The sequence below is a fragment of the Uloborus diversus genome, chromosome 5 (genome assembly GCF_026930045.1).
Source record: "Uloborus diversus isolate 005 chromosome 5, Udiv.v.3.1, whole genome shotgun sequence".
NCBI classification, from domain to species: domain Eukaryota; kingdom Metazoa; phylum Arthropoda; class Arachnida; order Araneae; family Uloboridae; genus Uloborus; species Uloborus diversus.
The window spans coordinates 48,209,849-48,349,079 of NC_072735.1; the positions used below are offsets into that span (position 1 = coordinate 48,209,849).

Consider the following 139,231-nt stretch of genomic DNA (forward strand, 5'->3'; position numbering starts at 1 on the left):
ACTAATGGCCGATTTCGTGCTTTTGTTGACACTAAAAGAAATCAAAGTTCAAGAAAATTGCTGTACGTAAGACTACATTCTTGAGCATGACCCCTTCCTCCCTCTAAAATGAAATCATGTATCCGCCTCTGGATAAGACAGTTGAGTTTCAGTTTGATACAGTTTAAGAATAGGCCCAAATTTGGAGCATATGAAAGCACAGGTCTAATGAAAGTGCAGTATGTGCTTTTAAATGTTTGAAATCTTGAGCTTCAAGTAGTACCACACAGTTTTCAAAAGATCACAGTTTTAATTTCTCAAGGTAGTTTTTTAGTGTGTTCAATGTTCCGTGTAAAACGAAGTTCTGGGCTCAGAGTACTGCGCAAATAAGTAGGAAAATCGATCTTTAGAGTCTCTGATCTTGACTTGTCAAACTTTGCATAAGCGCATAGATAAGGATGTAAGGTATTCATTTTTTTATAAAGAAAAGCAGATGAGTCAAAACTGAGCCCCATGGCATGGGCGCCCATATGCAAAATTGTAAGGGGGGGAGGGCTCAGATATGTTAACCATGGTTTAGCTTGATATTTTCCCCATGAAAACCAATTTCAGGACAGATTAGAGTCATTAAAATTGGACATTTTTAATTACTTATTCATTAATGGTTGGAAAAGAAATATTTTTACATTTTTGCAAAGAAAAAAATATTAAAAACAAGGAAGTCCGAATTTCTAAGGGGGGGGGGGGCTCGAGCCCCCCTTGCCCCCCTATATGGGCGCCCTTTCCCCATGGTATTGGCGTCCACATCCTTTGTGCGTCCCAGAGTACTCCAATAAATTTTATAGATTTTGCTCTTCCTTTTAGAAAGTCGTTAATCCGTATAAATGCATTTTCTTTAAGCTCAGTGCAGTGGATAATCGAAATGAAGATCACGTTTTGGAGCCAAATTCGGCCAAAGTTGACTGAGAGGTTTAAAAACATTGCTTAAGTTGTTTATTGTGACTTTTTGGGAGTTCGTCAACTATACAGGCTCATCTGAGCTGATCAACAGTCCTACAGTGAGTCCTAAAAGCTAACTACTCTCGCTTAATACTATAACTAAATAAGAGCTCGTTTAATAATTTTTACGTAATGCGTATTAATGCATTTTCTTTCGGCCCATTGCAGTGGATAATTACAATGTAGACCACTTTTTGGGGCCAAATACTGCCAAAGTTGACTGAGAGATTCAAAAACACTGCTACAGTTGTTTATTGTGGCTTTTTCGGAAATTCGTCAACTATACAGGCTCACCTGAGCCGATCAACAGTCCTATAGGGAGCCCTAAAAGAAAAGCTAACTACTCGCTTAATACTGTAACTAAATAAGAGTTGGTTTAATAATTCAGTCGAGTTGAAATTAGTTCTTTTCCTGATTGTGCTTTGAGTGAGTTAAATTAATTAGTTTTTATTGCTCAGCAAGCAGTTTTGGTATTGAAAATATGCAATTAATGAACATGCAAGTGATATTTTTGTAATAGTAAGTATATTTATAACTGCTGTTCAGCTGAGTTAGACTAATGTCTGTATCGCATCACTTCAATACTGTACGTCATAAATTCATTGAATCTCTACAATGATTAGTAGGAAATACATTCATAAATGCCGTTTTATTGACTTAAATGATTATTATGCCACTCACTGCCACTCGTTTAATACGACAAAACAGAAATTCGTCGTATCTTTCAGTGACAAGATAGCGCGTCTCCTGTACGAGATTTACCCTCAAATCCAATGAAAATGATTGAAGTAAGCATAAAAACATTAAAGCCTACAAAAAAGCAGCAAAATGGTCTGCAGAGCAAGGGTGTCTACGCTCTGCTAAGCCTAACATGGCGGAAAGATGAACGATAAAAATCATCAAACCGGGAGAGGGTAAAAATGGGGGATTGCCCGTCTCGTTGGATCTTGGAACAATTTTTCACTTCCTTCTGCACCCGAAGAACACACTGACCGATCGTCTGACTGACTTTTTGACAGATGGTATCGGCTTCCTGAAAGGGGGAGGAGAGAAATCACTAGATTTAGATGCGATGCCTGAATGATTCTATAGACCAGGTTATTACGCACTAAAGACTTTCTCTGCGTGCGGTAAAACCACGAGCTCTTTCGGAAAGCAGGATTTGCCACTGTATTAAGCAATTTTGCTGGTGGCAAATTAGTGTCTGAGTGCTTGATTTAAGAAAAAAAACTGCTTAATTAATTTTTCCAGAGTCCAATTTACAGATCTATTTCTAAAGTACTCTTGCTAGAGTTTTCTACCTTTTCTGGAGGACATTAAGGGAAGTTTGTTGCACAAAAACAATATAGTGCACTTTTAATGATTTGCTTTTAATTCTGTTTGAACCTAGAACGGTTTAGTTGACACTCACAAAAGTTATTTTTTTTGTTGTCAAATGAACTTTCTGGATCTGCTTGAACTGAAAAATTACTAGTAAAAATTGTCTTATTCAAATTTGTACGTATAAGCTTTTGTGCAATATTCAGCAATTTTCTAACCTAGATTTTAAGTTCAGCTCTAAACTTTTTACTTTGTATTTTGCTAGCGTAGAGAAATTGAGTTTTTTTGGATATAATACCTGGAATGTTTGAAATTGACATCACTCCTTGATTCTCTAATGCACCAGAAAAGAACATACATAAAATAGTAATCTTGTGGGTCACAAATGCCGAAATTTTATGCAGACATAAAAGCTACTCAAATCTCTGATTTTATGAAATGCTAAAAGCCGTTGCATAAACAACAGCGACTACTATCAGGATATAGTTTTCATAAATTTGAAAACTTGAATACATCTGTTATTTAGAAGTAAGCAAGTAAATACCGATTTTTGGACTTACTGCCTTTGCCATGTCAATGCATTATTTATAATTTCCTGACTCTAACTTACTTTTCACAATCATATTGAACATATGTATTATCATGAAATGTGTAAAGCGGGGAAACATTTCATTAGAACTAAGAAGCCGAAACGGTTATCCTCAGACCTACTTATTTGGCATTGAGTCATCTCATTCTGAAATTTGGATTCACATATTTTAGAATGGGAAAGTAGTGATGTTAAATGGAAAGCTACTTTAGTTCTGCGCCTCTGTATTTAACTTGATGAAAATAGAAGGAGTTCAGATCTGCGCTGCCCGTTTCCTTACTGATCTGAGGCACAGTTGTTCTGCAGACATTGTCCTTTTGAAGCCAACTTGCAATCTCTTCAGACTATACAACTTGCCGACCTCGTGGAATATGTTTTTAAAAGCTCAAGTTATGATCGACATAATAATTCTCTAAGTATTTGTGCAAAGAAATCAGAAAAGGTGACAGAAAAAACAGCATTTTCGTCTCTTTTGAGTCTAGAAGTTTGCTTTCATTCATCGTAGAGCCTCATATTTGAACCCACCAGAGGGACTCTCCAGGGATACTTTCACTTTCGGGATCGTGTCGCACGCTACCTGCGTGCGACAAATGCAGGTAGCTTTCACTGCCTGAATTTTCTGTTTACTAAGTCTACTAATTGGGGCCTCAGTGATCGAGTGGTCTAAGCGATTGCTTCTCACACTTGAGGCGGTGGGTTTGACTCCCACCCTCGCTCCGGATGTACTTTTCCCTCTTTCTGATGTAAGTTCTTTCACGTATTGTTTATATGTATTCTGTACTATTGTAAAAATATATATCATGCGTAAGGGAAGTAAGACTCTCAGATTGTAGTCCTCATCAAAATAAACTCGTGCTACAAGCACCAAAAGAAAGAAAGTCTGCTAATTCGATTTCCATCTCTAACGTGTTGAATTTGTTTTTGTCGTGATTCAGAGGACTGAGTTTCGTGACGCGTACTTTCTTGACAGGCTTTTTTAGTTTTGAGAGAAAGATTTGACTGACGACGTTGCCTTGCTCGAGTCAGCATGAGTTATACAGGCTGTTTATATAACTGTGCTGTAGTTGACTTAAGTTCGCGTATTTTTGCTAAAGGTCAAGCACATGTAGTTTTAAGCCGAGTTAGGTCCCTAGAGGGACTAATTATCAGTAGTTTAGACCACCGCAAGTTACTTAATAAACCTCACGATACAAACTCTCTCAATAAAATGACAAGATTGCGAAATGTACCGTCTTATAATCACAATAACTAAGTAAATGAAAATTAACTAAAATGTGTAAAATAAAAAATTCATAAATAAAAACAAAAAACCCAACTGCGTAAAAACCAAAAAAAATAAGGAAAAAAAAATTATAAGCCCAGTAGTTTAGAATGTTATTAAGTACTGCTGAATAACTGCACCATTGAAATAGTTTTATAATCGCACACAGATAAGACAAATCATAAGTTCAAAAGCAGAATAGAAGAATCAACAGTCGGGGCCCAAACAAAAACGGGGCCCTGACAAAATGGCAACTGGTTGTTAATATGGTGAATTTTGATTACTGTCATGTGTTTAGTGACACTCCCAAGGTAAAGACAAATCGATTGACGTAAGAATTATCAAAATTGGCCAAGGCATTTAGCCTCTACAACGCCACATAGGAACAAACGTACATCCATCCATACGAGGGGGGGAATCAAAAATAAACCGGATTTTTGTTCTAAAATATTTCTATATTAGTTTTATCACAAAATTTCTTTTGTCTCTTTCAAAGTGTTCACCTTTACACGAAATACACTTGTTAATTCTTTTTTTCCACTGTTAGAAGCTTCCATGGAACTCTTTAGCTTTGACCATGTTCAGTGCCTGTTGCGAAGGAGTTTTTACAGCCTCTTCATCATCAAAACGCTTCGATTTCAGAATTTTTTCATCCTCGGGAACAGAAAAAGATCACAGGGGGTTAGATCTGGCGAATACGGGGGTCGAGGAACGACTGGCCAGCCTGACAGGCCAAGTAGCGGTTAATAGTGAGGGCTGTGTGTGCGGGAGCGTTATCATGGTGAAAAAACCATTCTTCTGATCGCCCACTCGAGCTCCAATTCATTCTTGTTTCTTCTAAAGTTTCGTCAATCGTAAAACGACTACTCTCGTTGATTTTTTGGCGGGTTTTTCAACGTTTTCATCATTTCGAGACGTTGAAGGGCGCTCAGAGCGAGCATGATCTTCAACATTCATGCTACCACGTTTAAAGCGCCCAAACTCCTCGAAAACTTGTGTACGGCTCATAGCATCGTTCCTGAAAGCTTGTTGAAGCATTTGGTAAGCTATTCCGTTGCCGACTTTTCAAGCAGGAAGCAAAATTTCAAGCTTACAGTTCGTTCTTTTAAATCTGCCTTTATAAGTTCGCAGGCAGAAAGCTACAACACCTAAGAAAACCAACACTACGATCAGACGTTATCAATTACACTGACGCCACTTGCACAGCTGGTTTGTGAAGGTCTCTACTTGAGCCATCTAGCTGGAGAACACTCTACTACATCTAGGATTGGCATCGCACCATTAGTCCGGTTTCTTTTGGGTCCCCCCCTCGTACATACATACATAGACTAATTGCTTATAAAACACATTACCCTCCTTTGCGGCGCGCACGCGCAATCGGTTAAAAAGAGGAGAGGTTCTCCTATAATTTGTACTGGTCATCTTCAAATGTTTTAGTTTGGCACTTGCACTCCTTTTCTTGTCGCTGCCTCATAAAACAACATACTCATAAAGACACGCCACAGTTAAAATTATAAATTTCTCTAAACGTAAGCTACAATAGTTCTGTTTTCTGAAACGGGTTTTTGGGTTCGCTGCTTCTTCCGTATTTCATCAATTGGAATTTTTGTAAGAGAAAACCAAGGTTTCTTCGCTGCATAAATTCAGCTGATTTTCCAGTACCATATAAAAAATATCCTTTCGTTATCAGTCTATCTTCACGATGACTCGATCACGAAAAAATATTTTCCAGGTTGGTTGGGGGGTGGGGTGGGCGGGGGGGGGGGGTTGTTACAGGGAATATTGTTTTCTGTAAAAAATCTTCCTCATCCACTCTTAAGCTTAGGTCCTCGTTCTTGCGTGTGGCAGAGACTCCTGGACTGGTGCTAATACGGCTTGCCTGAGGCAAAATTACGAATCATTTTTTTTTAGTGAAGGCATGAAAACGTTCGTTACCTGCACAAAATGCCAAAATAATCAGACTTCAGGTGAAAACATATTGGTTGTCTTACACTGTCATAACCAGGGGTTCCAGACGAGTGAAAATATTCCCTCTAAGGTGAAAGCATAGTGCCTGAAGGTGCAATGCAGGCCAGAAAATAGAGCAGAGGAGCCGAAACAGCATGCAATCGCAAAAAGACTCATGGCGCATGCGCTTTTGCCTTAGACATTCATTCAACCACCTCAATATGGCGGACAAATGATGATTGCGTTTGTGTGTCTTTCACATTGAATGAAGTACACTATTGGATTAAGACACAACTTTTCTAGAATTAATTATCCGAAATTACAAGTAAGTACAACTTTTGAGCACTTTGTAGCTTTTAGGGCTTTCAAACATAGTTAAGTGTTTAAAAGTGCATTTATTGCTTTTCAGTTACCGTTACTGTTATCACTACTATCGTGAAATTTCCATCATTCAAATAGCTACTAAAAATATGTCATTATTTTCTTGAGTACTCGATAAGCAGCTTTTATTAATCACCAAAAAAAAAAAAAACACCTGCTATAAGATTATAAATAATCAACAAGTGAGAATCTTAATGAAAATGGTTATTGTGCTTCGTAGATTATAACAGAAAGCTAGCGAAAAAAAAACTCTCTCAGTCTAGCTCTTTTTTTTTTGTTGCTTTTTCATTTAAGTGTTAGAATCATTTCCTGTTAGTGGTTAATGTCTCGATAGCGTTAGAAATTTCTTTTGGTTTTTTAACTGTCGAAAAACTTCATGTGCATTTTATTTTGTTACTCTTGATTAACGTTTATAAAACGATTTTGTTTTTCCGTAACTGTAATATCCCTGAATATTTTTGACTCTTCATGTAAATAATTCATAGGTACAGCTATGCTTTATTTTCGGAATGCGTCATGTTTTAGTAAATGCATAATTTCTCCCATTATTTAAATAATTACTCGTCTTTAAATTATAACGATTTGTGACAGATCTTTGATACCAAGTAAAGGGGAAATATTTATTGTTTTATTAGTTTTTAACATTACTTTTTGTTAAAAAAAAAAAAAAAAAACTCATAAGAACTTTGAATTTTTCACATGTTTTTAACGGCCCCAGAGTTATTATTGATATTATTTATTTTATGAATTTTTAAGCAAACTATAAAGATTTCACCGGTCCGCAAAGTTTTTCATTTGCTTTTACCGCGCCCGTGGGTCAAAAGAGGTTGAAAAACACTGAGTTAGAGCAATGAGCACTTCTTAACTATGTTGAAAACTCTGAAATATGATCAAATGCTGTAATTACATGTTTTAATCGTTCCCAGTACCGAGTTCAATGTGAAAAATATCCAAAACGTAAAATATCATAAATCAAAACAAAACTTAAAAAAAGAAAAAAAAAATACACAACTGTACTCAAAAACGCACACAATACGGGGGCGGGGGGGGGGGGGTAGGATCTACAGTAAGGGTGCCGTTTCTCTCTCTGAAGGTTCCTTTTTTTTCTCACCCCGGCTGCCTATTTTTTAAAAGGTGCCTGTTTTTCACCCTATTTAGAGGTGCGATTTCGGCTCCGTATTGGGTGCCGCTGGTGAACAAGCGTTTCTCCCTTGAAAGGTTCCGAATGCATCCTGTAGTTTTAACAGTGTAGTCTCACTTCGGAGGATATTTACTCCAATGGACTTCTGCTAGACTTTCGTAGAGTCGAAGGTCTTTTGAACTTCATCTAACTCGACCAGACACGGAGAAAAAGTAACAAGAACAAAATGTCAAGACGTATTACTGACAAATATTGGTTTGAGAAAAAAATGTCTTAAAGTTCAGAGAGAGAAAGAGAGAGAGAGAAAATAAATAGAGTTCAGGCTATTTTAAATGAAAAAAAAAAAAAAAATCAGGGTGTTTAAAAAAATATATATAATTTGTATAGTACGCGTGTGATATTGGCTTCATGACCAGAAAACATACGATGTTTTAAATAAAACTCAATAAAAAACTAACTTTAGAAAACCTTCGAGTTCTTTTCGGTTGTCAATCAGACCTTTTATCGGGTTTTGTTAAGTTTCCTGTTAATTTCCTGTTCAAATATTTGAGTTTTTGTTCTTATCTTAACTTTTAAATATTTGTGAAGAACTAGTTAATACGCAATAATTAAACGGTATTTTTTATTTGATCCAGTTGGTCTAGGGACTTATGGATCAACTCTTCGAAGACCATAAACTTTGGGGTAGATTAGAAATTTGCAATGTTTTTAAAAAAAGTATGAAAAATATTCAAAAAATAAAAATAAATAAATAAATTAAATTAAATAAGCAACAACGTATCTTTTTTTTGCTTATTTAAGATGCTGATGCCTCAATAACGGGGCAAAACTAAAATTTATAAATAATTTGCATTCTATTATTTTAACATAAATTTTGAACTAAGAGGAAACATATAGCACTAACGCAAGGAATGTAACACAACTCAAATTCAACGTTTTACGCAATAGTAGTTTTAAGTGATTTAGCCAAGGGCAAAAAAAATATATTAATTTGAATTTTTATCTTCTTGAATTCAAATCATGTTTTTTGCAATCACGAGCGTGTGTGTGTATGAATGCGCGTGTGTGTTTGTGTAGGCGCATGTGTGTGGATGCGTGTGTGTAGGCGTTCGTGCATGTGTATGTAGGCATATGTGTTTGTGTGCAGGCATGAGTGTGTGTATGTGTATGTGTGTGTGTGTAGGAGTGTGTGTATGTGTGTGTAGGAGTGTGTGTTTGTGTATGTGTGTGTAGGAGTGTGTGTTTGTGTCTGCGCGCAGGCATGATGTGTGTATGTGTATAGGCGCGTGTATGTGTATGCGTGTGTGTGTGTGTGTGTGTGTATGCGTATGTGTGTAGGATATGGACGCAACCTGGAGACGGTTTTCGCAAGAGGAGCAGCATCGTGAGGCCGGTCGACGCGACGGTGGTGCTGGCAGAGGGAGGTGGTGGGAAAATAAAATGATAGCACGCCAAATACAGTCAAGTAAGAACAATAAGCAATCGTGATTGCTCAAAAAAAAAAAAAAAAAAAAAAAAAAAAGAGGATGTGATGTTGACTGGTTAGTTTTTGTTGTCTGAATTAATATATATTACATACTTAAATATCGAAAATATTTCTTGCAATCATGAAAACTTAATGATATATCACTATTGATTAATCGTTTTTACGCCAATACGCACCAGTTATGGAAGCAAACTTTGTGCGACTTCTGTGGCAAAAAAGAACAATAAATTTAGATTTCCAATCAATAGCTAATCCGCTTTTCCCAAGTTTTTAGTTGTGTATTTTTTTGCCTGGGTGCGTTATGTCTCGTGAATCTTAAATTATTAAACTTTTACTTTCAAAGACACCACATTCTAAGACACGCAATAAATAAAAAATGAAATTAAAAAAATCAGAGGAAAAGTTTAGCTCCGTAGTTTTTATAATTTTGCTTTTATACTCATTTAAGCGTAGTGAAAACCAAGTCAGTAAAGTTAGCTTAAATGATGAGCAACCGAAGATTCATTTAATTCATGAACGATTCCTCTTGCAACCGCTTAGTTCCAGTGGATGAAACGTGACAGTGAATAGAATGGAAGAGATCATGCATAATGCGAATTATCAAAGAATTATGAACTGAATAATGCAATGGAGGGATTAAACAAGAAGTTCATCCAAAATTAATCGTGCATACATTTACAGAGGAGCAAAACCGTTCTTTGGGGCATATTTTTACCCTTCTTGTCGGTAGATACATACATTGGTTTAAATGAATTATTATTTTATTTCCTAGCACTTGTTTATTTGTTTCATTATTTAACAACTGATTTATACGTTGACATTTTCAACGCGATTAAAGATTTTATATGGAACATTCTTTACGTGTTTTAAGTATATAGTCGGGGCAAACTTAACCTGGCGGCTTCGTAATGCTCGATAAGGCTGTGCGTAACCTTTACACTGTTGCTAGGTTAGGTTTGCGTCAACTATAGTGTTCTATGAGTTAATTTATTTTACAGTATTTCTTGAAAGCATAATTCATTCACTTTTCAGAACTTTTAAAACTTTAACTAGTTTAAAGAAAAAAACAAATTTAGGCAGAATTTACGGAAAGTCAAGTGTATTTAATGATGGATGTAATATTTTGTTATAAGTAGATATACTGTATGTCACTAAGAGACAGACTACTAAATAAGCAAACATTTTGCAATACTGTTTAAATGAGTTACTGCGAAAACCGATGGTGCCATAAGTCTGCATTAGGTTTAAATAGTTTTCAGAAAATTGCATTCTCGAAAATTTGCTAAAAACGTGAGTTTTTACAGAAAGTACAAGTTTTCCCGAAGTGATGGCCGAACTATTGTCTACATGAGCTAATTACTTTAGTTAAAATAAAACAGTCTCATAAAAACAATTTCGTCAGTTTGAGTGTTTGTTGACAACATCCTGAAACATTTTATGGGATAATTTATTTCTTTGGATGCACTAAGAACTTGCCCAATGTACCATCCCATCCAAACTTTTTAATTTTGAGCAACTCGGAAAAACTATAAAACCAGAAAAATATAATTAATCCTCTCTTTTCTAGCAATAACAATAAATTTACAAAATGAGCATGATAGATTTTTAAAGCAGCTAAATTGCTTTTGCATTTAAAAGAACAAGTTTTCAGTGCTTACACTACAGCGAACCATTCTATAAAATAGTTTTGATTCCTTTGCGCATCACTTAGGGGAGGGTGGCCCAAAACGGGTAGGCCTTCGTATGCCCCCCGCATGGTTTGTAAGCTGCGATGCATACGTATGTCGTATTTACTCAAACATCCCCGAGTTTTAATCAGTCCTAGCGAAGCAGCATGGCGTAACTAGGCTTTAAAAAATAATAATAATAAAAAAAAGGAAACGTTTCTAATAAATAAATAAATAAATAAATAAATGAAGTTTTGAAACTTGTGATTAATCGAAGACCAGCTTTTTTTTTTAATTGTAAATAATTTTACATTACTCTGACACCATCCACCTATAAATTACGATGGTCATTCCGTTTTTTTTTAAAATCATTGATATAAGGTTATAATTATTGACATAAAAAACGTGCTTGGGTAAAGAGGGTCGGGCAAATTGGGTTTCGGATTTAATCATGCATTTATATAATTGTGTATAGATAATTTCTTGACACCTGTGCTGACATATATTTTCTATTTCAATAGAATAAGTATGACTTTAAAAAGTTATGTTTTATGATGGCAATTAATTAGTCTCTTAATTTAATAAGTTATTTCTTTATGTTTTATTAACAAATGTACTAACTTTAAATTCGATAAGTATAACTTTTTATGTATTTTTTTTGTAATGGCAGGTAGCTAGTCAACTAATTTAATCATTTATAACTTTATATTTGATTGGCAAATGTACCGAATCACAATTAGTTATGCTTACCCGCTTTGGGCCCCCTGGTAGGGCAAAGTGAGTTTTTCAAGTGTTTGTAATGTTTGATAATAAATAAATATTGGGTTCGAAATAATACAAAAATCACTTTTTATTTTGAAGTTCAACAACCCGACAAGGAAATCAAACCGAAATTGTTGTTCGAGCGTTCTTCGTTAACCTACCCGCTTTGGGTCATCACCCTCCCCTATACCAGGGAAAAAGATTTTTTTTTTTTAACTGAAACATTGAATACAGAACAACGAACTAATTTCCTTGAAATTATTTTTCTACAGAGATCTCTCACTCAGACGTTTTTGGCAACGTTATTAAATATATGGAACAATTCATAACATGGATTTCAAAAACCATGTAAAATAATCATTATGAAATAATTTAGCTGGGGAACATTTAAAATTGATTAAGAAATTTTAAATCACATAATTTTAAAAACATTTTCTTTTTTGTTTAAGGAGCACAGCTTTTTTAACATCAAAACTCTACTCCAAAAAAAAAAAAAAAAAAAAAAAAAAAGAACTTCACTTTAAAAGGGTAATATATCCAAAAATAACTCTTCGTGATAAATAGAAACTTAAGAACAAAAGACTAGCTACGAAAAGAAAATATTACAGAACGAGAAAAGAAAAGAAAAACTTGTTTGGAAGATACTGTGTGGAGAAATGCATCTCCATTTTGCAACTGCCCATTAGATGAACAACGGTTTTATTGTTTAGCCCACGCCCGAATATGTTCCTCATTTCCATAAAATTGATCCAATTTATCAAAACAGAACGACTTCGAATTTTCCAGCTCTGAATTCCACCTGACTTGCCCATCAATTGTTTAGTTCTCTCTCCTCTCTGAAAAGAATAGATATTACCTTGGTCCAACATCCGCGTTTTCAATCTCTCTTCTAAACTCTAACGGTCAGTGCTCTTCGCTTGTTATCGGAACTTTCGAACGTTCAGTTCATTTGGTATATATCAGCATCTGAACACCGCTTCCGCTGTTCCCTAATTTGACCTGAACATACTAAACACGAATACCACAGTTAACTGATTTGCATCAGAGAGAAAAAGATCTATTTAACAAAGGTTGGATTGCACGTGAGTTCCTGATGTTTTTTTGGTCAACAGTTGCACATGGTAATGCGGCATTTTGTTTTTGATTTGTATTCCAAGTTTGGAGGTATTTCTTCTTGTTGGTTTCATGCATTCATAGCATAACGGAAATTGCAAGTACTGAAACCCGCTTTAATAAGTACATTTTTAAAACATTTTTTTTTTTAAATTTCAGGAACTTTTTTGAGTTTCTCTTTGTGTTTATGGGTTTTTAAAAAATAATATTTTGACCTTTTCTTTCTTCTATGACTTGCTCGGTGATATTGTACATCATTTTGAAACTGTCTTAAAAAAAATTATTTTTCATATAATCAAGCAGAACACACTACAAAGCAAGATTTTTAAAATGAGTCTTAGTTTTCAAACAGAAAAAAAGAGAGAGAAAGAAAAAAAAAACTATGTCATTTTAAGAGAAAGAGTTGCTATTTTTGAAATTAAAAAAGTAATTTTTTTTTAAATTGCGGTTATTCACATCTGCAGGTGTCAAACAAAGGAAAATCACATTCAATTTTGAACAACTCTTATAAAAAATGATTTTAAAGAATGAATGGTTTACTATTTATTTATTTATTTTTTTTTTTAGTTTTTAACAGTTAACATTTATTTTGAGCTTTATTAAAAATATGATTAATCAATTTCTTTTCAGATTGAATATAATTGTAATTGTAATAACGAACAACTTTTACTTGGGGGTCCTTGCTTAGCTTTAAAAAATATTTTTGATTTAACGATATTTTTTTTTTCTGGTTTGCTTAGATTTTTATGAACACTTCAAAGTATTTTTAGGTCACCAAAATTTGTTTTGTAGTTATTACGTTTTCTCTCTTTTATTATACAATATAAGTTACAACTTTACTTCTTTTAAAGAAATACAGTGAAATCCAGCTACAACGAACTTCAAGGGCCGCAAATTTTAATCATTATAACGCGAATTTCGTTGTAATGGAAGTCAAGCAATGTAATGGAAATTGCAACGGGACTGAACGTTAATTTCGCTGAAACGGATATTTCGCTGTACTGGTATTCGTTGTAACGGGGCTTCAAATTGTTTCATTTCCTCAAATTTCAAACTAACGCCATAGCAGTATACTGCCGTGTGCAGGTAAACGGCAGTATCTGCAGAAATGAGTTTTCGAGATATTTGAAGAAACGCGTTTTGGATTCAATACTAACTATGAGGAAAGGTTGGAGTTAGACGTCTTTTTCGCGCCTTTTTTTCATCGGAAACCAAATAAACGAGCTTGTACAATAAAGATAACGTAAAATATATGACAAAAATGCAAAAAAATGAAAAATGAAAAATTTGCTGTAACTGCCCTCTACCTGCACACGGCAGTATAATGAAGCTTAAGGAGCCTATATATACGAGTCGACGCATCAGCTTAAGTTCAGCCATTTTGGATCGGAGCACGTGTTTGAGTGGTTGTCTTTTCTGGCGAGTTATCGCGTTGTTGAGTTTTCTCTGGGGAATTAAATATTATTTTTGGATAGTTGGGCGAAACCTGAAACTTTGCTCTGATAACCTTAACAGTGCAACAATGAAAAATCCGATCCAAAATGGCTAAACTTAAGCTGAACTTATGTTACACACTCGCTTCTTGTTTTATTTAATAAATATTTTTGTTGTAAAAATATAGACTGATATTTGAAAATTGAAAATTAATCGTGTACAAGCTAGTAAGGTCAACTGATTTGTCTCAAAACACAATCAATCACACAGCATGGAAGTTGAACTTCGCACTCTTTAACAGATGTTTTGGTGAAAATAGTGCATCACAGGGGTGTCGTCCGTCCACAACGCGATTGCGCATTCGTCTCAAATGTTAAGGAGCACCCATCAAGAAGATGACTCCAAAACGGAGAAGATCCTCTAAAACACCAAATAAAAATTTCAATGCCGTAGTTTGTGCCATGCATGCCCTCCCTCGTGGGCATTTGGCGTATCATATTATGTTTACTTCGTTCTAAACATACATACGCAAACACACACATGTTTGAAAATTGTAAAAAAATAAATAACATATAGTGAAAATGCTAAGTAAAACCAAACAATTAAAGTAAATAATTACTTTCTTGAAAAATATTGTTGAAAGAAATAATATTATTTAAACACTAATAATTAAAAAAAAAGTTGCTTGTGAACAATTCTAATAATAACGGTGACTGTAACAATAAAGGTAACAATATCAATACCGACAAGAATAATCATAACAATGATGGTGATTGCTTCTAATAATGATAATAATAAAGAAGAGCAGTATCAGCAATGGAAATTATACTCATATTTTTTTTTTAACGAATTGGCATCGATTTTCATGACTAAAATTTTTAAATCCTACTTGAAATGTTAAACGGAGGCAAGAGAAGCAAGGAGATGAAAGTGAACTTTTTTTTTTGAATAAAACACGTGCTAAATTCAAACTGCAGGTAGACTTTTATTCTGCCGTGGGCAGGTAAACAGCAGTATCTGCAGAAATGAGTTCTTGAGATATTTGAAGAAAAGCTTTTCGGATTCAGTACTTTTGTAAGGAAATGTTGGAATTAGACGTTTTTTTCACTTTTCCTTTCAGAAGAAATCAAATAAGCGGGCTTGTACAATAAAGTTAACGTACAATGACAAAAATTCAAAAACATGGAAAATGAAACCTTAGCAATTACAACCCTTTACCTGTTCACGGCAGTATTGACATTAAATCCTGCTGTATAAATCGTAATGCGAACTAACATATCCTGAAATGTTTGGAAAAATGAAGACATTAACTATCACAAGTTGTTCACCTTAAAAAAAAAAAAAAAAAGAATTTTTGCTTCTTGAATTCAAATTATGTTTTTCGCAATCACGAGTGTGTGTGTGTGCGTGTTTGTAGGGGTGTGTGTTTGTGCCCAGGCATGAGTGTGTGGGCATGAGTGTGTGTGTATAGGAATTTGTATGTATGCGTGTGTGTTTGTGTCTGTGTGCAGGCATGAATGTGTGTGTATGTGTGTGTAGGTGTGTGCGTGTGTGTTTGTGTCTGTGTGCAGGCATGAGTGTATGTGTGTGTGTGTGTGTATGTGTGTTTTCAGGTGTGTGTATGTATGCGTGTGAGTGTAGAATGTTAACGCAACCTGGAGACGTTTTCGCTAGAGGAGCAGCATCAAGAGACCGGTCGACGGTGGCGCTGCAGAAGGTGCTGGTGGGAAAATAAAATGATAGGACGCCAAAACAGTCGAATGAAAGCAATAAGCAATCGTGATTGCTCAAAAAAAAAAAAAAAAAAACACTTGAATACAAGTCTTTTTCCTAAAATTAAAATTTACGCAGTTTTTTTTTTTTTTCCATTGCAGATTTTTTTTTATACAAAACTTCCATTACTTGAAGTTGTGATAGGATGACTTAACGCTACCCTATTCTAACCTCGACATTGATTATGTCAACGATAAGTAGTGGATTGACAGAGAATCCCTTCTCCTTCCACAGTTCAAAGAAAAAATTAGTAGCTCATGTTTTGTAAGAGCACTGTGTGATCATGTTATGGGAAATAAAGAATGTGTCATAAATCAAGCAGCGATCTGAATCCCGAAGTGTGCCGTGGTATTGAAGTCAATGTCAGTAAATGCTGCATAAGGAGACAAAATTGTCCTTTCTCTTTGCAAGCTCTAAATCTTCTCGAATTGCAAGAAAGCGAACGTAGCGAAACTGATGCACTTTCTCTTTTGACAGCTGCTTATGCATAGAAGAGAATTGTATGCGCAAAAGAAAACAGAATCGTATTCACTGAAGTTCAATGCACATACCTTCCCAAGGTTTGTCTTTAGAGCAACTTTTATTGCCTTTAAGAATGTTTCTTTTCCCACGTTTAAATAATTGCCTTTTGTGTTAGCTGACAGATTTATTTTCGGCATTGAAGAAACATGGATGTGCAAATTTACTGAGGAAGAATAAAGTTTGTAACTAAGTGACAGTAATTATCAAAGAGAAACTTACTGTTTAGTTTGAAAAAAGACGTATTTATTTTAAAATTATAGACAAACGGTTGAAAGTTTCTCCTGTAAGTTAAGTTGCAGGCTGTTTTTAAACTGTTATCATTTTCATTTTAAAAATTTATTTCATTTATTTATTTGTAAAGCGTCAGGAAATTAGGGGAAGGTTGCCGTCAATGAACCAGATAACAGTTTTCAATTTTTTTATAAAGGAAATACAGCTCTAATTTCACGTTAATTATAGGAACAATTTCTCAGTGTATTTCTTTTTTAAAAATAATATTCACTTTCATGATACATATACACAATAAAGAATGAAAATTAAAAATAAATATTTTAGCATGTGGTCCATTAATGGCTACCGGTTGCTGTGGATGAACCATCGAGTTTTCATCGATGGACCGCAATGTGAAATTGAAAAATCAATACGTAACTTACAAATATTTATAACAGGTGATCAATAAACAATATAAGTAACAATAAGAAAAATAGATTTATTTTTTAAATGTTTTATTTTTGGATAAGAGGAACATAAAAAAACCCCAACACTCGCACAACACACAGCTGTTGTCATCACATCTGGTTCACCACTTGATATTTTCCCAACCTGTGCAACACTGTACTTAGCTAAAATCTTTTCAACCTCTTTTGAGCTGTTGATAATTTTTTTAATCGATTTCGAAAATTTTCGTTCGAAGCAAGATTGAACTTGCTCTCTAAAATGTCAGAGAACATTTTTGACCATTTTATTACTAAAACCAGAAGCTTAAGTCTGAAACTACTAGAGAATATAGTACTAACAGACTTTTTGTCTTAATTAAATCTGTGAGACATGTTATTTTTCTCAGCCTTTTGAAAGGCCAAGTCCCCCAACCTTTCGGTAATAATTCCAAAACTTCTGCTCTAGTTTCAAAATATGATTCACTAATCATACTCCTATTTTGGAGGGCTTATCTCCTTAATTTTTAACAAGTGACTAAGGCAATAACAAACCAGTTTTATTTTCCATGCGACTGTTTAAAGTTGGTTTCAGGACTCTATATTGTAGGTAGACTTCACTAAGGCCCATACCACCGTTTCTATAAGCTACTGTAGCACGTTACATACTCTTACTTGTCCACTGGCCATATTTTACTAACTTTGGATTTTTTTTTTTGGAACAGCAAAAGTATTTGAAACTGTGTTATTATAATTTAAATTTTTAATCAATTTTATAAAAAATTGCCTTTAAATTATGATTGTATAAGAATTTTCTTGAATTACTGAGATTATTTTTTTCATTGTCCTATTTATTTTAAAACAATTGAGCAATTTTCAAAGACAATTGAGCTGAAGTTACAATAAATTTGAGATTTTCCATGAATGAACTATTTTGTCAGGTGGTTCATTCGTGGAAACACCTAGTGGTTCAATGATAGCAACTGCCTCATTTTTAATATTCTTGTTGGTGTTACTGCTGTGACGAATTATGATGAAACATGAAGTATGGGGAATTATATTTGAAAAAGCACTCTTTTAAGTCAATGTTCACGTTTAATTGATGAGTGATATTCAAAGCATGTTATAGCTTAATGAAAATCTCAATAATTAGTAAGACAATGGTAGAAATCTTTTCTGACCGATTAACAATATGATTAAATAATTTTAGCTACTTGAGGACTCTGCAGCAGATTGTTTTCAGACAAAGGAAGGCACTAAAACTGATTACGCGTCTGCTAAAAATCTGGTACGGGAAATATCTTTGCGGTCTAGTCGTGGAGCCGGTTCATTGATAGCAACCTTCCCCTATATCGATAAAAATGTAGGACGATTTACAAAATACTTTAAGCATAAGTTTGATCCAAAAATGCTAAAATACAAATATGAACTTCTGTGTTACCGGTAAAATTTTAAATTAGGCATACTATAGAACTAGAAAATAACTCGTCATGGTATGACGGAGGCAAATGGCCCTTTATCAGAGACATTGGCCTTCAAATTTGACGTATTTCAATAAATATCTGTATACCTCAAAACCAGACTAACGAAGTTTCATTTTCACTACTTTTCAGGAGAGCATAAAAATGCTTGCTTACTGTATACAGAGGTTGGGACTTACGGCCTAGGGCGGATTCGGGGGAGGGTCAAAGGGTCAACTGACCCTCCTGTGAGGAGAAACAGTCCTTATTATTATTATTTTACAATTCCTTTACTAATTTTTATTGTTGAAAGTCAATTTTTAGTCCTGAAAAATTAGTGTAGGTAATCAATGGTAATCACTTTTTAGTTAGTCTTGTTAGACTTTTCTCTTGAAGTCTAATAAATGCAAATTCTATTGCATGTAATGTAACTTAGAAAAAATAGAGGTTCTAAACCTTGGTGGCTCCTGAGCTTCGGCCCAATAGGCCCATGCCCATGCGTTTACCAGGACCCTTTTACAATACAACTTCGAAACGTTTGTCTGCAATGCTGTACTTGTTTTAACTTTGTTGTACAAAATTTTAATGCAACAATGTTGTGCCTTTGTTGTTTTCATTGAAACGAAATTTTCTCTGCACATTAAATGTAAAAAAGTGTAATTTTATTTATTTGAACAATTAAAAAAACTGAAATATAAACAGCATAAAATGCAATGAATAAATTGCTATGCATATTTTTTCTTGACAACATTTTTTATTAGAATACATGTATAGGTTATTAAGATAATTTGAAGAAAGTTCAAATTATGCTTTGTTTTTTTTCCACTTAACTGACCACTGAAATTTGAACCCCCCTTACAAAAAATTCTGGATTCGCCCCTACTTACGCTCATATAAAACTGGTCAATAAATATAAAGTTTTTAATTTTTTTATTTTACAAAATTACCTTGTTATGGCTTAATGCGGAATAGGAATCTATTCATACATCCTGACCACCGATGAGATAGAAAGGTTATAATCCAGTTTACAGGCGGAAATGGAAGCATTTATTACTTTTCATAGCGATACTACTTTTTAAAATGAAATTGCCGAATTTTTGGTGCTCCGAGAATGAACTTACTCTAATCATTTATAACCTATGGTTTCGTACTAAGGAACAGATTGTGGGACACAAGTACATCCACTTTCTCTCAGCTTTCATTGTTGGTGACGTAAGAGTGTTACTCGATCAGTGATTTTGGCTATTATATATATGAAAATGCCTAGGCATTGCTTAAAATGCCTAGAACTAGCAGGCAAGGTACAGTGCGGGGCATATCAATCACCTGTGCTTCGCAAGGGCGCTGTGTGAATTGTGGGGGGGGGGGGGATGTTACGCGTGTTCAACAATCACATTTGAAAAAAAAAATCAGTAAAATTTTGCGGCAGATTGCGGAAAAATAACCAAAAGGTAATTTTAAATTCCCCGATTTCAGGAAAAGCCTCAAAACAAAATTCAAAATTTTATTAGTTCATATTCGAGAAAAAATGGCAACGGATATTTTTTCTCAATGATTTTCTTCACGCTGCAAATTTTAATAAAACTATAATTACGGAAAGTTAAGTTGAGGCACTAAGCAATAATATGAATGGAGGAATACTTTCGAAAAATAGGGATTTTATGTCGAAATCTAAGTATTATAATTAATAGTTTTTAACTGATATATATATCTCCGCTAATTATTATCGGAAGATTATGTTAAATCGACACATGTAAAGACGGAAAAATTGGGAATCTATCGATACCTGGCTCAATGCTCAGCTCATTGGCGTTCGGGAGAAGATACATACGTTCAGTTTTTAATTATATAAGATCTTTACGTTTCCGCTTATTCGAAGCTTTTACCCCTTTTTCTTTCTTTCTTTCTTCTTCTTCTTTTTTTTTTTTTTTTTTTTGCGTCAGTGTCCATCACACTCCACTCCCTTCTCAAGGCCCGGGCCATTAGTTTCCGACTAGGCTGACATTGTGTTTCGCCGAGCCTGGTGAAGAGAAGGTTTAACTCGCTTTATGTTGTTCAAGAATAGAAAGTTCTTGATCAAATTAAGCGAAAAAGTTATTTCAATGGCAGGTCATTCATTCATTCATTGATGAAAATTGTAACGGAGGAATCATCTTCTGTGTTCTTTACATGTGAAACCTGGATTTCATCTCACGGCTATATTAATAGTCAGAACACAAGGATTTGGTCCACCGAAAAACCATACGCCTATCAGGAAAAGCTTTTCCATTCGGCAAAATCCTTAATCCTGGGACAAACATCTTGACCATACTGCAAACTAAAAGCTACTGAAAGTGACGTGTGCATGGAAACAAAAGATAAACTCTAACGTCATTTAGGAAAACTTATAGTGTTGCCGACTAGCCAAATAGTTAGTACGTAAAATTAATTAACTGGTTGAAAAATTGTTTGAAGAAAACGTTTGAGCGATTGCTTCAATAAATTAACCAATAATGCTTCGTGTTGCAACGCCTGAAATTAAATTCATCATTTATAGCAATCACACCAACGCCATTATTCGTGGAAATAAATTACAAAGAAAAATAATTAATGCACTTTAGATAGTAATTGTCTTTGGAGTCACAAGTAGCCTCATATCAAATTCATTGCAAAGAACCTTTACGCCCACAAGTGAACTTTCAAGTGTCTTCATCCCCTGTCATTAGAGGTGAGAGTAAATATCTACGCCAAGGTTTTGTTGAAGATTCAAGGACATCCACCTCTTGCGGCACAAGCCTGATGAAAGAGCTATTTGGTAAATCTTGGCAAATATTTTTTTTCGTAGGGGACATTTGCTGTGTAGGCACTTCATTTTGATTTAATCTTGAAAACAAAGCTTCAAGACCAGTTTCTTAGAAATGTGTAGATACCACTGAAAAGAGTTTTTCCATCTTTTTCAAAGAAAAGGGAGCATTGCAATTTTTTCTTCTTTTTACTCTGCTTTCTATAAAAGTAAAAAAGGTGAAAAAACATGAAAAAATCTAAATGTATCATAAAAAAAATACAAGTAAAAACAAGGGGGGGGAAGCCGAAAATTCAAAGTTGAACAAAATAATAAAACAGAAAGCTAAATTAAAGTTCAGGTTTTTAAGACGGAGAAATGTTAGTTTGTCTGTCTGATGCCCCTACCTCTCAATAAAGTTTGAGGAGAGACTCCGGTTTAAACAAAAATAAATTAATAAATAAGTAAATAAAAAAGTAAATAAATAAATAAATAAATAAATAAATAAATAAATAAATAAAATTAGAAAAATCTCGCCCAGGACACAAAACTCTCAAATTTCATTTTTTGATTTGAAAATATTTTAATTCACCATTGAACAGTTCAAAAAAATCGGACGATTGGATGATGGTAGATGAGGGATTAAACCTTCCTTTGAATGATGTAATATTCTTTAAAAAAATACTTTTTTTTATTTACACAATGGGTTGAGAAAAGTGCTTACATCGTACTAAAAAGTTGCAAGTTTTAAATTTTAAAATTAGATTTGAAAATTTTCGTAAATGGGAAAATGACTCCGTCACGGATACTTTTTTATGGTATTTTTGCATTAAAAAATATCACATTGATTAAGCAGTAAGTTAACGCCCAATCTTACATGCAATGTACCGACAGCCTAGTAGTCACATCCAGAAACTGCAGTTTCCTCTTTGTTATGGACTCATCAGTTTCTTCAATGAGGTGATATCTGCATCCAGCTCGGTAATTCACTATTTCAGACTGATGAGTCCATAACGAGGTCAAAACCGCAGTCTCTGGAGGTGAAAAATGGTGTGCAGTGGCGGATACAGCCGGCGGGCAGCCGGGCATTCGCCCGGTGGGCCGATCATGCTTCGGGCCGATCAACTAACAGCAAAGTCTTTCGCGCCTGTCTACTAACAGCAAAATGTAAATTTTGTGCGCATGTGTTTAGAATAACGCAAATTCGCAAAACACAGCCTCAGCTCCTCTTTACGCATGGGCTAAATTGCGGGTGGAGGGAGGCAGGGCCGTCACCAACACCAACAGGGGGGAGGAGGGAATTTCTGAAAGGAGGTTGCCCAGGGCCTGATCACCAAACAGGCTGACTAGGCGTAGGCCTAGGCTCCCATGTTCCTAAGGGGCCCCAATTTTTTTAAAGAATTATGCATAGCATTGCAACGATATGAAAAATACACGTATTTTTAAAAAAATAAAAAATTATGACTTATTAATTGGAAAAAAACTTCTTTAAAGGGGAATTTTTAATCATTCTGCCAGTAACGAATTTACTTGGTCCCGATTATGAGGGGGCCCAAAGGGGATTCATAAATGCACATAGTTGTGTAATTAGACAAAGAGGCCTACAAAAGTGCATTCGTGCTTTAAAAATGTAAATCAAACACTGCATAGTCTTGAGGGGTCTCCAAATTAATGTGAGCCTAGGGCCACACTTTTAATTAGTCGGACCTTGGGGCTGCCAATACATTTTTAGTGGTGTAATAAAGAACAAATGAATAAATAAATAAAAAAAAAAAAACACAGGGAAACCTTAGCGGTCGTAAAAAGTACTTTTGGTATCTTTGACGCTTTTATTTATAAATGACAATTCAAAATAGCTATAAAATGCAACTTACAACAAGGGCCGACGTGAGGTCATGTCAGCTTAGTTGGAAATTAGAAGCCCGGCTCGGAATTGAACTCATGCAGAGGGTAAAATATCCTAATGGTGAAAGGTGTAGAAGGGGGCCTGTGAAAAAATTAAACTATGTCATTATTTTCCCGGATCCGCTTTTTCTCTCGGCTACCCTGTTTATAACAATTGGAATAAAAGTGGTAAAATATTTTTTTCCGTAAAATTATTTTAAAAAATGCAGTCTTAAAATACCATTGAGGAGCATGAAAGATTCTAGGTTATTAAGATTATCAAATCAAAAGCCAAAGGCCGCCGAAATGTGAGTTTCAAACATTTTTTGATGAAACATAAAGTATTCTGTACGCTGTACAAACTCACGGTTTCGAGCCACTCAATTTAAAAAGAAAATAAGTTGATAGAAACCAATGTTGAAAGAATTCCGGTGGTCCCCAGAAAATCCCCCCCCTCCTAATATCATCGAAGATCGTGTAAAATTTAAATTTTTTCGCTTCAGTTTTGAATAAATTAATAAGAGAACAGCCGAATCCACTCGAGCCATAACATGGAATTCCAGTGTCGAAAATTTGCTGGAGGAAAGTACTCAAACTTCTCTCATTTTTTAAAGATTCCCAAAGATGATCTAAAACTGTGTTTTTTAATTAACAGTATCAAAAATTTTCTAGGAAAGTGCCTCGTCCCCTCCGCTCTTTCGGCATCATCAATGAAGAACGTTTTAAATCTCGTTTTTAGTGCTTCAATTCCGAAATTTTTCCGGGGTGAGTCTCCTCAAAACTCTATTTCCTAACATCACTAAAGGTCAGCAAAAATTTCGTTTTTGGAACTTAACTTTCGAGTAACTGCCGGTGCCCAAGTCGTTACCAAAAATTTCTCGGAATCTATCTCGGCTTAAAATCACCAAAAATCTTCTAAAACTGCGTTTTCAGAGCTAATATTTTTTTAAAAAATTTCAGAGGAGAGCCCCCGGAACCGCACTTCATACCACATACTCGAAGATAATTTAAAATTCTGTTTTCGGATTTCCACTTCCGAAAAAGTGCAGCCAGAGAAACCCTGAACCTACGCTTCCCTAACATCACCAAATATTGTCTAAAATTGAGTTTTTAAGACTACAATTTCGAAAAGTTTCCGGGGGAGTGGCCCCCCGGACACCCCTATTTCAGACTCAATGTTAAACTTTTCATTAGGTTTATATTGCTAATACTTTAATGACTCCCAGAAGCCAGAAAGCTAAGTCGACTCTCTCTCTCTCTCTCTTTGCATTGATACATGCGTTTGAAAAAAAATTAAGAGGCTGCCAAACTCGTACCCAACCCCTTCCACCCGATTTTTGAACTTGCATCGAGTCTGGGGTTCGTCAGCGTATGACAGTATAAAAAAGTGAGTGTTTATAACAGAGCCCAGTAATGTACGTTTGTGTCGAGGGACCCATCACGTTCTACGACGGCCCTAGTCTTTCCCCCATGAACATCGCTAGATCAGTTTCATAAAACAGGGCAATTAAGTTACTTGTTATGACTGCAGAAAAGGACATGCTAGTCAAGCAGTGTAATCATTACGGAAATATTCAATCAAGCTCCGGGCATTAAAAATACTTAAACGGACAATTACAATCACAATTTTCCCCCAAAATAAGGTTTAGCTAATACGGTGTCAATTTGTTCACCATCGAAGCGCAGAAGTGTTCCTATATGTTAAATTTTGTTTAAATAAAGCATATTTAGTTGTAAAGAATAATTTCCTCATATTTAAGTGATATCCCAATCGTAAAGTAAAATTTAATATCTATAAGAGCTATGGGGCCGCTACATCTCCTAATGCCAGGGCCGATTTTTTCAACCAATCCGCCACTGATGGTGTGAAAGTACATTGCATCATATTGACTGTTTAAAAATAAACGTCGGTGCTAGTAAAGGAAAAAACATTGTTAATTTTTCTAATTTAATATCTTCAGAAATATAACGGTTCAAAAGTCCTTGCAGAGCCGGATTTAGGGGAGGACAGGCGGGGCTACTGCCCCAGGGCCTCCACAACAAAGGGGCACCCACAATAATTTTTTTACAAAATATCCTAACTTTCACGGGTCGAAAATATCGGATATATACATATATATATCAAAATATTCGGATGTATATCAAAATATCGGATACTTTCGAAAATATGATCTTTTCGAACCCTGATTAGGGGCCTCCACTCCTTCGTTGCCCCGGGGCCTCCACACTTCTAAATCCGGCCCTGAGTCCTTGGGAATGTGTACCAAAGCGAAACAGTTTTTAATACACATCTTTTTTACTTTGAAAACAAACATTACAGTTTTTTGAAATAATCTGCAAAAGAGTAAAAAAAAAAAAAAAATCTACTGTAAGAGAGTATATGTAAGTTTTATGGAAAAAAAAACCTATACGTATTTTTTGAAAAGATTTCTTTTGCCTTTTTTTTTTTTTTTTTTTTCACTTCACTTTCCTGACATATTTTGTGATTCGTTATTTGAAGAATCACTGCATTTTAATTAATTATATGAATAGTATTAATTGAAAACTCAAGGAAAAAATACCTTTCCCCATTAACTTAAATTGTTATTATTATCATCATTATTATTTTCGTCTTTTATGTACAATAAATACTGTGTGAATTTGTGTCGCTAATAGTAAAATTTCAATGTACCTAATTCATTCGCATAAAAAATGCATACCACTCACTATATTGAAAAACAATGAAATTGCAACATATACTGAAAAATCTTAAAATTACTTAATTTGCAATGTTTCCATAAAGCCAATATTAATGTCTAATAACTACAATATTTTCCCCCAACTAAACTCTTTTCGGTCAGCTTGTAAACATTGTTGGCCTCATCAGTTTTGACTAAATTAATTTTTTCCGAATAAACTGTTCCCTAAACTGTTTTTACTCAGTTTCAATCATGAGGAAAATTTTTTAAATATCCCTATTTAAAAGAAAAAAAAAAAAAACATTTCAAACGATTATTTTTAGTAAGAAGATCAATTTTTTTTGCACTTCATGCAAATTGATCGTTTTTTTTTTTAAAGCATAATGCATTTGTACCTGTGTGCAATTGTATTTTGTATTTTGTTCTTTTTTTAGCCTTCTGTGTGTAAGTATAGGGGAGGGTGGCCAAAAGCGGGTTGGTCGTTCAAAGCGGGTAGGCTCTCGTATGCCCCTGAATGATGTGTCAGCGCCGATGTATACGTATGTCGTGTTTACCCGAACATCCCCGAGTCTTAATCTGTCCCAATAAAACAACAGTGAAGCGGTATGGCGCAACCAGGCTTAATGTTAAAAAAAATGATACATTTCTAAAAAAAAAAAGAGAAGAAGGTATGTGTAACTTGTGATTAGACGAAGATCAGTTTCTTTTTTTGACTGTCCATAATATTACGTTATTCTGACACTATCCACCTACAAACTACGAAGGTTCCGTTTTTTCTTAATTATTAATTTAAGATTATAATTATTGAAATAAAAAACGTGCTTTTGGACAAAGTGGGTTTAGGATTTAATCATGTATTTATTTATAATTTCTTGACACATATACTGACTACTTTCTATTTTAATTGGATAAGTATGACTTTTAAAAGTTATTTTTTTATGGAAATTAATTAGTCTATTAATTTAATCAGTTATTTCTTTATGTTTTATAAGCAAATGTACTGACTTTAAACTGGATAAGTATAACTTTTTAACTAAGTATATATATATATATATATATATATATATATATATATATATATATATATATATATATATATATATATATATATATTAGGGTGGTCCTTATTTATATGGGGAAAAAAATTTCGGAATTCAACAAGTGACGCCCCCTATTTTTGTAACACTATAATAAAAAGTAACGTGTGCAAAATCTGAACTCGATCGGTCAATAATAACACGTGCCCCTAGGCCGTTGAACTTGAACACTTTTGATAATTTTCCCACAAATCTTCGAATTTTTACTTCAGACCCAGTACATCGTTTCTCCTCGGTTTGCAAAATATTTTTACAGTGAGAAAGCACTAAAATTAATCTTTTTAATTACTTTATATCATCTAAAGATTTTACGTTGGATAAGAATAAAATAATGCTTTAGGAACGTTCCTTAATCGTACGCTTTTCTCAATGTATCTCGATAGTGTGTATTTTTTCCCGATAGTCTTGGACGATCTGTAAAATCAATTGTTTTTGTGACTCATATTTGGTAAATTAATTGTGAAATTATTCGATTAATTGTGCTCCTCTTTCAATTGTATCATTCACAATTTTCAGCATTTTAACGACCTCTCTTCCCTTTAAATAGCTTCCTTCATTTTGCCGTGAATCAGGATCAAATAGGAAAAAATCTTTTAGTATTTGTAACTTATCAAACAGTTTTATTGACTCGTAATTGATTCTATAAAGAGGAAGAACTTTGCTAAGAAAGTATTCCAAATCATCTACGGTTATCTGAAATTGGTTAAACTTTTATCAGACACGTCTTCCTTATCACAAGCATTTTTTTATACTAGTCATTTCCTATCTTCAAAATTAATTCCTTCATCTATTACCGACAAAGCTACTAGTTTATGCCCTAAATACCGTAAGTGATTTATGAATTTTCCAATCATTGCTTCTGCTGCATGTTTGTCATCATTTTGTACGCTGCTAGTTTTTCAGACATATTATATTATTCAAAGGAGCCTCGATTAGGTTGCTGTGAAAAACCATATCTTCATACCGCAATAAATTGTAAAACAGCATTGAAGGGCTTTCTTTTCATGTAAGGGCAACTTAAATTGTTTCCCAAATGTAAAAATTTTCAAACACAAATTCGTTTTTGCCACCCATGTGGCTCAAGGATAAGCTCCAGGTTGCCGAAAACATATCCCTGTAGGAGGAAATTCACCAGGAATATTATTACACGTTACGAGAATTCTCTGTAATCTTTCTCAATTCCGCTTTTTACGAACAATAATGTGTCATCAACTTCGTCTTTTAGAATTTAAGTTTTATGTGTACTTAATTGAAATGTCATAAGTTCTGAATGATGGAGATCTCTCCACAAAGTTTTGAAGCGCTTAAATAATTGAATATCTGATCTAGAACTAAAAAAGACAAGAACTTCTTTAAGGACACGCTCTGCAGTACAATTTTAAGTGCATGATGATGGCAATCCAAATGAAATATATCACCGTTCAGTTTTTGCTCTAAAAAATTGCATGCACAATTTATATGGTTGGTATTGCAAGTCGTTGTATCAAACACTACAGTTAGAGCAGTTAGCAATAAAGAGCTATCATCTAAGATATCATATACAACTGAAGAAATATCTAAGGAATTCCGAGTAGCTGTTCAGTATTAGAGCCTGAAGCTATCACTGTAATCCTGTCGGCGTTCTTTTTTCAGTTACATCTGGATGTAGCTTTGTATCCCAGTGAATAACTACAAAATCTAAATTTAAATTCGTGAAATTTAACTTTACCTCTCGAAGATTTTCTCTTGCCTCTCTTAAGGAATGTACGATTGATCACTAGGTCATTTGGATTTAAATTTACTGCATCTACATAGGCTGTAAATAAATGAACAACATCTTTGTTCCTAATATGGCATTTGTCTAACAGTGATGAAAGGCGAGATGATATCAATAGTTGGCAAGCTTTTTTGCATTGTGGTAAACCAGCTGTAGAAAACAAAAGTTCAACAGGTTAGGATAGATACCCATTTCGGTTTCTAAATCTTGTGAATCGCAAGCATTTGATGATAATAAAAGACTATGTACTGAAGTGGAAGAAAATTATGTATAGATTTCTACATTGTTCCGATCTGGTTGTATTTTTTTTAGTCAAAGATCATTCATTAATGGCCTAAGCCATTCATTAATGGCCTATAGAATCCCTTGTGTCCATCTTGGTGGGAGGAAACGTTCCCCTGCCGCTTGGTTGGAACAAGCGCAGAAAAGCGGTGCGCTTGACCCAAGGCCATTGGTGTACATGTACCCTCTGTAACATGTTACATTTTACAGAATGAAAGTGAGCGAATAGTCAGGCTGGAAGTAGCAGCACTTATTGAGGTTCAAAACTACTTTAAATATAAAACGTTAGAATATTTTTTCATAAAAATGATAAAATTCGCAATTTTTTCTTCGAAACTCAAAAAAGGGGGCCCTAGGGGCACGTGTTAATATTCATCGATTGACTCAAAATTTTGCAAGGATCGCGTAAAATATCTGCAACTTCAAAAATAAGGACCACCCTAATATATACATATCTATCTATATATATATATATATATATATATATTAGGACTCGACCGATGCATCGGCGCCGATGGTTCAACAATTTAGCCATCGGCATCGGCGGCCGATGCTGACTTGCAGGAAACATCGGCCCATCGGCCTTAAAAACGTCGAAAAGCCGATGGAATTGGCCGATGTTTTCGAAAAAAAAAGACCTTAGCCGTTTTACTTTTTAATGCAAAGTAAAGGGAGTTATTGTTTTCATATAAAATTGTTTTCTTAAACTTCAGTATGAATTTCTATTTTAGTCACCCCTGAAAGAGTTTTTAATACTGCATTGAGGTACCAAACATGTTAATTATTGCGTTGTTTCTTGCGGCTGGATGTACGTATGTGTCTCTCATAAGTCATAACTCAAAAATGGTAAGCTGTAGAAGGTTAAAACTTCGCATGTGGGGTGTGCGTACGTTCCAGTTGTGCACTTCCCTTTTTGTTTTCGATCGGGTGTTCTAAAAAGCCTATTTACTCATTTTTTGTGGCTATTAATTACTTATTTCAATACAAAACTAATATAGCGTCTCAGACTGGCGATCATTTGGTGATACACTCTATAACAAAAAAAATCGACGCACCAAGATGGAGTGATCCAATTAAGACGAAAATTGGTGGATAGGAAGACAATGCACAGAATAGTAAATGATTAAATTCTTAGAACGATTGAATAATTTATGTCAGAGTTACAGTAAGAAGTTCAATGAGGTATTGACCCCCTTCTAGCCTAGATACATGATGAAGCACGATTTGGGAAACACCGATAAAGCTCCCGGAGGTTGCCCTGCAGTATTTCCGGCCAAATTCTCTCCAATTGTCGGACGAGGTTATCAACATTCCTTGTCAGATGCAATCGCCATCCCATCATATCCCAGACATGCTCGATGGGAGAGAGATCTGACGATCTTGCAGGCCACGGAAGAACTTGACAAGCTTGCAGAGAGTTCATAGCAACACATGCCGTATGTTATCTGGCATTGTCCTGCTGAAAACCAGTCGCAAAAGGAACGGCAACAAAACAGGTCTTAGGATGTCATCGACGTACCACTGTAAATTAAGTGTACCTCTAATTACGACCAAAGGGGTCCAGTTATCAAAGGAAATGGCACCCCAGACCATAATGCCTTGTTAAGGGCCAGTGTGGCGTGCAAAATTTAAACCAGGATCCCTCCTTTGCCCTGGGTGTCTCCAAACACGTTTTCGATGATCGTCATGACACAGTTGGAAGCGGGATTCGTTGCTAAAGACTATATATCCTCAGTCGGCACCATTGCAACCTGATCGAGCCATGCACCACTGTAATCTGGCTCAGCAGTGTGTAGGCGTCAGTGGCAGGTGGCGAAACGGTCGACACGAACGTGGATTTTACTGTCCCAACCGTCTGTAAATGGTCATAATAGACACTAGTGTTTGGGTTGAATGCCGGACGTTTAACTCTGCCTTTTTCCACCCATCCTTGCCAGCATCTTCGAATCGCCGCATCGCTTCGACTGAAATGACGAGCGATTCTCCAATTTGATCAACCGGCCTCTTTCAATCCAATGATACGACCTCTTTTAAACTCTGACAGTTGCTCGTAATGAGCACGAACCATGCGGCGAGTCATTTTTAAGTTGTTGAAAGGTAATCTGAATCGCAATCAAACCGAAAGTTTTAACAACTGCTAAAGAACTGCTCTTTACATACATCTGCAGGATGCGCAGTTTCGATGCGTTGGATATCAAACTATTCATTCATTGGACACCAAATTTTAATTGTTTGCTCATCTGGTCAAAACAATCACGCATACAAAATTTCAAAGCAATCGGATGATAACTTCTTGATGCGTCGATTTTTTTGTTATGGAGTGTATATTGCCGAATCGGAGACCATGGAAACAAATATGAGATGGCGAAACCGGTTTTTGTGTCATGTTATTAGATTCCCGTTGAACCGACGGTAATTTTTAGAACACTTGCGTGCCCCCCCCCCCCCCTCCCTCTAATTCTGAAATTAAACTGTAGTTGCACTTCCGAGTTGTTTAAAAGTAACACCTTTCATAAAATTAGGATTTTTTTTTTCAAACTTAATCTATTGTTTAGGAAGAATTTAAAGCATTAATGTAAGAAATTGATTAAAGACGTTTTGAATGGTGACATAATTCGGAAATCAAAGGGACTTTTGAACTTTTTCTTCAGAAGTACTGAAGTCGACTCAGAAACTCTTCCGAGGCGTTGGTGGTAGCGGTTGTGTACTAAACAAATGAGGCCGAAGTTGGGAACGAAGTTTAATGTTGTGAGTTACTCGAAAATCAGAGGGTGATCCCCCCCCCCCCCCCGCACCTCCCTCGTCATTTCAAGCATTTCTTAAATATTTAGCAATTATTTATTTTGCTCAAGAAATGTCGTTTTGCGTATTTCTCATTCTTGTTTCATCTTGATTTCGTAATGCGCTATCTTTTTTGCATCATTTATAGCGATCGATTTTTTTCTATTGTAAGTAACTATTTTCATGTATTTTCATAAAATCAAGTAACGAATTATTTTCATTTTCATCATATTTTTAATAGTATGTTATAGAAAAGTTTCAAGGATTTTCTGTTAAGCAATTTTTTTAATTTCAGCAAATTATTGTTAAATTGAAAAATTTGATTTGAACTTGTTTGTAGTGCTTCATAAAAGATTTTTAACAATCAAATTGTTCAATATTATCTGTGTAAACTTCAGATCAAGTAGTATATGTATTCAGTTATTATTAACTTGGAGTAAATATCGAGTTTGTTTATTGAAGCTACGTTTTAAGAACCTCACTCTTTTCATGGCTATTTCTTTTTTCAGAAAAAATTATGGCACTGTTATAGCTTTTATGAAAAATGCAAATTTTTCTATTTATAAATTTTAAATAAGTATTAAAATATTCCTATTATGATTTAATATTTTAATTTATCTGTTACCTTTTTTGTTTAATTTCGTGACTAAAAAATGTCTACGTGCAATCTTTCCACTTTAATTGCGTAATTTGTTGACGGTTTCATATTCTTATTCCTAAATTTTTTTGAATAATTAAACAACATAATTTAAAGTTTTTTAACTATGTATAGTGTACATAATCCATACATTATTACAATATTGCTGAAATCTTAGTTATATGTTCAATTAAAAAAAACAAATCAGTTGGTTATTAAACAGTGTCTTTGTTTTTCTTCCTTTCTTTTGGAGGGGGGGGGGGGTGTTGTTCTTTCTCTATCATCATACAACACTCAAAAAAGAGAAGCATAACTACATCCTCTACAAATTGTACGTAGTACGATCCAAAATTTCGGGGACAAGCTGTGTAAAACTTTACTCAGAATAGTTCACATAACCGAAGCACATCCACCTTCAAAGGATCACCTTAAGGGACTATGTACTTATGCCGCCGTGCTCATATAACTTTTGGAAACACTCCTGGAAGCCTTTTTCACAACATACTATGATGCAGTTTTGTCTTCTCCTGACGAAAGAAAGCGGCGTCCAGGCAAATGTTTTTTTGCTGGGAACAGGTAAGAGTCACACGGAGCTAAGCCCGACGGAACGTTATGTTATTTGTTTGTCTCACAGAGCATTGATTAATCAAACCGTGCATCCTCCACATGAAAGTCGCCTTCTTCCCCACGATAAAGTTAAAGCAGCAGCGCAAGAGGCCTTATAGGAGGTTGCGAAAAATGACCGCCAGGAGTGCATCTGAAATCTATAGGAACGTTGGCAGAAGTGTATAGTCGTTCTAGGTGATTATTTTGTAGATAGATATGCTTCGGTAATGTGAACTATTCAGGGTAAGGTTTTATACTGCTTGTCCTCGAACTTTAAGATCATACTACGTACGTATGAGCTTTCAACTTACTATTCCATAACGTTTCTAAGTGACGCATGTTTACGCGTACGAAGACATCACTAGAGAACTTGCGATAATTAACTAAGGAGGTGTTCAGAATGGATATTTTGGTCATCTATATGTTCTTTTGGTACATATGCGTGTGCAGATGTGCCGAAAAAACTTGTGAAGTTTAAATTGGGTGATCGTAAAATAGAAATTAGGTCGATATTTAATTTTTTTTTAATTACAAGTCCTTATTCGTAGAAAGGAAGTAAAGCGAAATGAATAAATGATCCTTTTGAATCCCTGACAATCTTATAAGTTTATTTTCGTTAGATTTTTTTTTTTCCATCGGCCAACGGCATCGGCCATCGGCAATCGGCCATCGGCCATCTTTGAACAATCGGCCAAAAAATGCCATCGGTCGAGCCCTAATATATATATATATATATATATATATATATATATATATATATATATATATATATATATATATATATATATATATATATATATATATATATATATATAGTCAACTATTTCAATCATTTATAACTTCATATTTGATTGGCAAATGTACCAAATCACAATTAGTTTTGCTTACCCGCTTTGGGCCCCCTGGTAGGGCAAAGCGGGTTCTTCAAGTGTTTGTAATGTTTGATAATAAATAAATATTTGTTTTGAAATAATATAAAAATCACTTTCTATTTTGAAGTTCAAGAACCTTGCTCGGAAATAAAACCGAAATTGTTGCGATAAAAATCCAAGAACTACTATTTTCCAGCATTCTTCGAAAACCTACCCGCTTTGGGCCACCCTCCCCTATGAGTACGTAGTACGAAGTCTTCCCCCACCCCACCTCCCGGAAAACTTTGAAATGACGGGGCTGAGGAAGGAAAGGAGTATTTCTTCTACGCCACAGCAAATTGCTGAAAAATAAAGTTACTTAAAATAGTTATTTTCACTCTCCTCCGGACTTGTGTCATCACCCTAGTAGCAAACGTAATGTTTTAACGCTTTTATAAGCGATTACAACAGTTGTCACAACGCAGACAACCATTTTTAAATGTTAATGACTTTAAGTGTGTTACTTAGGTAGTTAACGTTGCTCATTTAGCATGCTCAAGACAATGATATAAATTTTTTTCCAGGTGGCGACAGAGGGGAAATGCAAATTTTGTCGGAAAACAATAAAAAAAAGGTGTCCACTTATCACTTATGAGTAAAGAAAGTATTTCAATAATTTTTCTAAGCCAGTGGGAGCAACTGACATCCCCCTTGCCCCTCCCCCTCCCCGAAATGACGGGATTTAGCATGCTTCTCGACGGTTAAACGAACCGGCTCCTTTTGTTCATGTTTCACACAAAAAGTTTTAATGTCTCAATAGATGGCAGCACTACAGATGGAAACAATACGTAGAAAACAAAATTGATCATAGACTGTGATGCTATACTACGGTAATTGCTCATTAGCAAAAGGAACATTTATCTCCGTTTGGAAGTTGCAAATTCTTCTGCTGTATTTTTTTAAAAAAAATATGCACATTTGACACTGCTGAATACTTTTACTTTTCTCTTACAAGTTTCTATCCTGATTTTTCTGATATTCTCCCTAAGTCTGGCCTGATCGACAATAATGTACAGGGTGATTATAGTTAAAGTTCCATTTTCACAACGCTGTAAAAATAAAACCACTGGTCAGAATGACGTCAGATTTCAACAGCATTTTATCGAGGAAGGGGGAAAACGTATGGCAAATGAAAATTAAATAGTTGAAATTTTTAGCAGTAGATGGCGCTGTAAGCATCATAACTTAATAGACTGGCACAAAAAAAAAAGTTTAATATGCTGTCCCCCGTTTTCTGAAACAAGTTAAAATCGAGAAACAGCATGCTCCACAATTGATCGAAGTTCTTCCGGGCTAACGTTTAAAATGTGTTGCGCAATGCGTGCCATCAGCTCAGCTAAGTTTGCAATCGGAGCACTGAACACAACAGCTTTCAGATAGCCCCATAGGCAGAAGTCACACGGGTTAAGATCAGGTGATCTGAACGGTCAGGCTGTATGGAAATGGCGGCTGATAATTCTAGCATTTCCGAAATGGCGCTTCAGCAGCTGCTTCACTGGATTCGCGATGTGCGGAGGTGCGCCATCTTGCATAAAAATGACTTCATCCACGCATCCGCGATGCTGTAGAGCTGGAATCATGTGGTTGCGCAAAAGGCATTCACAGCGCTTACCAGTTACGGTACATGTAACAGGATCAGAGGCACCAATCTCTTCGAAAAAATATGTAAATCAAGACAGCTGTCATGCGCATTGAATTATGAAGCTTACAGCGCCATCTATTGCTAAAAATTTCAACTATTTAGTTTTCATTTGCCATACGTTTTCCCCCTTCTTCGATAATATGCTGTTGAAATCTGACGTCATTCTGACCAGTGGTTTTATTTTTACAGCGTTTTAAAAATGGAACTTTAATTATAATCACCCTGTATTACAATAATTGAAAAACGTTTTTAGTTCTCATTGCTAAAAATTAACACATAAGCTAACTTACGTAAAGATCAATCAATATTTATTATTTTTTAATTTAAAGATTGCTATTGGTTGTTGGGCACTTTCTCGAGAAGGATAACAAAAGCGGATTTTTTTTTATTAGTTCATATTACTATGCACTTATAACCATAGGCAGATTTACGGGGGGTGCCAGGGGGTGCTCCGCACCCCCAACAATATCGGTTGGATTTTCAAAGAAAATTTAAATGAAATATATTTTGTCAGGAGAAAATATATATTTCTCCTCAAGAATTTTGCAAAACAACTTATATTTTTCTACAGCTAAATGCAAGTTAATTTACTTGAAAGCAAACCCAAAAATACAATAATAGGCAATTTATTGTGTGACCCGGTCACCACACAACGGCAGTGCGAGAGAAATTGTGCTACACGAATTAAAAAGAAGTATTTCTCCATTTAAAAAAGAGAGATGATAAATAATTACATAAATCAAATAAAAACATTCTTTTAATTAGTTTTCAGCGCTGTATTATATAATAACTTAATGCTCTGTAATTGGGTATGTATTGGTATAACATTACAATTTTCTTTTTCTTTGAAACAACCATGGCTAATAAAGTCAAAAAATATGGCTATTGTGATATACTTCCCCAAAAACAATATAATGTCCTTACACATCGTTCCAGTAATTAGTACAATAAAATCACTCTGAAATCAACTGAAAACCAGCATTTCCACTGTAAAATTTCAAAATTTTCTGAAGGGGGCGGGGCAGTGCTATCACTGAGATCCGCTACTAAAATTAGTTGCTTTTGTTGCATTTAATATGAATGAGTAATAGTCTCCTGAATAGTTACCAGATACAGAAAATAATTTCTAAAATAGTCTCCTATTTTAAAAAAAAAAGCATTTTATAATTTAAATGCCAAGAAGTGGGACAAACCTACGTAGGGTAAATTTTCTCCAAACAACCTTTAAAAAGGAAAACTTTAAAAAATATTTTCCAAATTTTAGCCCAACCTGAATAAGCACTAGAGAAACCAGCATTGACAGATTCCAGTATATTTTTCTCACTGTCTGACTGTTAATTAAAGTCAACAGTAAAATACTGACTGTATAAAAAAGAGCTCGAAGCGTCACATTCGTATTTCCGATCGAAAGAAAATTAGCTCTCGTTTAAAGAAAATGAATATATAGTGCGAATAAAAGAAATTAAAAACGAAAAAACAGTTAAAAAAAAAAAAGAAATAGTTGAGAAACAGAAATCGCAAATGCAAAAACTAATCCTTTACAAAAATCGCACTCACAAAAACGATTCCGTTACGAAAATCGCGATCTTTTGAGATCGCGACGAAACTTCACGAAACTTTTTTTTATGCAAAAATATAAACTTCACATTTTTTCTGGTCGTGAATGTTTTATTACATTTCATTTTCCCACTTTTTAAAACAATTGTTTTCAAAAATTAAACGCGGTAAAACTTTTCCTTTTTTTTCGTGGTAGCTAGGGGGGTAAACTTAAAAGCGATTTTTTTAATTTTTTTTTAACAATTTTTTTTCTTCTAAAAAAAAAAAAAAAAAAAAAAGCTTTTTTTACGAATTTTAGTTACACTTACTAAAATAGTCGCTGTATTTTACAACTGATTGCAAAATACTCGCTTTTGTCATCAAAATAGTCGCTTTTGTCGTCAAAATAGCAGCTTTAGTCATCAAAATAGCAGCTTTAGTCGCCATTTGCAGAGCTGTATCCCCCCCCCCCCCCATCATCTGTAATGCAATGGCGTAGCTACAGTTTCTGTCGTCCAGGCCGGTTCCTCCATTTGCCGTCTTTTTCATTGAGACTTATGCAATACATTAAAGCATTGAAAATTATCGCTCAAAATAGAAAACTTCATTTAAGGTAGCAAAGGGAAACTAATTTAATCCGTTTTCTTCCTACAAAAATGAAGGAAGCGGGGTCAGGCGCCTATCTCGGAGAAATATTCTGAATTTACATCAAAAATTGCAGTTAAAAGTAACTTTTGGGAGAATAGGGTACTCTACCGAATCGTTATCAAAACTGGAGTCAGTTAAGACTTTGGGGACGATCGAGAGTCAGCTTTTTATTCCGTAACAAAGTTCCAATAATTTGCTTTCCCTGCATTAATTCAGCACTGGCAAAGAAACAACTTTTACAGAAATATATTTGATATTTATATACAGAAACAGATGTTATATTTCAGAAATATATTTGATATTACATATTTGAATATTTTCCGAAATTTAAGTTTTAAAAATACAATTTAAGTGTTGAATTACAATTTAAGGACTTGCAATTTAAAGACATTAAGTGAATGAGGAAAGTTCAAGGGCTCACGACGGAAATATTTCAACTTTGAACACTAAAATGATCGTTCAGTCATATCAAAACCTTGCATTTCAGAGGTTTTTTTTTTTTCTCTCCTTTGCCTCCAGTATTAGATTTAAAGTACGATTCCCTTATTTGATTTTTTTTCACACCAAAAGTGCTGAATCGCTGCCCCGGGCGGACCACCCTCTTCGCACCTCCCTAGCTACGCCACTGCTATATTGTTGCACCCCCAGAATTCACAGCATAAATCCGCCTATGCTTATAACTCATTCAAGAAGAAAATTCCCTTGGTTCAAAAGTACACCATTCGAGTTGTAGATCGAAATAATCAAAATGGTCAGAGCTTCTGGCTATAATTTATAAAATCTTATGTACTTCTATAAAAATTCGCTGGAATCTTTTGGGTATCATTTCTATTTTGGATTAGTTCCCTTCACACGTTCCTTTTCAGATAAGCAGTGCTGTCCGCGAAATATTTGGCGTACTTTCGTAAAAATAATGCAAATTTAGTGTTATTTGGTTCGAAACCATCTTTAAAAACTAGCTGTTTGCTTTATCAATTAAAGTTTGTATGTTTTTTTTTGGGGGGGAGGAGGGGGCTGGCAGGAACTGGTCAATTGTGACATATACCATTTTAAAAAGGTGCTTTCCCCGATGAAATTTGTCTCCAACTATAGCACTGGGGAAGGGGAAAAAAATAATAATCGCAATTTGTATTTAAATCTTTAAGAAAAATGCTGCTTAACCTTTCTTTACTCGAAAGTCGCACTGCGTATCCTCATATATATAATATCCAACGATTGAGTGATGCTCCTGACGTCATCAACAATGAAACTTGCGTCACGGCATGCTAATTTGATAATATTTTTTGATAATGTTTGACATGCTGGGAAAGGCTTTATTGTGACAAGGCTGAACTGAAGCGGTAACCTAACTGTTTTACTGGTAAGACTGCCATTTCAGGAGAATGAAGAATCGAAAAAGTGGTCAACAATGAACGCTATCTATTGGAATTTCGGGTTAACCCATTGGAGTTAGGGTTAAAATTCTAACACCATTGTAGAAGCAATTTTCGACCGTCATATCTTGACGGGCGATTTGCTAGTTAAAGAGATTTTCGCTGGGTAGAACACATATTAAATTTTAGAATGTTGAAATATTTTCTAAATAATATGGGAAAATATGGAAAAAGAAAAAAAAATTACAAACCATAAATTGTTGTTATCATTATTTTTAAAGCTTATTTTATTCAATGCATCAATTTTTTAAAACCAATTTTTGAATATGTGGATACAGGTTTGTGACATTGTCACTAATCGTGCGTTTCGATTTGTAACATTAAGCTAAACAACTTGCCCCACGTATCAACTTTGCGGGCCGCATGTGGCCCACTGAGCACCAATCTTATACAAATTCAGAAGTTTCTAGATCTAGAAGAGATCCTAAGTTAGCTTGGAATGTGACTTCAGCGCAATCTATTTATTTAAACGTGAAATACTAGTTTCACCAGATCCAGATATACATACGGATATTCATTCTGCCGTGTGCAGGTAAACGGCAGTATCTGTAGAAAAGAGTTTTTGAGTTTTGGACCCAATACTAACAATAGGGAAATGTTGGAATTAGACGTCTTTTTCGCGCCTTTTTTTCAGCGGAAACCAAATAAGCGAGCTTGTACAATTAAGATAACGTATAATAGATGACAAAAATGCAAAAAAAAAAAAAAAAAAAAAAAAAAAAAAAAAAAAAAAAAAAGAAAGAAAAATGAAAACTTTGCAGTTACTGCCCTTTACCTGCACACGGCAGCATTGCTCGTAGTCGTCTTTAAGACATGTTTTGCAATTTTTTCGTTTGCTTTATTTTATTTATCCACCCTTCTTTGTTTAAGTGTATGTTTAGTATTCTGAAGGAGAACTAGTTAGATTGAAAGAGGTAGAACTAAGCTTGTGTAGTCGTATGCAAGCAACACTTTTAAATAGGAAACCTAACAAAGTTGTAGAATATTCACCGCCTAACTTCTTGAACTTGTATTTTAAAATAATTTTTTTTAAACAAAGATATCTGCTTGAAGTTATCACTAAAATTGCGTCCTTTAATTTATCATCAGAAACAAATCAAGAGAAGCAATAATAAGAATTTAAAAAAATATATGTTTGTTATCAGGTTGGGTGGGCCGAAAAGGAATGTGTAGACTGATGAGGCCCCATTTTTGATGTATATAACAAAAAATTCGCTATGAGCATAGCAAAAATTCGCTATATTGCGACTTCATCGTAATCAAAAAGTCTAACTGGTGGTAAAGTATTATCAACAAGCAAGTTGTTATCGCCCGGCAGAAGTGTAGCAAACATTTCTTCATGGTTTTCTGCTTTGTTTACTGGTATAAAAAAAGGTCATGTGAGGGAGTGAGAAGCAAAGAGATGTACTATCTGACCACGGATTGTATGGAAAGACAAACATCTGTTTTACAGCCGGAAATGGACGAATCTATTATTTTTTACCGATGTCAGCTTTTGCGGAAGCAGAGTCTCATTCAAGTGAGCAGAATACGCGCATAAATTTTTTACTTTTCCTCCTTATTCACATAGATTCGTCTTATCTAGACGTTAGAAAATTCCATGCAATCCGTGGTTGGACAGTAAGTGAACATTTTCAAGTTTTTAGTAACATGAGTTTAAAGTTGAGCAGTTGAGCTAACTTTCATTGAATTTCTTCCTAAATGATGCTGTTTAACAGCACCTACCAGGGCTGCTAGTAATATCTCTTGTCCTAATACAACGAAAAGAGGTTTATCTACCTGTAGTGATTATCTCCAAATTTTTAATTTTGGCACTTACATACCTTTGCTTCTCACTGCCTCTAATATTGTTTTTGAAGTCTAATTTACGTAGTTGACAAATTCAAAAAGAAAAATTTCATTGAGTGCTGTCATGTTTTCCTGTAATTTTATAACCTAGAAAAGTAGATTGTAGACCAATAATGTCATGTTAAGACTCCGGTGTCCTTATTAGAACAACAGAATATCGGATGGAGGATGTGATCTTGTGCTGCATGCAATAAATGCTGCACAATTGTGCACGAACGTGCGCAAGAGTACCCGAAAAAAACTGAAAATAACGACTCATCAATGCCCCGAATGTGACGATTGATCTTTTATGGAAGTTAAAACAAAATTTGTGATTGTGTTTTTAGAGTTTGTCAGACGTGGTTTAATAAAGTTTTATAATGACACTAAAGAATTTTTCAGTTTTTTAAAAATTAGTCACATAATATTTTTTGGCTTTTTTTCAGAATTGGCCTCATTAGGGACCCGTGTTTCTAATAAAGAAAAATTGTCTTTCTATATTAAAACTGCTAAAAACCATGATGGAAACTCCCCTTTTGATCAGTTTGATAGTACTTTTTAGCGTATTTATTTATTTATTTTTTTTATTAAAGCGTTTTTATTTCAAATCTGCGTGACGTACCAGAATTGGCCTTAAATTAGGTACCCATGTTTCTAACACGAACAAATCGCCTTTCTTTGTTAAACAGCTGACAAACATAATTGAAATTTATATTTTCACTTGAAAATATTTGATTATTATTTTTTATGAAACGGCAATGAATGTTCAAAAGTTAAAGAGAATTGAATTGCAAATGAGCGAGATATAAGGCCATGAACCCGGTAAAATAAAATCACATTGGTTTTCATTGATGATGATAGTCAAATTTCACTGTCAATGACGGAAAATTCTGTGAATTAAACAGTAAACATCACAAAAATAATGAACGAAAGACACATATACAACTTCACGATTTAATGATTCTCAAGCATAAGTTTTCACTGTTAACAAAATGTAAATTTTACAGAAGAAAAAATTGTTTTGACAGTAACAATGGACGAATGATTTAAAAATACTTCAAGCATAAAAATATGTAAAAAATGAAATAATGATAATCAGTGATCAAATAAATATATTATATCTTAAAATGATAACGAAAGCTCATAATGAAAATAATAAAATAAATGCAGTCTTCATTGAATTAAAATGTAATTCATGGACAGAATGAAAGATGTTCATGCATTTGAAATAATGAGCTGACACTTTTCAAGGAATGGTAACTAAGTTAGTGATAGTTTGTGTGTCCAAGATGCATTTAGTGGATATGTTTTGAAATTATTCTTTGTTTATGTGAAAATGAGAAAGATCTAATTTGAAAAAAAAAACTCAATGTGGGTAGAAAAAGCAAATAGTAGTAATGTGCTCATATTTTACATTATAGAATCATAATGAACTGAAGGAAAAATGAATGAACTGACAAGTAAACAAAACACACCCAGGAACACATAAAATAGGAGATTAGAGGCGATTAGAACACTTAAGTCTTAAAAGATTTATTAGACATCGCTTCGCTATCATTCCAGAAAAGTTTCCGAAGTTTCTGCAAAACTGTAAATGAAGAGCATTTCTATGAGCATAACAGTTCTTTGATATTTTTTAAGGAGGAAATAAAAAAGATTCAAAATATTGTACAGTGAAAGAACAAGACATCTCAGAATTCTTTTGCTTAGGAAAATCTCCAATGTTTTTCATTAGTGCAAAAACCCGATTTAAAACAAAGATAATATTGTGTTTATTTGAGGTAAAACATGATTCAAAATACATATATGTTATCATATGTATGTTATTATATGTATCGTTGCTTTCTGTATAAAAGCATAATGAGGTCATAGATATTTTGACAAAACAATGAAGAAAAAATTAGCTAAAAAATATTTTATTTGTGTACATTTAAAAGCATTTGACAATTTATCCCTCACTGGTGACAACAACAATATCACAAATAATTAAAAAAGTAAATGAATGAGATGAATAAACAAATACAAACTTCAAATAAAATGAAATTTAAAAAAAAAAGGAAAAAATCAATGCTTTACCTAAAACTACCTTTAAACGAATTGTTCTCGAATGCTACAACACACGCAAAAGTTTCATGGTGTTAGGTTTAGCTGTTGGTTTTTGATATCTAAATATTATTGTATGGTGAAAGTTAAAAAAGGATTTGGTTTAATCTTAAGATACATTTAAAAAATGCCATAATAAGTACATAAACTAGTATTATATTTTTTATAAAAGCATAAGGTATATATACATTCATACAATTTTCCAAGCCTCACATAACATTCACAATCAAGCATATAATAAAAATAGTTTAATTCTTGAAACCTAATTAAATATTTTCCGTTTGCTGATTTTTGTAGTCTAAAAAAATTGCTCCAAGTAATGAAATAAAAGACCATCAAAAAATCTGGTAAAGCGCTTTTTATCATTTGATTTTAAAAACTTCATAGACTGAAAATTTTAAAACAAATTTGTGAAACATAAACTTGAAAAACGTTAAAAACATGATGGTTTTAGACACACATATTTTTTTGACAAAACTGCTAGATGTATTGTTATTTACAATTTTATAGATTATATTTTGAATTTAATTTTTAAAACACAGCTACTAAATTAAATAGTTCAAGTATTACACAACTTTTGCAGTTGTTTTTTTTTCTATATTTTAATTGAAAGGTTTTTTTTCATAAAAAGTTAGGTGACTAAATAAGAAATAAAAGTACCACAAGAAAATTTTTGATCCAATATTTTTGATCGTTTTCTCTTAAAAAAAACTATTACAGTAAATCCTGACTATAAATGTATCTTTTGGCAACTCTGCAAGTAGAATTCTTATTTACTAAACTAATATTTGGAATACTATACCTAGCCATAAGTATTGCACATTTCGTTGCCGCAATAAAGCTTTTACTTGTTCTCAAATTATTTACAGAAATTTTTAAAAAATAAAAAGAGAAAATAGATTATTAGAAAAATAATTAAGCAAGAGGAACGTATTTATCTATTCACATCAGGACAATATTTACAATTATTTTCAACTACTGATTATAATTTAAAAACTTCAAAAATATGTACACTAATGTTCAGTTCAACAATTATGACAATTTGTTTCACTTAATAAATCTGCAGATAATGATTATTTTAAAAATTTAGCATGTATACAACAATAAAGTCTATAAAATGCACATTTTTAAACTATTTAGTAATTATTCAATTAAACTGTTCATCCGAAATTCATTTGTATTTTTCTCTCAGAAAATGTATAAAAATTTCATTAAAAAATACTTCTCACTGTGTTAATACTGTTTGTTAACTAATTCTAACTTTTTCTACCTAACAATTGTACATTAGTTGTACATTATATTGAATGTATGTTAAAATATTTTTACAATTTTTAGGACGAATCCCCATTTTTATTAGATAGCTTGATATACATTGCATTTATTTTCGTACAATTCAGTTTGAAATTTGCAAATAATAATATTTAAGAGGATGTATATGAAGATATAACCGTCAAATAAGCTCAGGTAAAACATAAATTTTCAAACATTCAAGATGATTCTCTTGCTAATCGAACTTCTTGCGATATCGTTTTCGACCAGTCACGTGGTCAAAAACTCATCTGGCTCACCAATCACAAGTCATTTTTTGTCACGTGATCAAGTCAAAAATGATGGCACAGTTAAATCCGAGGCGTACGAGAATCGGTTGGTTTCTTATAAAGTTATAAAATTTACGCTTGTTCAAGTTTTGCAAAAAAGAGGAGAAATAAGGCAAGCTTTTCATCGATTCGATAATGTTGAATTGAAAAAATAGTCGCTGGAAACACGTTATACTTTTTCAACACCTTTAAATTGTCGAGAGAACTATGTGCTCAAAACTCCCTCCCCTTCCCCCCATATTTTTCATTCGCAAATTTCTTTTATTACCCGCACCTGACCGTAGTTGATCTTCCTTTGATGTTTCAGATTACCACATGACAACGAGGATTAATCTGCCTATAGCTGTTTTTAATATTTATTTTGAGAGACTAATTTTCACCAAATGCTTACAAATCGTCTAAATCCCGTTTTTGTAGGAAAAAAAACTATATAGATGAATTTAATGAGTGAAACTTCATCTAAATACACAATTTCCACATCATTCATTCCCATCATTTAAGATTGGTACGAAATAAAAATACCATACCGGTATATGCTGTAAATATAAACTTTGTGAAAATTTTCGGCTGCAAACTGACCGAAATAACCACATATTTATTTCCGCATCCTAATTACGATTGCTATTTTTTATGGATATGCCTCGTATTACCTATTCTAGAAAATTACCAATCATAATATGACAAGTATGAATTGCTTTTCCATTTTATTCCACTCCATTTTTCGAAACAAGAAACCCAACGGGAAAGGGTGCTATCGCATTTCGTAATTACGAAAAATATAATTTGAATCCAAAACATCAAAACTCAAATGAACGCCCAGGGCTGGATGCTGGATATATTTTTTAAATTTATATTTACGATTTTAATCCTATAACACGCATTCAACAAACATTTACATTACAAAACAAAACATTTTATGAGCTTTAGCAGTAAACTCTTTCGACAGGGTAAATACAAGGTTTCGTTACACAAGGTTTCGAAATTTCGTGTTGAATCAAAGATTCTGTTCAAAGAATTTTCCCACAAAGTAATATATTTTGTCCTAAATTAATCGTGGCAAAATGTCTTTTATCAATACTGTTTATAGCAAAATTCAGCTACGCGCAAGCAATTAATACTGTGATTGTAATCCAGCAAAAATATTTTTTTGCAATGTGGCAGTTCATAAATTAATTAGAAATGTTTTATATCTTTTCACGTAATTAACATCAAAAATAATAGTTCTTTCGTAACAAAAGATAGGCATCACTTTTTTGACAGTATGTACATATAAGCATGGAATAAATATCCTATAATTTAAAGCAATACCGAATGTCCATAATCGCTGGATGAGGATTTGCCACAAAAACGTGGAATAAGTGATAGAATAACAAACCTTTCGTAGAATTTAATTTTAGATTCAATTCCCCCCCCCCCCCCCAAAATGATTTGCCAAAGAAACTATCTTCAGTAGACTTTGATGTAAGTACCATAAGTTTTCTCTCTATATACAGTCAGTACATGATTCGTGTCGAAGTCTTGTTGTGACAGTACTTGTTATTGTGACGATTTGATTGCATTTTCATGCAACGCAAATCAAAATAATCACAAAATCAAATCACTTCCGATTTTTAAAATCCTTGCAAAAATCCTGAGAGACCCAGATCAGAAGGGAGATTTCCAGAATAAATTAAAGGTACTCATGCTGAAATATGTCCACGGTAGAAATTACAATATGATAAATGTTGAAAAACCCACTAATAATTTGTTCCCAGTCACTTATTTTACATTTTTTGTAGTTAACAGTTATCGTGTGATACATTAATAGCCACTCTGTACTACAAGACAACTCATTAAATTCTTTAGCGTAACACATATACCTTTACTCTGTAAAGAAAAATATAGCTGTTTCTGCATAGTTAAACATAGAGTGCTAAGCAAATATGCAAGTTGCAAAAATGTGCTGCAAAATGATCTTTTTTATAGTATCTGTACAATACGAAAAAAAGAAGGAAAAAAAAAACAAAGAGTAAACCATTTCACAGCAAATGCGAACTGTTCAAGATTTTGTATTGAAGAATATTCAGTACTAATGGATGTTGGAGAAAATTAATTCACATGTTGAATCGTCCAACGATTGTGTCCTGCATTTTTTGCTAATATAAAAAATAATTTTTATACGGCCTAACGTTAATAACCTCTGTAAAATCAAAAAGAGCCATAAAGCCAATTAAGGATTAAAATTTTATGTAACGAAGTATTTTACTGAAATCATCTTCGTATGCGAGACATGTGTACATTTCATTCATTAATTTGAAAGCACACAATTATTTTTTGCAAAATATTGCCCATAAACTCTAACAAAAAAAACTTTCTTTCACAGGAACAATTCCCAGCTAAGGCTCCTATTATGACAAACTTCAACACGCTTAAGTATTTTCTCATTTAAATAATAATAACAATAATAATTTTTTTAAATATCAATAATATTTATATTTTTTGAAATTTTCAAACGGCTTTTTCTTTTTTGCAATTAACTATAGCTTGAATATTTTTCTTCTTTAAAACACTTCCTTGCATAAAGTAGATAGAAGAATATTGTAATTAAAGCAAAAATGAGGAGTAAGTCATTAACAGATGCAGTTTTTTGTGAGGCTAATAACAGTACGGTCAACGTGGACATAACAGTCAGTATATATAACGGAAATTTGAGATTGATAAAGAGATACAGATGATGATTATAGAGCATTCTTAGTCCGAAGCAGCTTGGAGCCTAGAGGGTAGAAATTGGCTCAAGAAATCAATGGGCAACGGGAAAATGATGGTGGAATTCTTCTCTGCTGAAATGGTGTTCAGAGTTTGCAGATACCGAAGCTGTAGAGCAGCTGGGGATTGGGCAATTACTTCAGCAGCTTCTTTAAGCGCTCGGGAAGCTTTTTGCTCACCTTCTGCAGCAATAACCTGTTAAACACACGCAAAAGAGAATTAGTTGTGTTGTTGTCGTGCTCATAGGTAATGAATTCTTTGAAAGAAGGGTATGACATTGTCTCAAGATGTTGAAAATTCTCCATTGCAACAGCAATAAAGACTAGTTGTTGCATTAATCCCACAGGCTCCAGCTTTTGAGAAGACCATGAGTCCCGTGAGCCCAAAAGTCTTAGAAAATCAATAACGAAGAGAGAACACTTTAAAGTTTACCATCAGGTTCGTTTACACGAGTAAACGAACCTGGCAGCATTGTGAAGGCTTACTCAGATTTAAATCACAGCATTACGACGCTGCCTGGTTAGGTTTGCCCCAACTATAGAATATGATAAGGTGATGCCTGCTTGATATTACATTTAGTGCAGGTGAAGTATACAAATGCCACTTGTACTATTTTCAAAAGAGCATGTCTTTACCAAAGGTAAGTGCACTAATGGAGTAGTACCTGCTTAGAAATTTGGACCGAAGTTACCAGAGGGAGATTTTAAGGGCTGGCATAGCCAGTAATCCTCACATACCTTCGGGACTTATCATCTACGACAGATTTAACGTGCACCAGCTATCTTTAGCTTATCTAGCTGGCTTAAACCGGATTTGAGCAAAGACTCTCTATCCCCTGATGGTGTGCCCAGCGCTCAAGTGACGAAGCTACCGTGACAAAAGGAATTATTGAATGTAATGTGCACGATTAGTTTCTGACTATTACCCTGAAAAATATGTAATTCTTGTTGACCAGCTTCGAATTGCATCTGCAATCTGGATCGGGACACGGACTCAACCCATCTGCTTGTCTGCCCTATACTTGTCCCCTCGACTCTGCACTGCCGTTACTGGGAGGCCAGGACCCTAATGGACCAAACAAGTTACATTGTGTCCTTCGTTTTCCTTCTATTAATATTAATTGGGTTCTTATTTTGTCTAAATTGTAGCCTGCGATTGGGAAGAAAAAAAGCGTATAATTGCAATGCATTGCTTCACTGTAAAAAAAAAAATGTGTAACCTTACTCCGTAAATACGGTGGCAGCATTCTGCAACCTTATTCCGGCGGCTAGCTACCTCCATAGCAATGGAGTAACTTAACTGATAAAACTGGTGTAACGTATGAGCGTTACACCAGTTTTATCAGTTAAGTTACTCCATTGCTATGGAGGCAGCTAAGCTGCCACTGCTTTTACGGAGTAAGGTTACAAATTTTTTGGATAGTAATTGGTTCAAGTTATCTTTAATACATTTCACTTGATGAAAGTAGAGTGAAACCTAATTTAGACCTTTCACTGAGTTTCTAAAGAAAGGAAATTTGTTTATTAAACTTTTTGCTCAAGAGTAGAAAGTGAACTTTTTTTTTCATGCCCTTGAATATTTCTTTATCAAAATATTGATCAAGACCTTTCTTAACAAAATTTGAGTTCTGGCTCGTTTAATACCTATTTAATTCTTGTAAAGGGCATTAATGCCTCATACATACAAGAATTTCGTACATCATCGGTGGTATTTAAAAAAAAAAATACTCTGAATTATTTTAAAACTACAAAGTGCTCTTTAATTTAACTTAACATATTTAACCATAGCGTCAATGACCGGGTACCCGGGTACCTTTTTGCGACTTTTATCATAATTTTTACGCTTTGTAACTAGGTCTTGGTAGAATTGCTTTTAATCCTTGCTATTTGCATGAATCTGAACTAAAGAAAGTTGTAACCGTGTTTTCAAAAAAAATTTTTTTTTTTTTTTTGGGGGGGGGGGAGTTTTTCAGCTTTAAAATTTTTATACCGAGATTCAATAACCAGGTACCCGGGTACCCATTGCACTGCACGTCACAAAATGCCCCTTCAAAATGCTTCTGACACCAATTTTTGATGACTCTCATGTAAAATGAGCCCTTGCAGACCCCGAAGAGTTCCTATTTTTCCTACTTTTTGGAGCTCTCTCCTTATTTTCCTACTTTTTCCTTTTTTTTCTACTTTTTCTTTCATTAGCATAGCACTTCTAATTGGGCATTGATTCTTATTTTTACATTGCCACACTGATAATTTTCTGCATGTTTCACTTTTGAAAAGCAAAAGAAACAAGCGGATAGTCAGCATTTCATTGATTCACTACAGTAATTTCTCGAAGGAACGCCACGGCACAGCGTTTGCGTGATTAAAAGTCAAATTTTCTAAAGTGACCTTTTTGCACATGCAGCGTTTATGATCCGCTTTTCTTTTTATCGTCCCAACTTCAGGCCAACTGTTTTAATGAAACAATAAAGAAATAGATAATGGCACATTCTGATGCAATTATATATTATCTACTCGGTCCATTAGAAGCTTTAGTTAAAGTAAACGGCCGGCTGTTCAAAAAGTGCTGGATAAGCCGAATTTCCTATTCGCCAATTTTTCATGTAGTTGATTTCAAGTGAAATGGAGCTCTATTTAAGCAGAAAGGCAATGTAAAGCCTTAAAAGGAACGTAAGGAAGAAAAAAGTTAAAAACCTGTACATATTTTATTGATATTAGTACAAAATAAAAGCGACAGATAACAGAAATTCACAAAAATGAAGCATTTCAAAAAGAATCGCGAAACTAACTTTTTTCATACATAAATTTGATTATTGTTCATTCTAAATTGTAAACATGGTTATAAAATTTGTAAAATTTCATTTTCTTTCCCTGCAAAAAGTGTATTTGTAAAAAAAAGAAGACAAAACCTAGATGGGCAAAACGTTCCCGATTTTGAAAAAAAAATCCATAATTAATTTAAATGCTATATTCCGTTTTTATTTTTTCACATTTCTTTGAAAGTTGGGGGATAGAGCTACACGCAAATATGTACTGTATTTTTTTTCTTTTTTATGGGTATTTTCTACTCTGGTATATCATCAATGTCGATGTGTTGATCATCATTTTTATATGCTGCATTTATGGCAATGCTGCGTTTCTAAACATTTAAAAATTTTTTGACCGACTCTTTTCGGGGTGCGACAATTATACCGATGCGGCGTATCTACTGTAAATTATTGTACTCAAGGCGCCTGATCAGGGGGGGAGGGAGAAAGAGATACATGCAGGCATTTGATGCCAGGTGCTCCCCTCACTCGCAATTTCATGAACAATTTCCGAATGAATTTTTTTTTTTTTGTTTGTATGGTGAGGATTGAGAGAAGCTACATGCCTTCCCTTTTATGTATGGAGAAACATTAGTAACTGATTCTGGTCTTTGATAAAAATGTTATGTTTGCCATGCATGGATTTTTCCTTTTTTTTCCCCCGTGACAAAAATTTTGGAACATGGAGGGAAAAAAAATCATCAAACCAATAAAGCAATATTTGTTTTTATTGCTTTATTAAAATTAAAACTGGTTCGTCATTTCGATTTTTTTCCCTGACGGTGACTAGCAAAGGATGTATTGTATAATCAATGCAAATTTTATCTGAAAGCAACAAAAACCACACTAACTTGTTTAGTAAAGCATTAATTTTCCAAAGCCAGGGAGGAGAGAAATTGCCCCCCACTGACCCCCCATAAATGACGTGCCTAAAAAAAACGTTGAATGCTAAAAATACCGAATACAAGCCCCTTAATTTACTTATTTCGTTATTTATTTAACTTAATTATTTTATTATAAATTTTATTTCCCATACTTAAGAACAAATTTATTTTAGCTCTGCATTTTGAGTATTTTTTCCTTTTTTTTCACATTGAAACATCTGCTCAAATTCAAACATCTTATGCAAGAATGCATGTGAGCTGCTGATCATCTCTGCATAGTATAAAATGAAGTCCCCAAAAAGCGTCTGTGTGTTTGAACTCACAAAACTCGAGAACTACCCGGCCGATTTTGCTGAAATTTTCACCGTTTGTTCCTTTAAGTCCTGAGAAGGTTTGCAGACCAGTTCGAAAACAATTCCATGAATAGTTCTTTTTCTATTCCAATTTACATCCAATTTTCACATAAATTCCCGAATATGGGGGTGAAAAATTACTCGCAAATAGTAATATTACCTATCGTTAGAAAGGGTAGAATTTTCCGCGTTCTACGCAATTTGTTTCAATGCTCTAACTTTATTATGGCGGGAGTTATTTGCGTTTTTAGCTCGAATTTTTTTGGACTTAGCTGAAATTTAGGTACTTCTTTCTTCATTAAATAAATCAATAAAAAGTGAAGGAATTGTCCCACAGCTTTCTTTTTGACGCCGTTGGAAAAAACGACCTTTTTTACTCCAGATCTAACTCGACCTATGGTCAAAAAAATAAGCTTTTATCTCCAAATGAAAAAAAGTTACAAACTTTTAAAAATCAAGTTTAAGAAATCTCGATTCCATTCAAATTGTGAACTATTTTCTTTCGCATTTGAATTCCTTAAACTTATTTTATTTTGTGTTCCCATGGTTACGCATTTTAAATTTATCTTTCTGGATTTAATTTCTTAAAAGTATTTTAATATCTGTCGTCATTGTTTGGAAAGGAAAACATGATGTTTTTTTAAATTTATGTTTTACACCTGATTGTTAAATATACGTCACTTGACACAATTTTTATTTTTAAGGTAGACCGGGCAAAGCCGGGCAACGCAGCTAGTTTTAAAATAAAAGTAATTTAATGTTTGCTTTACTTTTTGTATCATAGTTATTGACAACAGGAGCTGAAAGTGTTAGAATTTTCAAAAGATAAATGGATGCTCTCGAAGAAATGTTTTCGTTTTTGCAAGACAAAACAAATCTTTAACAAAAATGGTTTTATTGCACCAAAATATGAGTTTTATTATTATTTTTTCTTTGCAATTGCTATATTGCATTTTATTTTTCCACACTTAAAAATTTTATTTTTTGTGAGGTGTTTCTTTTCTTGGATTTTATTTTCATATATTTGTAATTAATATTTTTGTTTCCAACAGTTTATTTTTCACACTGATGATTGTCAGTTTGTTTCTTTCATTTTGTTTTTGCGACTTGGTCTTTCTCTTTAATATTTCAGAAATACTGTTAGTTTATTTTTGGGACAGTTTTAAATAAAAAATACTGTTAGTTTATTTTACATTAGAAGTGAAATTGACGTTAAATTTATTTTTTCTTGATCTGTATGTAGTCCTATCTTTTCCTATTTTTTCCTACTTTAAGTGATTTTTTTCTTACTTTTCCTACTTTTTAAGTTTTTGATTCCTTATTTCCTACTTTCCCCCCCCCCCCAAAAAACCACTTCGGGGTCTGCCCTTGAATCAAAGTATGACCACCGTTTTTCCCCATAATTCCCCCTCCCCCCTTTGACATCACGCCCCCAAATTGTATTACGTTTTCGGTAGTTGCATAGTAATTATTTATATTTGATAGGGAGAACAGCATTGTATTCACCATTAATATTCTTCTGAAAGGTTAGAGAAGTGTATTGTTCAAAAGCATGAACATTTGTAGCAAGTTGGGACACTCAAGCGCGTACCCTCCCCCTCCCAAAAAAAAAAAAAAATCTAAAAAAACCTCAGAAACTATTTTTTTCGATCAAAGGTTCGTTTTTCAATTTTTTCACTTATTTTCTTGGTGTAAAACCGAAGAATTGGACTCACTTCATATGCCCTAAAAAAATTTCGCCCTGTAAAAAAAAAATAAATAAAAATTTATAAATACTTGAAAACATTGCATATTACATAAGAGTCACACTGCAGAACTTAGACTTAAAGAAAGTTTCCGTATAATTTACATTTATTCAAATTACATTTCCAGATATAATTGAGATTTTAAATGAAATTAATGATGCTCATAATTATATTTCGGAGGGCACTACACTCGTTGGTTTTCACCATTCGATCAAATACTTCGAAATTATCAAAATATTTGATCAATCGTATCAACACTAGATTTTGTTTTGTTATAAAACGAAATAGTTGTGACTTTTAGTTGCTCCAGAGTTGCTTTTGTTATAATGTGAAGTGGAAAAAAATATTACGGCTTTTTCTCTTTTTGTTGACGTACGAACATATTGTTACATCGTCAGCGATACCGAATTAGGAACTTCGTATCTCTCAATATGTAGACAATAATATTTCAGTTGGAATATATTACCTGTCTTTTTTTTTCTTTTTTGAGTATACCTACGAATGTCAGATGGCATGACAGTAAAGGTTGAGCAAATGATAGTGAGGATAAAAATTACAGATAATATTTTTCAGTGCAGCAGGCCTATGTGTATATGTTATGAGTTTCGTGGGCCCCATGTGGTCCGCGGGTCGTAAGTTGAACATCACTGGTATAAATAAATAAAATACTACGAATTCACAATGAAATACCAAAGTGTGAAATCTAATGCATTCAGTATTACGAAAAAATTGGAGAAACACATTTTTTTCCTAACAGACAACTTAGCGTGAAACGTAAACATAAAACGCTAGAAAACAATAAGTCATTTCGTTTTTTGGTAGAAACAGGACACACAAACTTCCCCAGATGAGGGTGGAAGAAAATGTTTTAATTAAATAGAAGAGGTGTTAGAAAAAAATTATTTTTCTGCTCTAAATCTTCGAAATTGGAAATGGGTACCCGGTTATTGAAAGTAAGGGAAAAGTTTGGTCATTGACGCTAGGGTTAAAATTTGCGAGAGAAAAAACTGTCTTCGTATTAAAATGATAAAAGAAGATTAATTTAATGTACACTCTTGTTTGTGAAAATTGCAACACCATGAAGGAAGCACCACGGTTGAATGAAATTTAATACACAATTGAGTGATAATGGTACAAATAAAGGATTACATTTTCAAACCAAACAAACAATAAAAAGAGATAGAAATTAGTATTTTGTGTGGCCACCACGCGCAGCAATAAGAGCTGCTACACGACTCGGCATGGAGTGAAACAAAGTTTGAATATCTGCCTGCGGAAGAGTATTCCATATTGTTTGTATGCGCAACCAAAGTTCGTCTGTCGAAGCAACAGGACGAGGAAACACGAGCTAGACGCCGCCCAATGAAGTCTCACACATGTTCAATCGGTGACATATAAGGGGAATATGCAGGCCAAGGAAGAAGCTGTACGTGCTGCGAATCAAGGTAGGATTTGACAGTCCTGGCGACATGTGGACGGGCATTATCCTGCTGGAATACAGCCTATGGCAATCCTTTCAGGAAAGGAATAGCTTGGGGGCAGTAAAACTTCGCTTATGTATCGGGTACTGTTCAAATTGCCCACAATTCGTAGCAATTGTGATCGTCCATGATATGCTATGGCACCCCAGATCATAACTCCGGGTGTTCGTCCACTGTGGCGTTCGATAATGCACTCCGGAATGTGCCGTTCACCGGCATAGCGCCTGACACGAATTCGGTCATCATGGTGCCACAAATTGAAGCGGGATTCGTCAGAAAAGACGACTTGCTGCCAATCAGCACGGCAATTCCTATGCACATTGGCCCATTGTAGCCGCTGGCGGCGATGGTTTTGCGTGAGAGGAATACTGTATAAAAGAATCCTTGCGCTCAGCTCACGCTTCAGCAGACGTCTCCGAATTGATGAAGCACATAATGAAACACCTGTAGCTGTTGACCACTGCGCTGCCAATTGTCTAGAAGAAGCTGTACGGTCCGTCAGCGCCATACGCACCAGGTCACTGTCATCGCGAGCTGACGTCACATTTGGGGGTCCACTCCAAGCTGTTCGACCCTCGTCCGTCAACTGCTTCCAAACACGCATAATTGTGCTGCTGTTACGCTGCACAAGTGCGGCTACTGCACGATAAGACAATCCAGCTTCACGAAGGTCGACGATTCTGCCCCGTTCAAACTCCGAAATTTGCTCAAATTTCGCTTTCTTTCGTTGAAGAGGCATTGTAAAGATTCAGTTAACGTTTACTCTAGCATATAACCACCGATAATCATACACGCCTCGCGACAGCCCTCTATTTATATTTGGTTCGATACGCCGTTCAGAGGGCGCTGCTCAGCATACGCATACGCTACCGGTCTGCAATTCTAATTGTTTGCATATCATGCCCTACTTTACATTTTCTGCACTTTTCAGCTCACTCGCGTAAGTCCTTCATGGTGTTGCAATTTTCACAAACAGTAGTGTACAACTGAAAGCTTAGGAAAATTAAATCAGCTCGTTCGAATGGTTTTTAAGTTTTTTTCAGGACATACAGAGAGGTTACTTTCTGTCTTTGGAATGTCATATTCAACCTAAGCGAGCTCTAATCTAGTATTAGCTTTAAGATTCATATCACACCCCAGGTTAGTAAAAATCTGAAAAGGATATGAACCAGACGATGACCCGAGGTTTTATAAGAAGTACATTCAAATTCAAAAAATGTATTTTCCATACCTTAGCTCTAGCTTCTCGCGCAGCTTCAGCTTCAGCCGCCATTGCTCTTTGAAGTTGAACAGGCAGACGAACATCCTTGCTGTAAAAACAAAATGCATTCAGATGTTTGTTCATCTAAATATCCATTCATTAAAAAAGAAAAAAGAGGAAATAGTTTTCAGTTATATCTATGGTGTGATGCTGAAGAATAAGGTTATAAGAAAAATTCTGTTTTTACGGTTGTTAAAACTGGAGAAAGAACTGCTGTTAAAAATATTTGTAGTTTTACCTTAATACATGTTAAAAAGCCAAGGAAACACACCTGAACACACCTCGAATATTTGAAAAATACAAAACGTCATGATAAAAGGGGAAAAAACAATAGTCCGAAGCTCTGAAGTTTTATCAATAGATACGCTGTTTGTGATGGTCTTTTTTTTTTCTATTCTGCAGCAGCAGTTTGTAGATGATGCAGATTTTTTTATTCTGCAAATCTCGTCATGACTACAATTGGAGAATCGAGCTTCGCTTCTGATCTCGTAAAGCTGTTTTATGAGGACGGTGAATACAAAACGGTGAATACTCTGAAACAACTTGAGCATTGAAGGGATAAAGATAAAATTTGTCTGAAGATGAAATTTCAGTTCAAAACGACCTTTTCATTTATCGGGGAGACTGACAAACAAAGAAAAGGGTCGCCCTGAAAGTAGAAAATGCTCTTCTTGCATTGCAAAAAAGGGATAGGTAACGATTTTTAGAACGTTTAACTTTAGACATGCATGCCAGCGTGGTTCGTAATAATTTAAGAAACATTGTGCAGTGTTGTACATTTAAAGTATGCACGTTGACCTTGACTTGCTAATGAGACAAATTCTGCCCTAAATTTTTTTTTCTCGGATGGAGAAGTTAAATTCCATGGACATTAAAGAAATTTTCTGTTTGAAAGTTTCAAATGCTATAAATTTCAGTGTATTGATGATGCCTAATCTATCTGCAGAGCAATCTTCATTCTGCACAGGTTTGAGAGTAAAAGTGAAATTTATCAGTACGTCATTCTTTTTCTGAGATATAAGTCCGCGTTGTGCCATCAATGGCGAACGATATAAGTAATTTTTCTGTAAACAAATCATTCCAGAGCATCAACAGCTTGTGCGTGTAGATAGCACATTTTTTAAGCAAGAAGCGCTCTACTGTACATAGAAAACAGGGTGAGATTCTGCAGTTGTTAATTGCAAGGGATTGTGCTGACTGCCCATCATGAAATCGTAGAATTTTTATCCGCCACTTTCTAACAACTTGGTCATCAGGATCACTGGAGCTTGATCTGTGTGATTTCTGAACTACATGGATTTCCAGAAAAGTGTTATGTGAAAGGAGCACACAACACTTACTATTTTAGCGGAATTAAAGTCTCGCATCAAGCCTCATTGATACATTCCAAGCTGTGGTAGAACGAACTATTTAGTGCATTCAGCTCATAGAAGAAAAGACTATACAGAAAACAACATTTTTCGAAAAGTCAACGAATAGTTAAAATTCAATTCTATCTCTGATTCAGAAAGTAAGATTGATCAGGAGCATGAAACTATATATTTTTTAGAAAAGTTGGAGTATCGTTTTTGTAGGACATATTTCACTAAAGTTCGAAAAGAGAAATTCTAAATTAATAAAAATTTAAGTCACGTTAAAACGTTAAAGAAATTACTGTAAGTAATTCACTTACATTTCCACTCTTTCAACCTTGATGCCCCAGCGATCAGTTGCTTCGTCTAAGCAATTCTAAAAACAAAATTACTTTTATTAACAACAATTTAGGTAAAATTCAATCCTTAAATTGCTTTCACGCTTCTTTTGTGCTTAAAGCATTCATTATAAAATGTTACTTTTATACTGCCGTGGGCAGATCGATTGCAATATTTAAAAAAAAAATACGGTTAGGAGAATTTAAAGAAATGCTTTTTTGATTTCCCACAAAAATTAATGAAAAATTTAAATTTGAAGTCAGACCACTGTATAAAAAATTCGTTCTTTTCAGTGGAAGCCAAACAAGCACGTTTGAATACTAAAGTAAGACAGATGATGTCAAAAAAAGTTAATAATTCCATTTATACATCCAGGTAAATATGACAGGTATACCTTACTAAAATAAGAACTTTTTTCTGGATATGCATGAAAAAATTATAAAATAAGCTTTTTGTCAAAATGTTTTGATGGCTTTGGAAAAGCTTTTGGACTTTGAACTTAGAAAGAAGTCAAGATGGAAATTTTGAAAAAATCAAGATTTTTCGCATTGAGACGAACTGATAATAAAAATTCTCTCAGTTTCTCAGCTGTTTAATAAAAAGAAAATTGAGCAAATATGATAAGCTCAACTCGCACACAGTGAAATATAGTTGCTGTATAAACAACCTTCCTTATATTTGTATCTAAACAGCTGAAATTTAAACAGTATTTTTACCTTAGAGCATGAATTATAAATTGAGGGAGCAAGTCCAATCATTGGTTTAGCAAAAGCTTGGGCAAAGATCTCAAGTCACTTGACTTAACAACGACGAATGGCTGACACCTTTTGCGTGAAACTAGCGAAAGAAACCCGATTTCTACCATTGCTTCGCTTTGAAATCTACCACCTGACTTGGTGTCTTTGTTTCACGAATTCAAGTCTTCACTCCTTCCATTTTTATCTCTTCTCGATGGGTTTTTCCAAAGTCAGTCATGTATACCATGACTGTTTCACTGCAACCTTCAAGCTTATCATGTGTTTCTTATAATGGTGATTTTTTTTAATGATGCTTTTCATTATATATTTTAAGTTGAAACATTAAGAATTAGTTTAAAAATAATAGCGAAATTCTTTCATGCACGCTTGAATTTGGCCATCCACGTTTTGATTTGAGCTTGAATTCAGGGCAAGAATATATTATAAACGATTAGTTGATGAATTGGTAAAAAAATATTTAATTCACCTGCATTGTATTTGATATAGTCTCTCTGTCGGCCAGTATTTCATGTAGATTGTGAGTTCCAAGCATGTTCCGGAGAGTAGTCTGGGCCAGTAATCTAGTACTATGATGGGCGTTCTCGACATTGGCCACAGAAACAGTAGCATTGTGAACACGGTAGTAAACTACAGCATCCACTGAAACTGTTACTGAATCCTTGGTAAGCACCTATGTAACAAAAAGTGTAATGAATTATTAAACGTTTCAAACTGACAGTGTTGAAGAAACTACATTTGATGTACAAAGTTGTACATCAAATGTTGTACTGTAATGATGTACTGTAGTATCTCTTTCAATGTACCTAGGTAAATATTTTCAAAATGTTTTGTCGGACATCGAAAAGAAAGATTTTCTTCTAGAATTAAGGCGGATCCAAGAATTTTTCAAGGAAAGGTGATTGATTTATGTTACTTACCTCTTACTATATTTCTGATTTACTCTTGTATGGATGATTCTACATAATAATTATTACAAACAAATAAATATATAGAGCTTTGGCCAAAGAGATGGGATAAATGACGTTCTCGATCCAATTCCCTTCTTTTTGTAGCACGAAGGTTGTCTAAAGTTGACTTTTTAGAACTTCAATTTCGGGAAAATTCCTGGAGAATGTTCTAAAAGTTTAATACCACCATAAATTATCTAAAGCTGCGTTTCTAGAATTCTAGTATCGAAAAACTACAGATTAAAAGTTCCTTAACCCCATTCCTTCTCCTACCATTACTTGAGACGGTCTACAATCTCGCCTTTATGACTTCATTTTTGAAAAAGTCTACGGACAGACTTCCGAGCCTCTCGTTCTTCTAACATCACTGAAAGTCGTATGAAACTGCCGTTTTTTTTTTTCAATTTCGAAAAAATTCCAAGAGAAAGTTCCAAACCTTGTTAATTCCCTTAAAGTCACCAAAGATATCCTTCCATTGTGTTTTTTGAACTTCAATTTCTAAACATGGCCGGTGGGGAATCCTTCAACCCCACCCCCATCTCCCCTCCCTTGTATCCGCCCTTGTTTAGAATGCAAGCTATTAAATGTGATTTAAGGAGCAACTAAAAATTTTTTCTTGGATCAAATTAAGCAAAATTGCAATCAATCCACAGAAAGGAATTTTACTCACCTCTTGTGGGGGGACATCAAACGTGAGTGTTCTAAGATCTACTTTTGTATAATTCTCAATGCAAGGTAGGATAAAAAATATTCCTGTAAGAAACAAAAAGACAGAAAATAAATTTAAAAAACATTTGAATATAAACTATATAAATAAATAAATGATTTAAAATGAACAGTCAGTAAATACCTTTTACAACATTTTCCTTATTTAAGCAATTTAAAGGAACTCAAAAATACATCGAAAATATTGGTAAATAACTGCAGCTAAAATTGTCATTAAAAGAAATGCGTCATAAATATTTTACATAACTTTATTTTTCTCTTTATAACATATCATTTTATTTAACACCTCGTTTAAAATGTAAATTGATAATGAAGTTACTAAAATAAATTATGTTTACATCGAATGATTAAGCTATTTGCTGCAATATCCATACATAATTTGCGAATATTCATTTAACAAAAAATTTATTTTGGAAACATTACGCTCTGATGAACTGTGATTTGGCTTACTTGGGTGTGACTTATTTTTGACTAATTTTTGGATTCGAGTGCAAAAATGATGTCAGTTTTAGTGCATCACGGTAAGCGGAATGAGGATCAAAGCAAAAAACTTGAAAAATATAGGATATTTTTAAAAAATTGTAGGACAAAAAACAAAAATTTAAGGTAGGCAACAATTGTTAAATTTTGCATACACAATTGCCTTCTTTATTACTCATGAACGCGGAACTGTTATACATTCCTTATTGATAATTTAATTTTTCGCCATGGCAATAGAGGGTATTAAAATTGTTTCCAAATGATAACAATAATATTTTAGAAGATAAACTCATTATTTCAATTTTTAAAGTTTTATTTCCGCTAAAAACAAAGCAGTAGGCGGAATGTGGTCGCATTCTCACTTTCATATAAGCTGTACAGAGAAAAAACCCTGCCGTGGGAGTCGAAAACTAACTACAGTTTAGAAATCAGCATGGTTATTTTACTGTTAAATAACTCAAAAATCCATCTCACAAGAAATCGTGTTAAAAATTGTTCCCCAGTGTTATAGCAAAAATGCTTGATGTTAAATTTAAAACAATTGTATACTTCACGGCTTGAAGATCTGAAGATAGCTCATACAAATAATGCTTTTATTATTAATTTATGTAATATTTTATATAGCTGATATAGTTGTCTCAGAATATCGTCATTTCTGAGTCTACTGAATCAATTTAAATAAATTTATGCCAACATAATTGAACTTGAGTAAAATTTGTTTCATTGTATTCATTCATACCTGGTCCTTTAGATCCTCCATGTAAAAGCCGTCCAAGGCGGAAAATTACAGCTCTTTCATATTCCTGTACCACCTGAAACGGCACCAAAAATACAACGAATCAAACATTTTGGCTATTAAACCTTTATTCTTATAAATACTGTGACTACCACGTAACAACCCGGAGTTTACCTTCGGAAGAAGGGGAGCATAACAGTCCTTACATTATTACAGCATGATTAAAGTTCTTACAATATTAAGATTGCTAAAACCAATGGCCCCGTGAGTTTTGATCCCCCAAAACTCCCACCATCGCTATTGCACTGAGTACTACTAATTTGGTGTTGATGAAAGGGAAAGTAGGCAAATTTAGTCAGGGAAAACCGTTGATTATATTTTCTTTTCAGCAACCTAACAGTTACCCTTATAGCAATATTTTAAATTTCCAACAACATATTGAAATTGTAACTATCATCTCATTTTCCTCTCATCCAATTTATACTTCGTTGCTCCTGACTTCCCTTTTTTAAATGACATCACTTAAAAAAAAGAGAGAAATAAAAGACATATTAAAGATATTGTGTGAAATAATAGCAATAAAATGAGTTGTGATCTATTTTATTCTTGTTTTTATTTATTTTTGGAGATCTTTACTAATAATAAAGATGAATTTCTCTCTGTCTGGATCTCTCTCTGTCTGGATGTCCAGATCTCTCTCTGTCTGGATCTCTGTGACGCGCATAGCGCCTAGACCGTTCGGCCGATGTTCATGAAATTTGGAACAAAATTAGTTTGTAACATTGGGGTGTGAACCTCGAAGCGATTTTTCGAAAATTCGATTCTGTTCTTTTTCTATTCCAATTTTAAGAACATTTTATCGAGCAAATTAACAGAACGTGGACGAGTAAATTATCAAATTATCATAACCTTAACATGGGCAACCAAATTACCAATTGGCGAGAAATTCATCATCCATTGTTTGTAAATATACAGGCGAACCAAATGATCTTTCAATTTTCTACTAAATGCAAAGCCGTGCGTGTACCACTAGTTAATAATAAAAATTAAATTATCGTTTTCAGTTTCAGAATATAAAGACCTAAACCGTTTCCGAAACAGAAAATGGTTTTCTGTTTCTTTTTTTCCCTCCTTAGTTCTTGAACAAATATCGAGTTTCCAAAACATGCCAAGTAATGATCGATGACTTGTCTTTTATCGCTTTTATTGCCAAGGAACAAAAAGATAATGTGCTCATCGTGGCTGATGAGCCTCAACAGCGTTGTTGTTATATTTAGGTAACGTTGAGTACATCAAGAATAAAACATATCTAAAGCGCTTACCTTGAAAAGCATTAAGACTAGAAAACTAAAGAAAATAAGGCATTACGTAAAAGCGTATTAGATTATATTTTTTTTTCCGCGGAACACTATATTTCCTGAAACGATCGATTCCTGTTATTCTTGTTAAAAAGTAAATGATTACTTTTGCATCGACTGTACCATGGCAAAAGAAAAAAAAAAAAAAAAAAAAGGAAAATTTAGGAGCAAGTAAGTGATGCAATTAAGAGAAAATTCAAAAAACTCATTAAGATTAGAAAGTACGAGCTTAAGAACTACAGGTGGCTAATAGTTAAAGGAAACAAGAGTGTATTTAAAAATCAGGATTCCTTTTAACCTTTGCTCCACGTTCTTAAAATCGAATAAAATGGCTGGTACTTTTATGAATTTATTTTTTTTCCTTCAGGTTGCTAATACAAGCTTTTTCATCTGATCGAAAACCCGGACAGTTTTTATCTTCAGGTTGCAAGTATGTATAAGCCTTTACCTTTGATCGAAAATCAGGAGTTTTTATCTTCAGGTTGCAAATATAAACCTTCACCTTTGATCGAAAAAATCAGGAGTTTTTAAATAGGAAAATCACTTCTCAAGATAACGTTTATTTTCTCAAACAAACCTTAGCACATCGTGATGCGTTACCGCATTTGGTACTTGACAATATACTCAACAAAGTTTCATCGGCCACATAAATTTCGCTGCACTATAAAGAATGATTTATTTTAATTTGAAGCAAGCTTTTAACGGTTTTAAAGTTCAATGAAATTCGATCATCCTTTGATTTTTTTGGAAAAGGGAATTTTTTGTACAGCCAACGTTCGACGTAGGTATCGAAGAAAACTTTGCTATAGCTAGAATCATACTCAAGAGACTTGGCTTGCAAATGAAGCGATCAAAATCAAAATACTAGCAGTTAAAAAAAATACCTTCATTAAATGTCCCCAATTAAAAGTACTTTGAAACAACAGGCATTTAATGACAAATAACTTTGTTACGTAGAGGCATAGTTTCGTCAGACAAAATTTGAGACTTCGGAATGATCTGTGAAACTGACAAAAAATATACGAACAGTAATGTTTCCCGCAATCTTGCACCAGCTCTGGGAACAGGATAGATACTATAGCAAATAGTGGTTTTTAATCACATACATAAACGAAATGTTCCATCTTGTAGTTTAGAGTATTGGCTGGGTGGTGTAATGCTAAGTCTTTGGCCTTCTGCGCCATGGTCCCGTGTTCTGACCCGCGGCTACTAGCTGGTGGATTTTCGAGACGCAAAAAATCGTCAGCGTCAATGTTGGATGATTATGCGGATTGTGAAAAATACTTTGAGAATTAGTTTGGCTTTGAATGCCCTTGGCAATGTTAAATTCCTGGTGCAGTTTCGTATCAAAGAGAGCCGAGGTGCCTCTATTTGCTGGGAAAGTGGCCATCAAAATGATCTCTACCATTGACATCCGTGTCTTAATGGTGGTACATGAAAAACTGCATGACGTTTCGGTTATTGCACTAAGTCTGCAAAAGGCTAAATTGTCTAACTCAGCCGCATTAGAAGGAAAGAAAGAAAAAAATGGTTCACAAATAGTACTTTTTCTTGATTATTCAGCATTTTGAAAAAAAAAAAGGATACATTTTGAGGAGAACTAGAATTTTAAGACACAATGGAGCCAAATTTCTAAAATTAACACAATCCTGATAAAATTATGATACGTGGGTGCGGACGCCTTGTCATTAAATGATGCTTCTAGATAAATTTTAAAACCAGCACCGCCAGAAAAAGTATGGTTTTAAATTTTATGCTCCATGGCATCACATTTACGTTAAACTAAATTCAGAAAATGGAAAGCTATAACATTTTATGGAAAGTATAGTAGATGTATTTCATGAATAACTAATAAAAGGCCATTCCACGGAAAACGGCAATTTTATCCCGCACGTGACACCTCACGTATTTCATTTTAATAATAATTTAAAAGGGTAATGATAAAAATTTTACTATTTAATTTATTGCACAGGAATGACTGATTTCTTAAGCAAAAGATTTTGCCACTTTTCTAAATAAATTACTTTTTAATGAAATATATGAACCGTCGCATGAAGGACAAAGTGACTACTTTTTCATGGTATGGCCAAATTCAGTTTGTTTCAATGGTTTAAACTATCGTTTTTCAACAAACAACAAATGAGATATGGTTCCTTTACATCGGAACCTTTGCTCTCAAAATCTACAACTTATATTAATAAAGCAAAAATATTAACTAATTCATGAACAAGTTACAAGGAGTTGACTTTGGATGTCCCGCACGGGACGCATGCAAATACATTAAATTTAAAATAACAAAATTGTTTAATAAAAATATAAAAGTCTCAGGAGCATCTTTATATCAGATGTAAAGATCTAAAAATTTGGTTGCCCCTGTTTAATTGGAATATTAAGGGATATGACAAAATGTTAATGAAATTTCGTCTTTTTGTCCCGCATGTGACGGTGGAACGGCCCTAAACAGATGTATGATAGACAATAGACATACTTAAAAAGAAGAGAAGATTAATGAATGGGAACAAGACCTCGGTGTCACTTCCAAACAAACTATAAACCAATCAAAAGAATTCTTAGGGTGGAAAGCACATAAATATTTTTAGTAGACAATTATAAAGTAAGTACACAAATAAAGATGTTAAATAAACACAGAAACCACCCTATTTACTGTCTGGCCACGGATTGTATGGAAAGGCAAACATCCGTTTTACAGTCGGAAATGGACGAATCTTATATTTTTTGGGATGTCAGCTTTTGCAGAAGCAGAATAAGCGGAACATGCGCATCAAATTTTTACTTTTCCTCCTCATTCAGATAGATTCGTTTTAACTGGACGTTTGCCAATTCCATACAATCCGTGGCTGGACAGTAGCTGATTATAACCTTGTTAATGCGCATAAAATCTTACACAATTTTGAACTCCCTGTACTCTTCGGTAAGCAAAAATTGCAGTCTTCACTCAGTTTTGTTATCTCATCAACTGTTTTGAGTTCTTTTCAAATTTTATCTCGCTGTACCCGCACGGTTTTGCCCGTAGTAGAAAATTAAAAGGTCGTTTGGTTCGCTTTTATATTTACACATAATGGATGATGAATTTCTCGCTAATATGCTATGTTAATTTGCTTATTCATGATGGTCATTTAGTAGTCCATGTTATGGCAATTCGCTCGATGCAGAGGAATTAAATCCACCAATGGTGGTAAAAATAAAATTATAGAAAAATAACAAAATCGAATTTTTGAAAAATCGCTTCAAGGTGCACCCCCCCCCCCCCCTCCCTGCTACAAACTAATTTTGTGCCTAATTTCACGAAAATCGGCAGAACGGTCCAGGCACTATGCGCATCACAGAGATCCAGACAGAGAAAGATCCAGACATCCAGACAGAGAGACTTTCATCTTTGTTGTTAGTAAAGAAAAGCTTAAACAAAAGGTTATTAACGAGCACTTCTTTTATGCATGAAAACCGAATAAGTGAATTATTGTGGTAGTCTTGCGTGTGCAAATAAAAATGGCGAGCTTCGAGTGTAATGGATTGAAAAGGAAACGGAGCAACTTCAAATGAGCGAAAAACAAACATTGGAGACTTCAAAACTGGTTAATCAGTGTAATGGAGTTGAAAGAAACTGTCTGAAAAGAAAAAAGAAAAAGACAATTTTTAAAGTACTCGTTTTTAGTCGATTACAAACGAAATGAAACGGGTGCATCACTTCAATTATTTTCCGGAGGAGGGGATATAAATTCAGTGCTAATCATACAAAAAAAAAAAAAAAGTCTTATTTTTTTAAAGCCAGGAGCCAAATGCAACCTTCCTACCCCCCCCCTTCCCCCTTAAAAAAAAAAAAACGGATCTGAGCAAAAACTATCTTTCAACAATTTGGTTAGAATTTGGGCTAGAAATAAATACTTAGGCATTTTAATTTAAGGAAAAAAATCGATGATGAAAAACATTCTGTAATGGTCACGGTGTTTCAGATTTATGTAAACTTCGTTCCCAATTTAAACCAAATTGGGATGCATCAATTTGAAGTGCAAGACATTTTTCTTTTCAATTTACGATGCACTTTTATAAGCAGCACAATTTTTTTCCTTTTAAAACCTAGCTGACATAAATAAAAATTAATTGAGCAACTTATTTCAAGTTTCATAGGTATTATTCATAATTACGAATGGTATTTCAACGGATAGGTACTAAGATGTATATCCAGCCAACTAAAAATTGTCTCGTTGTGTGCAGAGTTCGATAGCAATTTGTTTCGAAAGTTACGGATTTTCTCTTCATTTTTTTTTTTTTTCAGTTTTCCTCAAAGTAGAAGCAATTGAAGCTATCTAAGCATATAAGAAAGAAAATAATTAAGTATGCGAATTTGGAATTGAAGGCCATGAAGTTTCCAAGAAGTAAACATGTTCAATACCAAGCTTTAAAGGGAAGTTTGTCTCATTTAGTAAATATGACAACTTTAAAATTTTAATATAATGCATTTAACCTACTCGGCTCCTAAGGTCTATATTGTTTTCCACTTTTGCTACTCAATTATCAGACACTATTTTTTTTAAACATGCATTCAAAATCTTACAACGTTTACTCTCCCTTTAAACCAGTAACAAATTTAAATGATCAAATCTAAAATCAGAATTAGGGGAGACGGGGGATAATTTGCGTATTTTTTAAACTTTATTTTTTTTTAAAGGTCGTAAATAAAGTAGGAAATTTTTCTTTTTTTGCTTGGATAATCTGCATCATATCAGCAATATAGTCATATTTTTGTTTTGAGAATACTATGCTTTGTCTATTTTTTACGTAATTTTTTGTGAAACTTCGCAGAGTTCGCACACTTGCCCAGTCATGGGATTTGTTGGCGAGTCGTATGGGGTAAGTTAGCGAATTGGGAAAACTCATAATAAACACAGAACATTTCCCATAAAGCCTCATTGATGCTTCGAATAAGCAAGTAAAACTTACCAATGAATGAAAAAAAAGCGAAATTAGCGTTGTAATTGCTTTAAAATTAGGTATGTTACACCATATAAAAGGTTTAACTGTGATTTTTGAAGTTAATGCTGACAAATGCAAACATTATTTGAAATGAACTATTTTATTTGCCTCTGTTCTTCTTTTCTATGTTTCTTTTGGTTTATATTCCTTTTTTCTTGGATTCAGAGATTTCTTGTATGTTTCGGGGACTTTTTATGATGCTTTGCGTTTTTCTGCTGCGATTCTTTCTTCCTGAAGAGCTTTTTTGACTGGAGTATTAAAGAGTATTGCTGAAGACCTTTTTTGTTTCCATCCTTTTTTTTTGATCTGACCCTCTCCAGCTTTAGGATAAGGTTGTATATATATGATCTGGAGTAATGTTCAGAGACGTATGTGGGTTTAGCTGAGACATAGCACTATCTTCAGTAAGAAACTCTAAATCTGAATTATTGAATGAAGTAGCAACTGAATCTGATCTAGGACAGGTACATCCAGTTTTACTAATTTCTTCCAACATAGTTGCTGCTGGGAACAAACAGATTCACTCATAGATCCTGGAGATTGGAAGTCTGACCGATCAGTGATATAATTTGGCATGAAGTCAGTTCTGAAAAATATCTGAATTGCAGGGAAACACACCAGTTCCCTTGAAATCATTCATAATATTTATGGAGCTTGCTTCTTGTGGAAAAGCAACTGTTATGACCGCTGGTACGTAGTAAATCGTCACTGGCTTTCTTGGATTACTCACCATCCAAGAATCACAGGCAAAATTAACATAATTTTTCAATGGCCGTGCCATGTGTCTTATCAAGAGGCAGCAACTTATGACTATAATGTGGTGGGAGAGAGAGTAGTGTTATTATTACTTTTAGTAGTGTAGTAATTTCCTTACAAAAATCAAGCTCTTCTATTGACGTGGGAGTTGTAAATGTCTAGTAAGAGAATCAGAGGGGTTTTTTTTGTGAATATCTAGTGTTTTTAGTAAAATCCTTTAAGAAATCTGGAAACATTTCAGCTGTCATCTACCCACTAGGGAATGCACCATGCAGCATTACATCTGGTGGGGTTTTCCCGTTGTTGTTTTTTCTCTTGTATTTTCTCATTTCCGGAAAGAAGAGCACGTATGTTGGCAATTGTATAAGCATGTCTATAAGACATGCTTATACAATTGCCATAATTGAATAATGCAATTATTTCATTAAATTGACAGTTTGCAGAATTTAAATTTCTATTGTTTAATGATTTGACTCTAAAAACTTAACTTAGGGCAAGTGTGCAAATTCGCACACTTACCCTGAAAAAAAGTTAGCCTACTAGCCCCAACTTGCCGTATTGAAATCAAGTTACACTTGTTTAAAAATGGTTTCATAAAATAATCTGAATACGACGTCATTTGTTGCGTAGAAGCATGGGCTATTCAATATTAATTATTTTGGTGAATTACTCTACTATTATATGTTTTATAAAAAAATAACTAAGAATGAAAAAAATTACTTAACATTGTGAAAAATCAACTTTCTCTCGTGCAACACGTTCAGTTTGGAAGATTTCACTGAAAATACACTGACAGAGTAGCGAGGCAGCTACGTGGTTACGTATTCTTTGGTTACGTGACGGCTATTTCAGAGCTGTCAAACCAAAAAGGAGAAAATTATTTAACATTCGCACACTTAGCCCGGTCTCCCCTATAATATCTTTATTATAACTTTTGATTTATATTTTTGGATAAGAAAAGAGTTTTTGATCACGATATGAAATTAAAGCAATCATCAAATACTTATTAACACAAGTATGCTAGCCCGTCATTCAGGGAAGTCAGGGGGGATAGTAGATCTATTGCACTCCCCGGCTTCGAAAAATTAATGATTTTACAAAAAATCTGGCGTAGTTTTTGTTGCTTTAAGATCAAATTTGCATCCTTTGCATCGGTAATTTTGGGAAAATTCGAAATTACCGACCTGCATGTTTAAATGTGATAATTAATTTATTGGACCTTTTGCCGAATGTCTCATAAAATATCTAATTTAAAACGTTGTAGTTCATGCGATTTTCTTGAAAATTTGAATTATTTCTATGATCTGAATAAACAATAGTTTTCTCCATAACATTTTATCGTTAAGTTAAGTCTCTCAGCTTAATGGTTTTTGAAAAATAGTATATAAATCTTGTTAACCCTAGTAAAACTATACCACATGCTTACTTTGATGCAGAAGAATATGGACAGAGGAAACGTTGCAAGAGCAACCAACATAGAAAGGGCAGTAAGAATCCATCCGCAGATTCCAATTCCGGTGTCAGAAGAATCCGCTAAAAGAAATATTCAAATTAGCAAGACAATAAAACCAATAAAAAGATATTTATAAACTTTACTTGACAATCTTTGATAAAACATTGTAGCTTGTACTACGATGCAAACTTTTTCGTCTGAAAAGTTCCAATGCTCGTCTATAACATTTTTTTTCTTCAGATGACGCAAAAAAATGCTTTTCTTTCATTTTGAATACAAATAAAGAAATTAGTCAAAAATTTAATTCATAAGATAGGTACATTTACGATGCGGAGATTAAAAAAACTGTTTTAAGTATCTAGTGAAACAAACATCGTCAATTTGGCTACGAATCTGTCCGCAGTAAGGCATCAAATGATTTTTTCACGACATTCGCCTTCCTCTTTTTTCTACTTCTGCTTTCATACATAGTTTTCATACATTTTATGACATGGAATCCGAAAACCTTTTGCACCTTTAAAATTTTAGCATCACTTTGAAATGCTTGAAAAGAAAGCTTAATTGAAACTCAATCGACTTTCTTATGACAATTTTTGCTCACGCAACAACTGTACCAAATGTTCTGGAAGCCAGTGACGGGTCTGTAACGGTAACTGGACTATGTGATCGAGCGGGGTCCCGAAGTTCGGCTTGAATCTAAAACAAAAGTACGTTGGTTTTAGATAATATCAACTGTAACTAAACGAATTTTTTTTTTTTTTTACCTATTATACCAATAGACTCATAAGGCCTGGTTTAGGGACCATCCAAATTTTTTTCGTCTCTATTTTGAATTGCGATGCCCCTATACAAATTTACTTTGAAACACAACTCTAAAACCACCAAGCCTGTTAGAAAGCACTAAATGTTATACCATGATTAAATGCCTGTACTTACGCAAGATTTTGAGGATTTGCATAAGAAACAGGGTTCGAAAATATCATGATATTTTCGAAAATATCAAAAATATTCCATATTTTGATATGTATCGGATATTTTAATGTATATCCGATACTTCCAATCAACACAAACAAAAGTCTTTAAAATAGTAAATACATCCTTAAATCATTCTTTATTTTCTTAAATCATTATTACAATATGTAGACTTAAAATTAAGGTTTATATCTAATAATTAATTTTACATTTTTGTCAATTTTAATGAAGTTAATTTAGCATTAGCTGTTTTACTCATTTTTCTTCTGTTAGCTTCTTTTGCAGAGTTATATGATTCAAAAGTAAAAAATATGCATTAGTCGGTGCACAGTCATAAGACGTTTTCCTTCTTTTGACCAATATTTCATATTTTACTAAGCACATTTTGACATAATTTAAAATTGTTGCATTTCTAATATTAAAAATGAATGTAAAATAAAAAAGAAATATTATATTACTTTGCTGTATTAATGATGTATTAATACATCATAAAAATATAGTGCATAACTTTTTGCTTATTTTTAATAATAAATAAACAATATTACTATTATTAATATAATTTTTATATTAAAAATACCGTAGTTGAAAAAATAAATATCGAAAGTATCAGAATATTATAATATTTTCAAAATAAATATCGGATACATATCGTGATATATATCGGCGAACCATGATAAGAAACGATTTAATTTTATATTTTCAAATAATCTGCATTCCACAATGATTTCACACATAAAAGGGCATTTTTTTGTACAAACTCCACTGAATTATTTATTTCCTTTTACTGTGTAATTTTCTCAGTGCTCTTATAGTTCTGACCACCACTGTTTGTGCTAAAATATGCAGATATGCAGTGTGAATTGTCAAATAGTTTTCTTTATGGTACAAGCTTGCTTATTTGGTTTTTTCAGGAAAAAGAAGCGCGAAAAAAATATTTAATTCCAACATTTTCTTATTACTAGTATTGAATCCAAAACGCGTTTCCACAAATAGCTCGAAAACTCATTCCTACAGATACTGCCGTTTACCTACCCGGTAGAATTGTATTTTTCAGATTTTTATAAGAGTATATGTGGATATTTAAAGTTAGTGAGTTAAAATAAATTGAATTTGAAGTCCATAGTTTCTCAGAATGCGCAAACAAAAGGACATGAATCTGTTTCGTCTATTTTTAGCTAATATCTTTGAATTCATAAATAAAAAAAAAGGCTGCAACATCATCAATTATCATCAAATTGTTTTATTTGCCTTACTTCCCATAAAACATATAATAAGACTAATAAAGACAGAAATATATATGTAAAAAAGAAAGGTCTAATGCTTCGAAAAATATATCGCTGAAAACAAATAGGTCAAAACTAAATAAATATTGGGGAGAAAAAAAAACATATCACTCGTGCCACAATGCGAAGAAGTGAAATTTTACAGGAGAAGCGTTTGAAGGAGAACTCTTCAGGCAATTTGCATTAAGAAGAGTCATTTTGCTGTGCTCTCCAATGGTTAATATTGGAACAAAAAAAATCTGTCATTATTTCCAAAGAAGATACTGTCGTTTAAAGGCCTTTAAGCGAAAAAAAAAAAAAAAAAAAGAAAATCAAAATTTTCGTAATGTGGCACTCTTCGTCCAAACGAGCGATATTTATATTGAAATATTAAGTTTAAAATTAAGGTTAATACTAAGGTTAAGATTAATCAAGTTAACCATACTTATCTCGCATTAAGGACTTTCGATTGAACGGTTTCAACGCCAACATTTTGCTCTAAAAAATACAGGACAACACATTTCCATGTTTTGTTTTTGACTCGAAAAATGTTTCGTACAATTTTCAATAGTTCAAAAAGTTGAACATTTGATTCTATGTGGAAATTTGAATTGATTGTATTAATTCTGATCTTACAGACTTATATGAATGTTTGCATGAAGCGAACTTTATCAGAAGCAGTATATAACTGGAAATATGTACAAAAAAATGTTTTCTGATATGAGCTATTTTCAAATATTTTATAATAAGCTTTTATAAAATCACCATTAATTCTTACAGCCGAATTTCAACTCTTTTATTTTTAAAACTAATTATTCACAAGAAAAAAAAAAAGTTTTTTTTTGCAGTGAAATGTCGAGAAAACTACAGGGATTCCTAACAAGATTTTTTTTATGAAATAGAAAAATAAATACTAGTTGAAAACCGAAATGCTATTTTCCCGAATACTTAACATTGACCAATGTTAGATATTGTTTGATTAAATCGCAGTTAAAGGAAATAAAAGCACTTTTTTTCACAAAAAAAGCAATTTTTCCCCCTTTACACAATGGATTCATAGAATTATAAAAATATTTTTTTTGTATCGCTGAAACAAGTCTAATTTTCAGTTTTTCCAATTATTTTTTTCATGTATTAAGTCTCCTATTATTATTTTAACCTTTAAAACGTAAATGCAGTACTATTGTTATTTAATTTTGATTGCTTATAACAATTCATTCATACTAAATAAATTGTATAATTTTCAGTTTTTTCCCCCATTACCTCTTGCCGAGAAATAATATGCACATTTAATATGAATTTAAAATATAAAAAATACAGTTTAGGATATGTTAATTGAAGAACTCAGTAAAAGTATCAATAAGATTTCTTACCTTTCGCATACATTAAGAAAAACCGAAAACCATAAGCCTTAAAAGTTCTTGCATACTACAAATCAATTATGCCACTTTTTCCGTGCCTTTCTCCACAGCACGGTTTAAAGATACTTTGAAAAAACCATTTGTGATGCTCAAGGGAATCGGTTCCGACAAATATTCAATATTGGTAAAATTCGTCACGTGACTTGCATCTCTATAGTAACCAATATTTCACCACGCCTCTACAATAACCATAACTGCCACAAAAAGTAAAAGATCTGAAAATTAGCTTTCGTGCGGTTTACTCCATTTGGTACATCAAAAAACCAAAAAAAAAAAAAAAGTCATGCAATAGATGATGCATGTTCCATTTAAGTACGAACACTGCATTTTACGAAGGAAAAAAAAAAGACATCGATCGATAATGGAATCATGTATTAGAAATAAGTAAAAAATATTGTGAAACTGTCTTTAATCGCTTTCACAATTTAAAACCCAAGTGGATAAGAACAGTTAACTCCTGGTTATCTGTGGAATAGGGTGGCACACGGTAACCACGGATAAGCGAATTCACGTATAATACGAGTATGCGATTAATTTAAAAACTGCAAAAACAAGCGATACTATTTTTCTATGCAAAAAAAAAAAAAAAAAAAAAAAAAAAAAAAAAAAAAATAAAAATAAATAAAAATAAAAAAATCAAAAAAAAAAAAACCAATGTTCGCATTAAAATGGAATATGCATCATTTATTGTATGACTTGTTTTTTTCTTTTTTGAAGTACAAAATGGAGTTAACTGCGCGAAAGCTAATTTTAAGATCTTTTACTTGGAATGGGGTGGCACACGGAAACCACGGATAAGAGAACTCGTGGATAATCCGCAAAATAGGGAAAAGAAACGATAGTAGTGTATGCAGTAGCTTACGAAATCAATGACATTAGTTTACGTTTAAACTGTAACTTAAACTATAGAATAAAAATGTAATTACGAGCAAAAAAACCTCATTATTGCAAACTGATTACACACATCTTATAAGCAAATTGATCAAACAGATAAATTGAAACATCCCCTATACGTTTTGCTAGATTACACCAAAAACGTATAGAGGGGGGAGGGGGGGATTTTTTCGAACAAGACTGCTCCGATTACTCGTTTACTCACGTAAGTAGTGTAGTATTAAAGTAGTAAGTAGTGTCTATTTAAAAATCAGGTGTTACCTAGTAAGGTTTCATCGACTTTGGAAGGGCGAAACATAATAAAATAGGAATATGTAAAAAGAGATATTCTGCCTTTTGAACAAAAACCTTTTTATAGGTGTGAAAGGCCGTGGAGAAGCCACCTGCGGATAAACAGGAGTTAAGTGTAATTTTTTTTACCAAACTTTACTGTTGTAAGAGACATTCAAAGTGCATATTTTAGATAACAGAAAGTTGAAGGTTTAAAATCGGTGCTTTATGAAATTCAGTAAAAAGCATCGTTTTGAAACGAAGTAAATATGACAAAGAGCATGTCCATGAAACTAAAGCCCTGGGAGGAGGGCTTTACATGAAACTAGGAATCAATCACATTAAAAAAAAAAAAACCCTCCATTGTATCTGTTATATCCGTGCCTGAGGTGTGCCGAGTGTGTTTAATTAACACGGATGCAACAAATACGAAAAATGGGTTTATTTACAAGACATAAATTATGAGCTGTTACTTTACACCGACGGATGTAATCGCCATGTTCTCGACATCCCACGGCAGTCCGGCTGTTGCCAACAGACTTTTCCTATATCCAACATCTCCCTCTTTTAGGACATGACGAAGTCCTTGTATTTTTGAGGCAGTTTTCTGGCTCTTTGTGGTCTGGCTGTGTTCGGTACTGCCGCTACAGATGGATCAGCTCTCCCGGCATCAGATGAGGAAGAAAACTCATTCAGGAGAGATTCATCGATTTCTGATCGGTCGGCAGTAACGAAATTGAACCACGTTTCCTGATCAGGCCGTTCGGTTGTTCTGAACTCTTCAGTTAAGACATTGGAGTTAGAACGTGTTACTGTGTTGTCATACCGGAGGCGTAGCTGATTAGCATGGGAACGGATGAGTCGTACTCTGTCATTTGATTCGAGAAATACGTTGTAAAGTACATTCCCTTTACGTTCGATTATTTTCTCTGGTTCCCATTTCCAGGTATTATTTAGGTACACTTTAGCATACATTAAATCGCCTTCCTTGAAGTTTCTATTTTCTGCTCCATGGTGCCTGTTAAATTGAGAATTTTGCTTTTCATTGATCCTGGCAGCTGTATTTTCAAATGGACGAACCAAGTCCAAAACAGTTCTTAATTTTCTTCCCAGCATCAACTCGGCCGGTGATTTGTTTCCAATGTATTTATTTGGTGTATACCGGTAAGTGAACAAAAATGTATTTACAGCTGATTGAAGATCTCCTCCTTGTTGAATTTTCTTAATTCCCCTTTTGAAAGTGTCTACAAATCTCTCTGCTTGTCCATTTGATTGAGGATGATAAGGAGGTGTTGTACTTTGCTGGATACCATTTTGTTTACAAAAATGATCAAAAAGATGACTGGTGAACTGTTTACCGTTGTCAGAGACTATTGTTTTCGGTACTCCATATCTGGCACAAGTTTCTTCCATAAATTTTACAGTTGCCGGTGCAGAGATAGATTTTGTCATGAAAATTTCTGGCCATTTGCTATGTGCATCGATAATAAGCAGGAAATAATAACCTTCTATAGGCCCTGCATAATCGACGTGTACTCTTTCAAATGGTTCTTTTGCTAATGGCCAAGATGCAGTAATGTTTTGGTGGGTGATTTTCTAGAAATTTGGCATGGATGACATCTCTTAACGTAATTTTCGATGTCTTTATCCAAAGAAGGCCAAAATACATAACTTCTAGCATATGATTTCATGCGTTCCATTCCAGGATGTCCATTATGCAGCTCTTTTAGAATTCTGCATCGGAATTTCTCTGGAATAAAGGCGCGTTCACCTAACATTAGGCATCCTTTTACAACTGAGAGGGACTCTCTTCTGTTAAAATATGGTTTCAATTCTTCTGGAATTTTATTTTTCTGAGAAGGCCAACCATGTTCAAGAAATTCTATTACTTGTTGAGCTATTTTATCTTTTTTCATTTCAGCTTGAATAAGCTTGTGTGTTATGTTCACTGCTTCAACTGAGTTATCCAAAATTTGATTTACTGTTGTTTCCAAATGAACTGAAGCGATGACAATTTCTTCCTCGGGTTGAATTTTTGAATTAATTAGTCTTGATAAAATGTCCGCGTAGCCGAAAGAATCCGTGGAAATATATCTAATTTTGAAATTGTAGGCTAATAATGTGCAAGCCCATCTTTGAAGTCTGTTTGCAGTATGGGTTGGAATGCCTTTTGGTGATCCAAAGATGCGTAAGGAAGGTGGTCAGTTTCTAGGGTAAATTCTCTCCCATATATCATCTTATGGAATTTTGTTACTGCAAATATTAATGCAAGTCCTTCTTTTTCTATCTGACTGTATTTTTGTTCTGTAGCCGACAAAGTTCTTGAAGCGTGGAAAACAGCTTTTCTGGAACCGTCTGGAAATTCATGATAAATAGTAGCTCCTATTCCAGTGTATGAAGCGTCAGCTGCAACAATGATTGGAAATTCTGGGTTGTAGTGTGTTAAAAGAAGGTTACTTAGCAAAATTTTCTTTATGTCTTCAAAAACTCGCTCGCATTTGTTTGTCCATTTCCACTCAACATCTTTTCGAAGCAGATTATCTAATGGTTGTCTGATTTTCTGTAGTCTGGGCACGAATTTTCCATAATAATTTATACCTCCCAATACAGATCTCAATTCCGAAATGTTCTTTGGGGGAGGCATTTATTTAATAGCTTGAATTTTCTTTGGATTTGGATGGAGACCGTTGCCATCAATTATGTGACCCAAAAATTCAATTTTCGGTAAAAATAGTTGACATTTTTCTGGACGAACGACAAAACCGTAATCTTGAAGCCTTCCAAAAAGTTCATTTAATTGCTTTTTATGCTCAGAAACAGATTTGCTTGCAACCATTATGTCATCAAGATAAGCACTTGTGTTTTTAAGTCCAGAAATCATTGCATCAATAATTTTCTGAAATTCTCCAGGTGCTTGTTTCACTCCTAGGGGTAATCTGTTAAACTTATAAAGTCCTCTATGAGTGTTTATAGTGAGCAATTTACCCGAATCTTCATCTACTTCAATTTGAAAATATGCTTCAGATAAATCTATCACACTGAAAATGCAATTTCCATCTAAGTTTGCAAAAATATCATCTGGAACGGGTAACGGGTGCTTGTTCGTTTCCAGTGCATCATTCAGTCCTGTTGAATAATCAGCACATATTCGTATTTTCCCATTTGGCTTCTTGACGACTACACTGTAAAAAAAATCTGTAAAATTTACGGAAAAAAAACTGTCAGCCAGGACGCCAGTTTTCTTCCGTTTATTTTACAGAAATCTTCCGTATTTTTATTATTTATTCAAGCTGATTTATTATTTTATGAAGATTAAAAAATGAAACTATACTTTTATAAATACATTTCAATATTTACTATACTACTACGAAATACATGTATACAAAGGTAAATTTCCGAATATGCCTCTGTAACAGATGACAAAAAAACATAATAATAAAATATTGATTAGGATGCAATGAAATGGAAGTTGCAAACGATTTAAGACTTACTCGCTTTAAATAAATATAAGATCAAAAAACTCGAGCACGAGAACCAAAATCCAAACAAGCGGGCGAAATTTCGAAGAAAAACAAAGTACGCGGTGAGGCGATGGTAACAGTTAACGCTTATAACCGGTTACAGATTCAAAAAAACAGAGAAATCCTGTATTTTATTACGAACAGCTTTTTTTTTGTAAAAAATACGGATTTATTCTTCAAAATTTACAGTTTTTTTTTACAGTGTACGATAGGAGCTGCCCATGCTGAATAATCAATTGGCGAAATTATTCCTAACTTTTCCAACCGATCTAACTCTCCTTCAATTTTGGGAAGTGCGGCATAGGACACTGGTCTCTTATTTCTGAATACTGGTCGAACACTTTTCTTTAATTGTAGTGTCATCTTTGTTTTTGTACAGCGACCTAATTCTGTTGAAAATACTGCAGGAAATTCCTTCATAAGTTGCGGGGTAAAATTAATGTCCGGAACTGAGCGAACACTGCAACATATACTTGAAATCGGAACGTCCCACAAATCAAACAGTTCGATCCACTGAATTCCAAATAAATTAAGATTTTGTACTTCTGTTACGAAACAAGTCCCAGTCTTCGTAGTGTCATTTATTGTTATTTGACAGCCAAATTTATGGGTTAACTTTACGAGATTTCCAGATGCACTGTTGGCGGAAAATTTTGTTTTGTCCGCCGTTGGTTTTCCTATTTGTTTCCACGTATCTTCGGAAATAATAGTAATGTCAGAAGCTGTATCGAATTGAAGTTTGACCATTTCATTATTTATTTGCACGGAAATGTATTTTCTTTTATCTTCAACAGAAATTTCATTTATGGCAAAAACTGCTTCTGTATTAGGCGAAAAATACTTCCTTTTTTTCTTCCGTCCAGCCGCAGTAGCTTGGCGTCCGCTGTTACAATATCCATCTTTATGCCCGATTCTGTGACATTTTTGGCAATGATGTTTTGAATAATTACAATTCTTTGCAAAATGCATTTCACCACAAAACCAACAAGGATATTTTGGCATAATTGGATTATCATTACGTGGATTTGGCGATGATTCACCAAGCTTTGCGCTTGGAAGCAGACGATCTTTTGTTGCGGGTTTCTTGAAATTTTTCCTCGCCAAATTTTGCTAATTTATCGTTCGAAACTTTATTAATTGATGATTTTGCTGAACTGCACTGTTGTATCATGGCTGCATCTTCTTTTAATGAAGTGAAAGTTTGGCATTCTTCTACGAGTTTGCGAATATCAACTGGTGAATTAGGGGATTGTTTATCCATTAATTGTAACAGTCTAGCACGAATTTCATAATACTTTGGTGCGTTTAGTCCACTTATGAAAATTAGGCATTTGAACTGTTCGATGTCCAGTTGATTATATTCAATATCCTCGCAATTTTTATTTACAATGCCTGCATATGAGGCGAAATCATCGAAGTCTGATTTTTTTATTTGAAGACAGTTGTATCTTTTGTGAAATACTGACTGTTTAAGACTAAGAATAGATTTCAATTGACTCACTGTATCGGCAAATGCTACATCTTTGACTTTCTTTGGAAGAATGTAGTTGACGTATTTATTATACGACGGTAGATCCAGTTTCCTTAAAAGTAATCTAACTTTAGCGGCGTCATCCAATTTAGCTGCATCGGTATTGAAAGTTTCTTCGTACCGTGTGTATCATTTATCGAATGTTAGTCCGCGATCTGCGTCGTAAATAAAGTCACTAATACCTTTCGCCAATGTTTCCATTAAAAATTCAACGTTATCAGGTCCATTGGACGCTGTAGTTGCTGATGGGCCTTGATGTTGGCGAAATGCTTCTTCCAAAAGTTCCAGCCGTTGATTTGTTGTAAATGCCAGCTTTGTTAGTTGCTTCAGTAATTCATCAGTGTTAGCCATTTTTTTTTTAATGCTTGCAGAATTATATTCAATTTAATAGTCCATAATTCGTGAAAATCCTCGTCGCCACTTTTGTTATATCCGTGCCTGAGGTGTGCCGAGTGTGTTTAATTAACACGGATGCAACAAATACGAAAAATGGGTTTATTTACAAGACATAAATTATGAGCTGTTACTTTACACCGACGGATGCAATCGCCATGTTCTCGACATCCCACGGCAGTCCGGCTGTTGCCAACAGACTTTTGCTATATCAAACATCTCCCTCTTTTAGGACATGACGAAGTCCTTGTATTTTTGAGGCAGTTTTCTGGCTCTTTGTGGTCTGGCTGTGTTCGGTACTGCCGCTACAGATGGATCAGTATCAGTATTTTTTTTTCTTTCATATAAGGTAAAAGCGACTGTATTTTTATAAAATTGTGCGGAAAAAGTTACAAACACATTTTTTGTAAGTTTTATAGGCGAATTTTGACAACACTACTCAGTGCTCATGTGTCGTTGCATAAGTGGTTCTAAAAGTTCATCTTTTTTTTTCACTTAGGAAATTAATTATTATATCTACAATCTAATTTTTTTATTGAAATTTAATTTACATAGGAAGAGATTAGACCAACAAAGAAACTTTAAACTGTTATAATTGTCTTGTAACAATTGTTTTTAAACTAGGCTTCATACTAATGTAACATTAGTCAAAACATTGTATACAAGTTTGCATTGCTTAAACAAAAACAAACCCAAGTTTATAAAAAGTCATATTCTCTTCATTTAGGATGATATCTTTAATATTAATCCCTTAACTATTTAGAAATAGTTGAATTTAATTCTTTAAAACGTATTTAAAATATGTAACATCAGTAAAAATAACATCAAGCACATTTCTCTTTTTGGTAATAAACCTCAAATAAATTGCACAAATGGCATTGACTACTGTAGAAAGGCGGCAAAAAAGGAGGCTAGATAAATTAAGAAATAAAGGAAAACATGAAAATTAGAAAAAATAAAACAAATTAGAAGACAAAAAGAGCGTATGATAAAAAATAAATAAAATAATTTTAAAAAACCTAGCATGATTACCACAGTTAGGAATAAGATTAAAAAGAGAAAATAGGTAAAGAAATAGAACAAGAGTAGAACAAATTTATTGTATTGAAGTCCCAGGTTTAAATTAGCAACTGCATTATCCCTCTTTAAAATAATGAAACCTTGGTAAAACCTGTCAGTCATTCAAAGCGCTCTTCATATCTTCCTAAAAGAAAATATTTTCAGCATGAAATTTGACAAACAGATACTCCAAGTTCTTCATGTATTACATTTGAATAAAAGTGCTACATCATCGAAACAGAAATATTTCTAAGTGTCACAGCTTTATGCAAATTTCAGAGCTATCACCATCCGACTTGCAGCCATGTTATAAAGAGTTATTTTCGAGTAATACTTTTTTTTAAATTCAGAAGCTGTAGCAGGTCTTCTGAAACTACAGTGCTGGTAAAAAAAATTGCATCACCCTCGCATTTTTACAACAATGGGATTGTGTGAGAAGTTTTGGTCAACCGATTGACGATGAATGTATGTGAAATTCTGCAAAACTTATGAAAAAAACATTCAACAGCAGGAATCATATAATTGTTTACGTAGATCGGGGCTGTTTCCGGGCCAAGGCAAACTGCTGACTCCATGCTCATTTTTCCATTTCTGAACCTGAGTGTGAGTTTAGAAAAAAAAAAAATACTTAACCCCATGTCGATTTAAGTCTAATGGCAGGATAAAGGTCTTTAAATTGTTACTTACCAGTTTTTCCCTATGGCACGGAGCAGAATCATCCTGGAAGATAACGTTTGGAACTGAAGTAAAGTGATCCCGGATAGTAGGAAGCAATTTCTCCTCCAAAATGCCAATATACACCTGAGCGTTTACTGTTCCTTGCACAAAGTGAAGCTCGCCAACTCCTTGATCAGAAATACATCCCCAAATCATCTGGGATACGGGATGCTTGACTGAGTGTTTAATGCAGTCGGTATGATATTCCTCTCCTTTGCGGCGCAGGTGATGCAATTTTTTTTACCACCAATGTACATCTCGCATGCCTTAGTGTTGAATTTATTTTCAAGAATTATTTGTCTAAATTTCTTCTATGCAATGAAAAATATTTTTGACGAATAGAAAGCATTCACAAGCATAAGCTAACTCCTTTTGAAAAACTGTTACGATATGCTATGATATAACCTAAAGATTTTCAACTGCAGCTAAGGGATACATCTCTTTCTTCAAAAGAAATTCTAAATTTTTGTAACTTTCATGCAATTTAAAATTGGAACGAAAGCGTTAATGACTGCAATTCAGGAAACATTCCTAGTCCGAGAAAACGTCGCAAAAGAAATTATCGCGTACTACATTCGGACCAAATATGATGTAATATTAAGCTGAAAATCTCTATAACTAATGATTTTTTCGATAACAAGTTTCAAACTGCAAAAACTTTCATCTACCCAAATGCCGATATCTCTTCGCAAAAATGTTTTCGCTCCGATAAATTTTAAATAATTCATTAAATATTTCGAACGCATTTACTTTAATAAGTTTCAGTAGTATGTATTATAAGTTTGCACGACATGCATGTATAAAGGAGTTTTGAGAATGTATTTTTTTCTACTTTTTAAAATTTCAGTTCTTTTTGCGCATGCCTTTAAAATAATTTTAAAATGAATGCTTTTTCTGTTCAGAATTATTGTATAATGTGCATGTTTATATGCTTCTCAAATTCAAGCGAATCTTGTAAAAATTAGAAACCTGAATGGTGAAAAGTTTTAGTCAAGCATACTGAATTACTTTATTTTATTAATGAGCTTACTGTACGCTCAGGCAAATATAAAAATGATCATATTTGGTCAATATCTAGTGGCCGGGAGCCTTAACATTTTTAATGGAAGCTATTTTTAGCTTAGAGCAGGAGTTAGTAAATGTAAGGAGCATGCCCAATCATTTGCTCCGAGCAAAAGCTGAGAAAAAAACGCCAAGACACGTAACACAACAACGACGAATGATTGACATGTTTTGAGTGAAACTAGCGAAAGAAGCCTGATTTCTCCCGATGCTTTGCTTTAAATGCGATCACGCAACTTGGGATCTTTGCTTCAGGAATGAAAGTCTTCACTCCTTCTCTTTTATAGATTCTCAATGATTTTTAGTTAATGGTCACAAACCAGAGGATTTTGTATCAACATGAATATTAAATATTTTAGTTTTTTCATCACTAAAAATTAGTTTGATTTTGTAAACTACATTTGCTGCGAATGAAGGTTTTTTTTTTGTTTCCAATTTTGTTTTGAAAAGCGCATATCGACAGAAAGTTCCTTTTTATCCGGATCAAAGGATACACTACTCGAGGAAAATAACTTGGAAGCCAACAATAATAATTAGCGCAGTGAAAGAATGGCAACTGGTTAAGACCGATAGCATTTTTTTAGATCGCCACGGGGTGACATTAATCGCCATATGGCAAAAGCCTCCAATTTTTGCATTTACGTTCATGTTTAAAATATTACTGATGTATTTTGTCAGATTGCAAACCTCTAGGAAAAATAGCGACATCTGCATCACGTGGTTCGGAAACTATATATTTTATTTTATTTTTGATGACTTGATAGTTTGTATTTTCATTTAGCATAATACTGATGCATTTTTTCCGGTTGCCAACTGTTTAGAAAAATATTATACATGTTTCATACGCGCGATTTGGAATCTATTTATCTAACTTTTTTTTTTTTTGTATTTTTGCTTAACATATGAGTTTTTTTTTTTTTTTTTTTTTTTGTATTTTTGCTTAACATGTGAGTTTTTTTTTCTTTCCAAGTGAAAGCCAATGCAGAAAAGAAACGTTTTGGCAACGAATAGTTAAACCTATCCAGATTATATGAGAACTGCGAGAAAGGTTTTCAAAACGGGCTATGAATATAAATATCATTACAATAAGTTTTTTCTTTGTGTATTTTAAAAGAGTAACTGTAGAGCCTTTTAGTACTCTTTAATAACAGAAAGTGTAATAAACGCCTGTTTGATGTAAATACAACTAAATACAACAGACAACAGTGCATAAAACAGACGACCAGAAAGTAGAACAATTACGAAGAGAATTTTGCTTTTAAAAAACTTACATTTGTTTATACATTCCACTATGCAATTCTACTATAAAATAAATAAATTAAATAAATGCTGTTATAATGTCAGGAGGTAAAAAAACTTAGAATTTGAACAAAATTTACAGTGCTGTGACGTATCTTTCATGAAAAACTATTCAAAGACAGTGGTCAAAGATCCTTTAAATGTGCATATTACACAAACACAAAAATTTACCTTTTTTACTGAACTAATAAATGGGAAAGTATCAATGCTATCAATCAGGGTATCTTTGAGCAGCAAGTTATGGATATTCCCCAGAGTTCGAAAATATTATGAAAATATCGAAAATATTCGATATTTTGATGTATATCCGATATTTTCAATTAGCACAAACTCAAAATAGTAAATGCATAATGACATCACTCTTTATTTTCTTATACTATAATTACAATATTTGGACTTAAAATTTAGGTTTCTTGAATTATTAGTAAATAATATTTCATTTTACATTTCTATCAATTTTAATAAAGTTAATTAAGCATTAGCTGTTTCACTCATTTTTCTTCTGGCTTCCGTTAGCTACTCTTACAGTTATATGATTCATAAATAAACAATATGCATTAATTGGTGTACAATCATAAAACATTTTCTTTTTTTTCTGAGCAATGTTTAATATTTAACAAGAAACTTTTAATATGAATTAAAATTGTTACATTACTAAAAATGTTATGAATATAAAATACAAGTAATGAAGGAATAATATATTACTTTGTTATATTAATGATGTATTAATACATCATAAAGATATAGTGCATAACTTTTAGGTTATTGTTAATAATAATTTAACAATATTACTATAAATTATGTACTTTTTTTATTTAAAACACCGTAGTTGAGAAAATAAATATCGAAAATATCAAAAATATCATGATATTTTCAAAATAAATATCGGATATATATCGTGATAAATATCATAATATATATCAACTGATATATATCATGATTTATATCAACTCATATATATCGGCAAACCCTGATATTCCATGACAAAAAGTTCGGTAGATAGTCCTGTAACATTAACGTAGATGAAATATTAACGAAATTTACTTTACTGTCCTTTGAAATAGTCCACCTTCCATAACTATGCACCTCTGAGATTTGCTACACATGTCCCGGAAACTTTGCAAGAAGTCTGCTTTTGGGATGTAGCTCAAAAGCTTCGTCACTTTTGTGGGATGTTAAGAATATTGTCAAATCTATTTCCTCTCACAGTGATTTTGAGTCGTGGGAATAGGAAGAAATCTGGAGAATTGAGGTCTGGTGATTATGGTGGATGTTCAATTTGCACCACACCCTTTTTCTGCAGGAGCTGTTTTGACAGATTTTAAATTGGTCTTTTGTTCATTCATTTTCCTGTTGTCAGCGAAGAACCAACGCTCTGAACACAGACTTTTTAAAACTAGTCTTACACGGAGCACAAACGATGCTCAACCGAACAACAGTGTTTGCAGATAGTCAAGACTTGCCACTTCAAGATGGATTATTTTATTTCACCAGTGTTGCCAAATTGGTCGTTCTAACTTTACTCACTGAACTTTTTTCCCAAAGTTTGTTTTGAAACTGCTCAATTCCTATTTTAAAAGCTTTATTGTATTTTTCAGTATAAAACGAAAGAAACATTCCTTTCTCAACTGTTGTCAATCTATCCAAAGCTAAGAAAAGTAATTATCAAACCGCATTTAAAATGACTTATTAGCCTGGTTCAAAGGTATCCATCCATTTAGGACAACTTTGAAACTATATTAGTAAATGTAGTTGAACGTGAATGCAACAAAGAAAAATGTCTAAATGTTCAAAAACTTCTCCCTTTATACTTCAAAATATCACAGGATTTCTCTCACTAACAGTATTGCGTAGAATATTACAATGTATGAAGAACACTTTCAACAACTTCAAAAATAGCTTCCGGACGGTAACTTTAGAATTATTGAACGATGCAATGAGCCATGTACAATATTGTCTTTTTTTGGAGAATATAAAGTAAAAAACTAACGCATATTTCCTAACCTAGCCGGGAGAGTAAAACACAAGTCTTTCAAGTTTTTTTTTATTTGAAGCCAAAATCAGAAAATTTGTAGTTGTGCAAAGTTATGCAGCAAGACTCACAATTACAATGATTGACAGTACGCAAAGACTGCAAAATCAAAATGAGACATTGCTATACTATATTTAGATCCAGAATATAAAGAATGTTGACTGGTGAAAACTCGCAATCACTTCGCTGCAGCCTAAGTTTTTTTTTTTTTTTTTTTGAAGTCAAACACACAGAAACGTTTGAAGGGGTTCAAAGTTACCGTGAATGACTGTGCGTATCAACTGCAATATAAAAATGAGACATCACATCATGAGATTTTATTTAGATCTAGAATGTGAAGAAATGTTGACTAGTCAAAACTCACAATCACTTCGTTTCAAACTGTTATTTATTTATTTATTTATTTATTTTTTTTGAATCCAAACGTACAGAAATGTTTGAAGTGGTGCTAAGTTATGTCACATGGTTCAAAGTTGATACGAATTACTGTACGTATAGACTGCTAATTCAAAATGAGACATCACAAGACTTATTTATATCCAGAATATAAAGATAGTTGACTAGTAAAAACTCGCAATCTCTCCACTGCAACCTCAGTGAAATACCGTTTCGGCATTTTAAATATTTCTTCACAGATATAGTTATTATATTAAGTAATATTTAGACAAAAACTAATGTGCTGATAAAACTGTAAGTGCAAAATAGAGGAGTGCTATTGAAATTTAAAAAATCAAGTATTTCTTGAATATACATACATGGCACGAAGGATACCCTTTCTGTTGAGTTTCTAGTGACCATTTCAACTGGAAGGCGGATTCGGTCGTACTCTAACGGACAATAAGATTACTTTAGAATGGAATTAAACTCATAGCTAAGGCATTTATTTGACATTCAAAAACAGAAAAAGAAAAAGAAAAAGAGATTGAAAACATGCTACACTTATATGACAAATAGAATATAAAGAACTTTTTGTATTGTTGAATCCTCAAATATTCGGTTTACCATGCATAGAAGATACAAAACACAAAAGTAATTACTATTGAGTAGAAAAACGGAAAATAAACGTTTTGCCATTGAAATAAGGCATATGTAAGGTTTTATGGTATTTAAAATATTCTTTGATTCATAAAATAATAATAATAACAAATGAAGACGAAAAGTATTCTAAGGCATGTCATTCTTTTACAGCATGAGAATTTGAGTTCTCAAAAGAAATTTTATTTATTAGGAGAAGTGTTATTTATTCATTGGTACATCACTTTCAGCATAATTAAACTGCAATATGATATTTTTGCCGACAAAAAATTAAATATAAATGAACTGCTCATTATAATGCTGTCGTGGTCTCTAAACTTTTAAACTGATATTAGTTTTAGGTAATTAGGTAAGTGTGCCAAATAAGGGCAGCCTTTAGTTCGTGGCCTAATATCCCGCTTATTTATGATTCAATTTGCTCCAATTGTTGTATAAATAAATAAATAAATAAATAAATAAATAAATATATATATATATATATATATATATATATATTCACATATAGGTAGTTCATATATTCATCTCACAATGACCTCCGATGACTTCCCATGTGGGCGATTCTGGGGGGGGGGGGGGGGAGCGCAATTTCTTCAGTTCGCCAGAGGCGCCTGACCCCATAGTTACGCTACTGAGTATACAGTCTATTTTTCTTGGGCTATCAAATTACAGGAAAAAATGACGGTACACAGCGACATTTTTCTTTTTGAATTAGTCAATTACATAAATTTGGATTTCTTGAACAAATTTCAACGTTTTTATACATGTGATGTACAGTGAACCGGGAAGAAATAAAATTTTTATGTAAAATAAAGTCAGAAAATATGGACAAGATTTTGTTGCATTAATTGTTGCTACGCTTTCACCTGTTGATAACCAACTGCTTGTTGATAACGCTTTATCATTAGTTAGGCTTTCTGATGATGATAAATCACGTTCTACAGAGTTTTTTCTATCCTAGATAGAAAAATAAGAGGCTGACCTTATTAGGCCCACCCACCTTAGTACATGTACGACCGAATTGCTTAGTGGCATTGATAGTTTAGTTAAATTGAAGTGAAGTTACACAAATGATTAACAGTTGTAACTATTCCACGAACTATCTTAACAAATCGAAACTTTGATTTCACTGAAACTGACATTATTGTTCTTCTAGATTCAATAACTCACTTCAAGTTCTCTCCCTTCAATTACACACTTTTCAAAGTCTCATTTAGTCTCAAATGCTACATTTCACATTTCATCAGAGTAAATTAAGCGTTTCAAGGCTATAATGATATTTCAAGCCTTCATTAACTCTGAACTTTAGAGCATAGTTGAACAAGGCTCTTCTTAAATAAAAGTAATTCATTGCATAGTGGGCAGTAAAGTAAATTCAGTTTTGCTTATTTAACGAAATTCTGGGTACGTTGTTTCAAAATATTTCACCTACAGATTTTAATTACATTTTGATTTCGTAAGTAGATGTAGTCTAGTATTCTGAGATTGTATAAATGTAGTTCACTAAACAATATATTTTTCTCTTACAGTTGGTTGCATATGCAAATATCAAAATGGGAAGAAATTATGTTTCTTCTCTTGAAAGTAAATCGTTAACTAAATGGAAAAGTAATCAAAAGAAAACTCGTATGTTGTGGTCATCACGAAACTTTCTTATCTACTTATATAACGAAATATTCGATATAACGTATAACGACTCATATAATTACTACTATAAAATTCTGCTATTTGCAAAACGGGTAAATTTCGATAATTAGGAAATTGGCCATTTTAATTCATTGCCTTTAAATTCTTGGCACCAGTACTTGCACAAAAAATGTTTTTCCTTTCCGTGCGTAAACTAAGAATAAGTAAATATTGATTTAGATAGGGTTATCAGAAAACAAAAGAGTTGCCAAAATTAAAAAAGTATGACGACCGTGCCAATTTCTAAATTATCGAAAGATCTCTGCAAAAGGTAGAATAAAATAGTGAAAATTGAAAATCATTTTAAAAGCATTGCTTATGTTAGTTACAAACGTTTTATTTGTGATACAATACTTTAATATGATTTATCTTTCGCATTGTTGTATTAATTAAGCTATTTTATTCGAGCAAGGGCTGGCGAAAATCATTTCTCCTTGGAGCAATTAACGCCGAAGTTGAATCAGTGCTAGTTTCCGAATAGGTTTAACATTTTCCAAATTTTAACTAAAACGCTGCATTTTTTTTTTTTTTGGATATTACGCAGTGAATAAGAAACAGCATTTGATTTCAGTACCCCGTTTAAAGCTATTGGCGCCAAAATAGGTTCAGCACTTGTGCTCTCTAAGGAAGGTCTACTTGTCGATTAACTTTTGTTTGATTCGATTCATTGCTTCTTGAGATATAGCAGTCATAAGTAATAAGAAAAAAACGTTCCATTGCTCAACCCCTGTTTGAGCTATTGGCACAAAAATTCAATCAACACCTGAATCTCCTAGGATCAAGATATGGACCAAATTTTGTTTGATTCCTCCCGTTACTTCCTGAGATATAGCTAGCGGAGAATACGTTCGATTGCTCAATTCCCCCCCCCCTTGCAGGAATTAGCGCCCAAAACTAATGGCCACCAACTAACAAGGGGCACATGTATGTACCACATTTCGCTCCATTTCATGCTGGAGTTTTTGCTTCAGAGTGGCTACAAAAAACCGGTCACAGATATACAGACACACACACAGTCACAGACATTTTCAAAAAACGGTCAACAGTCGTTTCAAATGGTAAACTTCTGTTACATTAACTACTTCTGGAACAATAATTTTAAAGGTAAACATACAAATGAACAAGCATTGGATCGTGCAGGTGTCGTATGTCACTTTCAGGGCTCAAGTGCTATGTCGTGTTGTATTTATTCTGTTAAATCAGCAACATTTTTTAGGTTATAAATGGCATTTTTATTTTCAAATAGTGTTCGATAAATCATTGATGGAGAATCACTCGAGACAAAAAATTGACGCTCTGGAACTTGTTGAGAAATAGCGGTGGCAGGGGGACGAAACTTGGAATTAGTAAATAGCGGCATCTAGTCCTATTATTGGTTAGGCAAAAGCTTGGACAAAGAGCTCAAGTCACGTGACTCAACAACGACGAACGGTTGATCCGTTTTGCGTGAAATTAGTGAAGGAAACCTGATTTCTTCCAATGCTTTTCCTAAAAGTCTATCACACGACTTGGTGTCTTTAATTCACGAATAAAAATCTTCACTCCCTCCAATTTATCTCTTCTCAATGGGATGAACGTTATTTTCTCAGGAAATGCCGCCTAAAAACGATCAAGAATGGCAGCGCAACGGCATAAATCAGTAACTTTCCGAACAAATTATTTCTGCCAAGATTAAGGAGATATAGCAACGAGAAACATAGTGATCTTTTAGGAAAATGTTCCCTAGATCATAACTTCGGACTCTAATTCAGTGTGCTTACACTGAAAACTTTTCGGCAACGAAGATGTTTTCTTACAACACTCTTTGTAACAATATACGTCCAGCACTGGCAACACGCTAACAATTCTTATCTGAGAAAAAAATCTTCGTTCTATCTTGGTACCGTTGAAATCAGAGTATATATTACCCACAAGAAAAAAACCCCATAAATATTATGAATGGCTTCAAGGGAACTGGCGTGTTTTCCTGCAATTCAAGTGTTTTTCAGGACTGAATTCAAGTCAAGTTATATCACTGATCGGCCAGACTTCCAATCTCCTAGATCTATTATTGAATCTGTTTGTCTCCAGCAGCAACCAATGTTGGAAGAAAATAGAATAACTGGATGTACCTGTCCGAGAGCAGATTCATTTGCTATTGCTACTTCATTCAATAGTTACGATTTGGAGTTTCTTACTGAAGATTGGGCTATGTCTCAGCTAAACCCACATACGTCTCTGAACATTACTCCAGATCATATACAACCTTATCCTAAAGCTGGAGAGAGTCAGATAAGAAAAAAAGGATGGAAACGAAAGAGATCTACAGCAATACTCTTTAATACTCCAGTCAAAAGGCTCCTCAGGAAAAAAGAATCGCAGCAGAAAAACGCAAATCATCATAAAAAAGTCCCCAAAACATACAAGAAATCTCTGAATCCAAGAAAAAAGGAATGTAAACTAAAAGAAACATAAAAAAGAAGAACAGAGGCAAATAAAATTGCTCATTTCAAATAATGTTTGCATTTGACAGCATTAACTTCTAAAATCACCGTTGAACCTATTATATGGTGTAACATACTTAATTTTAAAGCAATTACAACAATAATTTCGCTTTTTTTTTCATCCATTGGTAAGTTTTACTTGCTTATTCAAAGCATCATTGAGGCTTTATGGGAAATGTTTGTGTCAATTATGAGTTTTCCCAATTCGCTAACTTATCCCATACGACTCGCCAACTTACCCCGTGAAGGGGCAAGTGTGCGAACTCTGCGAAGGTTCACAAAAAATATATAAAAAATAGACAAAGCATAGTACTGTCAAAACAAAAATACGAATTTATTGATGATACCATACAGATTATCCAAGCAATAAAAGAAAAATTTTCTACTTTATTTACAACCTTTAAAAAAAATAAAGTTTAAAAAGTTCGCCAACTATCCCCAATCTCCCCTAAATAAAGCAAGCGTGCTTTTCACAAACAGAAGACTCGATTTGCATATCCATAATCCAATCCGGATTTGCATATTCATTCAATGAGAGTGGATTTAATCTTACTGCGCTTATACCTTCAGATGTGACAGCATGTCTCTTAAATTATAATTGTCTTGCTCAACTCCCTATTGTTGTCTATAGATAGTTTTCCACAACTGCATCAAATTGTGAAGTATGTCAGAGCAGAAGGAACAACACTTTACGTTGATTTTCTGCATTTAACGTTTGGGCAAACAAAATGTGATTTTGGAAAAGAATGTCGTGTAACAAAGTCTGTTCAGTATGGTTAAGTATAGTCATCTGTAATTTCGTTAAATAGTGCGAACCATAAAAATTTCGTAAGAACTTTCTCGAAATTTTTAACATTAACTATAAATTATTTCTCCAGTTTTAAGCTGCAAACTAATAGATTTAATGCAATTTTGTGCGAAACTTTCACACCTAATGTAACCCAAAGTAAAATAAAATTAAAAATAAATGCATAATAATATAATCATTACATTTTATGCCGTTTTTTTCCCAGCTTTTTAAATCAGTAAAACTTTGGATGTAGAACTATATATTCTATACATACTATACAGATGAGGAAAAGTATATGATAACACTATACTTTTCGTCATCTGTGATATCCTTAAAAGTTTTATTTCATTTACTTTTATGAAAAATGATTGGATTTCAGGCTTTTTTATGACAGCACCGTTAAAATACAATTTTTTGGGCTTGTATACCGTAGACGGACCACAGCATATAAGCCTGGAGAACCGTTACGTTATATTCTAAAAACTGTTAAATTTAGGTGAAATTTTAATGTATAAGTTGTTTCACTTTACATTAAGGTCGTTATATAGTTTAATATGGCTCTGATAATTTGATGCTTGACCTTGGCCATGGTTACTTTTTTCTGGGGAGATCAGTAAAAATGGGCTGCTGTCTGTTTGCTCGCAGTTTCGCTGATATTTAAATTTCCCTAGCCCTGAATACATTAAAAGATATGAGTGAAACTGAAAAACAGGGGTGGAGGGGGGGGGACACCTCAGAGTCACACCACACAAATATGTTGGTTAAATATATTAATTGCATAAATTTTGCCTAGTGTTAAAATTTGCTGAAACTCACATTTATTTTTAAGTTTATAGATGAAAACCAATAACATCAGACATTTCTTTAGCAGCTTATGCATAAATACGATTTTTTACAATGATATTTGTACAACACTGAATGTACACACTGTGTACAAAACTTCGTACACACTGTGAAACCTCCACAATTAATCAAAAAATTCTGTTAACTCAGTGCGTTTATCAATTTCTAAATCGTACGGTGAACCTTTGCCACACTTTGTTTATCATACACATTTTAATTGAGAAATAAAGATATTTGATTATTAAAACTGATGATATAATTACACTTTCAAAATAATAAAATAAATTTTCTAATTGAGAATAAGTTTGAAAGTGCAAATAAGCAAGTGAGCAGTCGTTCATTGCCATGTCTTTTCCAAATAAGTGAAATCTAAAATTCCATTAAATATTATGCAAGAAAAAAAAACTGATCAATAATTCGCAACATAATGAACGCTGCATGCAATACTTGTCATTTCATCAAAAATAAACACAAAAAAATTTTAAACAAACAAGTCATTTGCGAGACTGCCCAAGGATCATTTGAAAACTGGTCTTTTGAATGGAAAGGAACGTTTTCCTTTTTTTTAAAAAATTCTCTTTGTAATGTGCGAAAGAGAAATTCATTAAATTTAGATTCTGTTTAGCATCATACTGTAATTTAGCGTAGGAAATGAGATTTAAGAATCAATACTTACACATGGGATCGAGCTTCGTGTGTATACAAGTGAATATATTTGATGTGCCATCGCCCGGTGTTTGCTAGACGCATGCGTCACCGTTACCATGACAACCCTAATCAATGGGGTGCCTTCGGAAAAAGTGTCGGGAGTTGAGTTGTTGCTATTAGTCTATCCCGAGCATCCGAGGGAAATGAGTTGTTTTTCTCTGATATAGGTGGATGGTTTTTATATGTTTTTCTTAATATTAAGATACATATCTCGATAGTTTCAACAATAAGCACTTTAATTCCTTCATTATTCGACTAAATTTGGTTAATACTGAGTAACATTTTTTAAAATAAAATAATCTGCTTAGCTCGCATGGAAAAACTGGAACAGTCCTCCGGGGTAATTTAGAGCCGCAATTCTATATTCAAGAAATAGTTTTTTTTTTTTTTTTTGCATAAAACGGAAGAAACATTTCCTAACTATTGTTTAGTTTTTAAAAATTAAGAAATAAAGAGTTTTTAACTATTATTCTGATTTAGCTGTCCTGCCATGAGGGTAACTTGTAGTCACGTAAGTAATGGGATGCGAAATAAATTATCTTAATAAACGTGGTGCAATTTTAAAACATCTAAATAAAATTTTGACATGTTTAAAAAAAAACTCCCCTTTCGTATATCGCAATTTGCCAATATTTATATCATATATAATATTGCACAGAATACTACACTGTAGGAAGAGCACTATCACTAACTTAAAAAACAGCTTCCAATTAGTGACTTATGAGTTATTGAATAATGCATTGAGTTGTGATAAATATTTTTTATCCTTGTAAAACAAAGAGCAGAAAACTTATTTCATAACCTTGCCATATGAGTGCATCGCTTAGTCTACTAGTATTTTACAGTCCAAATGAGCGAAAATATTGAATTAACTTAACCGGAATGGCTTAAAGTTTCCCTAATGACTGAATTCCTTTGAGGAAATGTAGCTTGATAATTTTAAAAATTATATTTTTTAGAGAAACACGAACACTTCTTTTTTTTCAGACTAAAACGATTCAATTTATTTTATGCTCCCGTTAATACATTCTTCATATTAAGATCCGACATGTTTGTGCTATCCAAAAATACTATTATTTTGAAAAATATTAGTCATCATACTTGATTGTCCGAGGGAATATTAAGGAAATTTTCTCTTTGGTGCAGTTCCGTTTACTCATTAACAATTAAGACAAGACAGTTTCAGAAATAAAAAGCACTTTCCAGTATCCAACGCAGGTTCTGTAACTTTTGCTCCAAGCTAAGTCTTCAAGTAATTTTGAATACACGTTTTGAGCAGTAAAAGCACTTATCCGAATGAAATTTTATCTCTTTTTTTTTTTTTGTAAAAGCGAAACAAAATATTATTTTGGAAACGATATCAAGTCGAAATATTAGGCATTAAATTTCAATTAATTTCAACGAGTATTGTATTTCAGTTAGAAAAACTTAAGACGGAGCGCGTTTTTTCTAACTTGTAAGTATGAAAATTAGAGGATAGCAAAATGTAAACTTGAATTAAAAAAGAAAGTCAATATAAATTTCAACACTGAATAGGTAAAAGACATACTTAAAAAAAGGAACATTTTTAGCGCACTAGTTTACACGTATTTAATTTTAAGCAGAATGCGATGACTTGTTTTATTTTGCTTCAAAAGAAACCGATGGTTTTATTTTTTAATAGTTCACCAACAATGATATAAAAACTAAGATTGAAAATAAAATGTTTTTTTCCTTGTAATCATTTGACTAGAGGCAAAATCATTTGCTGCTTCTTCTTTTTCGCATGATTTTTTTCTTTTTTTTTTTTTTAATTTTCAGGATCCATAAATTGAATAATACCGCTCAGCCAATTAATAAACCAAGAAGATAGAGAGAGAAAAAGAAAATCACATAGGTCTAAGTTGTATGGGTTAAAACCTTTTTAAACAAAAAAAAGTTTCAGTGATTTCGGTATATTTTCTCAAAATGTTTTTAAAAAAAAATGTTAGATGCGTGTCAATGCACATTTCCCCCGTCTTTTAGCAAATTTTAAAACTGTTACATTGAAATACTTACTGAAAGTATTCTGACTTTTTTTTTTGTTTCTAGCGATACGTTTACGGTTTTCTCTCTCTGCCTGTCTCGCTTGCCTTTCTTTATTTTACCTTAGAAAGAAGTCTTTACAAGAAAAGTAAATGTTTACTCGAGGAAAATATGTATCTGTAAGTATGTGAGCCTCTTTCTTTCTTGTGGGAACAATCAGATGAAGCTTCTTGTGGGAATCATCAAATTAAAAAGCAAAACATTTGAGAGTTGTTCTTTGTTCCACTTGTTGCTCTGACTAATTTTAGTTTAGTTTTAAATGTTTCAACAATTTTGCATTAAGCTCCGCCGGAAGATTGAATAGTTTAAAAAGATTTATTATTTCGTGAAACTGCCATTGGAAAGAAATTTTGATGTTGAACATCCACTAGACGGGATAGCTTGATTTCATTTAATTGAAAGTATTCTCTAAAGCTGAAAAATAGTTTGTGACTACGTGAGAAATTTAAATCGCTCTAGCTAAGAACCAATAACGTCAGGTAAAATCTAAATATGTTTTCGGCTCCCAATTTAAAAATATATGACCATTTGGACCCATCACCATTAATGACGTAACACAGCAGAACTCTGCGCCATGTTCATGCTGATGTTTCAGGAATGTGGAGGTATTTTATAGAAAAGTAGCTGCGAGAACATGGCACAGAATTCAGCTGTTTACCTCCATGGACGGTGTTTAGACAGATGTTTATGACAATTAGGACATTAAAAATAACTTTGTCTAACAAACGCACGATCATAAGAAACATAAAGTTGAAAATAAAGAAGAGGAGTACCCTCACTTCCGAATCATTGTTGAAATACAAAGCGTAGGAACACATGGAATGAATTTTGTCTTATAGCCCAGCTCATTGCAAATAGGAGATACATCTTTTGGATCCACTATTTTTGGAGCAGCTTAGAATTTTTTGGACAAAAAGTGGACGGGGGGGGGGGGCAGTAAGTGAAGGCTGAAAACTGTTTAGTTTCAGAGCGTTATGTCGCGGAGGGATACCAGGAAGATTCTCAAGCAGTGCCGAATCCTACGAATTTTCCAAACCGGGACAAAAACTGGATACTGCCGTCCTTTCACGTCTTTCTTCAAGTTTTTACTCTTTGTTCCAACAAAAAACTCCCACATAAATAAGGGGAATTTGCCACCCCCCCAAAACTGCAGACCGGCGGCAACTGCCTTGGCTTATTCACTCCTAGATCCAGCACTATACCCAAGTAAGTCTCAATACAGAGAAATCTTTAGTTTCTTTGCATTTTACCTCTTTAAACTCCGCACCATCAACTTTCCACACTTTGTGAAACTTAGTAACAGGACACATATATTCCAGATACATACGATGTGTGTTCCCAAATTTCGAAGCAGATAGTTAGCAGTTACCCCTTAAGTATAATTCAGCTTAGTTTGAAATTTAATATTTTGTTAAATTTTTACTTATGAAGAATTGTTACACCTAATTCGACAGTAAAAGCAAACAACAGGATTCAATTAGTTATTTTTTCACTTATTAATTTTAAGTTAATTGACAAAAATGATGAATGCTTTTGAAAACTTACTCTTTTCCTAACGAAATGCAAAAGAATATTGTGTCCAGTGAGTTGATACGAAAATATCTTAAGATTGACTGCGTCATTTAAAAATAAAATAATACCAAAAAAAAAAAAAAAAAAACAATAAACCCCTAATTATGAAGAATTGAGGCAGATAAAGGATATTATTATCTACTTATGATTGATCGTTGTTTGCATGCAGCACTTCCGTAAAGGCTTAACATGTTTGGCTAAGCGATTTTCGAAGACAACAATGATGGAAATTGATGTACAAGTCCTTATACAACCGAGGAGGTAATTTAATATAGTTTCCATGCTAACATAAATAAAGGCAGGTTTCTTCCTTACCTCGTTTCATAAGACTAAAAGCATTAGATACTGACGTAAACTGGATGTATTAATATCAGTATCAATCAACTATTAATGTGAGGCGCACCTAAAAGATAGCTACAGATATAGTTTCTGTCAAGATAACGTCTGCCATCTTTTTCGTTGAATTTACTTGACTGCAGTATTCGTGTGCAATTTCGGATGTGACGCATTAGCAATAGTTTTCTTAAATATTCTGCTCCAGCATTTCTGCTTGTGGCTTAGCTTAACAACTAGTTTAAGGAGGAAACTCAGACTGTATTGAATTTTGCTTTTAAGATTCCGAAAAAGAGTAGAAAAACTGCTACCCTAATAAATAGACAAATGAATAAAATCAAATAAATAAGTAAATAAATAAAACATTAAATAAATAAGTATATAAGCATAAAATAAGGTAAATAAATAAATAAAATAAGTAAACAAATAAATAATTAATAAATTGGACATAAATAAGAAAATGTTGATAAAAATAAATCTAATTGAAAATTTTAGAAGAGATTTAATTTATAAGGACACATTATTTACCTCTTTCACATACGAAGCAAGTACATATCACACAGTAGAAAATTTTAATAAGAGCTGAATGTTTTAAACGGCTCATCTGGTTACTGAATTATAAGGACATATTATCGATCGAACTTTTTAAATCTATCAGTGGTATTATTAAAATTTAAACCCGATCTCTTTGAGAAATCAATCGAAGTAGAGATTTCTAGAGACGTAATTAAATATCTAGATTTCTATCATCACATAATCCCCTCTTCCAGTTTGCTAATAAGAAGGCTGTTTAAGATGCATAAAACTCCGAACAAACCAAACATATGATATTGTTTTGATCAATTTACATACGAATGTTTTCCTTCTTCTTTTTATTCTAATTATCTTGTTTTAATAATATAAATAAATAAGTCTTGACAAGTAATTACTTTTAGGGAAATAATGAACCATTTTTATTTCTTAGTTAATGAAAAAAGAGCAAAACTCTGACAGGAAATTTGAAAATCATTATTTAGGAAAAAATAGCGTTTTATTGTATTAATTTTCTTTTCTGAACACAAATACAATTTGGACTTTTTATTTAGACTTTTATTTTAACTCTTTTGAGATAAAGGATTGGATAAACTGCATTGACTTGTTGAAGTTTATTTCATGTTGAATACGATTTATTTAGTACTGAGATTTAACATCAATATTTCTTCTCTTGAAAAAGGGCTCAAAAATTTTATAAATATCCGAAATATTCATAAGTAAACTAAGTCACATTCTCTCCGTTTGCTAACTTTCATGTGTAATTTTTAAATGCATTCATTTTTGTAATATATTATTTTTGATTCATCAGCAAATATAATCATACAAACTAATTTATGTCGGAAAATGAAGTTAAAATCTTTACAAATAATAAAGCTGAAAGTCTGGATCTCTGTTTGTCTGGATGTCTGGATCTCTGTGACGCGCATTGCGCCTAAACCGTTCAGCCGATTTTCATAAAATTTGGCACAAAGTTAGTTTGTAGCATGGGGGTGTGCACCTTGAAGCGATTTTCCAAAATTCGATTTTGTTCTTTTTCTATTGTAGTTTTAAGAACATTTTTTCGAGCAAAATTATCATAAGATGGACGAGTAAATTACCAAGTTATCATGACGTGGAACCGCAAAATGGGTAAGCCAATTAGCGAGAAATTCACTATACATTATTTGTAAATATACAGGCGAACCAAAAGACCTTTTAATTTTTCTACTACGGGCGAAGCCGTGCGGGTACCACTAGTATTAAATAAAAGGAATGAAAGCTATTCGTTGTCTTCAAGGAAAGAATTCAATTTAGAAGATCACCTAGTAATTTCAAAACTTAGTTTAAAGAACGTTTCTTTTAACGATGTTTATTCCTATAGGCTTAAATATGACAGATCTATTTGTTTGAAAATGGGATTTATTATTGTTTTATTTATTTTCAGTCTTAATAAACAACCATACATTCTTTATAAGTTACACTTATCATTCAATTAGTACTTACTATTAAAATATTTTGCGTATTTTCTGTTTAAAGATTCATGTAACTATCACAGTTGCGGACGATAAAAACGAAAAACAACATTTACATTCGTGACAAAATGACCTATTATGTAATGGTTGTTATAGTGTAAACGCTAATGAAAATGTTTATGTGATATACTTAATGCAATGACAAGTAAAACACGCAAATAAGGTGCGTCATGTGAAGGATAAAGGGAGAAATATGTAATAAAAAGAAGATAGTTATCAGATATTTAGTTGAATAAAAAGAAACCAGTATTTTTTGTTTCCCTCAGAGAGAATATAATAATTTTTATCCGCAATCGATTTATATTCTAAGTCGTTCCCACTGTGTTTAAAGTTATATGCACAAATAAAGGTGAATATTCAAATATTTTTACTTTTGCTCTTCCAAAAGAAAAATAGAATATTCAAATGTCTTTAAATTTAAGTAGGTAAAAATAAAGGCAAATACACTGTTTGTACTTCCAACACAACTGAAGGATAAAGGGGTAAAATATGTAATAAAAACAAGATAGTTATCAGATATTTAGTTACAAAAAAAGAAACCGGTTTTTTTGTTTCCGTCAGAGAGAAAATAATAATTTTTATCCGCAATCGATTTATATTCTAAGTCGTTTATACTGTATTTCAACTTATATGCACAAATAAAGGTGAATATTCAATCACGTTTACTTTTGCTGTTTCAAAAGTAAAGGACAGTTGCGGTTATTTTTCTTCAGAAAATGGAAAAGATCTGAGATCCTAGTTCAAAATGAGAAAAGCAACAAAACACAACTAGCAAAGGACATTGCCAACACGTGTTTCAGAATGCAAGAATGCAACAAAAAAACCTCCATTTTTGTCGCATAAAAAAATTAAAAAATATTATATGCCATTCTTACGAGAAAGACTTGCAAAGGATGTAATAATAAGTACGACACTAAAAAGAAAAAGCAGAAATGAATCCCACAGTTGAAAGAGATAAGATACACCTGCATATACTATAAACAGGGTGGATTTCCAACTTTTTCAAGTATTCTCATTTACTCAATCCGTATGTACGGTGTGACATGTTTGCGTTTATATTTGCACTTATTCTCGAAGTTTAAAAGTTTGACTTTTAACTGCGATTCGTTCGAATATAAAGGACCGCTATGCATAAAAATATAAAGTACTAGCTTTCTAAAAAAAATGTGTACTTGAAAAATAATAATTGGTACGTTTTGCGGTTCGTACGGTCACTCCCGAAACATGCACAAGTCATTATTTCTTAGACACGAGAAAACTTTTTAGAAATTTGATACTTCATAGTTTGATACGTAAACGTTCCTTGTATTCAAATGTATCACAGTTAAAAGTCAAACTTTAAGATTCTGAGATTATAATGTAAATATATGCATAACAAGATCTTATTTGTGCAAATAGATTGAGCTAAATAAACCTTCTAGATATTTAAAGACTCTCAGAGGTCGAGATGAAATAGATAGGAGCATTTCAGTGCAATTTTATTGGAGTTAAATTGTGGTTCGAAAAAAAAGCTGGACGTTACCTTCCATAAGGTTTCCACAAATTTGAGGAACAATAAAATGTCATTCTCATTCCGAGCATTACTGGCTCATAGTTAAGAAGAAGTTAATGCAAAAATTTATTCTTTCAGTCTTGCAAAGTTTCCACGGATATTTTAGGAAAACTCTTCCCGGATATAATCTAAACAGGGCTATATTTCGGGGCTTATCAGATCCACAGCTTTTTCTCACTAGGGACTTTTTTCTGTGATGGTCTCTGAAGGGTGGAGAGAGTAACATGATAAACCTCATACCATAAAACTAAAGAAACTAAATGAACTAAAAGAAATTACATGAATTCAAACTGTCCTGTGTTCGGCGAGAAAGGAAAAGGTTTGTTGAAGGTTAGAAGTATGGTTGCATAGAAAAAATACACACTTGAATGGCGCGAAAAGTAAAATGGGATACAGTAAACTTCCAATTATCCGCGGAATCAGGTGTTACGGTGACCGCGGATACGCGAAAATAGCGAAAAATCCGAATAATAGGCAAAAAACGATATTTAATGTGTACAATAGCTAAAAAATATTAATAACACTTACACATACATTTAAATTATTACTCAAAGCATTGCTACATTGCACCTACTGACATTGAATATAAAAAATGTATGTAAAATCTAAAAGCAAATACAAACACAATCATGAGTTTGCAAAAAAAATGTGAAAAGACCGGCGGATAATCCTACCGCAGATAATCGGGAGTTAGATGTACTTCACTCAACTCAAACTTGAAAGACAGTGTGATAGTAAACATTTCTTAAAAACGTTGAGTACTTTAAACATTCCGGTTTATTAGAGGTGCTTCGTGTTTAAGTTTTTCCTTCGTAAACAAAGAATTTGTTTCTATATCAAAAGCACATAGTCACATGTTAGGAATTGTTTCCATCAGTTGTAAATTAAAATTTCTAGTTTCTCAGTTTATATTAACATTACAACTATCACTTATTGTTATAATTTTTTTTTTGTCTGCTTCTTCTGGCAGAATTGAGACCAGAGCAAAAAATAATACCAGTCTTGAGAACTATAATTTCAATTTTGCAGGAAAACATTTAAAAAATAGGTGGTACGATTCTCTGCAGAAGTTTCAGAGAAAAATGTTTCAGCGGCATGTTCAACTATCAAAAGTATTTCTTGCATTTCATTAAAAGATTATAGTATGTAATATTTCTCAACCTTTCCCACTTAAAAACTGCTTAAGGCTTTTACGGCCGACGTCAATATGAAGAAATAATGTTTCCGGGCTTATTGGACCGTGGTCTAAAGGAAAAAAGGAAAATCCATTGGATTCTCTTTTTCCTTTAGACCACTGCCCCAATATGCCCGGAAACGTTATCTCTTCATATTTTCCCACTTAAGATCATGCCGCAGTCTGGATCTTTCGTTATTGGATCCCTAATTGAGTTAAATGAAAATGCTAATGGAAGTGATTACCAAAAATTGATTTGTTACTAGAAACCCGAGTTACACAATAGTTCCTTCAATGCACATCTTTCTTTCTGTATGTCATAATAGGAATGTCCCGCAGCTGCCATGGCTATTCACCTCTGCTTTGTTCAAACAACAACAGTCCCATTTTCAATCGTTTTTCTCGTCAGAAATAAATAAGGAATATCGACTTATTTCTGGAAATTCTTACGACATTTACCTTCTGTTCGAAAACACTGCGTATGCAGTAGCACGTCGAAAAACATCTATTATTCAGATCCCAAATGGTTGTCCATAATCACATGATTTAAAATCAATGAACGAAGAGTCTCTTCCAACTGTTTTCGCTTATTATGAATTCTCTGAACTTGAGAACTGGACAAATCAACCGTTAATTTCTTTTGAGAGAAGATTTTAAAAAATCCATTCGACTGACACCTACAAATACATACATCTACCGAAGTTCAAACAACAACTATCCATTTTTTAACCGAGTTTGAGAATTAATTATTATCCTGTCATGAGCAGGTAAATAGCAGTATCTGCAGAAATGAGTTTTTAAGATATTTGAAAAAACTCGCTTTGGATTCAATCATAACGAAAGGTAAATGATGAATGCGACTTTTTTCCAAGCTTTTTTTTCCGGAGGAAGCCAAATAGGAAAGCTTACAGTACAATAAAGCTAACGTAGATGACAAAACTGCAAAAATATGAAAAATGAAAAAAGATTTTTTTCACAGGAAAAAGGGTGACTATTCCGATTAAGTTTCACTTTCCCTAGGTCGAATATTTTGACTTGAATTGAGCCAAAATAGGGGTCTTAACTATGCGGTCTTTTTCCATATTCCTTTGAATGTGATCGATTATATCTGTTTCAAAGTGAATTAGCAAAAAAGGCGTTAACTATAATGTGGAAGCAAAATTATTACAAATAGTATTAATTCAGAAAGGTCATAATTAATAAAGTTGTTTTTTGACATAACTAGATACATGATAAATATGGTAGCATCCGCGGAGATCCATGTTTTACACTTCGCTCAAAATTAGACTGGAGAAAATTGAAGCTATTGTAGAGTATCTGTCTAAATTGTGTGATATAGCATGTTAATTAAATCGTGCTAATCCAGGCTCACACATTAAATCACACGAATAGACATACTTCACCTCAAATCTGCTACTGCTCTTAAAACATAGTCCCATCAGATTAGCGGTACAATTATACTGCCTCTATTAAACAAACTATTAAACAAACTAGTGGTACCCGCACGGCTTTGCCGTAATAGAAAATTAAAAGGTCTTTTGGTCCACCTATATATTTACAAATAATGTATGGTGAATTTTCTCGCCAATTGACTTGTGCCCATGTTACGGTTCCACGTTATGATAATTTCGTAATTTACTCGTCCATCTTATGATAATTTTTTCTTAAAATTGGAATAGAAAAAGAACCACATCGAATTTTCGAAAAATCGCTTCGAGGTGCACGCCCCCATGCTACAAACTAACTTTGTGCCAAATTTCATGAAAATCGACCGAACGGTCTAGGCGCTATGCGCGTCACAGAGATCCTGACATACAGAGAGACTTTCAGCTTTATTATTAGTAAAGAAGAAGAATTATCGAACATCATGCTTACTTTTAATAGAAAACTCTTCTGATAAAATAATTAATTCTTTTATATTTTGACTGTATTTTTGAGGTATCCACATCAATTTTTAATTTTAGCGAATATGAGAGATATGCTAAGAGGTAATTTCGTTTTATAACTTAACGCAACACTACGAAGTTTCAGTTTAGGTATTCTTCCCATTCTCCTAGACCCACTTTTAGCCATCATTGGAATTTTTCTTGCGTCAATAACCGTCTTCACATCTACTGTCTGAGAAATAGTACAAACAACTGTTTATTTAAATTTAATATTTTAATTTTTTTATATCTTAATTGCTCTTTAAAAAATCATTTTTCTTTTAGTCTTTACCAAATGTTAGTAGTTGAGTCAAAATGTCGGTAATTTTTAAATTTTAATTTGATGTAAATTTTAATCATTCTTTGGTTATTTTGTATTGTTTTTGCGGTTTTTTTTGAATTTTTTTCTGTTAAACAGTAAGTTGCCGCCTTAATACCCAAGTTTTATCTTCAATTGACGAGTTGAGCCGCACCATGGCTGCTGTTTCTCAATGGTGAGGTAAATTTACTTTACCTACCAGATCGTTAGCACTCTCAGCTTCAATGAGATGACATCTGCCATCAGCTCGATTATTCACTATTCCAGGCTAATGAGTCCATAACAAGGACGAAACTGTAATCTCTGGATGTGATAACTGTACTGTCGGTACATTACACATTTCTTCTGTATTTTAAAAAAGAAATTTGTAAAATAAACTGTACTTTTCAACTCTAGGCTAATCACAACATAATTTTGATTGTTAACCTCTTCAAAATATATATCCTCATATAAATAATAGCCAATGATCGAGTAACCCGCATGTTTCAACAATGAAACTCGCGCCACGGCATGATAATTTGATAATATGATTTGGTAGAGTGTAACATGCAGCGAAATTCTTTATTGTGACAAGGCTTAACTCGATCCCGTGACTTTAACTTTTTTACTGGTAAGACTGTCATTTCAGAGGAATGAAGAAACGTAAAAATTGTCAACAATGACCGCTATATACTGGAGTAAAGGATTAATCCACTGGAGTTAGGGATCCTTAACCTTAAGCTACTTAAATTACCTAACTGAACTAAATTAAAACTACCAAAATATCACCAAACAAGCAATTACTGCGTTCAAATGTAGAAGCAAATTTTCACCCTTCACGACGATGGGCGACTTTCTAGTTTTACAATAATATAGCTGAGAAACACATGCGACCTTTTTTGTTAGTATAGAGACTTTGCACACAGGAAAATTAAGTTTGAATTAAGTAGATGCTGCAAGAATATTTGGGAGGTTGTAATAGAATTATATTCCGAGCTTATAGGACGTGGACACAAACCAGGACAAATTTATATATAATATTCTATTGATATATTTCAATCTAATTCATTGTTCCTTAGAATCCTGAAGAAGCCCGAGACAAAGCAAAAAAAAAAAAAAAAGCTAGAAGGAGCCTGCAAGAACGAATTATAATAATTTTGTTATTCGTACCGGTCTCTAAAAAAATCAGTTTGTTCAATAATAAAGCTTAGATTGTAATGTATCAATAATCCGTACTTTCCCGTTATAGATACGTCAGTTGGTGCATTTTCACCTTGGTGCTAATCTTTTATTTTATTCCCTGCTGTCATGTCAACTCAAAACTAATTAAAAACTATTTATTTGGTATTACCGAAAGTTAGTTTGTAGCTTTAATGAACTTTAAACCAAAACAAGCCATAACGTAAGACTAAATGTCCTATCAATGAAAAAAAAAACACTCCAAGTAATTAAATTACATCATTGAAATGTAATATAATTCGTCAAGGGCAAACACAAGCCATTAAAAACGAAAAAAGTTCGATTAAAATGTTCGCCTGTCGTAAGACAACAACAAAAGCTCCATTAAATTGTTAAATAATCCGCTAAATAAATGTATCGAGACATTAATAAACATAAAAGTTCCACCAAAATGTAAAATTAGGTAATTTTGCTATTTTCAGCCAGTCAAAAAATAAACAATTCGCCAAGCCAAGTAACGTACCTAGAAGGGACAAGTACCACAACTCCTAATGATTCACAAGTTCAAAAGTTACAAAAGGAGTTTATTTATTGCAACAAAAATAGTTTTTTGGAGTTCACTGACCGCTTCAGAAGACAAAAGCTAATTAAAGTGATATTACTAAACAATAAAAATCAAGGAACTCGAATATACCTGTGTACTTCAAGTGGTCAGTCAAAAACTATGAACAGTGAAAGAAATTGCGAAGATCATAAAAAATAACACTCATATACAGCTTATATAGTATATTTCTTAAATTTCATTTTAACCCCAACTCTGCTTTTTCTTATTGACCTTATTAACTTCTTATTTGTTTTTACTTTTTAGTCTTTTGCATTTTATGTTTTTTCTATTTTTCAATTTTACATTTTATTTTTGTACATTTTAGCTTTTCATTTTTTACTTGTTATAGTTTAGATTTTATATTTGTACATTTTACCTTTTCATTTTTACTTGTTATATTTTACACTATTATAATTTACCTTTTATCTTTTACCTTGTGTGTCATACCTTTTTACATTTTACTCTCTCTTCATGTGTTAGTGCTGAGTGCACTATCCATGTGCAGTGCACTTTAGTCAATAAACCCTATGTTCAATTGCTACTGCTAAAAATAAAAATGATTTTTGCTTTTCTAATTAATAACAAAATAAAATGAAATGCAACGACATTTGCCTCTCTTATATGCATTGCACACAAACACGTTAAACAATTATATTTTTTTGTCTTTTATATGGGAATTTCAAAAACAAAAATGATCACTCGAATGTGGAACGTCACTGTTACGTATGAAAATTTTGGTTAAATTTTCTAAAAAGCAGTGTACAATAATTTAGCAGCGTCATCCGTGCAAAATAAGCACACAGAAAGCAACACATTTTATAATAACAGTTGCGTTACGTCCCCCCCTCCTCCAGGAGAATGTAATACCTTTAAATATTTAATCTTTGAAAACCTTCATCTTTTTCTCTTGATACACTACAAAGTACAATTTACCTCACTGTCTGTATTTCAGTATGTTGTTTTCGGTTGTATTCGATTTTCAATATGTATAGCACAAAAATTATTGAGAAGCTCAGGACGTGCATTTCTAAGTCGTTGCCCCCCGTTCTCCCCTAAGAGCAAGTGCACACCCCGCGATACCACAAAGACCCCCCCCCCCCCCAAACCGGAAGCTCCCTCAAAAAAAAAAAAACAGAAAAAAAAACAGAAAAATGTCCCCCAAAACACCTCTCCCCCTAAAAATGTCAATGGCGGTCACAATCAATGTCACCATGGCGGTGTCAATGTCACCATGCCCCTCCCTCCTTTGGTGGGCACCCCTGTGTTCTGTATCCTTTCCAGAATTGAACTTAGATCGTTTTATATTCTAATTTTATGCAAATTTCTCTCACAAATTCGCAATATGGTGACACAGGACAAAAAAAAAAAAAAAAAAAAACTTGCACACTGTAAACATTATATCAAATAAAAAATTGTGATGATAAAATAAATACATTAATGTAAACGTTTATTTAGCAACCAACGGATTTTTTCATTATTTTTGCAGGAAACCTAAGCATTTATATACTATTAGTGTGTTTACTTCAAAAAAGTAAACAATTACATTCTTTGCATAGCATAGTTTGAATAATATATTGACAAATGGTAGAGATTCGTATTAGTTAAAAAGTGACATAGAATTGTTAATATCTGCCAAACTAACGTTCACATTCAATGCATATACTAATCTACCAATCGTTAAGAGGGGAAAAAGCGAAATATCTACTAGAAGTTTTAAAATATCGAATCTTTGTTACTTACTTTTCATCATTATATGCAGAAAAAGAGCTTCGAAAGATAAATAAATAGATGAATAGAGGTCCTAACTATTTTGAGGTCTAAAGTTCGCAAATCCATATGCTCCGAAAATCAAAAAGAAAAAAATAAAAAGAAAAGAAAAACTGGTTTTTAAAAGAAATATTTAGTTAGCATTTTGAAATTATTTGAGATAAACTGTTCATGAAGACAACTAAAATTATTTTTGTCCCATTTAATGACCCTACGATCACATCTTCTACTAATATTCTTTTTCATTATACCTAACAAATTGAAAACAATTACGTATAATAGTTGCTTAAAAATGGATAATTCTTCCTATGAAGCTAAAACCAAACGAAATAAAGCATTTTAATAGAATAGGAATCAGTCCTCAGCATTTCTAGAGGAGGGAAAACTGCTGTCGGAAATTTATACATGGAGATTAGTCAGATTCTGTATACTAAAATTCGATAAGTCACGTATGGCAAAATACGAGAATAGAAAGATATTTTAAGACTATTTCATTTCGAGAAAGAGCACTAAAAAAATACCCTCACTTTCAATAGTTTTCACTATCAAAATTTATACTTTGACTTTTCCTGTTTCTTAAAGTTATTGTGGATTTCGAGATAGGTATTTTAGAGTTTTAGTTTTAGAACAAATAAAACTTTTCAAAGACGAGTTGTTGTTTTACCATTTCAGTCTCTATAATAATTATTAATGTTACTAACAGAGGTTTATTTTTAACGCTCAATCAGTTGTCTCTAACCTGCAGCCTGTGAACAGAATCTGTCTGGCCCGTGGGAAGCCTAAAAACTGGGAAAAAAATCATAATATGTTTCCATAAGTCATTTTCAGGGAAAACTAACCCTGAAAATCTTAAAAGCCACCACGGAGGGAAAACAAACCATGAGTGTATTGGAGGGGGGTTGGGGCTAGAGCGATTTAAACTGTCTGAATTGTTTATTGTTGGATTGTTGGCCCACCTTGCCACCAAAATTTTACAATGTTGCCACTGGGTGAAAAAGGTTGGAGACCCCCGGTTGTCAGTTTGAATTTTATACATTTTTCATGTCAAATAAAATCACAGTATAAATTCCTTTTCTGGTTTTTCTTTAATTTAGTATTTTATTATTCAGTAAAACAACGAGTATAACTTGCTTTTTACTTTGTTATACATTGTTGCTTTGGAGCATAAACAATGCTCTTACATGGTGTGAAGAATTTCAAGTAATGGGAAGAAGAAATACTTTTCTATAGATTTTCTATAAAGAAAATGGTAACATTTTTTTAAACTTGACTCTAATTGTGTAATCGCTTCGTGTAACTTTAATTTTATGTCAACCAGTATCTTATGATAGAAAATTTAAACTCAGCGCTTTGCGTAGCAGTGAGAATTTATTTTATTATTTGCGTTTTTTGTTGGTGATTGAGTTGAATATTTAAAGAAGGAAAGAGAGAAAATCGATGAGCTCAATAGCTAAAACTCTCAATGCAGTTCAACAACCTGCTGTTATTTGAAGTTAAGAAAATTTTTACATTGATTTTTTTGGGTGATCAGACTGAAATGTTGCATTTTCCTGGAAAAGAATTTAATTATTAGTTTCTTCATTAATTGTTACTAGATAAAATTTAAATGAATAGTTAATTCTTCTTTAATTACATAGTTTAAACGTTTTTAATGATCAAATAAATGATACCTCGAGCTAAATTCTTCAGTAAACGGTTTTTTTACGGTGGCAAAGCATTAAAGAGTCTAATACTACGCCAAAATTATATGTTATGCACGTTTTATTTACTAAAATTAATATTTAAAGCTTGACAGTATTTAATTTGATAACAGGTAAGACATTTTACCCAGCCAGTTTCTAATATCAAAATTGGATGGGTTTTAATTGCTTAGTGGTGAGATTTTAATTCCGAAAAAAAAAAAAAAAAAAAGATCATCTGTAAATTTTTACCAGTGTTAGAAGATAGTGCGTCCTATCCTTTGCATGCGTCAGACAAATGTTTTTCCTATCTCCTGCAAAGTAGCGGTTATGTGACATACGTTGTCTGGCTCTGAGGTACAGATTTTACCTTTGAACAGCGGATAGGTGAAAACCGCGGATAATCCGAATAATTGATGTAAAACGATAATACTGTATACAATAGCTAAAAAATATCAATATGAATAGCACACACACACACACACACACACACACACACACATGCATTTAAATTATAGCTAAAAACATTGCTGCATTGCATTTACTAATATTCAATGTAAAAAATTATGCATATTATGAAAAAGCCAAAAACGAACAATAACACAATCATAAGTTTAAAACATTTAATTACCTAAATTAAAAAAAAATATGTGAAAAGACCCACGGGTAATCCTACCGCCAATAATCGGGAGTTTACTTGAATTTTTTTGTAAGAGTATAGGAAGAATTTGGCTGAGTGATTCTGCTCATTAAGAGCTAATGATTCTTATAAGTAATAGAGCAATGATGATGTTGATGATGACAAAATGGGAACTGATATTTTGGAGAACTCTGGGGAAATTGATGTGAAACATTAATGATCAAGTTAAAAAGTACTGATTTTGTGTATTTATTGAACATGTAAGAAAAAAGTTTTCATAGCACTCTATTTTCAATGCACGAGTTTGCTTGTGTACATTTGATGCTGATTTTCAATAAAAATAACAGAATTTTTTTCAATATACTAAGCACTTTTCATAATGCACTCCAAAAGACAAAATAACTTTTCTGATTCAGAAAGGACAGTTAAAGTATTCCTGTAGTTTTTAATTATTCCATAAAAAGGCTTCACAAACGAAGAAAAGTGCGGCTCAAATCATGTAGAGAATGTTTTATCATTATCTAGCTTTCAATCATAAATTTGAGTGTTGAAACATACATATTTTTCTTAATGGGAAAGTTTGGTTTGATATGACTTTATCGCACGTTTCTACGTTAGTGAAGTCTTTTTCTTGGAATAATTGAAAACTACAGAAATACTTAAATTGTCCTTTCTGACCCAGATATGTTATTTTGTTTTTTTTGAGTGCATTATGAAAAGTGCTTAGTATTTTTTAAAAACTTCTGTTACTTTGAAGTTTTTTCGTTTTTAAGCAAAATTTTTATTTAGCGTTAAGTTGTACCTTAATATTAAACAAATCATTTAGTGAAATTCCGAAGTCTCTAAGTAGTCTAGTTGCTGAGATGTAAGCAAAACAATGGTTCACAACATACAAGTTACTAGTGATAAAAATTCTAATATGTCTCCTTATTTATCGCCGTTATCGATTACTGGCATAGATGGGGATAAAAACCGTAAGAAACCAACGACAGTGAATCAACTTCATTCTTGCTCCAGAGAAGCCTTGATTCAAAATTTTCATTATGATTACTATTAACATTACTGCTGCAAGGCAACAAAATTTGTAGGAATGGGTTTTATATTTAAACATTTAATGGGGAAATCACATGAAATTTGCTGTTTTCCATCCTAACCGAAATAATAATTACATTTTTGAATTTAAATTTTTCAGCATTACATTGCACCTTAAGATTAAGAAAATAATTTAGTCAAATCCCGAAGTCTCTAAGTGGTCTAGCTGCTGAGGTATAAGCGAAAGTAGGCCTCAGATTTTTCCGTGACATTCAGGCCAAGTATCATAAAAGTGATTAGTAAAATTCTTTAATGAGTTCTATACGATTCATTTTTATAACGAACATTGTCGTAAGAACTGCGATTTGTGATTTTTTACTAGTCTACAAATTATTCATAAGCGAAAATACCCTTTTTCTTTTAGTGCATTCTCAAGATATTCAGTAATTATGCGAAAATTTAAATTATTCGTATAAAAATCCTTAGACAATTCCATTCATCGACTATAAGATGCAATATTCCTAGTACTCTGTTCTGGCGTTTCAAATAACGGGATGTTTCAACGTCATGCGGCTAGGTGCCCACAAGAGGACAGCTGTCTGAAAACGGGACAGACTAGTTAAAAACGGGAATTGTGTGTGTATATATAGTATATATATGGTCACCTTATCTGTGAACATCAAATTATTGTACCTCTGAACAATTTTCCAAAAGGCTGTTTTCCTTTCAAAAATTTAGATTCCTTTTTTTTTTCAAGGATATAAATTATATGATTAGTTACAGAATCAGCTAGTTTCTGCAGTTATTTGTTTTAAAACGCAAAAAAAAAAGAGAGTGCTTAAATTTTGTATGCTTAAAATGAAAATGTTGCAAATCTTTTGAAGATGCATCAGTCTCCTTTAAAAAATGTTAACAATCGTTTGGCGCAGTATAGCCTACTTCGGCTCTTGCACCAAAACCCCCAATCAAACCAACCAACCAATCTTTTTTTTTTTTTTTTTTAAGAAGAAGCTGTGTAGAAATATGCTTAAGAAATGGGATTTGTAAGAAGGCTGACAGCGAGGTGTTGCTCTTAAAAAAAGTGGTGAGACTTTCAGTTTCCCAATGAGAGTTAATTATTTAATTATTGATTGATGGCTTTTGAGAAACTCACTTTACTAGACTAAGCAGCTTTTTATTTTATTTTTAAGATTTGATAAAGACTACATTTAGCTCTAAGAAAAATAGTTAAATATGAGTTTTTCAGTGACTCGATTATAGGGAATGTTATAAAAAATTTATTCCTTACCACGAGTCATACACTCTAAAAGCTAACGGGAATCGAAAAGGTGATCTAGATTTGCAAGATACAGTAGGCGCCGCTTAATATGATCACGGTTAATGTTATCATTCACTTTATTGCTTCAGAATCACGTAGTACCGGATCACTTGTATATAACCACATGTTGCAAAAAGTTGGATATTGTAATCAGTTTCTACGTTTATTGTTATCACTTAGTCAAAAAACTTTCAATTTTTTTTCCCTTTTTTGCTTCTCAATCAACAGAAACACAAAGGCAAACATTGACACTGACTCCCCTTAAGATGCCTTTTGTTTGCATATGCAAAAGTTCATTGCAAAACCTCATCAACGATATTGAAAGACTTTTTCTTTTATCGGGAGTCATATCTTCACCTATTAATATGCATTTAAAAATTACATATTTTAATTTTCCCTTTTATGATTCGAATATTTCAATTCTGCTAATTTTGTAATTTATAATTTCAAACTGCGTTTTTTGAGTAATTGTAATTTAAATTCCCACAGTTGTGAAAATAAATGTTTCTTAATAAGAAAAAAAATCATTATTTTGTGTCTCCGGGACTTTTCAGTAATTGTTATCAAATTATATATGTCCCAAAGTGATCACATTAAGCGGCACTTACAATATGTGATTAACTCAAGATTCAAAAATTGATGGAAACTCAAGGAAATAGCTACCAACTTAAAGTTAATTATGAATTTATTTGTCTCAAACATGCTTTTATGAGCAATTGCGAGCTCATCGCTCTTAATAACATAATATTTCTTATATTGTTTTGCTATTGGGAAATTTTGATATGCACCATCGACATTAAAATAGCTAATTTGATATATCATGAGCATTACTGCAGTTAGAATTTACCTTCTGAGGGGGGGGGAGGGGTTGATCATAATAGTAAGCTACCATATTGGCAATATGTGTCACAACCAAAGGTTTTTGAGGTTGGCCCTTAACACCTCTTCCCTCGCAGTGCCTCTCGTAATTAAGTTTCATTCGCTTGAATTTAGCATCTTGCCTCGACTTACAATTATCAGAAAAAAACTTCAGAAATGTTTAAAATATGGCAATAGTACATTGTACAAAATGATCTAATACTGGATTGGCAATTGTTTCATCGTCGTTACCAAACCAATAACTGCTATGAGTACTTTTTGGAGATTTATATATGTTGACTATTATGACTAGTTTACTAACGAAAGTTTCGTATAAAAGGATTGCTATGTGATTCTAAGCATCACACGGTGGACTGAGGTCGCCAAAAAAATGTATTATATGCATCAGTGACGTAGCGAAGGGGAGAGATAGGAGGGTTATAGCGCCTCTCACGTAGAAATCTACTTTCTACAGTACAGTGTCAACCAAAAATTTCTCGGGAAAATACAATTACGTGTCTACCTCTCTACATACTTCTTCACATCTTTCTGTCTAGCTATATATGTTTAAATATCTGCGTAGAATGTATCTGACTACCTAAGTTATCTATTTATATATCAAGGGTTGCCAACCTTGTAGAAACTATTTGAGGAGCATTTTGAAATTTTGTGGAGCAGCTCCGTATTTTGTATGAAAACCAATATTAAATAATTAAACCTCTATTCTAAAATTGTTTTTGAGCTCTGATAATCATTCTAAGCACTAGCATAAAAATAATTATTTTTAAATTAATGAAACAGCTTTAAGCACTATGTCATGCTTTGAGTAAGCATCTTTAATTTCCCATATTTACATGCCTGTAATAGTAAACTAGCGAAATATTATAAAAATTAATTTTATTTCATTAGATTCTTTGTTAAGCCTGGTCAGAATTAAGACCAAACTGGAAATGCGGAGCAAAATAACTAATTTACGGAGCTGCGGAATTTCGTTATTTTTGCGGAGCAACTCCGCAAAATGAGGAGCAGTTGGCAACCCTGAATATCTAAACATCTATCTATCTATACACCGAAAAATCTATGTATCCTCCAAAGGGTCATGTTGATTTTTTTTTTTTTTTTGAAAAAATACAATTACATGTCTACCTCTCTATACCTACTTCTCTATATCTTTCTATCCACATATATATGTATATATATGATTAAATATCTGCGTATCATGTATCTTATTATCTGCCTAATTTATCTATTTATACGATGTGTTCCGTTTTGACCTGTAAGACCTCTATTTTCGTAACCGTTGGTCTTAGATGCACACTTCCAATTGCAAAAATGTTCAAAATCAGATGTAGAGTTAAAATATTGGAAGCGTGAAGCAAAAATAAAAATGAGTCAAAAAATACAAAATTTAATTTTTTATACGGGGGCCCAGGTATCCTAATTTATATTTAAGATAATAATCTCCATAGAAAGATATTACTAACACAAAAAAATTTGGCATTTGTGTGACCAAAACTCAAGGAGATATTCAAGTTTAAAAATTTAAGGGACCATATAGAAGATGAGATTGGATCTTATCGCCCTTTCAGAAGAATGACAGGTTGTCGAAGTAAAAAAGCAAAATATTTATAATTAATGCTATTCAAAAATAAATGCAACTGTTATACCATAATACGCAAAAATACACTACAAAACCTTAATCAATTTGAAAAACCACACTCTGTGCACACATATCATTTTAAACCCTCGTTAACTGCTATATTTTACCCCAAAAGGTGTTATTGACGACGAGTGTAAAGTGGTGTAAGTCACAAAACGCTGCGTTTCATATCTCGGTAAATATTGGTCGTACTAATGTCAGACTTTTTGTGTTGGAATTATTTTTCAATGGAGATTATTTCCTTGAATATAAGTTAGAGGACCTGGGGACCGTATAAAAAGTTAAATTTTGCATTGTTTGACTCGTTTTTATTTTTGCTTCAAACTTTCATTATCTTAACTCTGCATCTGATTTTGAACATTTTTGCGATTGAAAGTATGCATCTAGGGCTGACAGTTGCGAAAATAGAGATCTTGCAGGTCAAAACGGAACACCCTGTATATCTAAACCTATGTCTAAATATACATCAAAACATCTACATATCAGTCCATTTTTATCAATCTATTTTTCTATATATCTTTTTATCTCTGTTTATATATCTGTCTGCAAAAATAAACAAAAGCCCCCTCCAAGAAAAATTTCTTGCCACTCTACTGATACGCATCAGCCAAAATATTGTCAAATATAAACTGGTTTGTGAGAAACGCACAAATAGCAGACATTAGTTTGACAGCGACGTTATGCAATGTTACCATATTGTTCTATATTTCCTGTCAACAAACATGATTTTCTATTAGAATTAAGTTAATATAATCAATCAAATATGAAACGAATAGTTGCAAAAAGTGTAAAACTTAAAACATGCAGAATAGAAAATGTCAACTAACCTCCAAAGTGTCGTAAATCGACATTATTGCCCCCTTTGTCTTGAGTCATGTTATCGCCTTCGTCACTTTCAGGTGCTACTTGGGTTGGCATGCGTTCTCGCGCAGATGGTTATCAGAATATTTCCTTCTCGTTAATAAATATTTTTTGAATGTATTTTTTTAACTTTTTTAGTGCATCAGAAGTTCAAATGATCATGTTTTTGTTTTATAATAAGAAAAATGCAACAGGAACAACAGGAACATTAATTTTAAAGATATCACTTTAAGATTAAATCAATGCTTTCCATTGAGCTTACTGTCTTCGGATGCTTAGTTACTCATGAACAATATTTAATGAAATATATCAAGGTTTTCATCAATTTTCTGTACAAGTCAGAACAGATTATTTTTATTTTGCCTTTTTATATCAGCAAACTAATGGCGAAAGATTTACGAATCTTCTACAGGCTACGTTTAATGCCAGATAGAGAGTCTTCAGCATCCCGGCCATGAGTATGGATTAGGGAACAGTTTAGTGGTTGCCGTGATGCCTAGTTTGTCGCCAAATCGTGGAGCGAAGCGCCAAGAAAAGCTGTGTTCTGTTATTAGCCTCATTGGGAGGAAAAAGTGGGGCTTTTTTCCATAGAAAATATTTGCGATTGTTTTTTTTTTTTTTTTTTGCTGACATTGATTTTGTTATTTTTGTATGATGGAAAAACGAAGTGGTTGAAAAGAAAGCACAAGATTTTGTAGAAGTCTTTTGAAAATGATTTAATTGTGACGAGAATTTTTATTCATAGTTTCATGCGTATGTTATTTAGCATTTTATAACTTCGTATCTTGTTAATGTATTGCTCAATTGAATTTAAAATTTTCTCAAAACTTTGACTGTAAAATAGCACAAATACCAGAATTTTTACTGAGTTCAGGTTCGCTCCAATGGAAGGTCACAGACTCTTACTCAAAGAATTAGTGTTCTGCAATAATGGTTTAATGTAGAAGTGAAAAGTAGATAAATGATAGAACCTTTGAAGAAATATCAATTTTGAAAGAATTTTTACAGTTCAAGACATTGCCTTTGTTATGTCTTAGCACGTGGCGCCCCAGTAACATCTGCACCTTCTATTTTTTTGGTTCTATCAGGTTTAAATGCCTCGGCAAGTTATGACAAGTGGATCACTGAAATTTCCAGAATTTCGACTTGGTACTAAGATGAGAGAGAGAGAAAGTCTACAGTTCCCTGCACCCAAGGTAACTGGTAGCGATCACCTCCAGGACTTTCAAACTCACGGGTTTTACTTTCCGCGTCGGATTCCAAAACAGAAGCCCTCCGATTTCGAGTCCCGGCCTCTTGTCTACTACGGTACTCACGGCCCCCTTTGTCAGTCGTACGCTTTACTATAGTTGAATTTTCTTTTTCCTTTATTTTAAATTTTTAAGCATTATGGATTTATTTTGCTACTGCTCTTGAGGTTCATTTGAAGTGTGAAGTTGAGTTGAAGAGTCATTTTAAGTCACTCTTCAGAAGAAATTATACGTGTTTTGGTCTGTCTAGCTTTTCATAAACTTTCGCACTACTCAAAGCTGATGAACACGGCAGTAGGTTTTGCGAGGCCCTGAGCAAAGAGTTTTTCTGGAGCCAACAATTAATCTTACTAATATTATATATGCGAAAGTTTGTCTGTATGGATGTATGGATGGATGTATGGATGTTTGTTACTCTTTCACGCAAAAACTACTGAACGGATTTTGATGAAACTTTACAATAATATAGCTTATGCATCAGAATAACACATAGGGTAGTTTTCGTCCCGTTATGGGGGGCAAAACCCCCTTAGGGGGGCAATAAAAACACAATTTTTGTATAAATTCTCTAATATTGGGATGAAAAAATACTTGCACATATTTACATTATATGTCCATCGAAAGCTCTGATTTTTCTGCTGAAGATGGCACCTGTTCGAAATTTCTAAGTAGAATAAAAAACGAGTTATGAGCTTTTTAGATCCATGTTCGAAGGCTTTCCTCAACTCAATACAGTATTTAGTGTATCATCTCAACTCCCTGTCGATAGCGACAATTGTTGTATTGTTGACTTTCTTTGCTTTTCGTGATTGTTCAAGGCTTTTCTCAAGTCAAATCTTGGAGGTCTAGTAATAATAATAAACTTATTAGTTACAGAGATGTTCATCGCAATAGCGATATCACCCCCCCCCCCCCCACCCCGAACAAGACTCTTCAAAAAAGTGGGAAAATATCTCCAAAAACAGTCCCTTAATGATTTCAATGACTCAGTTTTAGCCATTCCTCCCGCCAGCCCACCCCCCTGTTAATTTATAAATAAAACGAATCTACATTAAAGTAATTTAATCCTAATTATACCTAATTAAAATTAACAAAACATTTTTTCTCGATACATTCCTCACATATACATTTATTTTAGGATTGACCTCGTAGGGAGAGGAGTTTCAGGAGGGTGATTCAAGGACGACCTTGGATGTGATATAGAACATCCTCAGTAAGAGGGGATCCGGGGGTCTCTCCAACAGGGAGAATTTTGAAAAATAGGTATAAAATCCTGCGGTTTGAGGTCTTATAAAGCATAGTTCGAGCTAGAAAAATATCATAAAGAAAATAGGCAAAACAAAACTTTATAATTTTCTCACTCTTTTGCAAAAAAAACTCTTTCAGATTTATGTATATACTGGTGTCACCCGCACGGCTTTGCCCGTAGTAGAAAATCAAAAGGTCATTTGGTTCGCCTGTATATTAAAAAATAATGGATGATGAAGTTCTCGCCAATTGGCTATGTTAAATGGATCTCCCATGTTACGGATCCACGTTATGATTATTTCGTAATTTACTATTCCACGTTGTGATAATTTGCTCGGAAAATGTTTTCTTAAAATTGGTATAGAAAAAGAACAAAATCGAATTTTCGAAAAATCGCTTCGAGGTGCACACCCTCATGCTACAAACTAACTTTGGGCCAAATTTCATGAAAATCGGCTGAACGGTCTAGGCGCTATGCGCGTCACAGAGATCCTGACAGACTTTCTACTTTATTATTAGTAAAGAAAAAATAAGACACTTTTTAAGTGCCAATACGTTATTCCTATAAGACTTTAGGAGTTATGAAGAATATTTCTAAAAAAGAAAATGTACGAAAATATGCATCCAATCGCTTTTGAAGCAAAAATGACAAAATTAAAAAATGTGTCCTTTCCGCTTTGATCTTGAATAATTGGCGATTACTAGATACTTTTAAGTATTTCCAATTCCGCCGCATGCACAGAGTTTGGTTTCAGTAGTGTTTTGAATTTTCATTTTACAAAATTAAGCCAAATTTCAATAGTTTGAACTTAGCGTCAGCTCTTCAAAATCTTCAAATTCAATGGCGATATCAAAACGTTTTTTTTCTCTGAGAGCAGGAAACAAAGTAAAAAATTTAAATCAACTTGAAGCTTGTGTAACACTAAACTGAAAATACCGCTGCACAACAAAACATTTCATTAAAAGAAGTTACTTTGTGGCGATTAAAAATTGAATATTTAAAGCAAATTTGCACATTAATTGCATGTATGTTTCAAGCACTCGTTTGTTTATGACATATTACACATAAAAACGCCCTTGTCGCGTGTCAAAACAACTTTGCGCGAAATTTTACTCAGAATAATTGAGAGTAATGGGGTTGTTTCCAAAATTTTAAAAGTATTTTTTTTTTCTGAAAGAGCATGCTTAAAAACATAGGATCTGACCATCTTTTAAATAATTTGACAAAGTTTAATGCTTTTAAAAAATTACTTTAATCGGTGCGCTTTTAGTGTTTACGCGTCTGCTGATGACATCACAAATGATGAAATGCCATTCACTGTTGCCATTCACAGAGCAAAATACTTAATTCGCATCTTTATTCACGTATACTGGCAACGATATGGTTGATAGCAAGCGTAGAGCGTAATATTTAATTCGCATCTTGATTATCATAACGTGGAAACCGGTAGAATGATGCGCCAAAGTGCATCATTTGTGACGTCATAAAGACCATGCCTTGTTTGAAAAATTGAACATTTTAAAAAAAATATTTAAAAAATAAAATGTTGGGAAAAATGAAAGTATTTCTTGGCGTTTTTTTTTTTTTTTTTTTGCTTATTCTATCAATTTCAGTGACTAAAAGCAGTACTTCTGACTGAAGGAAACAACCCCATTGACTGTTTTCTATTGACATTTTCTACATTACATTATAATGATCCTACTTTTGAAATCAAAGTCCTAAAACTATAATATTTACTGACAAAAGATGAAAAATAATACAGGTTTAATGCATAGAATTATGCTTTGCAGCATTAATTTTTAAATGACTTTTGTTTTATTAAAACTCAAATTCGTGAAAAGCAAATTTGGAACTTAAATATTTCCGTAATTTCAAATGCATTTCATACTTAAGAGCTCAAAAAAATAAATAAATAAAAAGGTGTCTTTTGAATAAAAATGAATTTAAAAAACAAAATTTGAATAAAGTTGTTTCACTTACTGTATCATAATATTAATAGGTGTAGCCCGGTAAATTTAGACATAAAAATAGTGATCAAATAACAAAAATTCCGACAAAGCCAAATTTTTTTAGATACCTTGGCTTTACTATTACAAATAAGATGCCAAAAGTCCCCGTCTATCCTATGTGAGCTAAAAAAGTTATTCGGGGTCAAAGGTCAAAATTTTAGATTTTTTTTTCCTCAAAAACGGTAAGTTTTATCGAAAAGTACCTCGGACCAAATTTGTAGATCTCAAAATTCTCTATAAAAATGGTCCTTATGATTTTTTCTCTAAGACCAAACCATTTCCCAGATATTGCGTACTCCCAAAAGACAGCCAGTCATTTACAGAATCACCCTCTACTCGCATGGGATTGAATAATATCTGGCTGTTCTAATCCGTGTGGCATCGTTCACGTACCCGGAGGTGCCCAACCCATTAAGGGCATGGGCGCACCCCTAAATATCATGGAGCCCCCCTCAAAAACAAGAGCCCCCTCCAAAAGCTGAGAAAAATGCCTCTCAAAACACCCCCCTTTAAATGTTTTTTGAGCTCTCAAACTGTAACCACATTTCATACAATAAAACATAGTTTGGATGGCAAGTTGCATTATTATCTTGACTCCTGACAATGTTTGGCCTTAGTGATACATTGTAGGTAAGATTTCTAGATTCTAAATTCCATATCTCTTGGTTAGACAACAAACGCTTCTTCATCTAATTTTGCGCGTCGTCTCACTGCTTTAGTATAACGTGAGGAATTGGAAATCATATAATTCAGTAGTTACGCCCTCAAGCACCATTTCTTTTAAAGTTTTGTTTGATATTCCTTTTTTAAGAAGATGATCCGAGTTTTCCCACTTCTGCTTATCAAAGAACTCAAGTTGAAATCTAGAATTGTACATTTTCGCTGTACAATCGAATTCTTCAAACTTGCCATCGTACTATGTTTGGATCATCAGCTCTTGTTCTGCAAGAATCTAAAAAATATAACAATAGGCATTGCGGATGACCATCATCAGAGAACTTGTTTCGAGACGGATCACAACGACCAGTTCGAAGATGGACAATGAACATTTATAATTCCAGATTTCAATTTTGAAGCTGAGAGTACTATGAGCTCATTGATAAGCAGAACTGGTAAAACTCGGCAGCTTCCTCTTTCAAAAAGCGGACTTTCGATAAAACTTTGAAAGAAATTGCTTGATTTCGTACCTATTGAGTAGTATGGCTTTCAAAACCTCAAAGTGTCAGGTACAGTTTGTTGTGTAACCAAAAGGGATGGATTTATTCGATTCAGATTAGAATCTAGAAATATTAAGCCACAAAGCCACAATTTCAATCAAGACTGAAAATTATGAGAAGCAAAATAATTCAACTCGCTAGCCAAACTTGTGTTTTATTGTAATCAATGTGGTTACAATTTGAGGGCTCAAAACCCATTAAAATTTCTTTAGCAACGTCTTTTGTTTCAAAGGGTGACTGATGTGGGCTGTTGCAAGCCACATTTATATTTTAAAATTTTTATACTTAACATTTGTTCTCTATCATAGGTAAATTTGACATTTTTAACCAAAGTTATGGGCTAAGTGGAGAATTAACATTTTTTTACTAAATAAGAAATGCTTTTTTTGCTCTTTTTTCCATATCTATGTAAGAATTAATTAATATGAAAGCAGACTTTTACAAATCATAACTTGTAATGTTTTTTTTCTAAGTACGGAGCAACGCTGTGTTAATCAATTCTTACACTATATTGGTCAAATTCAAGATTCAACGCATGAGTGGAACTTTAAAATACAGTTTATTATTAAAATTATCTTATGCAATGTGTAATCTACACAAAAAGCCTACTCTTAAGAGCGATAGCATAAAATTTATTAAATTTTGATATTTGATGAAATTATTGCAATTTTTTCCAGTTTTTATGCATTTATGGTCAACTTCAAGGTGGAGCGACACCTCAAGATATTTTTTGCGGTCGAAATCCCTTTGCATAACCAAATATCTCTACAAAAGGCAACTTTTCCGGGTTATTACTTAGCGTTTATCAGATTTTGATTTTTTTCAATCCACCCTAATGAACATATCCAGTACTTCAAAAGTAAATCCACCTCGTACTAGAGCGGGATTAAGTGAATCTGAATCCAGCTTTTGTTGTAAAAAACACTACTTATTTTGGGGCGAGGAAGCGGATGAAGAGGCTGAGAAGAACAAAATGCAGAATTATCGCAGAAAAATTCATAAATTTCCTACACTTGCATTCAAAGAATCCCTTTTAAAATTAACTAAAGATCGTTCGGAGGTGTGTCAAAAGCTGCCCTTGCCCGTTTTAATTTTGAGTATGATTTAGTCTCTGCTTTATGAATATTTCTACGATAATTCTGCGCTTCCTTCTTCTCAGCCTCCTCATCCGCTTCACAGCCACAAAATAAGCAGTGTTTTTGAAGACAAAAGCTGGATTCAAATTCACTTAATCGCGCTACAGTACGAGGAGGACTTACTTTTGAGGCCTTGGAATTAAATCCTCACGTTGCTGCAGAGGTTGAACTTTCCGGGTGTATGATTTTCTACAATTCACGCGAATTGTAAATGACTTTTGACTTCTTAAATAATCAGCATTCTTATAACTTCTCCCGACACTTGCATCGATTAAAGTTGGCATTCCACGACTGCCCAGCACAACAGTTTCACCTTCAGTCAAAAGTTTGTTGCAAATAAAGCAAAATTGTGACATTTTTCTTAAATATTGATCAGCACAAACAGTAGACGCTCGTGATAAATACGTTTATTCACTCGAACTGCACGTTTAACTCTAAAAGAAGCATGTACGTCAGCCCACCTGGAAGGGGTCATGTCCCAGACTGCCATCGAAATTTTTAGGGGGATTGTTTTGAGGGGGATTTTTCTCAGTTTTTGGAGGGGGCTCTTGCTTTTGAGGGGAGGCTCCGCGATATTGAGGGGTGCGCCCATGCCCTTAGTGGGTTGGGCACCCCTGGGTATGTGAACGACGCCACACGGACTAGAATAGCCAGATGTTATTCAAGGCCATGCGAGTAGAGGGGATTCTGTAAATGACTGACTGTCTTTTGAGAGTACGCAATATCTGGGAAACGTTTGGTCTTGGAGATAAAAATCATAAGGACCATTTTTATAGAGAATTTTGAGATCTACAACTTTGGTCTGAGGTACTTTTCGATAAAACTTACCGTTTTTGAGGAAAATCCAAAAAACCTAAAATTTTGACCTTTGATCCCGAATAACTTTTTTAGCTCACATGGGATCGACGGGGACTTCTGGCACTTTATTTGTAATGATAAACCCAAGGTCTCTACAAAAATTTAGCTTTCTCGGAATTTTTGTTATTTCCATTGTCTAAATTGACCGGACTAGTGGTTTTTGTTTAACTTTATAGCTCAGAGCGAAACTGGAACATAAAGAGGACGGAATTCTAGGGTTCGATGAAACTTTGACAGATGTTCTTCAAGGTATCCACTGAAAAGTGAAAGCAGGTATTGTTCAATGTAAATTTATCGTGAAATCCCAAAAGCAACCGTTTTATCGATTATATCCCCCCTCCCTTTTGACAGAAAGTAAGAAGATCATTCTGTAATCCAGTATATCCTGGTAATCTGCATTTGCCACTCCCTCAAAACACACACACACACACACACACACACACACACACACACACACACACACACACACACATACACACGCACACGAACACGCCAAACAATTTCAGCTCTGCTTGTCAGAAACGCTTTTAGAATTTTAGTTCCCCCTCCATGTGCATGTTTTCATTTCTAAAAAAAAAACAAAAGTAAAGAAAAAAAATTTCACAAATATATTTTTCTTTAGCCCTGCAATAAAACAATTAGCCAGTTTCAGGGTTTCATTCCTTCCACTTTGTCTTGGCCCAATTTGATGCTAGGACGCCTTTCCTTTTTGTTCATATGTGTTACAAAAGGAACTTCTTTGGAACGAACGAATGCGGAACGTACACTAAAAAGGAACAAACTCCAAATTAACGCCATGGGGAAAACACGTTATTTACAAATTGTCGCAAAACTTAGAAACAACCTAATACTAAAAAGAACTTTCAAAAAATCTCGATAATTATTCCTCCCCCCCCCCCCACCTTAAACTTATCAGCTTGGTTTTGAAAATAGGGAGGAAGGTACTTTCTAGATTTTACTCATGTATCTTATTCATTACATCTGTTACATTTGTTATGAAACGCGTCGTTTAACCCCCCCCCCCCCTCCCTCCCCGCGAAAACTCTGCTGCGAATTTAGATTTTTAAAAGTTGGCAGCTCTGGATTTAGAGATCACCACACAACACCATCTTTTCAAGTAACAAAGAAAGCCATATCTTTAACGAAAAGAGGTTGAAATATGCAATCAGATATCTGATATACATTTAAGGTCTAATTCATCAGTATATATATATATATATATATATATATATATATATATATATATATATATATATATATATATATATATATATATATATATATATACATATATATATATGAAATTGGTTGAAGTTACCAAAATTAATGTAACGGGACTAGCAATACGGCTCATATTACGTAACTTAGATGTAGTGAAAAATGTCTGTTTTGCGCGTTTGTGAAGTTAGCTATTTTTCTGCTATCAAAATATATTGATGGAGCAATTTACATATCATTCTCACTTCTCATTTAAAAAATTTCTTATTTTGTTTAAATGTATTTAACTTTTTAAATACTTAAAAATAATAATAATTTTAATTTAAAAAATGTTTAATAAGAAAATTATTTTTAAAAAAGAAGAATTATTTGAGACTTTGAATTAATACTGGGACATGAAACTTCTAGCAATATTCGCTTCTTTTGGCGAAACCTTCTCTAGCGCTGCAACCTAGATTCTGCGGGATTTTCATCTTGTTGCCATGACAACGTTCTCGCAGGAGAAGCGTTGCGTCAATTCTTCTGCATTCGAGCTTTACTTACGCGCCAAACACTTAGCATAAAAAAAAATGTGAACTCCAAAGTCTGCTTTTGTAAACAATGAACCTAATCGCAATTCAAGACTTTTGAACCCTTTCACTAGTTTAACAATAAACAATTTCACCTATTTATGCGTAGATATTATTTAAAAATTGCTTTGAAAGACCATCTCCCCCCCCCCTGGAAACAAAAAAAAATATATATATCGCACGAGAGGGAGGAATTATACTACAAGTTAATCAGTTAGTTCAAGTTCAAGTGCAAAGAAAAATTAAATTTTTATTTAGAGACGACAAAAAGGAAAAGGTGCAATATCTTTAAACGTCGAAACGCATCCACACACACATGAAATAAATGCCGAAATGTCCTATCCTCTTTAACATATTGTGTGGCATAAAATAAGGCAACATTCTGATCTTAAAGTAGAAAAATTGTGTGGGGCAAAGATAGCTAAAAAAGCTGAAAGGAAAAAAAAATCGAAAATCTAGAAAGAAAAAAGAAAAAAAAATCGAAGGTTCTGTTCTGATTTCTTCAATTTGAACATCATAAAAATAAACAAACGTCACTTTTCGGTGTCAAAAACATAGCGCGTTTGCAAAAGTGCATTCACCGCTACTTTTTTCTCAGCAGCTTAGAAGTAAATTCCTTCTCCATCTTTCTCCGTTAGTGTCTCCGTGGTATGATGAGCACTGAGCAGTTCCATTTTTAGCTAGTTATGAAAAAAGTTGACGATCTAAGTTATCGGTGAAGTTTCTTTCCCCACTCTGGCGACACGCCAAGACATTGTCAAACGATAAGTGAAAGATGCACAAAGAGAGGTAGATAATGCACCTTTTCTTCTATTTTCAGATTTCTGTCATTAGCACATTATTGCAAAATGCTCTCTTATTGTCCCTAATCGTAAATGGAAATTAACATTCTTCACAAGACGTGGAAACGACAGTAGGATGGTAAATGTATAAGATGCAATCAGTTTTGTATTTGCCTGGGATTTCGAGGATTCATACTTGCCAATCAATTTTTCAACCTTTTGTTATTATGACAATTTTGCCAAATCGTCACACAAAATATGCCAAATTATGATAATTATGCCGAATTGTCAGAAAAAATTTGCCAAATTTTGTTAATTTTCCAAATTATGTTAATTTAATTAATTTTTTTATGTTAATTAATTTAATTTTTTTTAATTTTAATTTTAATATGTTAAAATTATGTTAATTTGCCAATTTATGTTAATTTTTTTAGTTAATTAATTGTCAGACAAAACTTTTCCGAATAAGGAAATTTTTTGGAAGGTCACAGTAATCTCCCATCGGAGTCTCTGCCCATAGAATTTTTTTTTATGAAGGGTTGGATTCAAATTGTTTGCACCTAAAGGGCGAAAATTCTAGAGCCAAAGACACTTTTTCAATCCATAAATCGCACATCCAATTCAATACTGCCAAGCAAATTTTTAGTTTCTGATTTTAATGATGTTTTTCGGTACAGTGTTAAAATGTTGGATTTTGAAACGAAATACAATCAAACTTAATAGTAAATATTCATATCTGATATAAATTTAATGAAGTTTATTTGAATTTCATTTCAAAGTCCTAGTTTAGTGTGTTAGCACTGCAATAGAGCCTCAAAATTTAAAATCAAAAATTTGCACTTCTGCAATAACAAGTATCAACAAGAAGCGTTCTATTCCTCAACCCCCCGTTCTTTTTTTGAGCGATTGGCACCGAAATTAATTCAGCACCTGTACCTTCTGGATTGAACATATGGGTCAAAATTTGTTTGATTCCGTTCGTTACTTCAGGAGATACACTATATGACCAAAAGTTTTGGGACACTTTCAAAAATTCACATTCTTACGGATTTCTGAAGAAATAAAAGACTAATTGCTCTGTAATTATTTTCACATAAAAGGCATACTCCAGCTGCCATTTTCCAACAAAAATTAAGTCTACTATTCATTTTGTGGACTAGAAACAAATTGAAGAAATAAAAAAAGGTTTTTGATCATTTTTCATTGTAAATAGCTGGGAATAAGCTATAAATTTCAGAAATAAGTTAAAAAGCGATCTAGAATTTATTTTTATATTTTCGTGAAAGTATCTCCTATACCCACGGAAATATAAGCATTTCTTTCAAAAATGCGATTTTTTTTTTTTTTTTTTTTGAAGGTTTTTGGCTTATATAACGCAGAGTTTTCCGTGAAACGTTACTAAACTTTCGGAATATTTGACAGCATATTAGAAAAACCTAATAATAGAAGTTGAACTTAAAATATTGAAAACTTAATGAAACATGAAAGTTTAAAGAAATTAATTTTTCACTGCGCATGCACGAAAGATAGCGATTTATGACTTTCATAATCGGAAGCCCAGACATATCCTACAACTCATTAAAAACTTCCACTTGATATTTTTAAAATGTGAAACGTTATCAGCGATCTAATGAGCTAAATTTTAATGATTCTTGGCCAGACAACGAATCGTGAGGGATTGTTCGCAAATAATCCGTTCTTATCATGAGTCACTCTGAAACGATAACAGGAAAGTGTTGCCAGTTTTCAAACGATCCCTTGCCATTCGTCGCCAATCCAAGAACTGTAGAAATTGAACTCATTAGATCATTAGAAAATGACAGCTGGAGTATACCTTTTATGTGAAAAAAATCGGAGAAATTGTTTTTTGTTATTTCTCGAGAAATCTGTAAAAATGTGAATTTTTGAAAGTGTTCCATTACTTTTAGTCATATAGCGTATATCAAGTACACACAACGAAGAAAACCTTCAATTGCGCCACCCCCTTTCGAAGAATTGGCACCAAAACTAATGCGCATCAATTCACATCGGGGTACATATGTGTGCCAAATTTCATTCGATTTCATGCAGTTGTTTTTGCTCTAGAGTGGCCACAAAAAAAAGAAAAAAAAAGAAAAAAAAAGAAGAAAAAGTTGTTTTTACCCCCCAAATCGTACCTTCTCGGGGTTCCGCAGCAGCCCCCCGGGGGCTATGGCAATGATTTTTTGTATACATATTCTTGGGGGGCCATTGAGAACATATTCAAAAATTCAAACCCCAGGGACATCATGGGCCGAAGTAATTAAAGTTTAAAAATCACTAATTTCCCCTAAATTGTGTACTTACTCTTAGCTTATAGGGCGTGTTAATCTCTGACTACAGTTGCAAGACTAGAACAGATCTAAGATCTAACAATTATTCAAAAGTTGTCTTTGGAAATGAAATTCAATTAAGACTAATAAAACAGATCCAACAGTTGCAATAATATTTGTTCTTCATCGGGATTTCTTAAAGTGGAACTTAATTATCTTAAAGCTGTGCAATTGATAGAGACTATCCGCCAACTTTGATTGATTCCATTTATAAAAAACTTTTAAATAAATCCCAAACTAATGTTCTTAACCGAACCTTCATCAGAAAAATTTTGGTTGTTTTGCCATTCTTTCCACCTGCAAGCTATCAGGTTGCTAAGATTCTAAAACGTTTCCAATTCCAGGTGGTGTTCTCTCCTATTAATAAACTTTCATTCTCTTCTCTTAAAGATCCTATTCACCCTCTTAATTGTTGCAGAATTTATTAAATTAATTGTAGTTGTAAGCTTGCCTATATTGGACGGACTCGGCGTGCTTTAAAATTTTGCCTGAAAAAACATCAAAATTATGTGAAAAAGTAATAAGTCTAGTATTGTTCAACATTGTTGGGATTCGAATCACTCTTTTGATTTTAACTCTTATCAGATTATCCAAAAATGCCCCAATTCATCAGATCTTGACTTTTGGGAATCTTCCCATATTATGAGGAACAGTTCTAACTTAGTTAATGACCTTAAAGCAGTTCCCTATTTCCCAATGTCTGGCTCCCAAATCTTTAACTGTCCTTTCCCCATCCATTTTTTGCATTCATTTTTATCTATCTGGCTTTGTTTATTTTTAACTTTTTTGTCTTCGATGACGTTCCCCCCCCTCCCCCTTTGTCTTCTATTTATCTTTATTTCTTCCTTTTCTGAAAATTTTTGTTTTTGTTTATTTCATTTCTTGGTGTTTTTTTTTTTCTTCCATTCTGCTTTTCCTTTCTTGCGATTCACGGTTATTGACATTTTCTTTTAGTTTAAGCTTTGGCTTAATCTTTGTCAAATTGAATTCTTTCTTTTTGCTTTCTGCACCTCAGAGAGAGCTCTTGGCCTTTGTTTGCACTCCTATTGGTTCCTTATCGGTTTATAATTTTTTCATTGGTGTTTGGCTAATCCGCTATTTTAATTTTTTAAGCTGTATGCTTATCTGCTCTTGGCTTTTATCGGATGTCTTTTCTTCCATAAGCTCTTTACTTTTTGCATTGAAAACGTCGTTCCCTGTAACGCCGAAACACGTGTCTGCAGTAATCTTCGAATTTGTGCTTTTCTGGCGATGTTTTTTCTTACTTTACTGTTCAGCACAAAGGTATTTATTTATTTTAATGCCTAAGTGGTTAGTTTGCTACCCACGTATGGAGTGCATAGGAGCTGGCTTAATCAATGTGCTAGGTGAATGAACCCGCTACTTAAATCAATTTGCGAAAAACGTAGTATCAGGTTCATTGATATATGGAGTCATTGTAAACGGGATTGGATTGCTGGGGATGGCCTGCATCTGAGCTCTTCAAGGGTCAAAATGGTTAATGGTTTGATTTTAGGGGCTCCGGAGTCAAAAAACTAAGTTGAATGGGAGGCATGGTTCAAGCATCAGGTATCGAGAGGAAGAAATTTTTTTGGGTATTGCTAGAAATGGAAATAAAGTATCGAACAAGAGTAGTAATTTTAACAATTGTGATTTAGAAAATTTCAAGGCGTTAAATAAATGCAATTTGGGCATGCTTATTTAAGTTTACTATACCAATGCTCACAGTATTAGGAATAAGATGGAAGAATTGAAAAGTATAATTATAGATGAGAAGTTGGATGTTATTGGATTACAAAGATATGGGCTACCGAATTTGATGTAGATCTATTACATATTGCTGGGTATAATTTGTTTAGACAAGATAGAGTAAACAAAAGAGGTGGTGGGGTTTTATTTTATGTTAGGGACAATTTCATTTGCAATGAATTGGTCATAAATGATAAACCTACTGATATTGATATGGTTTGGCTGTAGTTGATGAGCAATAAAAGCAAAAAATTGCGCTTTGGAAACATTTATAAGTCACCTAATTCAAGCCAGGGAGAAGATGAACAGATGCTTCGCATTATTTGTGACATGTCCAGTAAGGGAACCGTCATCATAATCAGGGATTTCAATTTTCCGGGTATTGATTGGATAATTTTTATCCTAGTAATGCCAGAGAAGAGGAATTTTTAAAAGTAATTGGTGATTGTTTCTTAGATAAATTGTAACTCAGAGGACTCGAGAGGTGGCGATTTTGGATCTACTTTTCTGTGACGTAGGAAGTTCTGTTCAGGGGTTGTGTGTAAGGGATCATATTGGAGATAGTGATCATAACATCATTAGGTTCTGGATTGAAATTGAAGTGTACAAAGTTCAAAATTTTATGTTTGTGCCCAATTTCAGAAACACTGATTTTGTTGCACTTAGGCAGAGCTTGAAATAGGTTTTTTCGTCAGGATTGGAAAATAGCGACGTAAATCAGCAGTGGACGGAATTCAAGGATAAACTGTCTAAAACGGTTGGGGATTACAATCCATTTAAGAGAAAAGGTGTTAGTACTAAAATGTGGCACATATGTCGTTCTCCAGGGAGATTAAAGAAGTTCTAAATTATAAGCAAGCAGCTTTTCGTCAGTTAAGGAAACTGGTCAGAGTGCAGATAGGCTCCAGTATTGTAATACAAGACGAAATTTTTTGTATTTGGTACGGATTCGGTAGGGGAATTGGAGCAAAAGCTAGCAGATAACATTGATGGGAATCCTAAAAGATTTTTTACTTTACGCTAATTCTGAAAAAGATCGAAATAGTCAAATTGGGCCATTGGTTGATGAGCAGGGAAATTTAATCCAAAACGTTAGGGATATTGCAAATGTTCTTAATAACTTTTTTTCCAGTGTATTTAACGATAACTGTATCTCAACAGTTGACACTAGCAAGACCCAAGCTATTATGCAGCTTGAGGATTTTGTGTTTTCCAGGGAGGAGGTTCTATTTCATTTGAAAAAAAAAATTAAAGCAACTAAAGCTCCGGGAGCAGATAATATTTATCCAAAAATTTTAGTTGAATGTGCAGAGGAATTAGTGGGTGTTATTTTAAATATTTTTAATGCTTCTTATAACTCAGGGACAGTGCCAGAGGACTGGAAACTGGCAAACATAACGCCACTCTTCAAGAAAGGGTCTAAAGGTAATGCTGGAATTATAGACCTATAAGTTTGACTTCAGTGATTTGTAAGATTTTCGAAAATTTGATCAAAATTAAGATCATGAAGTTTTTAGAGACTAATAGTCTGTTGACTAGTTTGCAGTATGGTTTCAGGAAAGGTAACTCTTGTACTACTAATTTATTGCATCTCTACGACAAGGTTACCTCAGCTTTAGGTAACATAAAATGTGTGGATGTTGTTTATATTGATTTTCAAAAAGCTTTTGACAAGGTACCGCATGTTGCTCTTCTCAGCAAGTTAGCTGACATAGGAATAGGAGGAAAAACTTTACTTTGGGTTAGAAATTGGCTCACTGGTAGGAAGCAAAGAATAGTTGTGAGAGGAAATCATTCTGATTGGAGTGATGTTTTTATTGGGGTTTCTCAGGGATCAGTTTTAGGGCCTCTTTTGTTTATTATATTTAAGAATGACATCAATGAAAATATTTCTGGAAGCATGAATTGTTTTGCTGATGATGTAAAAGTTATGGGGATTGTCGAAAATGAAGAACAAGTAAAACAGCTTCAAGAGGATTTAGATCCTATTACTAAGTGGGCAGATAAATGGTGTATGGCAGTTAATGTAGGGAAATGTCAAGTGCTACACTTAGGTCATGGAAATAAGCGTATGAGATATCGTTTACAGGGTTCAGTCATAAATCAGGCAGAAAATGTTATGGATCTGGGTGTTTTTATAAATCAGGACTTCAAGTTTAGTCAACAGTGCAGTATTGCTAGTAACAAAGCCAACAAAATGCTTGGGTTCATCAATAGATCTATTTCAAACAAATCTAAGAAAGTTCTTCTGCCTTTATATAGGCGTTTAGTAATTTTAGTTGAATGTGCAGAGGAATTAGTGGATGTTACCTTAAATATTTTTAATGCTTCTTATAACAGTGTCAGAGGACTAAAAACTGGCTAACATAACGCCGCTGGCCAGGGGCGGATACAGAAAAATCTTTTGGAGGGGGCACGGAAAATTGAATACCCCCCCCCCCCCCGCCTTAGATGTTTCCTAACAAAGTTTTGACGACTTTATTTTTAAATGTGCGTGTTTTTTTTTTTTTTTTTTTTTTTTTTTTTTTTAGGATTCCTTAAGGTCAATGAATCTACTTCTAAGTACATGAATATTATGCACTAACATACTTTGAATGTGGACGGAATACATCTTTAACGTTTCAAGCCATTTAAATACTAAACCCAATATAATGTCACCAAGATGCTAGAGAATGAGCGGCTTTACCTAGGAACATTGTCATAATGATTATAACACGAAGGCAAGGTTCTTAAATAAACCCATACCTCTCTTGAGTATTTTAAAATTAATTTAATAATCATAACTTCATAACATATATAAGTTTCATTGAAGAATTCAGAAACTATTTCTGTGTGAATTTCAAAACAATTGCTGATTTGTTCTTAAAGTCATGATACAGTTGAGATAACATATTGATACTACATGCCGTTTCTATTAAAAATCATGGTTTTTCTAAGAAACTACCACATGATTTCTTTCATTTTGCATCTTTTATCAGCTGAAAAAGAAATCTATTATTTCGCAAATAGGTTCCTAGATCAAAATGACTCTTTTAGGTGCGCCTACACATTTAAAATAAATTTTAATTATTGATTCCATCAAAGAAGAACTAATGGACGAATCGCGATAATGCGGTCTCTTGAAATTTAAGCCAATGAGTTAAATGTATACTGCAACTCTGGGCCTCTGATTCCAGTAATACTTCTTTAGAAAACAAAAATGCTTTTGTTCAAAATATACTGTGTGTGTGTGTTTTGTGTTCTTTTTAATTAGCTACGTAAAAAAAAGCAAATGAAAGGTCAGTTAAAAAGTAATAAATAAAATAGTGAAATTAATTAATCCTTGGGGGGGGGGGGGGGCACGTGCCCCCTTTGCCCCCCCCCCCCTAAAATCCGCTACTGCTGCTGGTCGCTCTTCAAGAAAGGGTCTAAAGGTAATGCTGGGAATTATAGACCTGTAAGTCTGACATCAGTGGTTTGTAAGATTTTCGAAACTTTGATCAAAATTAAGATTATGAATTTCTTTAGAGACTAATAGTTTATTAACTAGTTTGCAGAATGGTTTCAGGAAAGGTAAGTCGTGTGCTACTAATTTACTGCATTTCTACGACAAGGTTACCTGGGCTTTAGATTAAAAAAAAAGTGTGTGGATGTTGTTTGTATTGATTTTCAAAAAGCTTTTGATAAGGTACCGCAAGTTGCTCTTCTCGGCAAACTAGTTGATACAGGAAGAGGAGGAAAAACTTTACTTTGGGTTAGAAATTGGCTGATTGGAAAGAAACAAAGAATAGTTGTGAGGGGAATCATTCTAAACGGAGTGATGTTTTAAGCGGGGTTCCTCAAGTTTCAGTTTTAGGGCCTCTTGTTTATTATTTTTATGAATGACATCACTGAGAATATTTCTGGAAGCATGAATTGTTTTGCTGATGATGTAAAAGTTATGGAGATTGTAGAAAATGAAGAACAGGTAAAACAGATTCAACAGGATTTAGATTATTTTACTAAGGGAGCGGATAGGTGGGGTATGGCAGTCAATGTAGGGAAATGTCAAGTGCTACACTTAGGTCATCTAAATAAGCGTATGAGTTATCGTTTACATGGTTCAATCATTAGTCAGGCAGAAGATGTTATTGATCTGGGTATCTTTAATCAAGACTTCAAGTTTAGTCAATAGTGCAGCATTTCAAGTAACAAAGACAACAGAATGCTTGGGTTTATCAGGTTCTTCTGCCTTATAGGAGTTTAGTAACGCCTCATTTGAAGTATGCTGTGCAGTTTTGGTCGCCTTATCTGAGGAAAAATATTTCTGTATTGGAAATGGTTCAAAGAAGAATTTTACTAGTAAGGTGACTTTCAGATGTAGATTATGATACCAGACTTAATCGGCTTAATATGTATAGCCTGGAGCAAAGCGGGATCAGAGGGGACATACTTCAGTTGTTTAAATTTATAAAAATGAATGATGTTAATGGATTAAATTTTTTGCACGGAAAGCAGGACGAGGGGACATTATTTTAAGCTATTCAAATCGCAGGCTAACCTGGAAATAAGAAAAACTACTACTTTAGTAGGGTTGTGGGCATTTGGAACAGCCAGGGAGGTAGAAGGGAGGAGATAAATCTTTCCTATTTAGAAGTGGCAATGATTGTTCACTTTTTTAGAGGGCGCTGTCGGCGAACCACTCCCGTCAATCGCAGCAGATCAATGTAAATGATGCTAAGTTTCTCATTTTTTTAGAAGCAGCTATTAAAGCAAAAAAAAAAAGAAAAATACTACTGGAAATTGGTTGTAATAAGGGGCTAATATAGTGAACGATGTACGGCTTTCGACCACTGGAAGTTTGCATAGTATTTTGATGGAAAAATTAATTTTATTTTTCATCGCCAACTTGCCGAATTCGTCTGCTATTAATATTGCGCTGTGCGATGTTTTATTTATTACGAGTTGGAATTTTTCTATTCCTGTAAATAATTCACAAAATGAGAATGTAGTACAATTAATTACGTAAATACATTGTTTTTAATTAGTTTTAAATTTCGTGACATGTTTCGAGAACTAATTAAAGCGAAATAATTTTTTTTGCTTTCACGAACTTTAACAGATAAAAATAAATGTTAATGTTCTTTTTACTTAACTTCAAGCTGATATTGATTATAAAAATTTTATTCATGTATTTACTCACTGCTTAGACATTTATTATTATTGCATTTATTTCGACAACCAAATGGAAAAAAAATCGAGAAACCTTATTCATTAAAAAAATTATACCTTGGAACGCTTTTTTGAGATATTTGTGGGATTTTCTGTTGAAATTAATCAAGTTTTCAAAAATTAAAATTTACTCTTATTGTACATGTATTTTTTAAATGAAAAGCGTTTTCCAATTTTTTTTTCGATTTGGTTGTAGACGAAAGCTTCCTGTGGACGAAAGCTGCACATCGTCCACTATATTAGCCCCTTATTACAACCAATTTCCAGTAGTTTGTTTCTGCTTTTGCTTTAATAGCTGCCTCTAAAAAAATGAGAAACTTAGCATCATTTACATTGATCAGCTGCGATTGACGGGAGCGGTTCGCCGACAGCGCGCTCTGGAAAAAGTGAACAATCGTTGCCACTTTTACACTGGAAAACCCGTAGGACATTTCTCTCCTTCTTCCTACTCCGTGGGAACAGCTTAAGAGATGGTAATGAGCAAGGGGGTGGATAGCTTTAAGAGTGCCATTGATCTTCATGTGGGACTAATAAATTGACTATAACCAGCCTAGCTGAGCCAATAGTCTGTTGCTGGTTTCCGGTGTCAAGCTATAGAGCTTTCTTTCTTAAGACACTATCGTAGGTCGCCTAAAATTGTGTTTTTGGAAGTTGCATTTTAAAATATTTCCTGGGGATTAAAATATCGTCTTGAATCATGACCATTTTCCTTACGTCATCAAAAAAGGCCTAAAGTTGAGTTTTTATCACTTCATTTTAAACATTTTTCCATTGCAGTACCCAGATCCCCCTCGGATCAACTTCATATAATATATATGTACTAAAATTTTATATTTTATACCTGTACGAAATAACTAAGGGCTTTAATTTCAAAAAATAGCCGGAAGAGAATTCCTGAACTAAATAACTCGTTCAGAATTCAGATCGTTATAGAACGTTATTTTCAAGTGCTTTGAATATAGCTTTTTGAAAATTTATGTAATAATTCTAAGAGCTAGGAATAAATAGGGAGAAGTTTCATAAAGCATCGTCTCCACATGGCATTTTTATTAGTGGGGATTCGTTGTTGAAAGTGGGGACAAATCCTATACAATGGGGACATTAAATACTGTTTAAGGGGAGTCAGTAACCTCTATACCGTCAATGTTAATTTGCACAGGTTCATGTACCTTTTTCTGAAAATCTGTTTAAGATACATTTATGAAATTTTTTCTGTACCTTAAGTAAACTGTTTTCTCTATACTGAAGTAACATTTTACAGAAATGAAGCTTAGTTAAAAAAAAAAAAACTCTAATGCGTATAAGTCACTGTATTTTTTTCAAAAAATACCATTTTGTAACACGAAATCAGCTCTGTAAAAAAATATTTTTGGAATTTGAGAAAGATTTTACTTTAGTATATGCAATTATATGTATGGAATAGGTGGTAAAAATTTCAAAGCCTAAGACAATTTAGTTTCTGAGAGAAAGGAACATTTAGTTTCAAAAATACCATTTCGAGATATTACAATTTTAAGGATATTACAATGTAAACTTGATGCATTACAGAGGATGACTAACAACATAAAGTAACATTTAATAGACAAGACTACAAGATACATTCATAATTTTGTAATACACTATTCTACCAATATATTCAAGTATTGTTGCCGCTGTGGCACAAAAACAATCAAACTAAATTTAGTCAAGGCTTATGTTAAGTGCAATAAACAACACTCCCCCTCACGAACATAAGCTTATAAGTCCAAGTCCTTGGCACAATATTTTAAGTCTATGACCATTAAGAGCTTTAGTTAATAGATCTGCCAGCATGTCTTCAGATTTTTTATAAGCTATCTGAATTTCATTTTTGGCAACAATATCTCGGATGAAATGTTCTTTGACAGAAATGTGCTTTGATCTTGAACCTATGATTGGATTTGATGCAAGCTTCTGAGCTGCTTGATTGTCATTGAATATTTGAATGCTAGGATGAGGAATACACATGTCATTTGCAAGTTGCTTTAAATGTAAAGCTTCTTTTGCAGCTTCAGTCAATGCCATGTATTCAGCTTCTGCGGTTGATAAAGCAACCGTTTTCTGCTTTCTTGATTCCCAACTAATTGCAGCTCCAGCGTATATAAAACAATATCCTGTGTAGGAACGGCGATCTAATGTACACGAAGCCCAATCTGCATCAGTAACTCCAGTTATATTCCGTTTAGTTTTCTTAAATATTAGACCATAGTCTTTAGTGCCTTGGAGATACCTTAAAACTCTTTTAGCAGCATTCCAATGTTGCATGTTGCAACATGTATTAAACTGACTTAAATAACTTACGGCATAAGAAATATCTGGCCTTGTGGCAATAGAAAGATACATGAGTGAACCTATCAAATTCTGGTATGGAATGTTATTCTTTTCTTCAGAGTGTGCTTTTTCTAATTTGATACCAGGTTCAATTGGATTTGAAACCGCTTTGCAGTCACTCATATGAAATTTTTCTAGAATTTCTTTGATGTATTTTCGTTGTTTAACTACAATTTTATCATGCGATTGTTCAAATTCCATTCCTAAGCAATATTTTAAGTCTCCTAGATCTCTTATTCTAAAACTTTCCATTAAACTTTTCTTTAGATCGTTTACAGCTTCATTGTTATTTGTCGCAATAATTATATCATCAACATACACAGCTAAAAGAATTCTATCTCCCCCTTTCTTCATTGAGTATAAGCATGGATCAGCTGTGGATGATGAAAATCCAAGTTCCATTAACTTCGCATTAATTGTTTTGAACCATTGTCTTCCAGCTTGTTTAAGTCCATATAATGCCTTCTTTAATAAGCAAACCTTTTCTTTGGAGTTTTTCTTTATGTCACTTAACATTTTTTGAGTTTTTAAGAAAAGTTCACTGATCCCATTTTCAGTTTCTTCCAAAAGTATTTCTTGAAGAAATTTTTCAAGACATTTAGGTTTCTCCATGTAAACTTTCTCTTCCAACTTTCCATTTAAAAATGCTGTTGATACATCTAGTTGTGAAAGCTTTAAATTTTCTTCAGCAGCAATCCCCAACAGAAATCTAATTGAACTTAGTTTTGAAACAGGCGCGAAGGTAGCAAAAAAATCTTCATTTGGTCGTTGAGCAAATCCTCTTGCCACTAAGCGAGCTTTCTTCCTTTCTAAAGTTCCGTCAGGATTTAGTTTTTCCTTTAAAATAATTTTTGAATCAATTACATTGAAATCATTTTCTTTCTCAACAATTTCCCATGTTCCATTCAAAATATGAGCTTTGATTTCAT

General features: G+C 33.5%; 1 protein-coding gene across 1 annotated transcript; it reads right to left on the minus strand.

Annotated features, from left to right (window-relative positions):
- Nucleotides 1–47,397: 47,397 nt before the first annotated feature.
- On the minus strand, nucleotides 47,398–116,432 carry LOC129221898 (band 7 protein AGAP004871-like). The gene is made up of 9 exons (XM_054856272.1): nucleotides 116,342–116,432; nucleotides 87,028–87,099; nucleotides 69,813–69,919; nucleotides 61,284–61,356; nucleotides 60,009–60,091; nucleotides 58,858–59,061; nucleotides 57,615–57,670; nucleotides 55,913–55,991; nucleotides 47,398–47,607 (listed from the first exon to the last, which is right to left on the minus strand). The coding sequence occupies exons 1-9, from the start codon at nucleotides 116,430–116,432 to the stop codon at nucleotides 47,398–47,400; spliced, it is 975 nt and encodes a 324-aa protein (XP_054712247.1).
- Nucleotides 116,433–139,231: the final 22,799 nt, after the last annotated feature.

What these genes read in the sequence shown, in the direction of transcription:
- LOC129221898 (XM_054856272.1), bottom strand. Translation starts at nt 116,432, where the DNA reads ATGCCAACCCAAGTAGCACCTGAAAGTGACGAAGGCGATAACATGACT. An exon ending in AAGGGTATCCTTCGTGCCAT is followed by an intron (nt 69,920 to 87,027) that starts GTATGTATATTC and finishes TATTTCTTTTAG; the next exon opens with CGGATTCTTCTGACACCGGA. An exon ending in CCATATTCTTCTGCATCAAA is followed by an intron (nt 61,357 to 69,812) that starts GTAAGCATGTGG and finishes GTGCCGTTTCAG; the next exon opens with GTGGTACAGGAATATGAAAG.